Consider the following 116147-nt stretch of genomic DNA (forward strand, 5'->3'; position numbering starts at 1 on the left):
TTTCGTCCACTCTTCCCCCTCAGGGATCTTATAATGCTTGGCAAATTAAGCTACTTTCATTCCCTGGACGTTCTACCACAGGCTCAAATGTTTCCTGGAGCAGCCTCCTGCTCTCTCATTTCTCCCTGAACCAACCCTAGACCATCTCTTTCTCCTTCAAATTTCCAAAGCACACTATTTGGTGTTTCTCTCGTGGCAGTTATTTTTTTGTTTTATTTCTACAATTCTTTACTTCACAAGCCATTATCTCCTAAAGTCAGACTTCATTTAACCAACCCTGGGCCAGGGATACCTTGTTAAAAGAGACCTAGATATGGTACCTGTCCTAACAGAACTTAATCTTGTGGAGTTTAGTCCAACTGATCTTAATCAATTATCATGATAATAAAAAGCATGTTATGTGAACAGAATAGGAAGTCCCAATCTAGTGCGGAACGCCCTGGAAAAGCTTCTTTAAGAAGTGACACATAGGGATGGACTTGGTGGATCAGTAAACCAGACGAAGGGAGGAAAATGGTGGCAGGACCAGTATTTTAGAGAACGATTTGGGGAAATTTTGGCCAGACTGATGGCAATTGTTCTCAGAATGAAAGTTAATATTCATTCATAACCATATACAGCCTTATATTTCACACCTTCATTTAAAAATGAGTAAGATGGGGGCGCCTGGGTGGTTCAGTCAGTTAAGCATCCAAATCCTAATGTTTTTTAAAAATGTTTATTTATATATTTTGAGAGGGAGAGGGAGAGCATGATTGGGGAGGGGCAGAGAGAGAGAGGGAGAGAGAAAATCCCAAGTAGGTTCCATGCCATCAGTACAGAGCCCAATGCAGGGCTCGAACTCACGACTCTTGATTTTGGCTCAGGTCATGATCTGAGTTTGTGAGTTCGAGCCCTGTGTCAGACTCTGTGCTGAGAGTGCAGAGCCTGCTTGGGATTCTCTCCCTTCTCTCTGCCCCTCCCCCACTCTCAAAATAAAGAAACGTTAAAAAAAAAAAAAAAAAAAAGGAGTAAGATGGGACACCTGGCTGGCTCAGTTGATGGAACATGTGACTCTTGACCTTTGGGTCATGAGTTGAGCCCCATGTTGGGTGTAGAGATTACTTAAAAATAAAGTGAGGCAGGCGCCTGCTTGGGTGGCTTAGTCAGTTAAGCGTCCAACTCTTGATTTTAGCTCAGGTCATGATCTCAGTTCATGAGTTTAAGCCCTGCATGGGGCTCTGTGCTGACAGCATGGAGCCTGCTTGGGATTTTCTCTTTCCCGCTTTCTCTGCCCCTCTCTGCACGCATACTCTCTCTCAAAAATAAATATTTAAAACAATGAGTAAGATTCTGATATACACGGTGAAGTGAGTTGAGTTTTTGAGTTCTATTATGTGTCAGGAACTACAGGGAATACACAACAAAGACAGTCCCTGAAGTCAAGAATACAGTCAGGTGCGGGAGATACACTTGTAATAACAGATGAGACTTGCGAAGTGGTTGCTACATGCGAAGTGCCATTCTAAGCATTTTACATATAACTCATCTAATTCTCACCACTATGTCATGAGAAGATTTATAGGACAGTGTGACTGAGAAATGGTTTAGTAGAGCTAAGCAAAATCTTCTATGGAAATAGCCAGACAGGTCTCTAACCCCAAACTGAAGCTGGGTGGGATTTGATGTTTGGACTGAGGGGTGAGTTCCTAGAAGAGGTGAAGCCTGACCCATGTCTTAAAAGTCCCAATGGTAAATCAGCCAGGCAGAGCAGGCTGGGAGGGGGGTCTGAGGGAGAGGGAGGCAGGCTTGAAGTAGGGCAGTGGCCTGATTAGAAAGACCATCGTAGGGATTTGAGGGACGGACTGGATGTAGCCAGCCTGGAGAGAGGGAAGAACAGTAAGGAGGCTGTTTGTGTTACTAGAGCAGAAACAACAAAGGCTTGAACTAAGCTAGTAGCAGTAGGGATGGGAAGAAAAATGTTACCAGCAGAGGTGGGAAATGTAACCCAGTGGAGGTTATTAACTAGGTAAGAGTACGTAAAAGAAAAAATGGAGCAGTCCACATCTTTACAACAAGGTCACATGCATTTTTTTCACATAAGAGTTCACCTCTCTGAGAGAACTAGGTCTTGGCATAAAATACACAAAACACCCATCTGCATAATTTCCTATTTCCCAGCAGCATTACCCTCCCTCGAGTGTCTCCCAAGATGCTAGTGCCCAAAAAGAATCTCAGTGCTAGAAGCGGCAGAACAGCTCTCGCTTCTCTTCCAATCACTGTCTGAGAGCCCCCCACAGGTAAAGGCTCTAGCAACTCAAGACCCCTGAGGCTCCAGCCCTTTCTAGTGGTCTGGAGATTTCTGAGTGCATCTAATGCTCTTCTGTAATGGGTAGGAAGGGCACTAACTACCTATGTGGACCACAGATTCATTATCATCCTGCTTATCTCACTGGGCTTTTGAACACCATGAAAGTGCTGGTATTTTATTATTTTTTTAGTAAACTCTATGCCCAACATGGGGCTTAAACTTACAACCCTGAGATCAAGAGTCACATGCTCTACTGACTGAACCAGCTAGGCACCCAAAGTGTTAGCATTTTATAAACTTTAAATATACTGAAAAGGAATTTTTATTAATCTTGTAAGGTAGACTCATTTGCATTCAATAAAGAAAGTCTGTTCCTGGACAAAAGTTATCACACACATAAGTCCTACTATATGTACTGTTGATGCTTGGATTGCCCCGGATTTAAAATAGTCTATGTGACAACAGATGGAGCTAGAGAGTATTATGCTAAGTGGAGTAAGTCCACTAGAGAACGATAAATACCATGATTTCACTCATATGCATAATTTAAGAAACAAAACAGATGAACATAGGCATGCAAAAAAAAAAAAAAAAAAAAAAAAAAAGGCAAACCAGAAAAGACTCTTAACCACAGAAAACAAACTGAGATCAACAATAGCCAAAGTATGGAAAGAGCCCAAATGTCTATCGATGGATGAATGGATAAAGAAGATGTGTTGTATATATACAATGGAGCAATCAAAAAGAATGAAATCTTGCCATTTGCAACTACGTCGATGGAACTGGAGGTTATTATGCTAAATGAAATGAGTCAGTCAGAGAAAGACAAAAATCATATGACTTCACACATATGAGGACTTTAAGAGACAAAACAGATGAACATAAGGGAAGGAAGGGAAACAAAAATAATATAAAAACAGGGAGGGGTACAGAACAGAAGAGACTCCTAAATATGGAGAACAAACTGAGGGTTGCTGGAGGGGTTGTGGGAGGGGGGATGGGCTAAATGGGTAAGGGGCATTAAGGAATCTACTCCTGAAATCATGTTGCACCATATGCTAATTTGGATGTAAATTAAAAAAAAAAAAAAAAACTAAAAAAATATATAAAAAATAAATGACTATTGAAAATGGTATGGCGATTCCTCAAAAACATTAAACACATAATTACCATGTGATCCATCAATTCCACTTCTAAGTATATACTCTAAAGAAGTGAGAGCAGGGATTGAAACAGACATTTGTACACCCATGTTCACTGCATTATTCACTGTAGCCCGAAGGCAGAAGAAAGCCAGCCGTCCACCAACAAATGAATGGAGAAAAAAAAACGTGGTGCAGCTATATAATGGAATAGTCTTATTCAGCAATAAAAAGGAACAAACTCCTGTTACCTGAAACAATATGGGTGAAATCTCAAAAAAGGCTAAATTAAAGAAGCCGGGCATAAAAGAGTAAATAGTGTATGATCCCCAATGAGGGAAAATCTGTAGAAACAAAGTCAATCAGCAGTTGATGGGACTAGAAGTGGCAGTGGAGACTGACTTTAACTGGGCACCAGGAGACTTTGGGGGTGATGGATATGTTCTAAAATGGAGTATAGGGGTGTTTGTACAACTGTATAAGTGTACTGAACTCATTAAACTGTACACTGGAAATGGACACATTTTATGGTATATAAACTGTTTCAATAAATTAGTTAAAAAACAAACAAACTGAGGGTTGCTGGAGGAAAGGCGGGTAGGGGGATAGGTTAAATGGGTGATAAGTACTAAGGAGGGGACTTGTGATGAGCACTGGGGGTGCTGTTTGTAAGTCATGAATCACTAAATTCTACTCCTGAAACCAGTATTAGACTGTATGTTGATTAACTGGAATTTAAATAAAAACTTGAGAAAAAAAGTAAAATGGTCTACAGAAATTTTATTTGGTTGTTATCTTTTGATGTTCTAAAGCCACTTTCCCAACAGAGTATCTCTAGAAAGCAAAAATCACTGAGGAAATTCACCTGAGGCTGTCCTTTTACTGGAGTGTGTGCTGATGTGTTGCTAAGCCTAACTATTCAGGATCTCTGGTCAGTGAGACTGACTCATTCAGCTAATGGCAGTCAGAAATGTTAGCTGTGGAAAAAATTAGGCAGGGATATTAAGAAGGGTGTGGGATTACGTGTAGAAGCCCTACAAAATAATTCTAATGCCAGCTCTGCCTAGAGCCGCTGACTTATCCATAAAGTGAGTTAGGTATAGAAATTTCAGTATTTTTTTTGTAGGAAAATTCAATTAATCAGTTTAGGAAAACAACTGGCTTTCCCTTTGTCCCCAAGGGTGTTCAAACCTCAATTCAAATCAGTTTGTCGATGAGCAATTTCTTTCTAGATTGAATATGCCTATTGTTATCAGTTTCATCATCTGTATAGAAGTTTACCCATATAAAAAATGAATTACACTAAACTTTAGGATTTGATGTTTACAAGCAAGTTTTCCCCAATTTAAACTCTTCATGCCTGTAGATTTTGTTAACTTAGTTGAGTACTTAGAACAAACATTCCTGCTCAAAAGAGAAGGCCCAAACTATTAATTACAACTCTCAGGTGAGGAGACAAACATCTTTGGTTATTACATTTAGTATCATTCTCTGATAGGATTTTTTTCTGGTATGTAATTCATGTGCAAATCAAACTGTAGGATGTACAGATAACCCTGCAACAATATGGGGTTAAACTGCGCAGGTCCACTTACGTGAATTTTTTTTGATACAGTAATGTAAATGTATTTTTTCTGATCCTGTTAAATTTTCTGCTCTCTAGCTTACTTTATTGTAAGACTACAGTGTATAATGCATAAAACATAAAAAATGTGCTAAGTGACTATAAGACTTCCAGTCAACAGTAGGCTATTAGTTCAGTTTTTGGGGATTCAAAAGTTACATGTGAATCTTCCACAGTGCGGTGGTCAGTACCTCTAAGCCCTGCATTGCTCAAAGGTCAGCTTTGTAATTATTTTAATTTCTACATTTTGCATTTATGTATATCTCCTGTGGCTGAGGCTACTAAGGACCCAAACAGTTTGCTCACTTTGAATGGTTTGGTAAACAATTATTAAAAACATAACACACTCACTGAATGAAAAGACAGTGCTTCTTAAAATTAACCTCTGCCCCTCTGAATTTAATTCTAAAGTGATCTTGGTAGCTTGGCATCGATGAAATAATTTTCTTTGCCTGTTACTCTTGTTCTATAGTCCAATTATTACTAAAAGTCACATCAAGATGAATCTAAACTTAGAAACCGCTTCCTTTAGGCTCTCATAGGCGTGTTACCTATGCAAGGGCTGCTCCCCTCCCCCTCCTCCAAGTACCTGTTTTCTACTTTTTGGTTGTAAGACATTACTCAAATGTTACCAACAGGTATCTCATCAAAAGTACAACTTCAGAAAGATTCAGGGAAACTTCTAAAGATGCAACCCACCCCTCAGGAAGTAGCTTTGCACAAGAACCTGAACCTAGTTCAATAGCTCCAGGAATTGATGACTTTCTCTAGCCTCCTTTAGATCTCTTTCAATCTTAAGGGATGGTATTTGTGGAATCTGTGCCCCTTCAACTCTTCTTCCTCACCCAGGAAGCTGGTGTGTGCCTTCTAATGTAAGATTCTCTGGTCCGTGCATACTCAGCGGATGACTTTTCTCATCTAACGTTGCTCAACCAACACCACCAACTCTTCCTTCCAGCCAACAATAAATAACAACAGCAGGAAGTTTTACTCCATAAAGCATTAATAAGATATTTTAATGAGAAAAAAATCTTAGTCTTATGTTTCTATTCAAAGACACTCAAAACTAATTTTTCCCTGCCCATCCCTTCTAAACTGCAACTTTATTTGTGACCATGTAATAAAGGCCAGTTTAAAGATTTTTTTTTTAAAAAGTTTAAACCTTTTTAAAAAAGATTAAACAACCAGGCTAGCAAAAAGGTACTCAATACATACTTTCCTTATATCAAACAAGCTAATATTTCAGTACAATGTAACTATACAGAATATATACAATACACATATGTTCACAAAGCAAACACTATAGGCTCAGAACAGATTTGAAAAAACATGATATTCACATTGATTACAATAACTCTAAAAATGATTGTAACGTTGAAACGGCACTTAGTTTACAAAAAAGTCACAAAAATATATATATATATATGTATATATGAAGTCACCAAGAACTATGGTTCCTGTAAAATACTAATAGCCAGATACTAGTATATAAAATGTGAAGTTCTGACATTGTATACATTTTTAGGAAATAAAACAAAATCCAAAACCATTTTTGTTATTGTTGAAAGTCAAACATGCCAAGAAGTTATTAGCTATGGCCACTGTCACCAAGTACAGCCATATTTAAATGAGATGACAAGTGGATACAAAGCTGGTGAACTGGGGACTGGCACAGTTAAGAGAGTTGTACTGGTTCTAGGAGAGGGCTGAAGACATAAAAACACCCATCTACATAATTCACATTTCTGCCCCAGCATTACCCTCCCCCAAGGGTTTCACAAAATGCCAGTGCCCAAAAGGAATCAATGCTGAAAGGTAAAAAAGTTTCCCCCAGGCTTCTTTGATGTTGGCCTATAGGAAAATATTAAGCATGCATCGGCTAAACAAAGCAGTCAGTCACCCAACTGGAAAACTGTGGTGCAGCTTCCTCCCAGGCTGGTTGTACTAGAAAGTACTCCAGTTTTTAAACAGAGCCAGATTTATATGTTAGCTCTGTAAAATACTGAGCAACTGTAGCAGCAAGTATGAAATTACAGAAACAAAACCACAATTTTATTTAAAAATTCATTTCTGTGACATCAAAACAATTTTTTCCTTCTTATCTGTCTCCTGTAACCAGACATCAATTTCTTCTATCACTGAAGTATGGTCAATTTCAATTTCAATCTGACTTTCTCATTATGCTGCTGTGGAAAAAGACAAGTCCTAATCTTGGAAAATTTTAATTTACTCTTAAAAATGAGAATACAGGAATTTCAAAGTAAAAAAAAAAAAGTCTGTTCTAAAAGTATCTCACAAATATATATATTTAAATATTAAAATAGGCTACCTAGGATTTTTATAAAATGGCTTTTGAAAAGATAGTAGAGGCACAAAGAAGCCATAAACTATCTTCCAATTGGACATAAGGTGCCACAAGGGTGCCATACAAAGAGGCAGGCAATCTCTATCTGATGCAACAGGAGGCACCAGGAACAACAGAAATATCAAACATATTATTGGGACTTGGATCAAAACCAAATTTTACTCTATTGAGGGCGGGCTGTTTTTTTTTTTGTTTTTTTTTTTTTTATATTTTGAAATATATGCATTAGAAGCCATCACTTTGTATAAGGAAGAAAATGAACAAAGATTATGATCTTACACCTTCCAAATACCTGGTGGCATTCATTTTAGGCACCTGAAAGATGAAAAGCAGTGCAACTTTCAATAATTTAATGGACTACTCTCAGTATGAGAGACTTTACATAGCATCTATCAACTTGAAAATTAAATTGATAACTGAAGGAAAACAAAGCTCTTAGAGAAAACACACTTACAAGGTAATCATAGAAAAGGTTCTCTCTAGAAAGCAGAGGTTTCTAGGAACTGCACAAAAGGTTTTACCACCTTTAAATGAACACAGCTTCCACTAATGCCAACGGAATCAATGTATGTTAAGGGGAGATGGCCAGCTCCTCTTCAAGTAGGGAAGATTTATCCTTCCTTAGAAAGTGATGTACTTTGGTAACCTGAACATTCAATTACAGGATGATTTTTTAGCTTAACTGGATTATGAAATCTGGATATAGTTAGACCAGCATTTGGGGAAACAAGGATAATTTCATAAAAGTCATGACACTAGCCCCTCAAACCATCAAGCAGCAATTTTATCAATAAATCATCACAATTGAGCCCAAGGCTTTAAGTTTAATCAGCAAACTTAGTCAATTTAAAGAGAAAGGCAATAATCAAAGAATTAGATTTTATAAACCAGGCACTTCAAACTGAAATTAAAAATTTTAAAGTTAAAACAATTTTTAAAAAAAAAATTGTTTTCAATCAATGGTCTCCACTTTTAAATTCTTTGTAAACTATTATGTGCACAGGTACCCTGGTATTAGCTGTAGCTTGCCCGGGCCCTGCACAGAGGAGGCTCTCTTCAAGTAGCACAAGCACTTTGAGGTGATTCTGTATTTTGGATACTGCCAAACTGAGACTCCAATAACATTGCCTGACATTTCTGCAGAGACTATTTGTAAAGACACAGAATTGTTTTTTCCCATCACAAAAATAGAATCACTACAATGTAGTGGAAATATCTAACTGTATTAGTTTAGTATGAAATTAAAAAAAAAAAAAAGTACAACTGTGATGTCACTAAGAGTCTACATCCCATAATGATATAAGCTTACTTCCTCCCATTAATAAATTTCAACATATTTATAATCTAAAAACGAAATATCCACAGAGTGTCTGTTCCTTAGTTGAACCTGGAAATTGGTTCAATTCCACTTTACTGTTTAATCTGAACCATTATTGCTTTTGGCAAACTCATCTTGCTGAGGACTTCCTAGATAAAAAATACCCTATATCACCACATTCTGTCAAGCAAAATGACACTAAAAGATAAAAGTGGGCATAAGCAAAATAAAAAATAAATTTAAATTTTGACCATTTTAGCTTAAAGCTAAAGGAGTATGCTTAGCTATAAATATTCCTCATAGATGTGTATATACTATAATAGAACTCTCCTTAATTTTGTTCCACTGCTTCAGAAAACAAAATCTAGTTTCTAATACATTCTTCTCTGTTACTTTTAAAATCTGAATATATTATAAATAAAGTATCTTATGTCAATAACTTATAGTGAAAATCACATTTATTACCTTTTAACAACTTTGGGTCGCTTCCAAACACAAACTTTACTAGCACCCGCCCACACCCCCCAGTTAATATTATATCTAGACAACTATTCTCCCTCATTTGGATGTATATTTCAGAGTTATAACTTCACATTTTGCAGATGAGTGACAATAGAGTAAGTGCCACATGAAAGTTTCTTGTTCTCTTCTTCATCAATTCATCAAATCTCAAACTCCTTTCTGTTAATGATATTACAATTTAGGACTGTTCATTCCTCAAGTAATAACAATGATTCCCTCCATGTGGTAAAGTACAGAATTGACATTACCTTACACAATAATGTATTTTTCACAGACTACAAAGTTGAGAGACTAAAATTGATCTGAGAATCTTCAAACTAAAAGCCACTAAATAAGATAACTGGCTTCTATTTAGATGGAGTACAAGAATAAAATAATGAGAGAGCAAACAAAAGACTGAAAGAGTTAATACAGCTTCCGAAGGCTCCCAGGGAATCATTTATACACTAGGAGAGTCTGGCTCAGTAGTTAGAACGTAACAATGATACTACATTAGACATGCTGACTAGTCCATTCCGTTTGATAAACTATTTTAACAAAATGCAAGTTTTTCTGTTTGCTTTTGAAACCAAAGAGCATGTGTCATAACACGGAACCAAATTACTTAAGCCGGAATGGTTTATATGCTGAAATGTTAATACGTAAAACTGAATGAGGTTATTTAAACATTTTAGTACACTTTGTCTCACTGAAATCAAGAACTTAAAAAAAACAAAAACTGGCAATATAATTAAATATGCAACTAATTAGGTGAAATAAAAATTAAGATTACTTGAAATTCAAATTAAGAAAAATTTATTTAAATATATTTATGGATGATAATCTCCATCTGTTTCTGTTTATAAAAACCTTTAAAAAAACCCAATATTAATCTCTTTTTCGAGAATTATTACAAGCATTCTCATACTAGATGTTTCCATTGTTAGAATGCACCCCTGAAAATGGGAAGAATGACTGCAGGAGATTGAACACCCAGTTTCATAGAAAGCATCTTTGCTCATTTCTAAAGTGTATCATACCTATTTGGTAGCATAAAAATGGAAAATAAATGCTTTTCTTGTATAAAATTCTTGGTTTTAAAAAGGCAATTTATCCTGCATCCTAAAATTTAAGCCCTTTAAATATCACAAAGTCACCCTCTTGGGCCTTATGAAAGACAGCTATACTTAAGTATTCTAAACTGGAATTTTTGTTTAGTTATACTGGTAATTTCTAATGGATGGGATAATGGAACCGGCTTTTATCTCTTTGCAATGTTTTCCATATATTCTGGTAAAATTATCCATTCAATTATCCCTCTCTCAGATGAATTTTAAATAAACCTAAATAACACTATATACAATTACCCCTTGCAGCTTAGTTTAAGCTAAAAATCCTTAAATTGTGTATCAAGCAAAATGGAGAGCCTCACTGAAAGAGAAAAAAGGCCTTTGTTTATATCATTCTATGTTAAATACTAATTAATTAGTTACCTGTATTGTTAAGATTTGGGGTACAGACAATAAACCAAGTATACATTTTGATAGTATATTCAAGTTTTTCATAAAACTTGGAAATCCGTGCAATTTGTAATTACCAATGAAAATCTAGTTTCCATTTGGGAAAGAATAGCCAGTGGTGGTAATCCTACATTCTGAGAACACAGAATACTTCAGAGCTGCCAAAATTGTGGGCTTTCTTAACACAGAGTTCTCAGGGTAGGTAGGGGATATGCTAAAACACTTTCAATCATACAAATCCCCAAACAATTCTTACGTTTATTTTCTTTAACCCTTATTTCTTTTTTTTTTTTTTTTTTTTCCTTTACTTAGTTATAAAAAATAACTCTTAGAACTGAAGGCAACAATGATTCCTGGTCATTAATTTTACCTATTCTTTGTTTTGCCCATATAAAGATTCTAAAATTAACTCCGAGGTTTATCCATTGGCCGGCATAACATTTTTCAAGGGTATGTATGACGTTAAAAATAAAAATTCCTAACTTTTCCAGCTGAGACACAGCAGTACTGCTACTAGTAAGTATTACAGTCTGTTGCAAAAAGTAAATTCAATCCTGTTAGTAAAGAAGCATAAATGATGGAAGCCCAGTATAACCTGTGTATGTTGATCTTCCTGTAGGTAATATACCTATGTTTGGGAGCAGAGGGCGGGGAAACAGGTTCAAGACTGAGATAAGCAGTTGGAAACAAGTTAAAACTTGACAGCAGAATTTGGAAAAAGAATGTTACCTGAAAAAAATCTTCAATGAGTTTCCTTTCCCTTCCTTTACATTTGTGGGAGGAAAATCAATCACAGAATTAGCCAATTAAAAAAAAAAAAACAATAAAATCACTATAACTTAAAAAATTAATTTTATTATTAAGGTCTAGCACCCAAACAAAATTCAGATCTTGTGTTTTGAATAAGAAACTATTTAGTTTCTTTTTCTAATTTAATCAGGTGTTTTCATAATTATTAACCTGTGGGTATATACATAGAATAAAGGTTATTCAAAAGTTCATTGTTCATGGACTCATGAATATTTAGGATCAAGGTCAGTGATGCTTTAATGGCACCAGATGCAAAGTATACTCCAGTCCAGAGTATGATATAAATTTCGATTATAAATCAGGAAGTTTCATTTTTTTTTAGCAGCAAAAGAGGTGATATTAATTTAAGGTTTTTAAGTTTTCCTTTAGATTTAGTTTTTTCCCCTAGATTTATGAGTCCTAGTTGATCAATTTAAAGCCTTTTCTCATCTGTTACATTATTGCTTACATTGTGTAAAAACTACACTAATCCTTTTAATAAACTTGTCAAAGTCTAAAAATATTTTCAAACAAAAACAATGTATCAGTGACACAGGGAACTTTACTGTAAACAATCTTAGTTGGGTTAAGAACATAGCCTTAACAGAGAATTCTTTTATTTTGTCCAAATCAGCACAATAAAAACATCCTCAACAATACATAAACCTATATATAAAATATAGAATATCTCCAATATTTTTCCTTTATATAATATCATGCCAGTATATGCAAGAGGGAGTACTGTTCATGGGGTAAGAGGGGAAAATGATTTAGGCAATGACCTAATTAGCCAGGCATTAACATTCAAAGACCAGGCAAACAACCATTTTAGTCAGAAAAGCAGTATTAAGAGTTCCTATGAAGTTGGGATTTGTGTACTTCATTTTCCACTCCTGGTCATTTCATGCACAGCCCGGCTATTCTCAATCATGGTTCTCTGCCTTCTTTCACAGAAGAAAGATTATTTGGAGTGGTACTAAAGTTCAGGGAATGCCTATCCCTACACCAAATTTCACCATGAAAAATAATAGAAATGACAAAGCTTAAAAAAAAAAAAAAAAAAAAAAAAAAGAATACATTGGATTTCAGAAGTATTTACCCTAATAATTTTTAAGAAAGCTTACCGTAAATATTTCCTAAACCAACAGGCTTTACAAAATATTGTACAATGTCCTGTGTATAGGAGTAAACATCTATTCAGGCTGTCAAATTCTGTTCAGTAATTTGTTTCCGGTGTACCCTTTCATCTCAGAAGGTCAACAATCATCTGAATTCTTCTTTACCTAATGATCTCATTAGCCTGCTTTTAACAATGGAAGAAACTGATACAGGCTTGAAGTCAACTGGTTCTCCTTAAGTCTCATAGTTTCAATTATGTTTCAACATCATGTTGTTGTGCACTTACAGAAGCAATCTCTCAGTCGTGAAAAATAAAACATCAGTTGTGGGGCTTACAAAGTAAAAAGGGAAATTCTTTCCCAAACCGTTTTTTGTTTAAAAAATTAAATTAAATTTAAATGTACAAGACCAAGCACAGGCACTTTCCAAAAACCAAAAATGAAGCCAAACCATGAAATTACTCAATGGTTATAGAAGACAGCTCTGATTTGGGGGGGTCATCTCTGGTTGCCTCGGCACAAGCACTGGTCTTTGGCTGCTCTGGCATTTCTTCCTCTTTTTCTGCCAGCCCACCAAGAGACCCCAAGGGGAAAGTGCTTTCACAATTCTGGGTCGAGGAGACCTGTGAAATTACAGGCATTTGAACAGAGGAGTTGCTTTCAAAACTGTGTTCTCCAAGATCATACTGAACAAGGGTCTCTTCTTGCTCCTGGTTTAAGTAGTCCGGTACTAGGAAATCACTAGATAAGAGGCAAAGGATGAAAGAGGGAGTTAATTTTCAAACCAGTAACAAATTAGCCACAATAAAAAGACCTGATTTGTAAAACAAGATTGGGACTTTTCATTTCTCTAGTTCTTGACTAATTATAACTCAGGATATTCAAATTTCTAAACTTTCCTAAAGCCATCCATCAGAACCAAAGTATATGAACTCTACTATCAATAGGATTAATTATCACCTTCATTGTCACTTTAGACCCCTAAGCAGCCTTTCTTGTTCTATGTAGAAGAGTTTCTGTATACAATTAGCATGCTCACTTAAGCAAATATCATTTGAATAACTTATGCTTAACTTTTCTTGGATTATATGCTAATTAAGAGGTATATAAACCTAACTTTTTATTACTTCCTGGATATAAGTTAGTTAAGAAACTAAGTCCTTATGCATAAATGACAGTATACATAATGTACTATATAGAGAAATATAAAGAATAATTTATGTGTATTCTGCTATTAGATTTAGTATATGAAAACAATAAATTCCATTTGAAGTAGGATTTGAAAATGAATGCCATGAGATCAGTTATATATTAGTCCTAAAAAAGTATTTATTAATACTGAAAATATTTAATATCATATTGATAGGATTAAATATTTAATTATTAAATATGGAGAGTAAAATACACCAAAATTTTAACAACAGTGGATATTAATCCTGAGTGGTGAGATCAGAAAGTATTTTAATTTCTTATATTTTATACTTTCCTACATTTACTAAGTTTTCTACTATAACATTTTTTGTAGTTAAAACAAACATAAAATATCTCTTAGATGCTTTAATTAAATCTTTATTGCTGGACTTAAAAAGTTCATTCTACTAGGAATGTTAATAACTGATACATTTAAGAAGGTGGTTTTATAATCTGTCCAGTATTAATAAAAAAAATTAAAATATGTTCATTTGCAAAACAATTTAAAATGTCCTATGTTTTATTTTTTAAGAAGTCTTCAGGTGTTAGACAGGAAGAACAGAGGACAGAAGGTTCTGTACAGGGAAGATACAGGCAATAGAAGTGGTTCACTATGACACTATCTTAGTTCTGGACAAACGATGTTTGATATGATATGTATAATTTAGGTTTCATGAGATGACAACCAGACACTCAGACATGAGTAAACAACATGAATGTCAGGTCTGAAGAGGAAAAAAAATCAGCAATAGTTTGGAATTTATTGAAAAGTAAGATTTAAGAACTAAAGATGGTTTAAAATTTAAGTTTAGGAAGATTTCATTTTATAAAAAATTAAAGATTCCTACAGATGTACATTTTTGATAAAGTATTAAAAAAAGACAGAGTTTTATATTTAGAGACCTCTGAAATGACCTTTAAAGCTTACATTTTATCGGTCTTTATGCTTCAGGCTTCTTCATTTGTAAAGAGACATGTTCAGTCATAATACTAGTTAGTGGTAGAGTCAGAACTAAAACCTGACTTCCTTAGATACTCTATAAATCAGAAAGGAATTCTATCATAAATTATTAATGAAAAGCATGAGCTTTAAATTGAAAGAAAAAGGAAATTTAATTGAAAATAATCATATCCATTATAGTTGCTGTTGAAGTTCTTTTCTTTATTGGTAAATATATATCCCTTTATATAGAATTAAAAAAAAAGAGAAGTAGTCAAAAGTTTTGACATCCAAAGAGTCTGAATTGATCCAGTACCACTAAGAATCATCTAACACGGTAAATTTTCCAATAAGGTCTATATTACTTTAAGCTTAATTATTGAAAATACAAAAAACTAAAACCCAAGAAACAAAAAAGACAAAGCAAGAGGTAAGTAGTCTACTTCTGTAGGGAAAAATTTCCAATACCAACTAGAAAAATATTTATAATTGTATATACCTAGAAGATCCAGCAAAATTGTATCAGATCAGGAGATGAGAGTATGGACAGTGGAAATTTAAAAGGAACGTGACTGAGTAGCCAGCAACCTGATAAGCACAGTAGGCTGCCCTGACAGCAGGGAAAGAGAGTTTAGTAAGCGGTTTTCCTGGCTCGTTTTTGTTGTGCGCCTCACCTGCTCTGGAAGTAGTTTGCTAGCTCTGACGCTTCATGGTTCAGACTCCTCAGGTGCACGATTAAATTTCCAGAGTTGGTGAACATGGCGCCACATGTTTTGCACTCGTAAATCCGAGGCTTGCGGATAATGTGCCGGGAAACCCTCATGTGGTGTTTATATTCCCCGAAGGAAGTGAAAGTGGCACTACATATCTGGCACCGGAAACAGCGTTTACCTTCATGCTTTAGGCGATGCATCTTTAGCGAGTAAGCCCTGGTGAACTTTTTCCCACAGCGGTCACACTGAAATGGTTTAATTCCTACAAAATAAGGCAGAACAAAGTATTATCTAAAAACAAAATAAAGTGAAAGGTCACAAACCTCACAAATTTCTGAGCTACAATTTTGTAGCAACAGGCAATTTAAAAAGGCAAAAATCACCAGCAAAAATGGATTCCAATTCAACATCTCAGAAAAGGTACAGAACATTTGAAAAGTCACTAGGGTAGGGGCGCCTGGGAGGCGCAGTCGGTTAAGCGTCCGACTTCAGCCAGGTCACGATCTCGCGGTCTGTGAGTTCAAGCCCTGCGTCGGGCTCTGGGCTGATGGCTCAGAGCCTGGAGCCGGTTTCCGATTCTGTGTCTCCCTCTCTCTCTGCCCCTCCCCTGTTCATGCTCTCTCTCTGTCCCAAAAATAAATAAACGTTGAAAAAAAAAAAAAAAAATTAAAAAAAAAAAAAAAGTCACTAGGGCTTTAAAAAAAAAAAAAGGGCCTTAGAAGGAGAGGTGAACTAGTTAATATATACTCAAGTTGATTTCTGAATATCTTCTAAATCATCTATTTTACAGACTTCAAAACATAACCACAGTATTTAAACAGAATCAAATCCCCATAAAACATCATTTCATTAAAGTAGTAAAGTTTATATTGAAAAGATGTGAAAATGTACCCACTCTTCATTACCTGAGAAATGAGAAGAAACATCTCTGAACATAATAATCATGTTAGAACTATCATTTGGTGAATTGGATTTATGGGCATATTATGTAAAGTGATAGAAAAAATATGTAGAAACTAATATGTGAATTATGAAGTATATTAATTATCTCTTCAATTATCATAGTTTTAGCAAAAAAAAAAAATTAAAAACCTTCAAAATACAATCTGTTGATTTAAGTCATAGGGAACTGATATTATTAGCTCAGGGACTATTAGACCTATCTACAGAAGAGGAAAGCAAGATGACAACACAGCTGAAAACAGGAGCAAAGATTTCCTATACTCATCAGAGGTGTACCCACAAGAATTTTGTTGCCTTTTTGTGATCACTGAACTTAAATTTCAAATGTTTTACATGTAATTTATTTAAAATCTTTTATCCTAAAAAATGCTGCAAAGCTGATTAATCAGGGCACAGAGAAATTTAGGATGGCAGAATTAAAATTAAATTTTAAATAATTAAATGTAAATTTCTAAAAACACTTCTTATTTGGAAATAATTCCATTCATATAGAGTAGTTACAAGAATAGTACAAAGAACAGCAATAAATACCCTTTTAGTTCCATTTGCTCTACCATCTGTACCTGTGCTTCTCTATCACACATATATACACACACCTAATATACCCAGTGCCTTTCATTTATGTCTACACATATACCCCACCAAGTTTTAATCCGAATACTTATGCCTGTGGCAAATGTATTAAACAAATAGCTTTCTGACATTGTACCATTTTACCAACAGACTTAGGCTTATCTGATTTCTCAGAGACATATTTTTTAAACTCAGAAACATCTGTTTTCTATTTTTAACTGAGATTCCAAATGTAATGTTTCAAGTACTCATTTATGCAACAGTAGGGAAGACAACATTACCTGAGTGGATGAGCATGTGCTGTTTTAGGTTCTGAATACGGGTGAATCGTACCCCGCAAGTTGGACACTGAAAAGGTCTATCTGGACCGTTTGGACTTGGTCGTTCCGTACTGCTGGTAGAAGGAGCTATGTAGAGTTGGTAGGGATACTGAACATTTTCCAATCTAAAAAAAGACCAAAGGAGGGAGGAAGATTCTGATTTTTAAGTTGAATAAACATTTCTGCACAACTTTAATGAACAAAAGAAAAAAATGACTTTTTGAGAGTTTAACTGTTAAAAGTTCCATTTATAGCAATATGAAAAACAATGTTGAATTGTCCAGAATGTCCAACATCCTAAGGACATACTATCACAGAATGTATCATAAATGGTTTTACCTTAGAAATTCTTAATCTCTTTAATCCTTTCCTTCCTACTACTGCTTTAATTTAGGCCCTCATCAACACAAGGTTGAATTAATAACTCCCTCTCTTTAGCCCCCAACCCCTCCAATACATCCTTCTGTTTCACACTGATCTCTCTGATTAAATCAACATCCATTTTAAAATCCTGCAATGGCTGTTACCTTCAGAATAAAGTCTGAACACCTTTGCAAGGCATACAAACCTCCTCAAGTTCTGGGTTGTATACTTTTCCAGCCTCATTTCTTCTCATATTCCCCAAACATACCATATACCAAGCAGTTCCTAATAGTTCTCTCTCAATGTTGTCCTTTTGTTCATTTAACTGATGATGATGCTCTTTAGAGATGGGTATGACTGGATAAGCGAGGTTTAGAAGGGGAGTTAGAGGTCTTGGCCATGTTAAGTCTGAAATGCCCTTATATATCTATGTGGAGATAGATACGAAGCAGGGAGGGACAACTCTAAGATAATGACCTGGGATTTATGGGCAAAGAGATGAGGATTTGGCAAACTTTTTCTGTAGTAGGGCAAACAGTAAATATTTTTCACTTTGCACACCACATGATCTCTGTTTCAACTGCTCAACTCTGCTATCCAGACAATACGTAAACAAATGAGCACAGCTATATTGGAACACCTGATTTACAAATAAAGGTGGTAAATTGGAATTGGCCCACAGTTCACCAACCTTTAGATACCATTTAAAATACTACTTGGGGCGCCTGGGTGACTCAGTCGGTTGGGTGTCCAACTTCGGCTCAGGTCATGATCTCATGGTTTGTGGGTTTGAGCCCCGTGTCAGGCTCTGTACTGACAACTCAAGAGCCTGGAGCCTGCTTTGGATTCTGTGTCTGATGCTCTGTCTGCCCCTCCCCCACTTGTGCTCTGTCTCTCAAAAAATAAATAAATGTAAAAAAAATTTAAAAAACTACTTAAAAGTGATTATTTAGATAGATACTAGATATAGATACTATTTAAAAATGATGGGCCTGAGCAGTTTTAAAATGCCAAATAAACCTTGTATAGGTGGTCTACTTTATGATGTAATAATGCTACCTCTTTACTCTGAAAGAGAAAATGAGGTACCCAATAAACTACTTATGTAATTCCAAGTTAAAATGTTTGAATTTACAGTTGCAAGTACATCCTCCCCCTTTTAAAGTTCATTTTATTTTTGAGAGACAGAGAGAGAAAGAGAGAGACCAAGAAAGAGCATGTGAAAGGGGGTGGGGGAGGTGGAGAGGGAGGGAGAGAATCCCAAGCAGGTTCCATGCTCAACATGGAGGCAGACTTGGAGCTTGATCCCATGACTGTGAGGTCATGACCTCAGCTTATATGACACTTAACCAACTGAGCCAACCAGGTGCCTCGCAAGTACACCCCTTTATAGAAAATGACAGACTATGTTGGTACTAACCGATCATCATCATCTGCATGAGCATTAGTGCTAGAAGTGTTTTGAAGCGTAGGTAACCCTTCAGTGACACCTTCATCTACCGAACCTGTGAATAAAAGGAAAAAAAAGAGGATAGCAGTCAATACTTTGGTATATATAAGCCAAGCTATTAACTGCAATCTGTATCTCCAAGCCCATAAAACAAAGAATATAAAGAAATCTTTAAAAAGAAACTGTATGTAAGACAACAGTCTTATATTACTATTTAAATTCTTTTAGGAGTGTTTCTTTGATAGAAATTTCAGAAACAAGCAGACAAATTCAAATGTAAACAAAAATTCACATAAAATTAAATAATGTTATAACAATCATTTAAGGAAGTACTATTTTTATTTTTGAAAACTTTATTGTGACATAGGACTTACTATACATAGAATTTTTATGTAGAATTAAAAAGACAGCTATAAAGTGAATGCCTCCTTGCGCAACCTCCACACAAGTTCCACTAATACAATGCCAGCATCCTAGAAGTCCCCATTTACCCCTCCCTAATCACAAACCCTTCCTTCCAAGAGGTAACCACTCTCCTTTTTTTTTTTTTTTTTATCATTATTTCATTCCCTTTTTTCTTGTCCCTCTTCCTTTTAAAAGTAATTTTATCTCCAACACATGTACCTATAAACTAGAGGTTGGTTCTTGCTGGAACACAGCCACGAACCATCTAGGGCTGCTTTTACACCACAGTGGCAGAGTGGAATAACTGCAGTTATGACAGAGGCCATGTGGCAGCTAAGTCTAAAATATTTACTATCATGCCCTTTAAGGGTAATTGGCAACCCTCACCATCAACATACAGTTTAGTGTTATTGCCTGCAAGCTTTATATAAATTGAGTTACACTATATGTATTCTTATCTCCTCTTTCCTTCAGTATTATGAAGTTTAAACAGTTTGTAATATTCATAATCTATCCATTTCACTCTTAATGATGGGCAGTGCCAGGCTATTATGAACAATGCTGCTGTGGGTATTCTTGTACAAGTAACTTAATACACAATACATACATGCATGCCTTTTCTGGGATACCTATACTTAGGAATGAAATTGCTAGATCATAGGCTACGTTTATCTGACTTCATTAGAAAGTGCTAAACTCTTTTCCAAAGTGATAGTACTAAATACTAAATTTACATCACTATTTCCAGTGTATGAGAGTTAGGTCATTCTCTACCTCATCAACACATGGTACTGTCAGATTTTTAAAATTTTGCTAATTTGGTGGGTGTGTAGCAATATTTCATTTGTGGTTTGTGTTTTATTTCCCTTACTACCAATGAGGTTGAGCACTTTTTCATATATATACTGAACCCCGTGGTGGGTGAAATGCCTGTTTGAGGCTTGTTATTCAGTTGTTTGCTTTTTACTATGAGTTTTTTTTTTTCCTTCGTATTTCAGTAATACAGATTACAAATATTTTTGCCTCTTCCATGGCTTATCTTTTTACTCTTCTGATGACCAAACATTTAAATTTTATTTTTATTATTTTTTAAAAATAGGATTACTATGTATGTCAAGAGTTTTAACATTAAAAATTTTTTTAATGTTTTTATTTATTTTTGAGAGAGAGTGAGCATGAGCAGGGGAGGGGCAGAGAGAAAGGGAGACACAGAATCCAAAGCAGGCTCCAGGCTCTGAGCTGTCAGCACAGAGCCTGATGTGTGGCTTGAACTCGTGAACCATGAGCTCATGACCTGAGCCAAAGTTGGATGCTTAACTGACTGAGCCACCCAGGTGCCCCTAAAAATAGTATTTTCCTTTATGGCTGTGGCTTTTTGGTCTTATTTTTAAAAGTCCTGGGGCCCCTGGCTGGCTCAGTTGGTGGAGTGAGAAACTCTTCATCTCAGGGTTGTGAATTTGAGTCCCATGTTGGGTATAGAGATTACTTAAAAACCTTAAAAGAATAAAAATAAAAATTCTTCCTTATTTCAAATTATCTTATGAAAAATTTTTGTTTTGCCTTTGACATTTAGGTCTTTTAATTTTTTTTTTTTAAGTTTATTTATTTTGAGAGAAAGCAAGTGTGAGTGTGTTTGGGGGGGGGGGGGGCAGAGAGCAAGAGAATCCAAAGCAGTTTTGGCACTGTCCATGTAGATCTCACAGACTCGATCTCACAAACTGTAAGATCATAACCTGAGCCGAAATCAAGAGTTGGACACAATGGACTGAGTCACCCAGGTGCCCCTAGATCTTTTCTTTAATCCACTTGGAGCTGATTTCATAATCAACCACATTTATTGAAGTCTGTCTTTTCTTCTCTGCTCTGCAGTGCTCTAAGTGCTCTCATGCATGGGTCTGTTTCCAGGTTCTCTATTAGTCCCATCTGTTTGTCTCAACTTATATTAATGCCAATCTTTAGTTACTAGAGCTTTTTAAATCTTGGTATCAGGTAGACCAGCAAGTCTTCTCATCTTGTTCATTTGCTTCCTGAATAACTTGGCTATTCTTGGCCCTCTGCATTTCTCTATACATTTTAAAATGAGCTTGCTAAACATAAATGGTTAATAATCATTCTATTCCCCCCTCTCTATTAGTTTGGAAATTATATAATCCTTCCCCCTTTTTTACTGGTTACTTTAGAAATTAGACACATAATTATCAAAGTCTCAGTTAAACAAAACTTTTGAACATTAAGGATCTTAGGACAGTTTAAATCCAATTTCCACACAATCTTATTCTGCAACTTATGAATTATTGAGATTCAATAATAAGATTCAATAAATTATTGTTACTCTTTTATACAGGCAGCATTTACCTACATTTGTCCATTCACTTCACTTCTTCCTTCACTCTTCATTCCTTCTTATATTAGACCTTCCATCTGTGTTCACTTTGTGTCTGCCTGAAGTCTGTCCTTAAGAATTTTCTTTTGTGAGGTTTTGCTGATGAATCCTGTTTCTGTTTCTTTGAAAATATCTATTATTTCAGTTTCATTGTCAAGAGCTATTTTTACTGTGTGTAGACATCTAGACTGGCCGTTATTTTCTTTTAGCACACTGAGGATATTATCTCACTGGTTTCTGATGCTATTAAAACGTCATACTTCTGAAGATAATGTCGTTTTGTCTTATTATTTTCTAAATTTTGTCTGTAATATGTCTAGGTTTATATTTTTATTGTTCCTATTTGAGATTTGCTGGCCTCGAATCTATGGATTGATGTCTTTCATCAATTTTAGAAAATTCTCATTCTCTCTTCTCTTCTTAGGATGTCATCAAACCTCTGTTTGCATTTCCATAACCCTTATCCTCTTCTCCACTGTAGTTTCTACCATTGTCACTGTGAAGGTTAATTTTGTGTATCAACTTTACTGGGCTAAGGGATGCCTAGATAGCTGGTAAACCATTATTCCTGGGTGTGTCTGTTAAGGACATTTCTGGAAAGACTAGCATTTGAATTGGTAGACTAAGTAAAGAAGATACTCCACCACAGTGGGGTATCATCCAATCTGTTGAGGCCAGAATAGAACAAAAAGTTAGAAGAGTAAATTTGCTCTCTCTCCTTGAGCTGCGGTATCCATTTTCTCCTGTTCTTGGACACCAGCACTTCCAGTTCATGGGCCTTTGGGACTTATACCATTAACCCTCCAGTTCTCAGACTTTCAAGATTTGCATTGGAATGACACCACCGGCTTTCCAGGTCTAGCTGGCAGATAGTGGACTGTGGGACTTAGCCACCATAAATACGTGACTGAGTCCCTCCTACGATATCTCCTTCTATATACCTATATATACCTATTGGTTCTGTTTCTCTGGAGGACCCTAAAATACAATACAGTCTCTCTCTGGGTAGCATTCAGGTGATTTGTTTAAATTTATCTTCTGATTCATCAATTCTCTCTTCTGCGAAATCCAATATGCTGCTAAAAGGTTGACAGAATTATTTTGGTTACTTTTTTCTTTTCTAGAAGTTCTATTTTATCCCCTCAAATGTGCTACAAGTTTTTTATAGTATACTGTTGTCTGTAATTATTGTTCAAGCTTGTTTATTTCATTAAACCTAGTAAGCATATTTAGTTTATATCTGTGCGTGAAAACTACGCCAATTTATTTCTGCTGCCTGTTTTTGTTTTCCTGTTGGTTATCTTTCTGCCGTGTTTCCTTGTGTGCCCTGGTTGTTTTTCACAGTGGTTACGGCCCTTGAAAAGGACTTGTAGAGGAATGATTTGCTTAGATGAAGATGCATATACCCTGTTCCAGGGAAGCTTTGTTTGCTTCTTCTGCTAGGTTCCTGGAGGGCACTACTTAAACAAATTCAATGAAATTCCCTGGCCTCCTGGTGCAAGGAATAATCGGGATCTAAATCTGCAAGAAGGCTGGTCACTGGCCACAACTTCTCAGGGATATGTTTTTTACTCCCTTTCCTTTCCATCTTCTAGTTTGCTCACTGCCAAGGCAGCTGTTTCTACAGTCAGTCCCCTGGAGACTGGAGGAAGGGGAACAGGTTTAGTTGTAGTGGGAAAGTCCTTTGGGGTCCCTACTTAGTGTAGAGAAACTTCTCTAAGACTTCACAACTTTAACATGCTCTGGGCCTTAACTTCTGTTTGCCTTGCTCTTTTAGTTAATGAACCGAAGCCAATTTGTGTTCTGACAAATGTCTTAGTAAACAACCAGTTTTAGTGCTCTGACATCCACTTACCTCTCTGGGTTGTGCTCCCTCCATCCCAAATTTAACCTGGTAGGTCCCTAATTATCCTTTTAAATACTTTCAAGGTAACTTAAGAAAAAAAAAAAAACAAAAAACCCACATTGCTGTTTTTAGTGGGAGGGGAGATCAAACAACCTAGCCTGTTCAAATCAGAGGCTGAATTTGTCAATGTATTTATTGTATGCTGTTTCAGCAAATGAAAAACCTGAGCTTGCTGAAGTTTTAAGAGCAAGCATGCTTTTGCTTGCAATATTTTAGTGAAAGCTAAACTGAACTAATTGTAACAGTTTGCATAATACAATATACATGTGGATATTTAGTAAGTATCATCTGTTAATAGACAGAATGAAATTTCCTTTTGATGAAAACTTAGAATCCAGTACTTCAATTTTCCCCTTTGGAACACTTGAATTAGTTGACATTACTCGGAAATGAATACATTTTCCACTTAAATAAAATTTTCCAAAAAAAAAAAATATAACCTAATCCCTTTTGAGGCATCCAAACTTACTTTAGTAAGGGATCTGTGCTAGAAAATTTGTAACAATTTGCCTTGACTTCTTAAAAAAAGAATACTAATATAATTTGTTTCTTGATGACTCATAGCAATCATCAAGAACACCAATTATTATACTATGTTCTAATACACTGATAAAATTTTTGAAAGAAGACAGGACTATGTGCATTTACATTCATCCCTAACTGTATCCATATTCTTCCTGCACACCTCCTCACCCCTCAACCTTACCCTTACTGGTGTGTTTAGCATTTCTGTGCATGCCTTTTTCTTTCTTCCTTTTTTTTTTTTTTTGAGAGAGCGAGCGAGCGGGCGCACACACACACACAGGTGTGTGAGTGGTAAAGGGGCAGATAAGAGTCTCAAGCAGGTTTCATGCTCAGCCCCGACATGGGGCTCAATTCCACAACCCTGAGATAATGGCCTGAGCTGAAATCAAGAGTCAGAGGCTCAAATGACTGAACCACCCAGGCGCCCCAGTGCCTGCCTTGTCTTTTTCTCTTTCCCTTACTATCAAAGACGTTTATGCTTTTCCTTATGCCCACTTATCCAACTTATTCCAAATCCTTCTGATTTTTTTTTAAGATTTATTTTTGAGAGAGCATGCATGTATAAGTGGGGGAGGGGCAGAGAGAGAGGGAGACAGGGGATACAGAGCAACAGCGCTTACAGCAGCAAGCCTGATGTGGGGCTCAAAACTCATGAACCCAGAGATCATGACCTGAGTAGAAGTCGACCACGCAGGTATCCCTTTTTGATTTGTTTTTAATACAGCTTAGGAGACCTGATATTGTTGATTCTGTTTAAGAAACGTTCACTTGTCAATATTTCCCCATTCTCACTTTTTCCTTAAAGAAAAGGGAACTAAACATTAACATTTCAATCTGTCCTAGGATAAAAACTGGAAAATTCCCAGTATTTGGACCTGATCACCATGGACACACACAGAAAAATCTACTTTATAGTAGTATTCTGCAGTTATTCAGAGTGCTGGCAATATTAAAGGTTACAGGCAAAGACCTGCAAAAAAAAGACTGGAGGTTGTGACTAGGGCAAGTCAGGAAGACTGATCTGATTTGCACAATCAGATTACACTACTTCTAGGAGGTAGTGCAGTCTTGGTGAGGTGGAAATAAAACCCACTCTGCTCTGGACTGATTCTAGCATTGTCAAGAGTTTGCTTAAAAAGCTGGTCAAAAAGAACTAAAATGCAGTATAAGATACATCGAGATGTTTCCTCTTAAAACAGGTATCAGTAAGATACCTCTAAGAGGTATGACATAGATGAACCCTGAAAATATAGGGGCACCTGCCTGGATGGCTCAGTCTGACTTTGGCTCAGGTCATGCATGATCTAATGGTTCATGAGTTTGAGGCCCACATTGGGCTCTCTGCTGTCAGCAAGGAGCCTGCTTAGGATACTCTGTCCCCTCTCTCACTCATGCACTCACTTTCAAAAATAAACATAAAAAAAGACAAAAAAAAACCCAAAAAAATTACAGAAAGTGACAGAAGCCAGTCAGAAAAGACCACATATTGCATGATCCCATTTATATGAAATACCTAGAATAGGCAAATCTACAGAAAGTGTATTTGCATTTGCCTAGGGCTAGGGTGAGACTAGGAGGGAGTCATGGCTAAGAGTTATATGGCTTAACAGGGTTTCTTTTTAGGGTGATGAAAATGTTATAAACTTGCGGGGGGGGGGGGGTGCCTGGGTGACTCAGTCATTAAGCATCTGACTTCAGCTCAGGTCATGATCTCATGGTTCATGGGTTTGAGCCCTGCTTCTGGTTCTGAGCTGACAGCTTGGAGCCTGGGGCCTGCTTCAGATTCTCTCATGCTCTCTCTCTCTCTGTCCCCCTTCTGCTTGTGCTCTCTCTCAAAAATAAAATAAAATGATAAAATAAAGTAAAATAAAATAAAAGGTTATAAACTTAGACTGTGGGGGGTGGTTGCACAACTTTGTGAATATACTAACAGCCACTGAAGTATACACTTTCATGGGTGAATTTTATATGTAAGTTGTATTTCTTTTTCTCTTCTTTTGCTTTAAGTAGACTTCACACCTAGCATGGAACCTAATGCAGGGCTTGAACTCACGACCCTGAGATAGAGACCTGAGCTGAGATCAAGAATTGGACACTTAGCTACTGTGTCACTCAGGTGCCCCTTTGTAAGTTTGTATTTCAGTGAAAAGAAAACGTTTTTCAATGAAGAGGTTTTAAAAAGGGAAAACCATATAAATATTTTTTCAATTTTGTCTTTGTTTCCCTGAACACTGCTCTGCTTACTTTCATATGCCCAGAATCAGGTTTTGTCTGGTTCCTGATCAATGACAACTGTCCTTTAGCCAAGCCCTGAAATAAAAAGTTACACAAGCATTATTCTTATGGACCATCATAATTCTCAACAGGTTGTCTCAATCCAAAACTGCCATCTCTTCTAGGTCAAACATCTGCTTCCTTTATGTTTCTTCTCTGTAACACCAACTAGTACACTTATCTCTCAGCTGACACAATTCTACCAATGACAATTTGGAGCTGCAAGTGGCCATTTTGGGGGGAGCTTCTGACATAAACAAGACTGTTCACTTGAGATGCATCAACACTATGCAACACTGGAGTGGGGATTTTATTTAAAAAAAAAAAATTTTTTTTTTTAACGTTTATTTATTTTTGAGACAGAGAGAGACAGAGCATGAATGGGGGAGGGGCAGAGAGAGAGGGAGACACAGAATCGGAAACAGGCTCCAGGCTCTGAGCCATCAGCCCAGAGCCCGACGCGGGGCTCGAACTCACGGACCGCGAGATCGTGACCTGAGCTGAAGTCGGACGTTTAACCGACTGCGCCACCCAGGCGCCCCTGGAGTGGGGATTTTATTTTTTTTTTTTTAATTTTTTTTTTTTTTTCAACGTTTATTCATTTTTGGGACAGAGAGAGACAGAGCATGAACGGGGGAGGGGCAGAGAGAGAGAGGGAGACACAGAATCAGAAACAGGCTCCAGGCTCTGAGCCATCAGCCCAGAGCCTGATGCGGGGCTCGAACTCACGGACCGCGAGATTGTGACATGGCTGAAGTCGGACGCCTAACCGACTGCGCCACCCAGGCGCCCCATGGAGTGGGGATTTTAAAAGGCACTGCCGTGGATATTTCCAATGTGTGCCTTTGCTGTCACTGACACAACCCTGGTAAAACCTGGATATAGACCAGGGCACCTGGGTGGCTCAGTTGGTTAAGTGTCCGACTCTTGGTTTCAGCTCAGGTTATGATCGCACGGTCTGTGGGTTCGAGCCCTGAATCAGGCTGTGCTGACAGCACGGAGACTGCTGGGGATCCTCTGTCTTTCTCTCTCTCTGCACCTCCTCTGCTTGCTCACTCACTCTCTCAAAACAAACATTAAAAAAAAAAAAAATACAGATGTCCTGTTCCTTAAAAAAAAAAAAAAAAAAAAAAAAAAGCATGGCTACAGACCAAACAATGAAGTACACTTTTAAATACCTCCAAATGAGCAATCAATTTGTTCTGGTTATTGTTTATTTTTAGGGCAGACTGAGGCTTACAATGCTAAAGAGCTATGCTGTAATGGTGGGGAAAAATTACTAGATTTTGTATTCCTGAGTGGGGAAATCCCAATTTATTCTCTAGTAACGGGACCACACATTCACTGGTATTATTATTGAAGAATTCCATAAATTTTATATCTTACTCATACTCTCCACTGTCCTTATCATCCACAAACTTCAAGAAAAATGAGGAGAACAAATATTAAGCAGTCAAAAAAAAAGAAATCTTGTCATTTGTGACAACATGGACTGACATAGCATTATGCTATGTGAAATCAGAGGAAGACAAATACTGTATGATCTCACTTATATTTTTTAAAATGTTGGGGTGCCTGGGTGGCGCAGTCGGTTAAGCGTCCGACTTCAGCCAGGTCACGATCTCGCGGTCCGTGAGTTCGAGCCCCGCGTCAGGCTCTGGGCTGATGGCTCAGAGCCTGGAGCCTGTTTCTGATTCTGTGTCTCCCTCTCTCTCTGCCCCTCCCCCGTTCATGCTCTGTCTCTCTCTGTCCCAAAAATAAATAAACGTTGAAAAAAAAAAAAAAAAAAAGAAAAAAATGTTTTTATTGAGAGAGAAAGATAGAATGAGTAGGTAAAGAGTAGACAGGGAGAGAGAGAATCCCAAGCAGGCTCTGCACTGTCAGATCATGACCTGAGCTGTAATCAAGAGTTGGACAGTTAACTGACTGAGCCACCAGGCTCACTTATATGTGGAATTTAAACAAACTGAGCTCATAATTAACAGAGAAGAGAAAAGATGATGCTTGCCAGAAGCAGAGGGTTGGCAGGGTGGGAGAAATAGGTAAAGGTGGTCAAAAGGTATACATTTCCAGTATAAAATAATTAAGTCATGGGGAGGTAACGTACAGCATGGTGAGTATAGTTAATACTACATTGTGCATCTGAAAATTGCTTAAGAGAGGTCTTAGAAGCTCTCATCACAAGAGAAAAAATTATGTAACTATGTGTGGTGACAGATGTTAACTAAACATACTGCAGTGATCACTTTGCAATACATGCAAATATCACATGATTATATAATGCTGTACATCAATTATACCTGAATATTAATAATAAAAGAAAATATCCCTGGTCTAAATTAAAAGTTTTAACAGACCAAAAAAAAGGGGCAAAGAACCCCACAAGTGGAATGCTAAAAAAATTGAATACCATGTTTACTGTTTTCTTACTTCAAAACAAAACAAAACAAAACAAGGGAGTAAATGGATTCTAAAACTATAATCATCAAAGCACTTAAAAACCCTCAAACTTCCACAGCCCTAAGTACGGTAATACTTGATAGCAGAAGAGCCTTGATAGCAGTAAGATAAATCCTCTTTTGGACCCACAAGTTATCTCCTTAGGAGTTAATAACAGACTACCTTTTACAAGTGGGAATTTCAGTTTAAATCTTAGGTTCTAACCTTTGCCCAGCTGATATGAATGAATACTTTAAGAGATTTGCAACTTTATCACAAACAAGTACGAGCTGCATTTTGAAAACATTCACCAAAGAAGCTTCTGAATGATTTAAAATCTGTGGAGTTTTGTTCTTCTGGAAAAGATGCCACCAGAGAAAATTTGTCACTGAGTATCACGTAGAAAGGAATTGATAAGGTATTAACAACTGATTTAGCAGTAAAATTTCAAGGTGTTGTTCAGTAGATTCACATTTCCTAACTTAGAACGACATACATCACATCCTTCAAACTACTATACATCCGTTCCTTCTGAGGGATTCTCCAGAAGATACAGACTTCAAAAATGAACAGCTTTTTCCAAGATTAATTTTCTGATTCTTCAGTAGTCTTTTCTATCTATCCCTTTATTACTAATCACCACTAGTCCTATTACAACTAATGTGATTTCTCATCTTTATCCTATTGTTTTTGACTCCCTAAGATCTCATTTTGTCACTTAAGGAAAAACAAAACTCATAGGTTTTTCCGGACCAGAGCTACTCTTTTTTTTAAGTTTATTTATTTATTTTTTTGGGAGAGAAAAAGATCACGGGTGAGGGAGGTCCAGAGAGTTGGGGGGGGAGGGGGGGCAGAGGATCTGAAGCAGGCTCTGCACTGACAGCAAGCACAGAGCCCAGTGCGGGGCTTGAATTCACAAACCATGAGATCATGACCTGAGCCAAAGTCGGACGCTTAACCAACTGAGCCACCTAGGTGCCCCTTTAGCTACTATTTTAAATTTAACAGATCACTGAATCCATTATCCTCTGATCTGAAAAAATTTAATATTCCTTTAAATGTCAGAAGGTAGCTTCTCTTTTAATGGCCCATTGTATATTATATCTCAGCTCTGAGCCTTGTGAAAAAAATGTTCCTTGATCTGACATCATCAAAATGCTTCTGCTGATGTCATTACAATCCCATCATCAAGGCCTATTCAATCAGAAAGACACTAATACTGGGGCTATCCTGTTTCTGATAGTCAGAGCTTGTTCTCTTCGGAGACACTTCAGCCTAGTTTGCAGAAACTGTTTTAACTTTAGGCAAGGAATTTGTCCATTTTAAGGAACATAAAACTGACTCACTTCTGTCATAATGAATGATACTTATATTAGCCCAAACTCCCCACCAGGGAGGGGCAGAGAGAGTGAGACACAGAATCCAAAGCAGGCTCCATCCACGCTCTGAGCTGTCAGCACAGAGCCCGATGTGGGGCTCGAACTCATGAGCTATGAGATCATGACCTGAGCTGACGTTGGACGCTTAACCGACTGAGCCACCCAGGAGACCCAAGGAATTTGTGCATTTTAAGGGACATAAAACTGACTCACTTCTGTTGTAATGAATGATATTTATGTTCCCCAAACTCCCACCACTAGGATACTACTTCTTATGTGAACATAGGGTTTACAGGTGCCTGCTGCAGACTAATTTACCTTGTGTATTTGGGGTAACTGTTAGGGATTTTCAGATTTTAAAACTACCACATCAAACTGTTCAACTACGGTATGTTCCTGGTGGTCTTTTGTTGGAAGGCACTGACATACTTAATAGACAGGTATTACTATCCTTACCTTATAGTTATGGAAACTCAGTGAGGTTAAATGACTTGCTCAACGTCACACATCTACTAAGTGGCAGAAACCAGTAACAGAATCTAGATCTGTCTGACTCCAAATTCTAATTTTTAATCATTAGTTATACGACTTCTCTATATGTTCAGTGTTGTAATTCTACCTGTAATTCTAGCTGCCCACTTCAAACTAATTATTTATTCACTACTGCTGAGAAAAATGTCACATTACCTCTCAATATTCTGACCCCTGTAACAATCACTTTACTTTTAATGGCAGATTTTAAAATTTAGGAAAAACTGAATTCCTTTAACATAGCAAACTGTGGACTTTCTAGTACTATTTATTTTGTCTTTGATACATAAAGATGATACTTCAAGACAAATAATTAAAAAGCCATATTATGAATTCTTTCTCACTTATATTTTTTCTTAAACTATACCAGATATTGATGACCACCTTTTTGAGTACCAGGACCCAACCTAAATTTAGTAGTCTTTTTTCTCTTTTATTGCTGTATTTATTGATTCTCTAAACTGGGGATGTCCGATTTTACAACCCTATGCTGTGCAACTGGCAATAAAAGGAACTTAAAAGAACAAGTAAAATCCTATATGGATTAATTTCATGGATAATCAAATTATTACTTCAGAATTTTGTAATAATGGATGTATTAAATATTATATTCTCAGTCCCTAGGAAAGACAAACTACTTTTAGATATCTTCTTTAAATAAATTAGTAAGTAAAAGTAAATACTCTTATGAAGTATTCTTACGGAATATGGAAAAAAAAAGTACTATAAACATTTTTCCTTACTCCTGCCTACATACTTTATTTTTTTTTTAATTTTTTAACGTATTTATTATTTGATTTATATCCAAGTTAGTTAGCATACAGTGTAACAATAATTTCAGGAGTAGATTCCTTAATGCCCCTTAGCCATTTAGCGCACCCCACCTCCCACAACCCCTCCAACAACCTTCTGTTTGTTCTCCATATTTAAGAGTCTCTTCTGTTTTGTCCCCCTCCCTGTTTTTATATTCTTTTTGCTTCCCTTATGTTCATCTGTTTAGTATCTTAAATTCCTCATATGAGTGAAGTCATATGATATTTGTCTTTCTCTAATTTCACTTAGCATAATACCCTCCAGTTCCATCCACGTAGATGCAAGATTTCATTCTTTTTGACTGCCGAGTATATATATATATATATGTGTATATATATATATACACATCTTCTTTATCCATTCATCCATTGATGGACACTTCTGCCCACATATTTTGACTGCCTACTATAGCAATTTAACTTTACTGTAAAGCTTTGTTTTATTGTATAGATTTGAAGTTAAGATAGGTTAATTGAGAGTGATTACTACATTTACTGTGAAGGCAAGGAAAACAGCTTTTAGATTATTTGACTACATGATATTCAGATCATAGTTACTCACATGTCAGCTTTAAAATAGAGTCTACATCTTTGAGAGTATATATTGGAAGTAAATTATATAACTGATAGGTATATTCTACTGAAGTTCCTAACTTCTCTTAATCATGTTAGTAAGATAGAAAGGCAAAATCTGAACTGATTAGATATACTTGAGAGTGATAAAATCAGACTATTTCACATGCCTAGTTAGCAAGATATTAAGATTAATATTTGGTTTCTAAGTTCTCAGATAAACGATTAAAACAGTAATATTCAGGTACACCTGGGTGGTTCAGTTGGTTGAATGTCTAACTCTTGATTTTGGCCCAGGCCATGATCTCCTGATTCATGGGATCAATCCCCGTGTCAGGCTCTGCGCTGACAGCATGGAACCTGCTTGGGATTCTCTCTACTATCCCCCTCTGCCCCTCCCCTGCTAAGTAAATAAATATACTTAAAAACAGTAATATTCATTAAATAGCTAATTATTCAGAAAATGTTGAGGATTAAAGACTAGTAATTTAACAAAAACTCATATGAACATATAGCTAACATCTCCTGCCATCAAATACATTACTGAATGTGTGTTCACTTGAACCCTTCAAAAACTATCTTGACTCATGTCCATCAACAGATGAATGGATAAAGATGTAGTGTGTGTATATGTGTGTACACATATACACATACAAAGCAATCAATACTGCTCAGCCATTAAAAAAGAATGAAATCCCACCATCTGGAATAACATGGATAGACCTAGAGGGTAAAATGCTAAGTGAAATAAGTCAGAGAAAGAGAAATACCATTATGATTTCACTCATATGTGGAATTTAAGAAACAAAACAAAGAAAAAAAAAAAGAAAACCGAAAACATTCTTAAATATAGAGAACTGATGTTACCACGGGGAAGGTGGAGGGGGAGTTTGAGTGAAATAGGTAAAGGGAATTAAGAGTACACATATCACCCGAGGCGCCTGGGTGGCTCAGTCGGTTGGGTGTCCGACTTCAGCTCAGGTCATGACCTCATCATTCTCGAGTTTGAGCCCCCCGTTGGGCTCTGTGCTGACAGCTCAGAGCCTGGAGTCTGTCTCAGATTCTGCGTCTTCCTCTCTCCCTCTGCCCCTTCCCTGCTTGTGCTCTCTCTCTCAAAAATAGGGTACACGTATCATGATGAGCACCATGTAATGTACAGATTGGTGAATCACTATATTGTACCCCTGAAACAATATAACACTATATGATAATTATACTGGATTTAAAATTAAAAAAAAAAAAAAAGAAAAGAAAAGAAAAATATGACTTGATCCAAATTCAGGAATATGATCTTTAATTGGTGCTGTGGGTAGAACTGTGTCTCCCTAAAAAAGATATATTCAAGTCCTAACCCCCGATACCTAGGAATGTGACCCTATTTGGAAATAGGGTCTTTGCAGATGTAATCAAGTTAGACAAGGTCATCCTGAGTAGGGGGGCCCTGATGTCTTTGTAAGGTAAGGGAGATTTGGTGCCAAAAACACAAGGAAGGCACATGAAGACAGGTATAAATCAGGGGGATGCAACTACAAGTTGAAGAAAAGCAAGTACTAGTAACTGCCAGAAGTTGGAAAGAGGCAAGAAAAGAATCCTCTACAGCCTTCAAAGGAGCACGGCCTTGCTGACACCTTGATTTCAGACTTCTGGCCTTCTGAACTACAAAAGAATAAACTTCTATTGTTTAAAATAATCCAGTTGTGGTACACTTTGTTGTGACAACACTGGGAAATTCATAGAGTGGGTCAAAATTCAAGAAATCAACAAAGTTAATACAGCATTCCTGGTTCTCCAACCTTTTGGAGAAATCCTCTTTATTATTTTTTATTGGCTTTTCTTTTCTCCCTGAAGATAGCTATTTCTTAAGGATCAGTCCTTTGGTTTTAGCTCTTATATATATTTTTTCCTTGAGATTCATTCGGTCACTGCTAAAAGAAAAAGACTCAGGGCACTTGGGTGGCTCAGTTAGTTAAGTGTGACTTCAGCTAGGGTCATGATCTCGTGATTCATGGGTTTGAGCCTCACATCCAGCTCTGTGCTGACAGTTCGGAGCCTGGAGCCTGGAGCCTGGAGCCTGCTTTGGATTCTGTGTCTCCCTCTCTCCCTGCCCCTCCCCTGCTCATACTCTGTATGTCTCTCTCTCTCAAAAATAAACATTAAAAACAAAAAGTTAAAAAAGAAAACAAAAACAAAAAACCGAAACTGGAAATCTTCAGTCTTGATTTCACCAATCTTCCTTTTTCAACTGCTTTGTAGCATAACATTACTTGGACCATCACCCAAGCATAATTAACCAAATTGACCTTGTTGACTTATTCTTAAAACTAGGTTCCCACCTTCTTCCAATGATTTTCAAGTTATAGTAACTGAATTTCATAGACTCCTACCCATTACATAATTACCAATATTTTTTGTACCATTCACTAAGAAAAAGTAACTGTAAAAGATTAATTATAATAAGACATTTCTATTTAGATAATATGAAAAATTATGACAAAAATCAATGAACATAAAATGTTATCACTATTTTTCTAGTCACCTAGAGGTCTCTAACCTTTCCCATTCCCTCAATCCCTATATTCAACATCATCAGGTAGTAATGATTCTCCCTTTATGAAGTCTCTCAATCTCTTAATATCCATTATCTTTATAGTTTTACTCTAAGCATCTTCATTCATACAAAAACAACTAGTGTAACTGGTTTCTGAGACTGTCTCTGTCTAGCCAACCTCCACTGGATACCAATACTAAATTAATTTTCCCAACTATCTGTAAATGTGTTATTTTTATTCCCTTTAAGGTAGACTCCTTATTACCACTAGGATAAAATTCAAACTTAAATGGCCTAGCTGTGACAGACACTGCTAGTTGCACACAATATCCATTCTCCAATTTTGTTTGAGGCAGTTATATACCCACTGAATATACATCTTCTCAAATTCCCTTATAGCTAGGGAAGACCACATGACATAATCTGACAGAAGCTTTTTAGGGATTTCTGGGAACATCTGTGCTTTTCTGACACAAGCACTGCCCCTTACTAGAATATGAGGCTAAAGATGAAGCAAACATCATGTAACCATGAAGCAATAAATTTATCGATGAAACTGACCAATTAAGGATGGTGGATTACAAACATACAAGGGATACAAATATACAAGGAACCTAGGCCAATGATTACACTGTAAAGCCACCATACCAGTCCTGGACTTCCTACTTCTGAACACTTTATGTGATAAAAATAAAATCCTGTTTGGTCTAAGCCACTTTGAAGGGATCTGTTATCTGCAGTTGAATGCAATCCTAACTGAAACTTGTGTTTAGACTCTTCACAATATGCTCAACTGCTCATTTTGTCTTCTCTCATTATTTCCAATACTTGAAGGCTTCCATACTTTATTCACATTATTTTGCACTGAATTTGCCACTCACCAAACATGCAAAGGTCTTCCACACCTCTGTGCTTTTATTCATTTTCTTTTTTTTTTTTTTTTTTTTCAACGTTTATTTATTTTTGGGACAGAGAGAGACAGCATGAACGGGGGAGGGGCAGAGAGAGAGGGAGACACAGAATCGGAAACAGGCTCCAGGCTCTGAGCCATCAGCCCAGAGCCCGACGCGGGGCTCGAACTCACGGACCGCGAGATCGTGACCTGGCTGAAGTCGGACGCTTAACCGACTGCGCCACCCAGGCGCCCCGCTTTTATTCATTTTCAAAGAAATGTCATTCCCTTTCCTGGGCAAACTTGTACTTACTAACTAAAATACATCTCGAATATATTAGTGTTAACTTGCTCTTTTTGTGGTGAAGCCTTAACACTTTGTTCATATCTCCAGCCTAGTGCTAGATTTACACATCTGCTTTCTCAATTAGACTATTAAATCTTCAGTTGCAGAGACTATGTCTTTTTTATCATGTATCCCCAACGTTTGGCACATGGTAAGTTTTCAGTAAATATTTTGAGAAAGAATAAAACACTAACTGGATTTTTAAAAACTGGTATATTTTGCATTGAAAATAATTCACAATTCATATGTAACATAATCTGCCTTTATCTCATCAGAAATCGTTTAACTATTCTCTCTCGTTCCCAATCCATAACTTGTAAAAAAAAAAAAAAAAAGTACTAATAGCATCTAAAAAAATCCAGTTATCATGTTTTATTCTTTTTAATGTTTCCTATAGGATCCAGCACAAAACTCTGATCTAAAAGATACTTAAAAATGCTCATATTGACTTGAAAAACACAGAAAAACATCATGAAACACACAGAAGACATTATACCTATAGAGGAAGACTGTGGACTAATCAGAAGGTCTTCTTGGACTTGTTCGCTTCCCGGCACTGTCTGCTGATCACTCAGTGAACTCTGAGATGCACTGACAGGCTGAGACACTTCCTCATGGACTTCCTCATCACTTAACCTTTCTACTTTGACCCGGACATCTTCTTCGGTACCCAGTGGCAAGGCAGTTTTTGTGCTCTCACAAGTCACATAATCAGCCATTCTTCTACCTGTCTCAGATGGGCCGGGTAATTCTAAAGTCCGGGTATTTTCTACCTGTTTAGACTTATCAGGCTGAATCCTTCGATCAATTCCAAAAGGAAAAGTCCAGGGAAAAGCTAAAGAAGAGTCAACTGGTTGATTTCTATTTTCTGAGTAGGAAGCTGAAGAATTCAATACCTGGGGAGAACTTGTTTGCGTGCTACACTTCACAGGACTTTCAGGAGACATAACTATGTAGCTTTTGCGCTTTCTCCGGGATTCTCGGCAGACAGGAATGGTTCTTTCTACCACACTGCACTCTGAAGACACAGGAGAAATACTTCCATCTCGGGAAGTAAAATTGCAGTTTGAGTTATTTTCTTGTCCAGCATCTAGACCCTTTTCTGATTGGCTGTTGGGTGTATTCCATAAAATGCTTGATTTCATGAACTCTGAGCAGGTGCTAGCAACACTGAACATTTGCATATAGCTGGCTGCAGCTAGAACATCAATGATATTTTCTGTGTTAATTGACAGAGTGGCTGTGTACGCATATTCTAAAAGGGGTATAAAGCCAGTTACTGTAACATGATGCAAATCCAACACATTCTTGTTCTCATCCTCTGCTTGGCCTACAAGTTTGGTGCGAAAGAAATCACTGCAAGCTGCTAGTACCACCTTATGTGCCCGGAAGATTTTGTCCTGGACACGAATAGTGATATCACAAAAATGTCCATCATTTCGCAGCATATTTAGCTTTCCAAGCATTTCCTGGCTGTGGGAAGAGGAGCTATGAGTAAATGTTTTCACACCCATCTTTTCCTTCCTCTTCTACAGATGCTCTTCAAGGATGCAAATGAATCAGAAAGTCCTAAAAAATATATAAAATAAGCATTAATTGATAGTTTAGTGGTTGAAATAGAAGGTGGCTTACTTTATTTTCATGTAGCCACTGTGTTAAATAAAAAAGCTGAAGGATGGTAGTGAGAAAGTTCAAGGTAGAGAATATATTATTTTCTCTAACATTCCCCCAAACTCTATCAGTGGAGTCTGTGAGCTAATGTTTAAAGGAGCTGGATAGTTTTAAATAATAATAGTTTGTATATAAGACAATTAAAGAGTGCTTTCTATATGTCAGACACTGTTCTAAATGCTTCACATTTGATAATTTAGTTGATTGTCATCTCTCTGTCAAGAAGTACATCATTACCCCTGTTTAACAGAATAAGGTTAACTATCTTGCTAAAGTCAGAAAGTTATTAAGTGGCAGAGCCAGGATTCAAATCCAGACAGGCTGGTTCCACAGCTTACCTTCTTAACATCGATGCTATATATATACTGCCTCTCTTAGGCTATAAAGTGAATAAATATAGGTGGTTAAGACTTCAAGTTTTAGAATATGATAGGTCTGGATTCTTTCCTCAACAATTCCTCCATGGTTATTACAGGATTAAATGAAACAATATATACTGTGGTTAGCACAGCATTTGGCACTTTGTGAATGCTCAACAAATTAAACCAGTTATTATTGTTGTATTATTTATATTACTAATACATTAATAATTTATTTATATTACCAATACAATGAAACAAATTTTCTGGAAATAAATTTATCTTAAAAAATGGTTAGAAATCAATCAGTTGATTGGATTTTCCCTTAAAAAAAGTTAGTTTTGCCTTGACAAGATTTCACATTTATTTACTAAAAATACAAAAAACTGATACTCTCAAATAGTTTTAAATTAGCACATCTAATAATGCTTCAGTTTTTACAGCACTTTCTCCCTAACTTTTTACACCCTCTATGTGAAGTCAGGAAGGCTTATATTATCCCCTTAGTAAAGATAAGAAAGCTAATGCTCAGAAAAGTTATGTGACCAATGAATGACAACCAAAGCGACGATCTAGATCCTCTGACTCTTAGATCACCGTACTTTCCCAGTGTAAAAAAATATCAACAATGTACATCAGCCATTTTATCTGTGATAAATAACTTTTTTTTTTTTTTTTTTTTTTTTTTTTTTTACTGTTAGTACTGAAATAAATGCAAAACAAAGCCAATTTGGAGAAATACTTATTGTAAGTTGTCTCTAGGTAAAAGAAGATTTCAAATGCTTCAAAAATACAACCATCAATTTTAAAAGATGCTACAGATGATGAATCTTTAATGGACCTGGAAAAATGTTTGCTTCTGAGTATTAAATGAATGCACAATTACTGACATAGAGTGAACACTCAATAGTAGTTATTATATGTTTAGTGAAAAACGTGATGAAAGAGTATCTGTATCTATGCCACACACACAACGCAAGAGAACATGAGGTCTTAACCTGAGATTCATGAGTTCCCTAAAGGAACTGTATACAGATCCTTCTGAAACTGTATACAGAATAATGTATCATATTCAAATGGAATGTTCATCATCTTCAAAGGAATCATTGGTAGGAGTATGGATATTTATTCCCTCTGGTTTTATTTTTTTTTTTTTTTGCATATTAAAAAAATTTTTCTTAAAAAAAATCCCAAAAAACAAAACTCCAGCATACTGCTACAAAACCAGGGTTTCAGGTACTCTTGGTTAAAACTACGAAGTCATACAGAGTAGGTCTACTTTTTCCTTCCCCTTGAAAAAGCCTTCAAAAATGAAGATGGCAATCACATTCCATTCTTTCCTATGATTTCTCTTCTTCAAAGATCCCTAGTCCCTTTAAATGCTCCTTAAAATTTGCTTGCTCTCCTTGCTGTCAACAATCTTCACTTTTTAATGTTCCTTTAAGACTGGTTCCCAGGGGGGTGCCTGGGTGGCTCAGTCGGTTGAGCGTCCAACTCTTGATTTCAGCTCAAGTCATAACTCCAGGGTCACGGGATCAAGCCCTTCGTTGGGCTCTGTGCTGGGCATGAAGCCCGCTTAAGATTTTCTCTCCCTCTGTCCCTCCCCAGCTCTCTCTCTCTCTCAGGAAAAAAAAAAAAAAAAGTGGTTTTCAGAACTGTACACAATATGGCAGGTATGGTAGGATTATAACTGAGCATAACTTTACTATTTTTACCTCCCTTGTTTTGGGCACAAGTATTAGTAAGACTGAATCAGGATTCTAATAGTCAAAATATAACCAATTTTATTCACATTATTGAAACCTTAATAGTGGATTCAAGAGATGTGAGACACTTTATTATGTGAAGGGAGGTACACAAGTACAAATAAAACACTGTCTTTGACCTCAATAAGCTTACATGTTCCTAACCAAGGTACAAAAGGTGTGCAGCATACATGAGTGAAACTGAATGTACAAGGTAGAAGAGGCATCACTGAGGATAGGGCCTAATGAAAGTAGAATTCTTCCAGGTGATAAAGCATTTGAAAGGAGTTCCAGGCTGTCATGGGATCACACAGTGATCTCAATGACTGCTCACCATCATGATGTGCCTCCCTGTGCAATCTATGCATTGTATTGGCAAACTGTTAATGGGCACCGTATGACATTCTAAATGTGAGCATGCACCTGACACTAATATAACACTGTATGTCAACTATCCTGGAGTTAAAATAAAAATTTTTTAAAAAATGTGAGCATGCAGAAGGCAATGTCAGTTCAAACATCAAACAATCCCATAAACATCCCTTTGAATGTTCTATGCAGATAAATGTGTATGTGAAGGAGAAAAAAGAAAAGAAAAAACCTAAAGCTTTCCAGTTGAATAAATATAAGGCCACTGAATATTCTAACATGGGAAGACAAAAGGTTCAATCTGAGACTTTCTTGTCTGATAACAGAAAGGATAAAAGTCATAAAGCCCTTTGTCAAGATAGCCAGGCAAGGCCACTGAAGTAATTATCTGACCATTATCAAAGATGAGTTCAAATACAAATCTACTTTATACACCATTCCCAAAGTCAAATAACCACGACACAACTAAGCAGCTAAAACTGGTCTAAGCAAACCACTGTTTAACATACTTGCTGATTTCTCTCATAGGAATGAAATGGAGAGAAAGAAAATGGGAGGACTATATATAAAGTTTTTCTTTGATTTGCTGAACTATAGTAAACTGGTTTCTTTAAAAGCCTGGCTTATAAAGAGTGCTTGGTTTGATTGGGATCATGTGGTTCAGGGAGGAAAGCACATGCCTTCAGAGCAAGTGACATAGTCTTAATCCAGGGACTATCTGCATGAACAAAGATGTCGAAGGCAGGGAATTAAATGGCATTTGGAGAGCATGTGCACGGGGGTCTTAAAATGAAACCATTTCAATCTTGGTTTGGGTAGAGGCCTCAGATACTGCTGGCCAAAGTGAGATGCAAGTCCACCTATGCAATAAGGTAGTAGAAAACAGTCTTTCAACTTTGAGCTATATTCACCTACAATGTTCAAAGAGTTAAATGTTACAAAAGGATTTTTGCAGACAGTCATCAGTGTGCTTTGAGTTCCAAACCCCATCCTACTCCCTCCTACTCTTCTGCAAGGCAAATGGGTTGAGACATGTTTGCTCTTTGTCTTCGGTCTATGGAAAATGTATGTCACACTTGAAAAAAATCTAAAGGGTAGAAGTCTGATTTAAAGTCTGGCCAAGACTAGGAAGTATGCTTATCATCTCCCAACAGTATATAAAAACAATACAGTAGAGTCGTTGAGAAGGGACTATGGAGCCAGAGTGCTGGGTTTGCATCCTGGCACTGCCTTTATGTTCAGTAGGTTGGTGACCTTAGGCAAGTCACCTGTGCTTTTAACTTCTTCAACAGTAAAAAAAGGGATAACAGAATATACCTCAGAGATTTCTGAGGATTAACTGGTCTAATATATGTACGGTACCTAGCAGAAAATAAATGTTGTATTAAATATTAGTTGCTGCTGCTGCTTTTATTACTATTAAAGATCTTTTATTCTTACTCAACCCTTGCCTCTCTCAACCTGAAGAGGCCAGAAACCACAGTTAGCAAATGAAGAGGAATAAAAGGACAAAGAGGAGAAAAACCGAAAGAAAAAGGAAGCCAAACAAACCTCACTTTTCACTATAGGCCTATGGTACAACTGAGGTGGGAAAGGAGGGAATCCTTTAACTCTGAGTTAAGTTTATTAGTTCTTGAAAATAGTCAATTCCTGAAAGTAACCAGAAAAGACTTGCCCTTCAAGGAGCCAAAGGAAGAACTTAACACCACAGAATCCACTTAAATGGACAATGGAAGACAAAAATAAAATGGATTATGAGTAGCTTCCACAAGTTATGCTTGTTCAATGTAATGGTTACACATATAAACTACAAAGCCTGATATAACTAGCTGTATGGGAAGAGAGGAAGATGAAGATTAGACTGGGAAATGCCTTGTATACCATGCATTTATGATATGCATCTTCCAATACATGTCTGTGGAAACTGAGTCTCATGATAAATTCTATAATAAAAAAATGACATGGACTAACATATTTTGGAGATACTGCAATATCATATATTGTGACAAAACTTATGATGAAACTACACTATTTGAAAAGTCATCCATAATATGGATACTTTGGAAGCCAGAGAGTATAACCTGAAATTTTTATCAATTACGTAATTCTTTTAAAGAAACTTCTCATTTTCCCGTGTGTATATGTATATGAATATGTATGTAGTTATAGATTAAGAGCTCATTCAAAATTCTTGAATAAAATATTACTTAATTCCAATTTATACTAATGTAGAATTCATGCAGCACTTAAAAGTAATAAAATCTATTTGTGTAATAGTTTGCAATTTGAACTAGTAATTCAGAAATAGTTTCCTTCCTGCCCACCCCTCCCTTTTATTCCAAATCCCTGATGAATAGCATACATGCTTATGAAAGCAGTAAGCAGTAGCTGCTAAATCCTATGTGGTCATTTTGCAGTTGGGTTGAAATGTTTTTGACAAATAAGGTATATAGCCTAGTTGTAGAAAAAAAAGGTTTAAGTTAGACAAATCTTAGGTTTTGAATGCCGACTCTTCCAATTATAAGTAAGGAATTAAATCTCAGTCAAGTTACTTCATCTCTCTATTCTTGTTTGCTCCTATGTAAAAGGAATAATGGAAATCACACTTCCAAGACGTCAAGAGGATTAAATTAGCACAATTCCTGGTATTAAGTAAGCATCCAATACATGTTAGTTACTATTATTACCTCCAGAAAAAGTCAGAATAGAAGTGAAATGGAGATCAAATTTCATGTCTACTCTATTTATGACACAGATCATATCTTGAATTATGTTTATTTTGATTTAGAGATTGGCTGATAAAAATTATCAGAGGATTTGAGATTAAAATGGAGTAGCTCTTAGCATATAAAGTGAGATGGCTGCCTAAAATGATAAAAGAAAAAGTGATGAAGACTGCTAATCTTGAAACTAATTTGGGAAGATGGGAAAACTTAATATTTAATAAGAATTTGCATGTTTAAATATTGACACATTTAAAACTGGACACTACCTCTCCCAATGATACTAACAAGGTTTTCATTATGTGAAAACTGAACTGAGATAATTTCATTTCAATCCTATATCCTAATTAAAACCAATCAAAGAAAGAAGGTTACGGAAAGGGACACTGATTTTAAGATGCCTCTAAGAAAAGGAATATCCAGCTGGAAATATATGAAGTTGTCTATACCAGGTGACTATCTACTCTGTAGCAGATGTTAACAGTAGGAGCTTTAAACATGTTATCACATATGACGTAAAATGATAATCCGATTTTACAGAGGAAATTGAGACTTGGGATATTGCTTTGCTCAAGGCACTTATGTTTGTTTATGCCACTGCTAAGGACCTAATGAGATCTTATTCAATAGGTATGAGTAGCCATTGGGGAGTAGTATAGTTATATCTACATTTTTTTTGCTTATTCTGATGGCAATTCAGAGGGTAGATTTGAGGGTAGCTATCGTTAACAGTATGAGTATATGATAAAATAAAGCACCGAGGATAGAGAAAATACATCTAAGAAATATTTGGGAGGCAAAACGACCTAGGCATGATTTCCTATCACGGATCAGGTAGGGGAGTAGCTAGGAGAGAAGAATCTGACTCTAGGTCTCCAACATGGGGGTGACTGAGCGGATGGTGTTTTCACCAAACAAGATAGAGAATGAAAAAAGAATGGTTTTGGTAGGGATTAATGATGAACAGAAAGAATATTTTGGTTTTAGACATACTAAATTTGAAGAACTTTTGAGAGGAATATTTGTATAAATTTATATATGAAATTGCCCATTCTGATCTGGAGTTCAGGGAAGAAGTTAGGGCTGGACCTATGTAAGTCACTGATGAATCTCATTCTATTGATTTTGTTGGAACTAAAGACATCTAAAGAACATGTAGGAAAGAATGTGAAGGCAAGCTGTGAGAAGCTTGGGGCAGGCAGAACAAAAGGATTTAGTGAAAATACTTTATGGTATCTAATTTATTTTTTGATCCTGTCTAGTATCTAGCATAAAAAACACAGAAGAGTCTTTGAAATATGTGAATGGATAGATTTCATTTCTATCTGGTCTGGCTATATAAAGTACTGTATCTATATGTATTTATTATCAAGGGTTGAAGGTAAATAAAAAGTTGCAATTAGAATTTATAAAATCTTAAATTTGAATTAAAAGTATCAGTATGAACTCATAATGAATACCTCTAGCACCTAGACTGGCTTCCAAATTCCATTTCCCACTAAAAAGAATCATGGCTCTTTAGAGAAATGGCTGATTGCATTTCTGGGCCAGTAAATGTCTACCTGGAACATCTTAACAGACAGCAAAGAGGCTTTTAAAGATAGCTTCTTTAATAAACACATGAAACAGGTTTAGATTCATGAGCTCATCTAACACTAGAAACAAAAGCAAAGCTAATTTGTCACCGTTAAAAGATGCTATTGAAACAAATAATTACTTTGAAAACTGGTTTTAAAAGACAGGAAAGAATAAGGCATTTATCCTGGCTTTTCAATACAAATGGTATTTTTGGATAATCAAACAATATGAAAGGAGGCTTCTCTTTAGAAATGTTCCAGCTAATAAATGAAGGAATATCAGAAGTATAAGATAACCATTTTGCAACCCCCACCCCCAAATGAAGAGGTATTGATCAATGGTTTACAACTTGACAAAGGCAGTAAAAAAGACTGAACAAAACTTTAAACCCAACTATCAATTCACAAGAAATACAGCGGTGACAGGAACATGTTAAACTATACCACTGCAATGCAAACAGCAAAATCTAGATTATGAGAAACTCCATAGGACAAAAAACTTGTTTTTTAAAACTAATAAATAGCAAGGCGAAAAAAAGACATAAAGAGGGAACTAAAATAGGGAATTTGTAGATTAAAAGAGACTTAAAAGATTTTATGAATCAATCACACTGTGCAGAAGTATCTTATTTGAAACGAACAATAATAAATTTATGAGATAATTGGAAATTTGTTTTTACTATCTGATATCAAGAAATTATTAATATGTAACATGACTATATATTTTATAAAACAGCTTCAGACATAATTCACATCCCATACAATTCACCCTCTTAAAAGTGTTTAAATTCAAAGATTTTTTTAGTATGCTGACATTTTGAGTCTAGCCATCCTAGTGGGTGTGAAGTGGTATTTCATTGTGGTTTTGATTTGCATTTCCCGGATAACTAATGATGTCAGGCGTCTTTTCATGTGCTTATTGGCTATTTGTATAACCTCTGGAGGAATGTCTATTCAGATGCTTTGTCCATTTTTAACCTGGGTTATTCGTTGTCATCTTACTGAACTATAATGTAAAAGTTCTTATATACTCTACATACAAGTTGCTTATCAGACATAAGGTTTACATACATTTTCTCTCATTCCGTGGGTTGTCATTTCACTTTCTTGACAGTGTCCTTTGAAGCACAAAAGTTTTAAATTTTGATGAAGCAGAACATCTATTTTTTCCTTTTGTTGCTTGCGCTTTTGGTGTCATATTTGAGAATCCTTTGTCAAATCCAACATCATGAGTATTTACCCTTATGTCTTCTTATAGTTTTACTTCTTACAGTTAGGTCTTTGATTTTTGAGTTATTTTTTTTTAATATGTGGTATGAAGTTCAACCTCATTCTTTGTATGTGGCTCTCCAGCTGTCACAGCACAATTTCTTAAAAAGACTATTTTCCCCCACTGAATGGTCTTGGCACCCTTGTTGAAAATCAGTTAAGCACAGATGTATGGGTTTATACCTGGATTCTCGATTCTATTCCATTGTTTTGTTTTGAATTTTTTAAAATGTTTATTTATTTTTGAGAGAGACAGAGACAGAATGAGAGTAGGTTAGGGGCAGGGTGAGAGGCAGACACAGAATCTGAAAAGCATGCTCCAGGCTCTGAGCTATCAGCACAGAGCCTGGCGTGGGGTTCGAACTCATGAGCTGTGAGATCATGACCTGAGCTGAAGTCCGACGCTCAACCGACTGAGCCACCCAGGTGCCCCTATTTTCCATTGTTCTATAGGTCTATCTTTATACCAGTAAAATGCTTTGGTCACTGTTGCTTTGTAGTCCCTCTGAAATCAGAAAGGGCAAGTCCTCTGAATTTGTCCTTTTGCAGTATTGCTTTGCCTATTCTGGATTCCTTGCAACTACAAAATATGAATTTTAGAATCAGGTTGTCAATCTCTACAAAGAGTCAGGTGGGACTGTGCTCAATCTGTAGATCAGTTTGGGGAGTAATGTCATCTTTACAACATTGAGTCTTTCAATCCATGAACATGGGGTATTTTTCTATATATTTAGACTATCTTTAATTTCTTTCAAAAATATTTTGGGGTGCCTGGGTGACTCAGCTGGTTAAGCATCTGACTTCGGCTCAGATCATTATCTCATGGTTTGTGAGTTTGAGCCCTGTGTCAAGCTCTGCACTGACAGCTCAGAATCTGTAGCCTGCTTCAGTTTCTGTGTCTTCCTCTCTGCCCCTCCCCAGGTCATGCAGTCTCTTTCAAAAATGAATAAACATTAAAAAAAAAGTTTTACATTTCCTTTGTTAAATTTATTCCAAGTATTTTTTTTGATGCTACTGTGAATGGAACGGTATTCTTAATTTCATTTTTGAGGGTTCATTGTTCATAGTATTACTTTATAATTTTTATTATTTTCTAGGTTTAGTTTGCTCTTTTTCCAGTGTCTTCAGGTGGAAGGTTGGTTTTTAACTTGAGATCTTCCTTCTCTCTTAATATAGGCATTCACAGTTACACGTGTGCATCTAAGCTCTGCTACTACTGCATATAAATTTTCGCATGTTGTATCTTTATTTTCATTTACCTCAGAATGTTTTCTGATTTCCTGTTTGATTTCTTCTGTGACCCACTGGTTATTTAGGAGTGTGTTGTTTTATTTTCACATATTTTTGAGTTTCCGAAACATTTTCCTGCTATTATTGATTTCTAATTTCACACCATTCGATTCTCAGAACATACTTTGCATTATCTCAACCTTTTAAAATTTATTGGTTTATGACCTAGCCTATGGTCTACAATTGGAGAATGTTCCATATGCTATATGAGAATGTGTGTTCTACTCTTGTTGCTGGGTAACTGTTCTATAGATGTCTTCTAGGTCTAGCTGGTTTATAGTGCTTATTTCCTGGTGATTCTGTCTAGCTATACACTACTGAAAGCAGTATACTGAAGTCTTCAACTACTAATGTTGAATTATCTGTTCCTCTCTTCATTTCTATCCATTTTTGTTATACTTATTTGGGTACTGTAATTATTATTTTCCTGATAAAATGACCCTTTTATCATAAAATGTCTCTAGTAACTTTTTGTAGAAGTCTATTTGGTCTGTTGTTGGTACCACCAGGTCAGCTTTCTTGTAGTTGCTGTTTGCATGATATATGTTTTGCTATCCCTTTTTACTTTCAATTTATATCTATCTTTGAATCTAAAATGTATGTCCTGTAGACAGCATATAGCTAGCTCATGTTTTTTATTCCAGTTTGATATCTGCTTTTTGATTGTTTAATTCATTCTTATTTAATATTATTGACATACTGGGTTTATGTGTGCCATTCTACTTTGTTTCTGTATGTTTTGTCTTTTTTGTTCCATTATTCTTCCTGTAGTGCTTTCTTCTGCATTAAGTGAACATTTTCTAATGTAGAACTTTAATCTCTTCCACGATTTTCCACTATTTTTTTGTTATATTTTCACTAGTTGCTCAACAATTTACCATAGAAACCTTAAACTTATCAGAATCAGCTTCAGATTTTTACTAGAATGCTAGTGACATATAAAACATTACTCATATATAATTCTATTCACTTCCCTCTTTTATAGTATCCTTTATATATATCTATAAATGTTACAAACACATGGTTATGATTATTACTTTACCATCTGTAGTCATTTGTATATCCCAATAAAGCTTTGTTCCCACCTACCATTTTTGTGCTGTTACTGACAAATATATTCCATGTTATAGGCCCAACATTATACTATATACATATTTTATAACTTGCTTTTTAAATCAGTTATGAGGAGAAAAATATTCATTTCTACTGTTTTTTATAATTACATATCTACCTATATCAGTGTTTTTGTTTTTTTTTTTTTTTGCATGCATGCATGCATGCATGTGTTCAAATTACCATCTGGGGTCATTTGCTTTCAGCCTTAGGTTTTCTTTTAGTATTCCTTGTAAGGCAAGACTGCCAGTAAGAAATTCAGTTTTTATCTATTTGGTAAAATATTTTGCTTTTCATTTTAGAAAGACAATATAGAATTCTTGGTTGACAGTTTCCTTCTTTGAAGGACACATTGAGTGTATTTTCCAGCTGTTTCCTGGCCTCCACTTTTTCCTAGGAAGTCATCTGTTAACCTGAGGGAGGGTTCCATTATAGAGCTGTTTTCTCTTGCTGCTTTCAAGATTTTCTCCTTTTCTTTGACTTTCAGCATTTTTACTATAATGTGTCAGTTTATAGGTCTTTTTGCATTTTTCTTACTTGGGAGTTCACAGAGTTTCCTGGATGTGTAGATTACATTCTTCAAGAAATTTGGGATGTTTTCTGCCATTATTTCTTTGAATTTTTTTTTTCTGTTCCTCACCCCTCTCTCTAGTTCTTCTAGTATTCCCATTTATACATATGTTGGTGTGCTAGATGGTGTCCCAGATTTTTCTGAGACTATTCACTTTCATCTTTTTTTCTCTCTGTTCTTTGGTTTGTATAATCTCTACTGAGCTATGTTCAAGTTTCCTAAATCTTTTTCCTGCCAGATAATAGCAAAAAAATAATAAATTTTTTTAAACTTCAGTTACCGTACTTTTCAATTCTAAAATTTCCATTTCACTCTTTTTCACAGTTTCTATTTAATATTGGTATTCTCTATTTAATGCAAAATTGTCACTATACATTCCTTTACGTCTTCAACCATTATCCTTTAGTTCTGTGAACACACTTATAAATGGCTACGTTGGAGTCTTTTTCTGTTATATCTGACATCTGGTCTGTTATAGGCACAGGCAGTTTTTGTGTGGCCTGCTTTCCCCCAGTGTTTGGGTCATAATTTATTTCTCTGCATGTTTTACAATTTTTTTGTTGGAAACAGGACAAATCCAACAATATATTGTAAGCAACTCCAGTTACAGTTCCCTCGCCCCACTTCCTGATATTTATTATTGATATCTGCTTTATTTTTTAGTGACTAGCTAGATTTTTTAAAGTGACCTCTATTCTGCCACCCCAATACCCACAGTGTTAATCCTCTGAGGTCACTCCTCAGGGAGGTGCATCTTTGGATATGTCCACAGTTACCAGGCTTACAGTGGTATCAGTAGGGCTCTCTTTTCCCTTACCACACTCAGATGTTAAATTCCACTAATTGCTCTGTTGTTTTTCAACAGTGACCTGGGGCATAAATTGCTCTATAAATTAATCCAAACCAATTATGGCTCCTTTGAGGGAACAGCTTCTGAGATCCTTGATTTGATATTTGTTGTGACCATAGGTCGTCTTATTCTTTTGGTTCTTTCCTGCAGACCATCCAGCAGTCTAGGCTGTAGGTTGACTAAATACAGTCTTTTCTCAATTGCCTTTCAACACAACTACTGTTCTTGAGAGCACCTGTAATTTTGAAGTTCTACACAATGTGTTTCAAATGAAGTCAGTTGTTTTGAGAAGAGATGAGGAACTGTTTCATGGTCTGCTTCTCCTCCCAGGCAAAATCTCTGAGACGAGCTCTGGAGCAGAGGATGGAGATAACGGCAAGCTCCTCTCTCAGCAATACCCCTGCTCTAGGTGTTGAGTGCTTGGTGAAGGGGGAATAATAACTGGTGGTCTTCTAGTTTTACTTGTCTGTTAAGGAACCATCACTTCATGAGCTGAGACAAGGATGACTGGGGTCCCAGTATTCTCAGTTGTGCCAAAGGTTCCATAAGTGGGGCATGGGTGAAAAAAAAGGAGGCCCAACTCATCAAACTTCACTCATTGTTACATTCATTGTAAACAGCCTAAACGTACCAATTAAAAGAGAGAGAACTATCAGATTGGATTGAAAAAAGACAGAAAGATGGAAAATTATCCAAATACACTATTTCTACAAGTTTCTACAAGAAAAGCATTTCAAGTATATTTTAGGTGGTATGAGAAGTGAGATAATTCGTTTTCTGAAATACCAAATAAAAGCTGTGCTGTCTAGAAATATGTATGAGCCCCCCCGCCCCGCCCTCTCTGCACAATGGAGTCCCAAACCCTAAGACACTTCACTTCCTGACACTTCACTTTTCCCTGTCTTCCATTTCACGGGCTTATTTTTTACGGGCTTTGCAATGAGCCTGTGCCAAAGAACTGAAGTTTCTGCATCACCTTAAGGAATGTACATTTGTTCCAATCAGACTACTTTTTGGCCTTAAATGAGCATAGGTGACTTCTGGATAAGGCTGTAACCTTTGTGGTACTCAGCCAATGAGGAATCAGGGGAGGGACTTGATGCTAGGAGATAAACTGCCTGCTGTAACTGACCTGATTGTGTCTGTCCATCAGACACCTGCTCTTGCAAGAACATTGATTAAAGCCTCACTTCACGCTGCTCCAAGTCTCCATGTCCCTCCTTGATTGGAGCAGTGGACTTATGTCTCACAGTGGGTAAAAGGAAACATAAACCGATCAATAGAATATACTAATCAATACTGAAATACTACCATATACTAATAAAAAAAAAATACTATCATATACAAATCAATTGTCCAGACCATGCTAAGCCCCACATTAGCAAACTAGAACTTAGCTAAGTTTCTGTGCTTGGCTCTTCCAGAAAAGTAAAGCCTAGGCTAACCAATAGCACTTGCCTGCTCAGCACAACCTGCCTCCAAGACTTTCCTTTGCTCCATATAAGGAAAGTAACCCGGCTTTAACCAATCAACAAATGCCTACCATAAATTCCTCGTTCCTACTCACGTAGTCTATAAAACCTTCCCACTTAGTACAATACTCTGGAGCTCCACTCTGTCTCTATAATAGATGCTGCCCAATTCATGAAACACTGAATAAAGCCAACCAGATCTTTTCACAAGTTATGATTGTTGGATTTTTTCTTTAACACACTACAGATATAAAAAAGAGAATACTATGAACAACTGTACACACATAAATTCAAAAATAAAGACAGACCAATTCCTGAGATAACTACACATAAAATTCAACCAAGATGAAAGAAATAACCTAAACAGTCTTATAAATGTTAGAAACTGAACTGAGAATTAAAACCCTCCTAAAGAAGAAATCTTCAGGCCCAAATGGTTTTACTATAGAATTCCATAAAACATTTAAAGAAGTTAACACCAATCATACACTCTTTTCCAGAAAATGAAAGAGAACACCACTAATTTTTTAAGTCCAGCCTTACTCAGATACCAAAGCCAAAGTCTGTACAAAAAAGAAAACTACAGAACAATACCCTTTGTGAACCTAGATGTGAATCCTCAAACATATATTAGCAAATCAAATCTACCAATACAAAAATAAAAATAAAATACCATAATCAAGTGGGGTTTATCTTAGGGTTACAAAGCTGGTTCAGTATTAAAAAAAAAAAAATCAGTCAATTTAATCAGTCATATTCACAGTCTAAAGAAGAAATACTACATGATAATTTTAACTGATACAGAAAATGCATTTGAAAAAATTCAGAATCCCTTTATGATAAACTCTTAACAAACTAGGAATGTAAGGGAACTTCTTTAACTTGATAAAAAGCATTACAAAAAAACCTACAGGTAACAGCATACTTACCAGATAAAGATTGGATACTTTCCCCCAAAGATAAAAAAAAAAGGCAAGAAAAAGAACCAGAAGGAGGAGTGTGTATGTGAACGTGTGTGTATGGAAGGAAAAAAATAAAACTGTTTCTATGCTGATGTGATTATCTACACCTAAGGAATCTTAAAAGAAAAAAAAAAAAGCTTCCTAGAATTAGTAAATGACAGGATACAAGGTCAACAGGAAAAAGTCAATTGTATTTTGATACAGTACCAAGAAAATAGATTATGGTTGCTGAGGTCTGGAGGGTGGGGGAAATTTGAGGGTGATGGCTAAAGGGTTCAAGTTTTTTGGGGGTAATGAAAATATTCTAAAATTGATCGTGGTGACGGATGTACAAATAAGTGAATATGCTAAAAAGTCACTAAATTCTGACACTTTAAATGGTGAATAGCATGTGTGGTATGCTAATTTTAAAACCATTATAAAATATAACTGAAAATAAAAAATTTGTCAAGAGAGAAGTTGAACAGGAGAATGAAGAAAACAGGGGAAAGAATCAGTAAACTTGAGGAAAGAATAAAAATTATTCAATTTGAACAGAAAGAAAAATAGACTTAAAAAATGAAGGGAAACCAGGGCCTAGGAACTATATAAAAAAAGATCATTCATATCCTTAGAGTCCTGAAAGAAGAGAAGAGAGAAGATGGGGCTGAAAAACTATTCCTCTCCCCACACAAAAGAGGTTGAAAACTTCCCAAATTTGGCAAAAACCCTAAACCTAGAGATTTGAAAATCCAAAGAAGATATATCCAAAGAAATCCATGCTTAGATTTATCACGATCAAACTGTCGGAAACTAAAAACAAAGGAAAAATCTTGAAAGCAGCAAGACAGGAATGAATGACTCTTTACTTATTACGGGAAAACAATTCAAATAACAGAAGATTTTTCATAAAAACTCATGAGCCCAGATGGACGTGGCACAACACTTTGCAAGTATTCAAAGAATCTGTCACTCAAGAATTCTATATCCAGTGAAAATATCCCTCAGTAATGAAGGGGAAATCTAGACATTTTCAGATGAATGAAACGTAGAGAATTTGCTGCCAGCAGATCTACCCAAAAAGAATGGGTACAGATCTTGAAATGGGAAGAATGATAGAAAAAAATACAGACGATAATCCTTCTTCTCCTCTAACTTTTCTACATTATGTTTGACATAACTGAAGCAAAATTTATAACACTGTTTGATGTGGTTCTCCGAGTATGTAGAGAAAATACTTAAGACAATTATAAACTAGAGAGGGTAAAGGGACTTTAAAAGGAGGTAAGCCTTCTATACTTCATTCCAACTAGTCAAATGTTGACGTCAGTACACTGTGAGATGTTATTCATATAGAATGCAATACCCACGGCTAATTCAAAATAATCTATACAAAGAGATATACTAAAAATACTATGGATAAATCAAAATGGAATTCTCAAAAAGGTAAAAGCAATACACAGGAAGGGAGGAAAAAGAAAACAGGGAAACAAAGAACAGAGAGAACAAAAATAAAGAGGACAGACTTAAGCCTGAATGTATCAGTAATTTCACTGAATAGTCCAAACAAAACCAATTAAAAATGAGCTGGGGCGCCTGGGTGGCTTTGTCAGTTAAGCGTCTGACTCTTGATTTTGGCTCATGTTGTGAGATTGAGCCCTGCACTGGGCTCTTTGCTAGGCATGGAGTCTGCTTGAGATTCTCTCTCTCTCCCTCTGCCACTCCCCTACTGGTGCATGCATGCGTACATACTCTCTCTCTCTCTCTCTAAAAAACAAGAAAATAAATAAATAAATGAGCCAACTACGTGCTATCCATAAGAAATTCACTTCAAATATAATGATATAGGTGAGCTGAAAGTAAGAGAATGAGAAAATATAAAACTCTACTTCTATGAAGTAGCTACTAGCCACATGTGGTTATCTTAATTAAGATTAAATAAAATTAATTTAAGTAAAATTAAATACAAACTCATGTGCCTGCCACAATTCAACTAGTATATGTATATAAAAAAGCAGTTTTATTATATTGGTAATGTGCCCACATTACTGTATTTAGAAAGTTTTCTAGAACTATTATAAACTAAAATGCCTACATCATCTACGTTATTTTAACAGCAGTTAATTAAGGTTTCTTTTTCACTGTGGCAAAATATACATAAAATTTACTATTTTAACCTTTTTTAAGTATGTAGCTCAGTGGCATTAGGTACATTCCTGTTGTTGTACAACTATCATCACTACCCATCTCTAGAACTTTTTCATCATCCTGTACTGTAAGTCACACTCATTAAACATTAACTCCTTATTCTCCATCCCCTACTCCCAGCCCCTGGTAACCATACTTCTACTTTCTGTCTCCATGAATTTGACTACTTCAGGTACCTCATATAAATGGAATTATCCAATATCTGTCCTTATGTGACTGGCTTATTTTGCTTAGCATAATGTCTTCAAGGTTCATCCATGCTGTAGCAGGTATCAATTTTCTTCTTTTTAAAAGGCTGTACGGGCGCGTGAGTGACTCAGTTAAGTGTCCGACTTTGGCTCAGGTCACGATCTCGCGGTCCGTGGGTTCGAGCCCCGCGTCGGGCTCTGGGCTGACAGCTCGGAGCCTGGAGCCTGCTTCGGATTCTGTGTCTCCCCTCTCTCTCTGCCCCTCACCTGTTTGCTCACTCGCTCTTTCTCTCTCCCTCTCTCAAAAATAAAAACATTAAAAAAAATTTTAAATGCTGCATAATATTCCATTGTATGTATATACCATATTTTCTTTATTCATTTGTTGATGGACAGTTAATTTGTTTCCAGGGGTTTTAAACCCCTACTTAACTAATGAAAGCAATGTTTACTCCAAATTCAAAGAATATTCAAGCAGAGAGGAATCCTGGAGGTCATCTAATTTCACAGCCTTCTAATGTTATCACAATCATGAAGTTCTGTTATTTCACTGTATCATCTTGAGTAAGGGTGGCTACTGCTTTAAACTGTTCACACTTCTCTTTTCCAAGTTAGCAATTATCATCAGTATTTTAATTAATTTATGTAATTGTGACACACATGACAGATGTTCATATGTGTGATACACCTCCATGGGCAAGCCCAGATTTTTAAAAAATATTGTGTATAATGTATATATAACAAAATTTGCCCTTCTAACCATATTTTTCTCATGTTTATTTGAGAGAGAAAGAGACAGCACAAGCAGGAAGGGGCAGAGAGCGAGGGAGAGAGAATCCCAAGCAGGTTGTGTGCTATCAGTGCAGAGTCTCACAAAGGGCTTGATCTCACAAACCACGAGATCATAACCTGTGCCAAAATTAAAAGCCGGACACTTAACTGACTGAGCCACCAAGGTGCCCAGCCCTTCCAACCATTTTTAAATGTACAGTTCAGTGTCATTAAGTACATTCACACTGCTGTGCAACGAGCACAATTACCTGTTTCCAAAACTTTTTCCACTGGCAAGGCCAGATTTTGATGACATACAAAAGGGCTGCAGGGAACAAAGGCCAGTAGCATCACAGACTTTATTTTGGGATGATATTCCCAAACAGATTTTACAAATTATGTAAGAAATAAGTTCATCTATTTAAATATATCAAAAACTTCATTTTTATATAAAGAAAATTGATGAGTATGTTTAATCTCACTTATAAAAATTAAGCTCTTACAATAAGAAATCTTGATTTTTTTTTTTTTCTGACTCTCTTCACAGATAATATTTAAAAAGGCAAGCACAGAGGAGCCTGGGAGGCTCAGTCAGTAAAGCTTCCGACTCTTGATTTCAGCTCAGGTCATGATCTCACAGTCCATGGGATCAAGACCCACGTTGGGTTCCATGCTAACAGCGTGGAGCCTGCTTGGGATTCTCTCTTTGCCCCTCCACCCCCACCCCACCCCTGGCTCATGTGCACTCTCCTCTCTCAAAATAAGTAAACATTAAAAAAAAGGGGGGGGGGGGAGGTGTTCCTGGGTGGTTCAGTCGGTTAAGCTTCGGACTTCGGCTCAGGTCATATCTCACAGTTTGTGAGTTTGAGCCCTGTGTCAGGCTCTGCTGATAGCTCAGAGCCTGCAGCCTGCTTTGGATTCTGTGTCTCCCTCTCTCTTTGCCCCTCCCCCACACGCTCTCTCTCCCTCTCTCTCAAAAATAAACGTTAAAAAAAAAAGGCAAGCACTTATGTAGGTAAAATTTATAGAATTACACTGTATATTATGTTACTGCAAAGTTTTTCATTGCATCACCTCTTGCTTATAGGCAATATGGATGTATACACTTTTCTTACTCATCATTCTCATTAAAAATTTATTCATGGATTGGGGCACCTGGGTGGCTCAGTCGGTAAGCATCCCACTTTGGCTCAGGTCATGATCTTGAGGTTTGTGGGCTCAAACCCGGCTCAGAGCCTAAAGCTTGCTTCAGATCTGTGTCTCCCTCTGTCTCTGCCTCTCCCCAACTTGTGCTCTCTCTCAAAAATAAATAAAACATTTAAAAGAATTTACTCATGGATAAAATGAAACTGAAGTAACTATAATAATCACACACGAATAATTCGTAATTGTCACAACCACCTTAGTAAAAGTTCTTTACGCAGGATGGGGCAATAAAGCCACGGAAGCTCCATTTCTTAAGCTCTAGCTTTAACTCACAATGGATAAAAAATCTATCACAAAACCTCTGGTAAGATCTGCTACTTTGAGGACCCTGACTAAAGTTGGTCAAGAACAGAACCTGTATCAACTCTGGAGATTATCAGTCTTTGTAGACAGACTATGGAGAAACAATGTGTTTTGATACAGTCACTCCTATATTGTCTTCAGAGGAACCATATGCCAGACAGGTCTGATTCTGGGACTGAGAGTTTTCACTCTTCTATACCATAGATATTATTCGTGGCCTAAACATTATCTTAGAAGTTAAAGAGGTAGCTCAGTTGGGTAAGTGTCTGACTCTTGATTCTGGCTCTGGTCATGATCTCACAGTTGGTGGGACTAAGCCCTGTGTCGGGCTCTGAGCTGAGCGTGGAGCCTGCTTGGGATTCTCCCTCTCCCTCTGCTCGCATGCCGAGGCCCTCTCTCAAAATAAAAAAAACATTTAAAAAATTGTTTAAGAAAGCCCAGAAGGGTTAACCAAGTCAATAACTTAATGGAAAATGGAAGTAGAACCTAGATTACTTGGTTCTTGGGAATCTACTGTTTTGTACAAAATCAGTTAAAAACAGAACTTGGAGCCAGTATTACTAAATTGTGACAAGTACTCTTTCCATTGCTTTGGTAATAGTGTAAGAATAATTGTTTCCACACAGGAACAATTGTTCTTATTAGAATAAAATTTTTATCTTACTACTTCCAGAACTCCTATTCAATCTGTTCAAATTAGTAATGAACTATCCTGAAAGTGACAAACTGCTTTTATCCAACTAAAAAAGCCAGACTCAGGGGGGAAAAAATTAAGACTCTTTGCAGTAAATATCTTTCTAAATCGTCAAACTGATACAATGTCAAATTCTATAACAAAACAATGTCTGAACAAAAAAAACAAACAAACAAACAAACAAAAAAAAAAACCCTGCTATTGAGCCAGAATTGTGAAAGCTGAATCTTAGTCATAGTATTTGTTGTAAAACACTATGGAGAGAAAAAAAGTGTGCAAATACCAAACATTAGCCTATTCTGATGATCTGAATGTCCAGGGAAAATACATCTATCTACAGTTACAACTTTTCAATGTATAGGGGCACCTGGGTGGCTTAGTCGGTTGAGCGTCCGACTTAGGCTCAGGTCATGATCTTGAGGTTCATGAATTCAAGCCCCGCATCGGGTTTGCTGCTGTCAGCCTGTCGGCACAGAGACTGCTTTGGATCCTCCTCCTCCCCCGCTTGGGCTCTCCCCAAAATAAATATTTAAAAAACAACTTTTTAATCCATAAATATAAAAATCGACAATAAAGTCTTTTAAAAACACTATTAGCTTTAATTTTTTAACGAACTTACCAGCTCAAATCTTCCTAATAAACCATATATATATACATACCTCACATCATAACTCAATTTCTACTGAGGCTTTGAATTCTAGATATGCCCTGTCTCTTTTAACTACAAACATTGTTATAAGGATGGATGTTCAATCTTTTGACACAGCACTATGTATTAATTAAAAGAATTATAGTTTTTCACATTGCCCAAACCCGGTAACAAATTTCTCCACCTCAGATATAGTTAAGCTTTATTAATTTCACTATACTTGTTACCAATTAATATTCTAATGTTGCCTGGAGACAGCATGTATACTAAGAAGCTTTGTAGTTCAGACAGATCTAGATCTTAATCAGGATTAAATGAGCATATGGAAAGCACACAATGCCTAGCACACAGTATGTACACAATATGGAACAGAACTGAGTAATAGATGAACTATCCTTACTGATAGATCTTTGACTCTTGTCAACTCTGGCTCAATTCCTGAACTTCAATTCTGGGTCTCTAATGATCAGCTAAAGCACTAGACAATTACTTCTGAATGTGTTTGCCACGTTTCAAATTCACCATCCAAAACTGAACTTAAATTCTCAACTGATATTTCATGGAGAATTTCTAATTTTGTTAATGATGGGTACTTTGAATTGCCCAGTCACCCAGAGCTTAAAATCTTGTATTCATTTTTGAGTCACCCCCTCGCCTCCTGTTAAAACCTGGAAATCTTCTCTCAGCTACCATCCCTTCACAGGCAAATTCAGAAAAATTACAGATACTTCCCTACTAATCAACTTTTATTGATAAATCAAAGTCATACTCAGGAGCAAGACTGTTAAATATGCCTACTTCCAAGAGATGATATAAAATGGTCCTGCATGGTCATTTAAGTCTTTGCTCTCGTTTGCTCTCTCCATGCTTCATTTTGAAGTGTTTATGGATATTGTTAAATCCAGCAAAGTCAATAAACACCAAAAACCAGAAGAACGTTGAAAGTGTTGACAAACAGGTAATGGGGGAGGTGTGTGGGGGTGGGATGGGAGGCAGGCACCTAGTTGGCTCAGCTGGTAGACCATGAGACACTTGATCCTGAAACTGTTAAGTCTGAGCTCCACATTGTGTGTAGAGATTACTTGGGGGGGAAAAAAAACTAAACTAAAAAAATTATATCTTAATATAATTAAATTATACCCTAATATCTTAATACTGTTATAAAACCATTTTGATGTTGTAAACCCTCTGAAAGGTTCTGAGGATTCCCAGGAGAGTCCCCACTCCACACTATCCACTACTTTAATGTTTAATGTTAAATCAAGAAATGGTTAGAAATTTGCAGACAAGAACTTAAAGGCTAAGCAAGGTGAGTAGGCTGCTTAAACTCTGACCAAGCTCAGAAAAAGTTGGTTCCTTATCTTCAAATCTGCACATCAAAAGGTACTAAAATCTTGGGGCCCAAGGGTGGCTCATTTGGTTAAGCGTCTGATGTCGGCTCAGGTCAGGATTTTGAGTTCAAGCCCCGCATCAGGCTATCTGCTGTCTATGGAGCCCTCCTCGGATCCCCCCAACTACTCAAAATAAATAAAAACTTAAAAAAAAAAAAAAAAGCACTAAAATCCACTGTCACTTAAGACCATCATAGAGGAGTAGTGTGTGTGTGTGTGTGTGTGTGTGTGTGCGCGTGCACATGTGTATACACATGCTATCTGCTTCAACAAATTTGCAATGTAGATGTAATAGCTCTATTTAGGTCAAAGATAGTCAAGGAAAATGTTTACCTGGCTAAGAGGAATAGAACCTGCTGGAGTTCCAGGAGTTAGAGCTGCTTATTTGAACAGCAACAACAATAAACAAGCACACAAAACTAGCCAGCTAGGTGTTTTCATCCCTGAATTTAAAGCCTAGAATTATGGGGGCCATCTTGGAACCATAAGGAGAGATACAGCCTAAGAATAGCAAAGCAAAAAGTTGAGAACTTGGGTTCTTAATGAGGTCACTGAATTGCTGAATAACCAACTCTGAAGCTATCTTACTCCAGGATTTCTTGTTTTGTTTTTGTGTGAAATAATAAATGTCCTCAATGTTTAAGTCACTTGATTCAGGTTTTCTGACCCCAAAATGAATATTCATATACAGATGTACTTCAACAGGCCCAACTGAATTCATCATCGTTCCTCACATATGTGAAGACTTCCTCTTGAAGTTCTCTGGCCAATGAGACCACCAATACAAAAGCAAAAGACCTGGGAGTCATCTATGACTTATAAAGGTCACTCTCTCCAATACGTCTGTGTCCTAATCCCTGGAGTTTGCAAAAGTTACTATTATGGCAAAGACTTTACAGGTATGGTTAAGTATTTTAAGGAGATTGCCTGGAATATCCAGGTAGGCCCTAAATACAAACATTAGCATTCTTATAAAAGAGAGATAAAAGGAAATCTGACACCCATTGGAGAAGGTGATGTGACGATGGTGCAGAAATTAGAGTATTGTGGCCACAAGCCATACAGTGCCTGCAGCCACCAGAAGCTGGAAGAGGCAAGGAATAGATTTGCCCCTAGAGCCATATGGAAGCCACTCAGTAGGAGTGGGTACCTGCCAATACCTTGATTTCATGGCAGTGATAGTGATTTTGAACTTCTGGGCTCCAAAACTGTGAGAGAGTGCGTTTGTTACTTTGTTATTATTATTAAAAAAATGTTTTTAATGTTTTTTATTTGAGTGACAGACAGAATCCCAAGCAGGCTCCACGCCACCAGCACAGAGACCAATGCAGGGCTCGATCCCACAAACTGCAAGATCATGACCTGAGCTGAAACCAAGAGTCTGATGCTTAACTGACTGAGCCACCCAGGGGCCCCTTATTATTTTTTAAAAATGTTTATTTTGACAGAGAAAGGGGGGGGGGGGGGCAGAAAAAGAGGGAGAGAGAATCCCAAGCAGACTTCACACTGTCAGTACAGAACCCAATGAGGGGTCTGAAGCCAGGAACCGTGAGATCATGACCTGAGCTGAAATCAGGAGTCAGATACTCAACCAACTGAGCCATGTAGGTACCCTCCTTTGTTACTTTAAGCCTTCCACTTTGTGATATTTATTACAACAGACACAGGAAACAAATACAACTTTTATCTTTCCCTTTTCTTCCTAACATAGACTTGGTCTCTGAAACCGATCTCAAATCCATCCTTTCCTTTCTTCATTAGTCATTGCTTTGGACTACTCAAACATTCTGACTGGTCTCCTTGCCTTTAGCCTCACCAACCTCGAATTAATCCTTCACCATTATTCAAATATTCTCTAATATAATCATCATGGGGCACCTGGGTGGCTCAGTAGGTTAAGCACTGGACTTCGGCTCAGGTCATGACCGCACAGTTCATGGGTTCGAGCCCCGCATCGGGCTCTGTGCTGACAGCTCAGAGTCTGCTTTGGTTTCTGTGTCTCTCTCTCTGCCCCTCTTCCACTTACACACTCGCTCTCTCAAAAATAAACATTAAAAATTTTTTTTCTAAATATAATCATCTGAGTCCAGCACTTACTACCTCATGCCTTATCACACAAAACAACTCTTTTTTCCTAAATTCTCATTTCAGAACATTTCTTTTTTTTTTTTAAGTTTATTTATTTTAAGAGAGAGAATGCAAGAGAATGTGAGTGGAAGAGGAACAGAGAGAGAGAGGGAGAGAAAGGATCCCAAGCAAGCTTCGTACTGTCGGCACAGAGCTTGATACGGGGCTCAATCCCACCAACTGTAAGATAATGACCGGAGCTGAAATCGAGAGTTGAATGTTTAACTGACTGAGCAACCTCGGGGCCCCACCACACGAAACTAAACAGTACACTTTGTTCTTTTCAGCACTTTCATATACATTTGATATTGATTTCAATATACAAAACCCTTGAGATAAGGCAGATTATCCTCTTCCCATTAAATTGGTGAGGAAACTGAAGCTGAGAAGAACTGACTTATTCAAAATCATAGGGCTAATAAACAGAAAACCATATCCTGATGCTAATCTTTCTTACTGTTCCATATTCTCTTCACTCTACATTTTTAGATGCTCTAGGCTGTTATCTTTCCCTTTCTACTCTCCAATATTAACTATTTGCTCCAAACTGATTTTGACTCACTCTCCAATTATATATAATTTCCACTTCTGTATGCTTCATCCCTTTTTGGAATTCCCTCCTCATTGCTCTCAACAGGTCAAATACTACTTTATTTGCTCTTCCTTCTACCCTAGATTATCAGCAATACCTCTCATTAGTATGTCACTTTTTATTTTCTATTTTAAAGTTTTTATTGATTGATTTAGAGACCAACCGTGAGCAGGGGAGGGGCAGAGAGAAAGGAGGCAGAGAGAGAATTCCAAGCAGGCTCCACACTGTCGGCCCGACTTGGGGCTTGAACTCACTAAAACTGTGAGATCATAACCTGAGGCAAAACCAACAGCCAGACACTCAACTGACTGAGCCACCAAGGTGCTTCTGTATGTCACTTTTTAGATTACCATATGCTTTCAAATATATTTTCTTTGGATCTTAAAGACCTTCTGAAGTAGATAAGGAAAACTCATTAAAGAAAAATAATATCAGAGAAAATAAGTGGCCTAACAGGGGCTTAAAATCAGAAACTCTGACTTTAATTACATCCTGTCCTTACTTTATTATTAAGCTATGCTGCCTTTCCCTCCATCTAACTCCTGCAGTATTTTCTGTCTTGACCACTAATTTGGCAGTTGATATAATATCAATTTAGGTTTACCAGGGATTATACTCTGTCTCCTCTCCAAGGACGATTCCAATATATTTATGAAATCAATCATACCCGTGTTCTTTAAAAATCATTTCATAAGTGCTTGAGCTAGAACTGCTGTACAATAAACTGTATAATACAGTGTATAATTTGATCAGTTTTAACATATATCATCACTACGATCAAGACACGGAAAATTTCCATGACCCCTAGACATTTGTGCTTCTTTGCAATTTCTTCCTCCTACTCCTCTCAGGAACTAACGATTTGCTTTTCATTTTAGATTAGCTACATTTTCTAGAATTTTATATTAACAGAATTATATAATATAGACTTTCTTATTTATCTGGCTTCTTTCACTGGGTATAATTATTGAGATTCATCCATGTTGTTGGGCTCAAGAATCTGGCTTTTTATTACTGAGTGCTGTTCTATTTGTATAGATATACCAGAATCTGTTTATCATTGAACTGTTGACAGACGTTTGAGTTATTTCCAGTTTGAGACTATTACAAATAAAGCTGTTATGAACATTTGTGTAAAATCTGCATGTGGACATTACATGGAGGTTCTTAATAATTTCTTTTTCTATACCATTTACATATTATCTTCTTTCTAGTAACACTAATTATAGTGCAGTGATTCTCACTGGGCATCCCTTTATGGCCACAAAAGGATCATTGCTCTACCTCAGTAGCTTACGTATAATAGGTGATCAACTGTTTACAGATCTTGCTGTCTTCTAGATCCACATGCTACTTAAGAGACTGAGGTTGTGTGCATCCTATAAATGCCTAACAGAAAGGGCAATTAAAGAATGTTGGAAGAAACGTTTGTGGTTTATGGTGCTTATTTCTGGAATAAACATATTCTTTTACATTGAATTACATTATTAATAAAAGTGTAACTGCAAACAACAACAAAATAAAACTTGAAACAAAATACATGAAGTAAAGAGTTTAACATACACAACATGCAAATATTTTATAGAAAACCTGTTAAAACAGCTGGTTTAAGAACAGAAGAGCCATAACTCAAAGTAAAAACCTCATGCAAAAATTACACAGAATATGAAGGAACTAGTGAAAATTGCTACTCAATTACTTCTCTCTCTAAAAACTTATTAAGTTACAATAGTATGTTTTTCACTATTATTTTCCCTAGAATCAAGATTTTTTTTTCCTTTACAAATATTATAGTACCACAATTTTAAATTTTGTTCTAAGAAAACTTGTTATTCTGTTGTCAGTCTAAGCAAAACCAAATATATGTATTTTTCTATGAAAGGAAGTACACTTTTTAGAATGGATTCACATGAGTACTCATATTTGAGAACACTTTTACTTTCTCTGAACACTTATAAAGTATATGTGATCTTTAATTTGATGATGGTTTATTTTCCAATAGTCTTCCTTAAGTGTTTATTAACGTTTTCAGGAAGAATTTCAAAGAGATTTCTGTATCTGAGCTATAAAGAAATCATTTAACTTTTATAATTAGCCATATTTTATAATCAAACAAAGATTTCAATCATTTTGCTACATGAGGAAGTCCTTCTTAGTTCAGAATTTAAGAGACTGAGATTTACCTGGACTAAAACAATAAATCAGTTAAACCTGTAACACTCAACTATTAGAATTTCCTCTCATTGCTGGTAGCCAGAGTCACGCTGATTGTTAATTTCTGTATCAAGAGAAGAGAAGTTAATATAGATTGATTAACTCACCAAGTGTCTTTTTTTTTTTTTAATTTTTTTTTTCAACGTTTATTTATTTTTTTTGGGACAGAGAGAGACAGAGCATGAACGGGGGAGGGGCAGAGAGAGAGGGAGACACAGAATTGGAAACAGGCTCCAGGCTCTGAGCCATCAGCCCAGAGCCCGACGCGGGGCTCGAACTAACGGACCGCGAGATCGTGACCTGGCTGAAGTCGGACGCTTAACCGACTGCGCCACCCAGGCGCCCTCACCAAGTGTCTTTATCTCTTTCTTGGCTCAGAATTCAGAGAAAGTAGTTTTTTAAATTGTTATAAATGAGGAAACTAAACGTTAAATTAACTTGCCTGCAGTCCTATAAATAAATAAGAACAGGATTTGAACAGAGGTCTATCTGACTAAAAAATTCAAATTCCCAGTCCCTTCCCCTATCCCATCATGTTGCCATTCACAAGGATTCAATCATAATACACAAGGAGTATCAGCTTTAACATCAATTCATTATTACTAGAAAGAAAGCTTGAAGTCGGGTCTTATTCACAGATCCTTACAGGAGCAAGTTAAATTCAAGTCAGTTTTAGTTAATTAGCATTTAAAGAGTTCTTTTTTTTTTCCCTAAAGAGTTTTTAAGTGCTCACATCAACTACTGGAGTTCCAATGTGTTTGTTTTAAAATATGTACACAAGTACAGTGGCTTTACCCAACAGGCCTTTGCACTGCTGCCAACTTTATTTTTATTTTGAGAGAGAGAAAGCACAAGCAGGGGAGGGGCAGAGAGAGAGGAAGAGAGAGAGAATCCCAAGCCAGCTCTGAAATGTCAGTGCAGAGCCTGACGTGGGACTTAAACTCACAAACCCAACCGTGATATCATCACACGAGCAGAAATCAAGAGCCAGACGGTCAACCGACTGAGCCACCCAGGTGTCCCTACTGCTGAACTTTAAATGTGTCTTATTATGGATTCAATCTTGTCTCCTCCCTGTCCAACATGTTGAAGTCTTATGCCCCACAACTGAGAATGTTACCTTATTGGGAAACAGGCTCTCTACAAAGGTAATCAAGTTAAAATGATGTAATTAGGATGTCGTTATATAAAAGGGATATGACACACAGGGAGAACAAGTGAGGACTGGAGGTATACTGCCACAAGCCAGAGGCAAGAAGAAAGGCATAGAAGGGATTGTGCCTGGGTCGCCTGAGTGGCTCAGTTGGTCAAGTATCCGACTTCGGCTCACATGATCCCATGGCTCGGTGCTGACAGCTCAGAGCCTGGAGCCTGCTTCAGATTCTGTGTCTCCATCTCTCTCTCTCTGCCCCTCCCCCGCTCGCACTCTGTATCTCTCTCCCTTCCAAAAATAAACAAACATTAAAAAAAAAATTACCGAAGAATAGATAGTTCCCTCATAGGTTCCTTCCCTCAGAAGGAACCAACCCTTCCAACAATTTGATTGTGGACTTGATTTAACTACACTAAATTTTAACGAACTCAATATTTCAATTAAAAGGCAGAATAGGGGGCACCTGGGTGGCTCAGTCGGTTGAGCGTCCGACTTCAGCTCAGGTCACGATCTCACGGTCCGTGAGTTCAAGCCCCACGTTGGGCTCTGGGCTGATGGCTCGGAGCCTGGAGCCTGCTTCCGATTCTGTGTCTCCCTCTCTCTCTGCCCCTCCCCCGTTCATGCTCTGTCTCTGTCTCAAAAATAAAAATAAACATTAAAAAAAATAAAAATAAAAAAAATAAAAGGCAGAATAGGATTAAAAATGCAAGCCGAACTATATGCTCTTTATAAGAAAGAAAGAAATAAAAGGACACAGGTATGTTAGAAGATATACCATGCAAACAATAAAGACAGATAGGCTGGAGTGATATTTTTGATATCAGATAGACTTCAAGACAAAAATATTACCAGAGATACAGAGGTGTGTAACAATAAGAAATGTGTGTGCACCTAATAATAACGATGCTTTAAAATACAAGCAGCAAACACTGACAGAATTAAAGAGAAAGACAACCCGTAAAAATACTTGGAAATTTTAATACCCCTCTCAATAACTGGTAGAATTGGGCCCCCTTCCAAAAAAAAGTCAGTGAAGACATAAAAAGATCTGACCAATACCACCAATCACCTTGACTTGATATTTATAGTGCAGAATACACATTCTTTTCAAGTGTAACACAGTATGCTTATCAAAACAGATATGCTGGGCCATGAGACAAATCTTAATAAATTTTAAAGTAATGAATGCACACAAAAGTGTTCTCTCTATATATACACACAATTAGAAATCAATGAGTTATCAAGAAAACCTCAAATATTTGGAAATAAAATGTTGAAATAATCCATAGGTTTATAGAAGGAATCAATGAGGGAAACAAAAGTATTTTTTATTGAGTAATAATTAAAATACATTATTAACATTTGTGGGATGCTGCTAAAGCAGTGCTTAGGGTAAAAATTATAGCTTTCAATATACATATTAGAAAAGAATGTTTAAAAAAAAAATCAATGGCCTATGACCATACACCCTGCCACCTCCCATTTAGGATGACTCCGATTAAATAAAAAATCACAAATCACACAGAAAATAACAAGTGTTGGTGAGGATGTGGAGGAAAAAAATCCTTGTGCACCATTGGTAGGAATGTAAGTGTAGCCACTGTGTAAAACAGTATTGGGGTGCATAAAAACTTAAAAATAGAATTATCATGTGATCCAGCAATTCTACTTCTGGTATATACCCAAAAGAATTGAAAGCAGAGACATGAACATCTATTTGTATGCAAATATCCATAGGAGTATTATTCACAATGGCCAAAAGGTAGAGATACTCCAAGTGTCGGTCAACAGATGATGGATAAACAAGATGTGATATATACATACAATGGGATATCATTTAGTCTTAAAAATGAAGGGATTTTGATAGGCACTACAATACGGATAAGCCCTGAGGATATTATGCTAAATGAAATACGTCAGTCACCAAAGGACATTGTATGATGGCGATATGAGGTTTCCAGAGTAGTCAGAGTCATAGAAACAAAGTAGAAGTAGAAGGGGCTTAGGGAGGGAGAAGAATGGAAAGTTATTATTTAATGGGTACAGAGTTACAGTTTTGCAAGATGAGAAGAGTTCTAGAGATGAATGGTGGTGATGGTTGCATAACAATGTGAATGTATTTTATGTTACTGAACTGTACACTTAAAAATAGTTAAGGAAATAAATATGTAAATGTATATTTCACTGCAATTAAAATGAATCAGGGCGCCTGAGTGGCTCAGTTGGTTGAGCATCTTGACTCTTGATTTCGGCTCAGGTCATGATCTCAGGGACCTGGGATGAAGCCCTGCATCCGGCTCTGTGCTGAGTATGGAGCCTGCTTAAGATTCCCGCCTCCGCTCCCCCCCCCCCCCCCCCCCGCTCTTTCCCCTATTCACACAGGTGCTCTCTAAATTAAAAATAAATAAAAAAATTTAAAAATAATTTAAAAAATCAATGGGCTACGCTTCTACCATTGAATAGGAAATAGAGCACAGAACAAATTAAAGCCAAAATGGTTCTTTAAAGAGAATCTTTAGCTACGATGCAAAATTGATAAACCTTCAGCTAGAATGATGAGGAAAAACAGAGGAGGAAAAAGTGGGTGGGAGATAGCAAAAAGAAAACCTGGAAAAGATACACAGAATGACCAAGATGGTAGAATATTCCAAAAACCAAGGGTGCAGAATATCTCAAGGAGTGGTTTTCAGTGTCAAATGCTGCTGATAGGTCAAATAAGATATAAACCAGTCTATTCAATATAATCACAAGGAAATACTGATGACCTTATAATAGCACATAGTAGAGAGCTAGACTGCAATTGATAAAGAATGTACAGAAATGAGGAAGTAAAAACTGTGAGTATAGACAATCCAATCTGAAGAAGTCTGCTTCTAAAGATAGAGCAAGGGAGTTCACTGGAGGGAAATAAGGGCTCAAGGGAGGATGCTGGTATTTTTATAGAATGGGAGAAACTAGAGAATGCTTTTCCCCCAGATTTATTATTTTTATTGTGGTAAAATATAGACAGATTGTTTTGATAGTTGTTGGAAAAGACTCAGAGAAAAAGGAAAAGTTGAAGATACAGGAAACAGTGATAGCAGACAACACAAGGTGCCTGGACAGGGAGAAACTGGATTCAATGCCTGAGTGAAAAAATTAGCCTTAAACAGGAGACCCAGTGACAGGAAAAAAGAGTTCAAGGAAGGGTGCAGTTACAGTTTATAGGTGGGTGGTGACAAGTAGTGAGAGTTCTTGTCTGACAGCTTTGGCTTTTATGTTATTTCTCTTTGAAACTATAGGTAGAGGTAGAATGCTGAGAAGAGAGGAGATAAAGTACAATTTTGAGGAAAATGAAACATGAGAAATGTATGGAGATAAAAAACCCAGAAGGACGGCTAGGAGGTACTGAAAGACCCAAATAAAACTGGGAGACCACAAATTTTTGGTGGCAATAATCTATGGTTTTTGAGTTTTATCTCAATAAACTGTAAAAAAAATAATCAATGACTTTGAATTGTTCTTTAAAAAAGAACAACAATCACAAGTCAATATTAACACTTATATAGTACTCAATATGTACCAGGCATTGTTCTAAGTACTTTTTGCATATTAAAAAATTTAATTTTCACACAATCTTGGAATAGGTATCCCGTGGCATCTTCATTTTACCAATAAGGAAAACAAAGCACAAAGTTAAGGGAACTGGCCCAAGACCACACAAGTAGTAAGTAAAAGAGTCAAGATTTGAACCCAGTCTGCTCTTCACACTATTCTGTACTGGCTCTCAAAGTAAACCTAGTTGAGCAAAGTAGAAAGAAATGAGAAAGACATAATACCAAGTTGGCCAAAAAAACAGAGGTAGTGACTCCTGTAATACAAACAATTCTCACAGAAGTATGGTTTGTATAGTTTTATACGGCACGCAAAAGGCACCAAATATAAAAGCAACTGTGCTCATACAGTAACAAAAAGTCACAAAAAAAGTGAGCAGTGTTGGCAGATCCAAAGAAGAAAGGAGAAAAACAAAGAGCCAAAAAAAAAAAAAAAGTAAAATTCAGGTAGTCAAAACGTAAAAAGGACAAAAAGATAAAGTGGAAGAAAGAAAACATACAACACACACACACACCAGTAAATACCACCAGTAAAAGAAATACTAAATGGAAGCAAAGTAGGTATGTCTGAGTCCCTGAAAACTCATACATTTAATTTTTCTGTTTAGACCAAAGATTTCCCAATTTTATCAAAGAGCACAAATAAGATATTTAATAGAAACTAGTATTGAATATGCTTGCTTTTCCTTGCTAATAGTAGGTGAGGATCAGACACTTAGCAAGTTAAGATCTAAATTAAGAGGAAATCAGTTAAATCTAAAGTTGCTTCAGAGGCCAGAGGGGTAGCAGTTCCACAAAATTCTGATTCCAGAGATTCAGTCTTGGTTATATGCTACCCGAACACGTCTGTAGTTGTGCTGAATACATCCAAAACAATCAAAGCCAAATGAATAGCCAATTCGCTCAACACATACAAATACATACATTTTAATAGCTGTAGGATAGCAATTCAGAATACAGAAACTGTAAATTGAGTGGGTATAAACCAACTGTAAGTTTTAAAAGCTACACTAAAAATTATTAAAATAGGAGAACATTCAATGCGGAAACAAGGACAATGTTCTCCAAGAAGAGTGACACATTTTTGTCCACCAGTTTTCACTATTCTAAGAAGGAATTATCAATACGACATACCATGATGATACAAGTCAGTGATTTACTCCACAATGAGTTATGTAAAAATGTGCTAAGTTCACCTTTGGCACTAATAATGTTAGTGAAGAAATTAATGTAATAGTCAATGTACCTTCAAGCAGGAGTATAAAACAAATCTAATGTATACAATCACTATTTTAGATCCTGTGACTAAGAATCTAGAGACCTCCAGCTCATTGCCTAAAATGGGGTGATGTATTTCTAACATAAAGAACAAAAAAACCAATGTGGCTTTCAGTTAAACAGGGGATAAATTTTGCCCAATCATTTTTAGGTATCTGGAGAATCATCTGTTGCGGTCATCAACCTGGGACATTCAAAGTAAAAACACCCCAGGGGTGCCTGGGGGGCTCAGGCAGTTAAGTGTCCAGTATCTGGTCATCAACATGGGGCATTTAAAGTAAAAACACCCTAGGGGGGCCCTGGGGGGGAGGGGAGGGGGCTCAGTCGGTTAAGTGTCCGACTTCAGCTCAGGTCATGATCTTAGAGTTTGTGGGTTCCAGCCTGCACGGGGTTCTGTGTTGATAGCTGGGAGTCTGAAGCCTGCTTCAGATTCTGTGTTTCTCTCTCTCTCTCTCTCTCTCTCTCTCTCTCTCTCTGCCCCTCCCCTACTTGTGCTGTCTCTCAAAAATAAAGGTTAAAATTTTTTTTTTAAAGTAAAAACTCCCCATAAAGTTTATATGAAAAGTATGCTCAATAGCAGTCTACAAAATATCAGAAAACTACAAGGGGAAAAATATATACATACATTTGATATATGTAATATTTTTAAAGATATTAAAAAAACTATAGCCGGAAGGAGCCTAATTAATTAGGGATCCCCTAACTAATGAAGAAAACCCCTTTAAAAGAGCCTTTGATGCTTGACCACTTTCAGTGACAAGTGTTTTATCCTTTATAGGCTAGGAAGACATACTAAAAGTTTAAGAGAACCATTCTAGGCATAGAGGATATATCGCTCGTTACTGGTTTTTATACAGCCATCAAAATTGTCTTATAATTACAATATACTGTTAATCACTCCCTCCAACATTTTATTATGAAAAGTTTCAGACAAAGCAGAAATTTAAAGAACTTTACAAATGAATGCTTGCATAACCATACCTAGATTCTATCATTAACATTATAATACTTGATTTATCACATATCTATCCATCTGCCAATCCATCTTGCTTTCTGATGTTGTACTATGTAAAGTTTATTTATTTTTGAGACAGAGAGGGAGAGAGAATCCCAAGCAGGTTCTGAGCTGTCAGCACAGAGCCCGACATGGCGCTCGATCCCACAAACCCAGAGACCAGGAACTGAGCTGAAATCAAGAGTTGGACTGGACATTCAAACAACTGAGCCACCAAGGCATCTCCTAAACTATGCAGTTTCTGAAGCAAAGTCTGATAGTAATACTAAGGATGTATAATAAACCTGACAAGCACTTGGGGCTCTTGGCATGTAATCTTCGGTGTTGCTACAGGACAAACATCAACCATATAATTCCTTTAATTCATGGTGAATGAAAATATATTTTATTACCCGTTATATTCAGCTATGAGGTGTACCAAACTAGTAAAATGCTAATTCTGATGACAGACTTGAGTTTGAAACCTGGATATCAGTTTCCTTACTTGCTAAATAAGATATTAGGCAATATCAAGAGTTAATGTGAAATTTAAATGAGATGTTGTATGCAATGTTTAGTACAATGCTGGCTTTTTGAAAGGGCACAACAAACGTTAGCAATTATCATCATTAGCATATTCGTCCATTCAGTCTACCCACAATAGGTTCTACTTGTTATGTAGTTATACATACCTATGCAATTATTTGTGGCATTTCCCTCCTACTTTGTGTTCTAATAATATTGGGAAATCTGTTTTACTGAGATTAAAGAGAGAATGAGGGGGAATAGGTCCAAAGCACATGCATTCTCCATTTTCCCACTCCACTCCCTTAAGGAAACCTATATTCACTCTGTTACCAAAAGCAGTAGTGGTATACACGAGGAAAACACACTGGACACATCTTTTGCTTTTTAGCACCTGGGTGACAGGTGATTGATAAACTGCCTAACTGTGCTCTGCCCACTTTAGATAACCACTGTTCCCTCCTAATCCCTCATTTGAACACATAATTATAATTTCTATAAAATTTTGCCCAATCCAAATAAAATGTGCTGTCGTCACTGATCACATGTCCAAATGCCTTTTATATCTGCAGAAAGCATATGTATGTCAATTTTGTTGTGTGGCATGCAAGTGGATGAAAGACACAAAACTTCCACCACCTACATACCTCTTTAAAGACATGATTTTCAAGTAGAAGCTTGTAAAAACAAGCTTGAAATCTACTTTTCTGCTCACCTTGAAAGATTAGTCTTATGTTTTCTCTTTGCCAGAGGAATCAGAATCTAATTGCAAAACCTAAAATTACTCCTGTATCACTTCAAGCAAGTAACATACTCTGTCTACTGATAAACCTTCTGCAGTTAAGATATATATTAGATATTAAAAGGTATGGCAAAGATAAAGAATACTTCATCTTAAAAATTAATTTGGGTGAGACTTCTTTAGCCATACTTTCAAAAAATTATTTTGTCTTTTGAACCATGTATTTTACATATCAAAAATAAATACAACTCTAAAATAATAAATAAAACCAATGAACCATATCAAATTGGTAGCTAAACAAACAGAAAAATATTCCAAGGGACTTCTGAACACCCTAAGTATTCCCATTATACACCCTTCATAGAATATATTCTAAGGACAAAAATAAGGGCAAAGAACTCTTAAAATTTGGGGGAAGTTTAATGATAGTAGAATATTGTTACGGTTATTTTTAAAATGACTGCATGTATACACAGTAGGATAAAGTATGTTAATTCTATTAGGCACCAAGATTTTCATTTGAGACAAATATAAAATCAAAGAAGTCTGCTATGTTAAATCTGAATTGGATATATCACTATGAACGTATGATTGAATAAGCAAAAAACATTTTTCAGTTCTCTCCTCTGAAAGGGCCTCGAAGCAATGATATTCCAGCAGCAATGAATATGCCAACATCCTGATCTTGGTTTCTACATACCATTTCTCACCAAAAAGAACCAAGACTCCTTAAACAACCCATTCCAGATCCAGAGCAAAGAAAGTAACAAGGCAAGCGTAGGGTACCTTGTGCCAGAAAGCACCCCAAGAGTGCTTCAATGGCAAGCAGGAGTTAAAAAAAAAAAAAAAAAAAAAAAGACACAGGAGCCAGGGTGAAAGGGTTGCTACTGTCCAAATGTGGGGCAATTTGATCGAAAAGAAAAATGACTGTAATGGTTTATTCAAAAAAATGCATGCATTAAAACCCAGGAGTCCATAGTGTGTCATGCAAAAAAGGAAGAAAAAAAATCTCATTTGCCATCATTGGGGTAATTATTTCTCTAACCCTTTACTCTGAATATTGATCACTGAAGGGAAGAAATTAAGCATTTACTCCACATTTTTTAAGGAAGAACTTTAGTTTGCCCCTAGTTAATGATGAAAATCTTTCTTACAGAAAATCTCCAGTAAAAGTGATTTACTCAAAAGTCACCAAGGAGTGCTGAAATCACTAAGTAAAAGGTAGGATATTTGCTTGGTGTCAAAGTATTACCCCAAGGCTGCATACAAATCACAAACAGGCAAACCACACCCTTATAACAGATTTGGTAGTCACCACTTTAGTGGTCATCTGGCATCACTAACAATGTAGCAGTCTGACATTATCTCCCTATTTATGAAGCAATATGAAGTACATAGTATTACCTATTAAAAATATTCTTGTCAAAGAAGTTTAACTTCAAGCTAATCAAGTTTTTCTTTAGACTTAACTTCCAGTAACAGAAAATTCAAGGGGATAGGGGAATAAATTAAAAGCCACTATGAGGAAATAGGTAAGTCTCGAATGTGGGAGCATTTATAAGACAACTGCTTTGGCCAACTAAGTGTCAGAAAAAAAAGGAGATGGGTACTAATCTTTTTAAAAGGGACTAAAGGCATAATCATCAAATGCAATGTATTCATCTTGACCAAATACTGAAAGGGAAAAAATTTCTCAAGGAGGCTTTAGAATAAAGGGGAAATTTGCATATGGATTATTTAGATAATGATATGGGGGTTAAGTAGAAGAATGTCCTTATTTTAAGGAAATACATGCTGAAATATTTGAAGGTCCTGATGTTTACAACTTACTTTCAAATGTTACGCACAGAAAGACAGGGAGAAGACAGGAAACAATAAATGTTACTGACCCTAGGTTGTGGAGTATTCACTATTTTTTTCTCAACTTCATAAGGCAAATTTTTCATAATAAAGTTAAAAGTGCACCTGTACTGAAAAGCAAGGTAGAAAATATTCCTACACTGGAATTATATCTGGGTACAAATTTCACTTCTAGTTGTGGGGCAATTATCATTAAATATGTCTCATCTATAAAATTCAAGGAATAGTATCTAAGTCATTAGGTTGTTCTGAGAATTAAATAAGACCACATATGTAAAATGCCTAGCAGTGTTGCACAAAATAAATCTGGTTTCCAGAATTAATGAACGTTAGCCTAAAATACGAGACTACAGGAAAGCATGATTTTCACATTGCGTGATAAGGAAACTACATTAGCTACAATTAAATATTATTAACCACTGGCAGTCAATGTGAAGTAATGAGGGAAATGAAGATTTATATAATGCTTTTTTTTAATCCAATAATTCCAACTGAAAGCCTAGGCAAAAGGAAATCACAAAATTTTTACCTATCCAAACTATTTTCCATCTACCAAATTGTTTAGTTTGTTTATGGTATTAGCCTATATCCGAATAAAACTGTAAGAAAATAAGTGGAAGCGAATTTCTTCTGACCTCAATAATCTACTTATGTGTTGAAAAACTTAAGTTTTTGCCTTCATTTCTCTAAGTTCCAATAAAGTATACAATTACTGGTCCTTATTTTAAATTCCGGTTAAGATTCATAGAACTCACAAGGATGCAATTTCCTTTGATCAGTTCTAATATACTTGTCATTTCACTTGCAGGTAACCTCTTTTCCTGGTTAGGCCACCAGAAAATGACTAGATGAAGAGTGATCCTCAGGTAGGGAAGAAAAAGAGGTGCTCGCTGTTATTATTTTTTAAGAGTGCCATCCTTTTCTTTCCAGCACCAGAGAAAAAGCAGCAGGGGAGAGGGGGAAAAAACAGTGAGGTCTCAGGCTCGACCAGGTGAGAGGAGGTAACACCTCTGCCTTCTTTGGGTTAGGGTGTCGGGGCAAACGGGCGTGCAAATGATGGGGAACACCCTGAAAGATCGGGGTGATTTCTCTTGGCGGGGGGGTGGGGGTGGGGGGTTGGCAAGGCTAGTCTCCTCCCTGAAGGATTTTAAATGCCACCGAGGGGACCCTGTGGGGTGTCTCCCGGAGCGGATGGGGTAACAAGACCAGGCTTTCCTTTCCGTCCAGCGCCCAGATGGGGGACGCGTGGTGTCAGCCCCTCGGCGGGCGCACCCCGAAGACACAGGCGGCGAGAAGTGGCTGGCCCAGACCCCCGCCGGGACCGGGCGGCCCTCTCGCCCTCCCCTCCCCATTACCTGCGGGCGGCGGTGCCGGGGCCCGGAGGCCTGGTGCTCCTCCTCCTCCTCCCCGCCAGGCTGAGGCGGCGAGGTGGCGGCGGCGGCGGCGACAGCCCGGGGGGAGGGGGCGGAGCGCGCGGCTCGCTGCCTCTCTCCTCCCCCGGGAGGCTGAGGGGACCCTATCTCGGGCCGCCGCGCCTAGGCCCGTGGACAGCCTGTGGCTGGGGCATGGCGGTACAACCAGCAGCGTGCCTGCGAGGTGGGAGAGTGCGAAGCGGCTGGAGGGAAGCACCCGCGGCGCTCAGAAGGGCCTGAGGGGAGGAGCGAGGGGGCCCGGGGAGCCGCGCGCGGGCGGCCGTTGGGGGCGGTTGGCCGAGGGCAGGCGGCGGTTTGGGGAGCGCGGCGACGGCTCGCGTTTTTCTCGGCGGGGTGGGGAAGGGGAAGGGGAGTGAGGGGAGGGGAGGGGGAGGTTGGGAGGGAGCCGCCGCCGCGCGCGTGCGGGCCGGCGCCGCGGCCGTTGCCGCTCCGCTCACTCCAGCCTGTTTGGGGGCACTTTGTTTGTGTCCCACAATGCTCTGCGCGGGCGGCCGGGCTGGGGAAGGGGAGGGAAAGTGGGCGGGGCGGAACGAGCTCGGAGGCGGGGCGCCAGCGGGGTGGGGGTCGGGGAAAACGCGGTTAAAGCGCAAGCGCAGAAAAGGCCGCTCCCGGTCGTCGGGACTAGAGCTGTGGGTGCCTTGGTGTCCTTGCACGCCCGTGGGTTTTGACACCGTCTGTGCGTGTTTATGTATACGTACACGTGCGGATTTACATTAATATGCGGCATAAGTACTGCCCAATTTGTCCTTTCTCTAGCCGTCCCCACTTAACGCTGAGAGAAGCATTTCTAGGCATGGTTCACGCTTCTTGCATTTTTTTTTTCTTTGAACTGAAAACGAAAGAAACTCCTCGTTTCTTGAGTGGTTTCTGTAGCGGGGCTGAAACCGGAACGCCCAGCCTCTTTCTCTCGGTGAGGTGGGTGAGTCAGTAGTCCGCCCATTTTTCACCCTGGGAACGAAGGCCAGCGAAGAGGTAAGACCAAACAGGTGAGGGACGCGGTCCCTTACTTTGTAACAAGACAACAAGCCCGCGGCCGGTCTGCCGGATCCCGAACCGCCTTTGCACCCACTGGCATTCTCTCAAGGTGCTCTAAGATTGTTCTAGCATTTCTCTGGGCGATCTGGCAGGAAGTGCGGTTCTGAAATGACTGGAGAAATCAACACTCAAATCTGTCTCATTCCCCCAAACACGGGGGCACCTAGAGCTGTTCAAAAAATGTGCCAATTCCTTACACAACCTCGAGTCTCATTTTATTACACCATCACTTCCTCGGGGCCTTCTCGCGGGGGGAGTGTGCGCTGCACCCCAAAGTGACCGATACTGCCTGAGGGATTTTAAAGTTCTTGGTCTACTGCAGAGTCCTGTAAAGTGTTAAAATACCCAAGACCCTAAGTGCTCGCTTCCGCAGGCCGGGCGGGACTTGAGACCCGGCGGTAGGAGGGGCGCTCACTGCAGGCGGAAGCGCGCCCCAGGTGCGTGGAGGCTGACTGGGTTGCCGGCCTAGAGGCCCAGAGCGCCTCGGGCTTTTTGCTCTGAGTACTGTTTTCCCACGCCTCCAGCTTAGGAGCCGAAAGACTTCTCTCCAAAGGGCTTTTTGTGCAAGGTGAGTTGACGTCCTGCTTGACGTGAAGTGGATTTTTTCTCTGAAATACTTGGCGGCATCTAACTTCAACCCCTTCTCTAATCCCTTTGAGAAAAAGCCAAGCATCTTGGCGCCCTAATTCTAACCATTGTACTCTACTTGAGAAATAAAGGCAATGAAAATAACGTCTAATTTTATAGTCTTTTGCAGTTATAACACATCCTCAAGTATGTACAATGTTCAATCCCTCATGGCAATTATATAGGTTTCACAATTATGCCCACCATCATTTTTATTCCCATTTCACAGATGAGAAAAGTCAGAAGGATGCGAATTAGGCCCAGGAAGTTTTGTGCTGAGATTTGCAGAAGGAGAAGGCAGGCTTAACCTTAGGAGAGGGATGACAGCAACAGCAAGGATCTGGAAGGGGCAGGAGCTTGAGGCCCTGCTGGGGTTTGTGTTAGAGTGTGAGCAGAAGGTAAAAACTGGAGAAGAGTCAGGGTGGGAATAAAGGAGTGAAACAAATCCCATCTATCTACCTAGGGCATTTGATAAGTCAGTCAGTAAAACTCATTAGGTAAACCTTGACTGTTTCTTAAGGGACCCAGGTGGCAGCTCCTTCAGAGGCTAGAGGAGTGGTGTTGACACACACAAAAATCTTTCCTGAGGTTATTCTCACCTCTCCTTTTCTCTTCCTTTTGTGCTTTTGAATTCTATATTTAAAAACTGGATCATCTCTCGCCCCACCTTCACCCCAGGTGTGGAGGACCAGTTAACCAACAAAAGGCTGTTGGGCCCTAAGGGCACAGTGCTAGATACTTGGAGAGGGTGTGAGAAAAAATACCGAGATTAACTTTGTAGGAGCCCTCTCTATGTTTTGGCTTTGGGCAGGGTCAGTTTCTGTGGCTACTGCAGCCTCCCACCTTTTTCTTCCTGGGCGGGAAGAGACTTGCCTTTGGGTTGGTGGAATAAGTAGGCCTTTCTTTGACAGTAGGTTAAATAATACTGCTGCAGGATTTTATGAAACCAGAATCCTGCTCACAGGTGAAACAAACAAATGAAAACCCCATGAGGAACTTTAATTATTAACCTGGTATAGATGATTCTGAGGAAATCAAGTTCCAGGGAGACAGCTCATTTCAGCCATGAGATGTTTTGGGGACCAAATTTTGGCACAAATGGCAGTTTCTTGTAGTAGACCCTTAGAACTGAATGGGTATTTAGTTTTTTAGTTCCCAATTTATTTTAGAGCTAGAATGCTTTCAACTCAACAGAAAGATCTCTAGTCTGACTTGGATAATCCCAGTGGAGGAGAGCTTATTACTGCACAAATCATCCTTGTTCTCTTATTAGATCATCCCAACTGTATTAAAAATAACTTGCTCCCCACCCCAAACTTTGCACCTCTTGTATTTTCATTTCATCATCCACTTAATTGAACTGATAGGGAAAAGTCTGTTATAAGATGGCCAACAGGACTGATAGGGAAATTCCAGTCCCAGAGGGAAGGCTCTTCTGGGTTCTTCTTCCTGCCCCACTTGCCATGCGTGCGCCAAATTGTCACTAATACAGAAGTAACAGACTATAAATTGTTCCTTCTGCTTATGCTCAGGACTCAGACCCCTGGAGAGTGATCTCCTCTGAGCCCCTGGTGTGAAATAAGCCTCCTGCCTTCCAAGATCTCCGAGTGCCACTTGGTTCCTTCGCCAGGTGATCCAGACCAGGTTCCGTAACAGAACAAGTCATGTCGGCTACCACCACTACATTGTGATTCCAATCCATTAACAAGCCTTGAATTTGTCCATTCCTGTTGCCACCATCCTAATCTAAAATACCAGTAGTTTGGGGGCACCTGAGTGGCTCAGTTGGTTAAGCGTCCAACTTTGGCTCAGGTCATGATCTCGAGATTCTTGAGTTCAAGCCCCTGGGGCTCTGTGCTGACGGCTCTGAGCCTGAAGCCTGCTTCAGATTCTGTGTCTTCCTCTCTCTGCCCCTCCCCCTCCTCTCCGCCCCTTTCCCGCTCGTTTCTGTCTCTCAAAAATAACAAAAAAATAAAATAAAAAATAAAATACCAATAGTTTGTGCCTGGAGAATTATAATATCATTTATTTGGTTTTTCAAATACCCTCTTTCTTCCCTTCATTCTCTACATACATGGTTGGCAGTATAAGAATGCATAAGGATCATATTGCACAACAATTGGCTTCCTAGTGTTCTTAGGATAAAGTCCCCAAACCTTTAGGGTTTATGACACAGTACAATCTGGGCTATGTCAATATCTTCAGCTTCATCTGTTATTATACTCTGTCAAGAAACATGCCAGTCAGAGAATTTTCCCCCCACATCTTCTAAAATGCCACACTCTTTCCGCCAATGCACACATTATTCCCTCTGTGTAGAAATACTTTCATTGCTTAGCTAATTCCTCTCAATATTCAGATCTCATTTATATATGAACTTTATTGAGGTGTAATTCACATGCCGTGGAGTTTATCCACTTAAAGTGTATAATTCAGTGGATTTTAGTGTATTCACAGAATTGTGCAGCCATCACCACAATCAATTTTTGAACATTCTCCTTATCCCAAGAAGAAACTCGTATACTCGTTAGCAGTAATTACCACTGGAATTCTAATGACTCGTCATTCAACACTGTAATCCCAGAGCCTAGCACAGTGTCTAGCACATAATAGGTATTTGATAAACGTTTAATGGATGAACAAGTTGATGATGAAATACATGAATGTGGAAGCCAATTTTATCACCTGGTAGAATGGCAGCTTCCCAAGACCTACAATGTCAGGGAAAAAGCTTGTGTTTCAATAAATGTACCCATTCCTCCCTAAGATGCCAGAATACCCAAGATTAGATTTCATCCTTTTTATTTTTTGAAGATTCTTCTGGTCTTTAAGATACAACTATTGGAACACAACTCATCTTCAGAAAGGGAATTTATGGTTTAATTTTAATTTTTTAATTCAAGGAAGTGGGCAGTGATTTAATCTTAATGCTTATGTCTGTTCTTAGTCCCACCTCCCCACCGGACACAATACTATTTTTCTCTTTCACATGATTCTCAACCAAACTTCTCAAAAGAATTATCTATACTCACTGTTCTTCATTTTTGAACTTTCTTCATTACTTCTCAACCCCTCTAATTTTATTTTCCTTTCACTCCACTAAAATCTTCTTAAAATCACCAGTTATTTTGATGTTGCTAATCCAAAGGTCATTTTTCACTGTTATTTTACTGGACTTTGGAGCAGCATTTGGTCTTGTTGACCATTCTTTCCAACTTGAACGCTCTCTTCCTTGTCTTTACTGATATTCCCAGTGTGTATCCAGGGTTGAGAACCAGTGTTCATACTATATTCCTTGGCCAGTGATTCTTAATATGAGGTACTCAGGCCTACATACAGCATCAGTGTCATCTGTCAAATTGTTAGAAATGTAAATTCTTTTTTTATTCTTATTTTTTAAAAATACAATTTATTGTCAAATTGGCTTATATACAACACCCAGTGCTCATCCCAACAAGTGCCCTCCTCAATGCCCATCACGCCTTTGCCCTCTCCACCCTCAATTTGCTTTCTGTATTTAGAGTCTCTTGTGGTTTGCCTCCCTCCCTCTCTGTAACTATTTGTTTCACCTTCCCTTCCCCCCGGTCTTCTGTTAAGTGTCTCAAGATCCACATATGAGTGAAAACATATATTTGTCCTTCTCTGAATGACTTATTTCACTCAGCATAATACCTTCCAGTTCCATCCATGTTGCTGCAAATGGCATGATTCATTCTTTCTCATTGAGAAATGTAAATTCTTAAATCATCCCTAGGCCTATGAATCAGAAGCTCTGGGGTTAGGGCCCAGTGATCTGTGTTTGTATGAACTCTCCCAAGTATTTCGGATCAATGCTCAAGTCTGGAAACCAATGCCCAGGCAACTATTGATTCTTAAATGTATACCACTAGCCCAGTTTTGCCTACCCAGTTCCCTGTCTGCCTATCTAACTGCCTATTAGTTCTACTTTGCTTGGTTGTCTCAGAGACACCTCAGACTCAACTCAACATGTCCAAAATAGAGTAATGGCCTTCTGTAAACATAGTTCTCGCTCATTGTTTTCTAAGTCACTGAAGGGTACCATTTCAGATCTAGAAATAAAACTCAGAAACCCAGAATCATCCCTGACACCTCCATCATACACATCCTTGCAGGATATCCAATTTATTATTCACTTATGTCAATTTTGCTTTCCAAATTAAAGAAAAATAACTTTTTTGCAGTGAAGAATTTTACACGTATAAAATATAGAAGAGTTAAAAAAACATAAAAAATATATAAGTGTGTACCTATCACCCAAGCCCCTAAATCCAACCAGTGGCCAATGTTGCTTCCTCCATACCCCCAGCTATTTTCCCCTTCCCATATTATTTTGAAGCAAATTGCAGATACCGTATGATTTTCTATGTAAATATTTGAGTCTATATCTCTACAAAAGATAGAAAAAATGCCACAATGCCATTATAATTTAAAAATAGCAATTATTTTATAATATAAGTTATTTACATTTCCAATAGACTCATAAATATTACTATATATGTATAATTTGTTTCAGAGAGGAACTGGCTGATTTTGGTTGGTGTATCTTTTTAATTTTTTAAAATGTTTTTCTTTTAATTTTTTTTTGCTAATTTTTTTTTATGTTTATTTATTTTTGAGAGACAGGCAGAGTGTGATCAGGGGAGGGGCAGAGAGAAAGAGGGAGACAGACTCCAAAGCAAGCTCCAGGCTCTGAGCTGTCAGCACAAAGCCCGATGCAGGGCTCCAACTCACAAACCATTAGATCACGACCTGAGCTGAAGTTGGACACTTAACCGACTGAGCCACCCAGTCTCCCCCATTTATTTTAATTTTTTGAAAGAAAGAGACAGTATGAGTAGGGAAGGGGCAGAGAGAGAGGGAGACACAGAATCTGAAGCAGGCTCCAGGCTTCTAGCTGTCAGCACAGAGCCCCAGGGGCTTACACTCAAGAATCTCGAGATCATGACCTGAGCCAAAGTTGGACTTTTTTAAAAAAATTTTTTTATGTTTATTTTTGAGAGAGAGAGAGAGCAGGGGAGGGGCAGAGAGAGAGAGGGAGACACAGAATCCAAAGCAGGCTCCAGACTCCAAGTAGTCAGCATAGAGCTGGACATGGGGCTCAAACTCATGGGTTGTGAGATCAGGACCTAGCCGAAGTCGGACCTTAACCAACTAAGCCACCCAGGCGCCCCTGGAAGTTGGACTCTTAACCAAATGAGCCACCCAGGCACCCCTGTTGCTGTATCTTTTAAATCTTCTGTATTTAACAGAATTTTTTTTTTTTAACATTTATTTATTATTGACAGAGAGAGTGCAAGCAGGGGAGGAGCAGAGAGAAAGGAGACACAGAATCCGAAGCAAGTTCCAGGCTCTGAGCTGTCAGCACAGAGCCTGATATGGGGCTCAAATTCACGAACCCTGAGATCATGACCCGAACTGAAGTCAGATGCTTAACCGACTGCACCACCAAGGCGCCCCAATCCTCTATTTTTTAAAAAATAATCTTCTATATTTTTGTCTCTGTTTTCCTAGTAATATTTTATTTTTATTTAAGGAAGTAAGTTGTTTGCCCTGTAGTTTTGGTCACAATCTGAATTTTGTCAGTTGTATCCCCATGGTATACTTAACATGTTCCTTTGTCCTCTGTATTTTTTATAAATTGGTAGTAAGATCTAGATGTTTTATTAGATTCAGGTTTAATTTTTTAACAAGGTGTTTTCATAGGTGGTGGTGTGTTTTTCCATTAGAAGACATACAGTGTGTGCTTATCTTTCTTCTAATGTAATCTCCTTTGTAACTGCTGTTGAGTAATGCCTGGAGAAATTCATTCATTAGGAGTTTTAAATGGGGATATAATTCTATCATTCTTCACATATTAGCTGCAATGTTTCTACAGAGGGAAGTTACCCCTCTTCAATTATTGGATTACTTAGTGGTTTAATTTATATAAGACAGCAGGATAGATACTTGCTTCTTTCCCTTTTTACTAAATATCTCTTAACCCCATCTACTCTCATTTTCAACTACTACCATCCTGATAAAAAATTCTTAACCTAACTTCCAAGATCTTGAATCTTTGTTATCCTACTCCTCTTACAAGGTCCTGAATGATCTGCTCCCTGCCTATTTCTCCAACCTCATTTTATACCTCTTTCCTTTTTTTTTTTTTTTAATTTTTTTAACATTTTTTTACTTATTATTAAGAGAAGACACAGAGCATGAGCAGGGAAGGGGTAGAGAGAGGGGAGACGCAGAATCTGAAGTAGGCTCCAGGCTCTGAGCTGTCAGCACATAGCCTGATGCGGGGCTGGAACTCACAAACTATGAGATCATGACCTGTGCCGAAGTAGGTCACCTAACCAACTGAGCCACCCAGGCACCCCATTTTATACCTCTTTCTAGCTCCTTTTCTTACTATATCTGAGCCACACTGACCAGTTTTTAAATTTCCTAAATCTTCAAGGTCTTTCCCATTTCAGGGCCTTTGTGCATGACCCCTCTGTCTGGAAAACTTTCTCCAACTTCCTCTTTCCACACTAACTCTTAAATTGCTTTCGTAAGGAAGTTTAGACTGATATTCCAATTATAACCTCTCATATCACCTTCTACTTATCCTTCATAGCACTTCTCGTAGTTGTATTTATGTGACTATTTCTTTAATATTTGCCCCTGCCACTGAACTATTAAGTTCCATGAAGGCAGGGACCATGTCTCTTTGGGCACAATATTTTTTCCCTAAGCTTAACTTAATGCTTGGAATATAGTATGTGCACAAATAATAAATGCTGAATTGAACAACATTGAATTAAAGTCAGATTTGGGAAAAATAAAATACTTTGTCTCTATTTTTAAAGAGCAAATATACGTAACATTTTTTGAGTGCAAAGTACCATTCTAAGTTCTTCTAATGTTCACTACAACCATATGAAGTAGATATTATAATTATCTCTACTTCAACAGTTAAGGAAGCTAAAGAGAGATTTAAGCCATTTGCCCAAGCTCATGTAGATAGTAAATGTCAGAGTCAGGATTCAAATCTAAACAATCTAGCTCTAGAACCCAAGGCATCAGGTTCAAATCCTAATGTACTGCAATTTGTAGGAATACACTACGCAAATGTCTACATTGGAGAGGAACTGACCTTAATTTTTTGAATCCTAAATTCAAAAATCCCAACCAAGGGGCTTATTGGTTTAGCTCAGGTCAGGTACTCATCCCTAAACCACTCACCTAATTCAAGGCAATGGACATGATAAGAACATGAGGCTTTCATGCCAGATATGTGGACGCTGAGGAACAGTTTCCAGGAGAATGGGGCATGCCAGGCAGACAATCTCATAGTAGAGTACACACATATTTCTTCCCATATATCCAATTTCATAAACTCCCTTGTCTGATATAATGTAATTTCATCACACAGAACAACAGATAGCTTGACACCTCTTACTGAGAAACTATTCAAAGACATCCCAGCTGCTACATTTATCTGATTCCCAGAATGAACAGAATCAAGTCTGGATATGGTTGTACACAATTTTGCAATCTGTGGGCTAAATGACAAATTTAATGATCCTCAAAACAGTAGAGTCACAACCTTCGCAAAGGGTCTAAAATCAGCTCCTGCCATGTGAGAAATTACCTTGGGGTACTGGTAGTGACAAGTAAGGGGAAAGAGGTGAGGGAGATTAACATACTGTGGATAAGGTACAAGTGGGCTGAAAGACCCATACAACCCAAATATAGGCCATACAATGTTCCTAATCCTTTTTTTCCCTTCCTGTGTCAGCTTTCCTCACCTATGGTGAGGTAATGAGGATCAGAATTGAGTTTGAGCAGGGGTCCAACAGACGGAAGCTACATGGAGCCAACAGACACACTTGTCTATTAGAAAGATTGCAAAGGCAAGTATACCTAGTCAATAGCTGTATTTCACAAATTAGCCTGGTGAGTAGCTGTGGATTTATTCCACATTTCTTGGGCAGAGGACAAGTGAGGCCAGAATGGTATCATCTATGGATGGCTGATTTAAGACCTCATAAATGTTGAACACTTAAAGTACCTCATGCATCTTTAGTGAATTGTGAATATTTGGTACATCTTGGTTCTTCTTTCACTTTGTAGTTCAGAACATGTATGATCTACTTATTTTTATATCTCTCCAGTATACCCCTCATGCCATTTGCTTCTGTACTGTTTCATCTAGCCTCCTTATTTTTTATTTTTCTTATTTTCTATAACAGAATTAAAAAGTCTTTTTTAAAAGTTTTATTTATTTGTTTGTTTATTTGTTTATTTATTTAAAGTAATCTCTACACCCAACATGGAGTTTGAATTCACAATTCTGCGATCAAGAGCTGCATGCTCTTCTGACTGAGCCAGCCAGGTGCCCCCAAAATTCTTTTTTTTTTTTTAATTAAAAAAAATGTTTATTTATTTTTGAGAGAGAGAGAGAGAGAGGAGGACACAGAATCTGAAGCAGGCTCCAGGCTCTGAGCCGTCAGCACAGAGCCCAATGTGGGGCTTGAACTCATGAACCATGACATCACAACCTGAGCCAAAGTCGGATGCTTAACCAACTGAGCCACCCAGGTGCCCCGCCCTGAAAATTCTTAATACAACAAATGCATATTACAAATTTAAAAATCACGTATAGTTAAAATTACCTTTGAAAATCTCTTAAATCACCGTAAAGCAAAATGTGTAGTGTTTACGAGCCATATTGGAGGCTGCCACGCTGCCTCTCAATAAAGTCCAACACAGTGGATTTTTCCTCCTGTGTTGGAACAGATTGCTCTTCCTTCAATTGAGCACCAGAGGAAGTTGTTGGTTTCTATTTAGGGACTCTAGATGTGCACTCAGATTGCTAGGTGTCCACACTGCACCAGGTAGGAAACTGAGACCAGCTGAGGAATTGACACATTTATGTCTTCTCTCTCATGCTTACCCTGAACAGTCACTTGCTGAGTGAAATGATCTGATGCCTCTTTCTCTCAGGCCCACTTGAATTCATATGAATTAAATGTGTGTATGTTGTTCTAGAATACAAACGTAAAGTGATGAAAGACAAACAGGATATTTATAACTTAAAAACCTTTAGAAAGAAGAAAAGAGAAAGTGACATACAGTGGTCACAGCTACAGATTTTATCTCCTATCTTGCTGAAGAGTTGAGTGAAGGAGATCATAGGACCAGCAGATCTCATAGACATTCATTTGTTAACTCACCCCCTTAGTAAGGAATAATTTCAGTATGTGTGCCCCAGGTTCTGTCTTCTGGGAGAATTTCCCATGTTTATATCTCACAGGGCCATCCCTGAGAGAGAGCTTAGGGAGATTCCTCTGAAGAGGGAGAACTCGACTATTTTAGGGTGTACTTTTTGTTGGCATATACATTTGGACTGTGGCTTGTCTTAAGGGTTAAGCAATAATCACAGCACCCTATGCAAGGATTGAGGGTTTTTGTTTTTGTTTTGTCAGTACTTCTTTAAGACTTTAGTTAGCTGCCTATTGTTTTCATTTTGGGGGACAGTGAGTTTGTTAATAACCCAATCTAGAAGGCATTTGTGGTAAGGAGTGTAAGATGGCGATTTACCAAACCTGTGACAGATGGTCATCTTTAGATCAATGCAATATTGTCCAGTGATAGGTATTACAAAAATAGAATTCCCATAGTAGCCATCTGGATGGGGGGAAAGGTGTTCCTAATTCCCTTAAGTGTTTTCCTAATGCGGGCTTGTACTCGTACTACATTTTGCTAGTCAGTTCGTTCTTTTATTTTCCTAGATGACTATTTCCTAACATCTCTTCTGTCAAACCCCCAATACCTCCTTTCCTACTCTCACTCACAACTGATGACCACCATAACAATAATTACCACGCATTTAGTGGCATAACACAACACAATGTATTGTCTTCTAGTTCTATGGGCCTTGACACAGGTCCTGCTGGGTTATAAGCAAGGTGTAGGCAGGGCTGTCCCTTTCTGGAAGCTCAAGGGGAGAATCCATCTTCTTGTCTTTTCCACCTTCCAGAGGCCACTTGCATTCCTTGGCTCCTGGTCTCCTTTTTCCATCGGCAAAGTCAGCAACTTTCTGACCCTTTTCCCATCATCACATGTTACTCTGGCCCAATCTTGTGTTCCCTCTTCCACTATTTTTTAGTAACAGTTTTATTGAAGATCTAATTCACATACCATACAATTCACCTGTTTTAAAGTGTACACTCCCATAATTTTAGTGTATCCATGGAATTGTTCTTCACTACAACCAATACAGAACATTTTTCATCATCCCCAAAAGACACCCTGTACACCCTAGCAGTCACCCTTTTGTTCTTCCCACCCACAGAGCCTGGCAAGCAAAAATTTTTCTTTATCTATGGATTTGCCTGTTGTGGACATTTAATATAAATGGAATAATACAATATGTACTCTTTTGTGCCTGACTTCTTTCACTTAGCCTGTTTTCACAGCTCAGTCATGTTGTTGCATGTGTCAGTATTTATTTCATCCATTTCTTCTGCTTTTAGGACTCTTCTACAAATAAAATGCACTTGTTAGGAAGAAGAATTTCTGTTGGCAGTACAAGGAAGGAAGAACAGGTATGGGAAAAACTGATGAATATCCATAAAAAAATACAGCACACTAACACTTGTTTTATTTTTATTTCATTTTGTTTTTCTTTGTTAGTTATTCTTTTCTGGTTGTTGACAAAATTTCCAAAGGATTCATCTCAAATATAAAAGGAGATTTAGGATTTGAATTGCCATAGGCAAGGTATATAGAAGAAGTCCCTCCTTGCTTCAAAATGAGAACCAATTTGGAAAGCTTCCAGGTTTACCAATAATTGGTTTATTATCATAAGTTTATTGCATTCAAAGTTGAGAGGGCAACTGCTCCTATGGTTCGATTTTGATGTCATGTGGAGGAGCTGCTCCATTCCTTAAATTACCCTGTGTTGGAAGGAGTATATTTGCTTCTACAATGGGATTCTATATTTAGATGTCAATTCCTTGAATTTAAGGCAAAGTCTCCTTTTTATTTAGTGGGCTCACCAATATATATCTGTACATCAAGCATTTTTCCTGAACTCCACAACGAATAGCCATCTGTTCCTGCCCCACGATCATTTCACATGCAACATTTCCAAAGAAAAATGATTTGTCTTGCCCTGGACCTATTTCTTCCTTTGAGTTTCTCATTTCAGTGAATCGTATTACCATTCACCAAATTTCCCAAGGTAGAAACCTTAGTCTTCCCATCACCCATACCCAACCAGTAACTAGTCTCCTGAGTTGTTATCATGAACATTTGTTAATTCTTTCTGCTGGTCTCCATGGCCATTACCAGCACCTTAGTTCAGGACCTTCACCAGTTCTCATGTGTAAGACTGGTGAGTTGAGCCCCTCTTCTGTCCATTCTCCACAGTGTAGCCAGGGATACAGAGCTGATCACATGATTTCTCTTTCTAAAAGCTTGTACAGTGTTTTACTCATTGCCCTTAGGATACAGTTCGAACTCCCATATAATGTAAGATATCTATTTTCTGAGCCTTGTCTACTCTCCAATATTTATCTTCCTCTCATCACCTTACCATCACCAATTTCATGTTATCATATTTTCCCAATCTGCTTATATTCTGCTTATATTTCCCAATCTGCATATTTTCCCAATCTGTTTATATTCTCTGTACTGTCTGTGTCTTTTTACGTATCACGTCTCTTGCCTGAGAAACCCTTTTCCCCTTTCCTCTGGCTAACTCATATATGTTGAGATTCAGCTTAGTCACTAATATCCTTTAGAAAGGATGTTTCCAGATATTTCCTGCTTGAGCTAAATGCTCCTACCTATGTGCTTCATAACTTCTGTATACTTAACCAATACCATGATACTTATCACATGGTTTTATCTGTTAATCTTACTTTACGTTTTTCCAAGCACATTATAAAGTCCTTTATGACAAAGACTATTTTTTTGTGTATCTTTGAAAGCTGAGAACCTGCCAGAGAGCTGACAATTGGTTAGCTTTCAATAAATTTTGGTTAAATAAAGGGAAAAAAATTAAATGACACTTAATGGGTGGTTTGGGAGGGCTATGAAAACACATTTCATCCCCAGTATAGTTAAGTTTTTTTATTGTGGTAAAATACACATAACAGAAAATTTACCATTTTCACCATTTTTAAAGAATATTTATTTGTTTTTGGGAGAGAGACAGACAATGCAAGTGGGGGAGGAACAGAGAAAGAGGGGACACAGAATCCAAAGCAGGCTCCAGGCTCAGAGTTGTCAGCACAGAGCCTGACATGGGGCTCGAACCCACAAGCCATGAGATTGTGACCTGAGCTGAAGTCGAATGCATAACCAACTGAGCCCTCCGGGAGCCCCCCATTTTAACCATTTTTAAGTGTATAATTCAGGGACATTAAGTACATTCTAATTGTGGTGCAAATGTTACCACTAATCCTTTCCAGAACACTTTTGTTATCCCAAACAGAAACTCTGTGTACATTAAACGATAACTCCCATTCTACCCTTTCCACAGTCCTTAGAAACCTCTATTCTACTTTTCTGTTTCTGTGAATTTGCCTATTCTCGGTAACTTATAAAGTGGAATCATGTAATATCTGTCCTTTTTTTATCTGGTTTATTTCACTTAGCATACTGTTTTCAAGGTTTGTTCATGTTGTAGCATGTACCAGAATTTGATTTGTTTTTAAGGCTAGAAAACATTCCATTGTGTATGTATACTACATTCTGTTTGTCCATTATCTGTTCGTGGACACTTGGAGTGTCTTGCTATGAATATTGGTATACAAGTATCTGTTTGAGTCCCTGGTTTAAATTCTTTTGAATATAAGCCTAGAAGTGGAAGTGCTGAATCCTATGGTAATAGGTATAGTTTATGTTTACCCTTGTGAGGGACCACAACACCTGTTTTCCAAAGTGGCTGCATTTTACATTCCCACCAGCAGTGAACAAGAGTTCCAACTCTTTTTTTTTTTTTCATAATTGAAGTATTTTTATTTTATGTACAATGAGTTGACACTAGGTAGGTATCTTGGATATCTGCAGTTAAGGTAGGTATCTTGGATAACCCATTCAAGGAAGTTCAGTTAATCCAACTTAATGAAGCCTATATCCTTCGTGTCCTGACAGAAACACCAGCAGCACATATTGAGGCTGTATTTCCAGTTCAGAGCATGCTGGTTTGAGCAGATGCAGCAAGAAATGAGAATGCTGGCCACATTTCCTCGAATGGCTCCAGTAGAGCTGCTGGTGATCCATCTTGTTTGCTTGGATGCGATGAGGCAAATGGCTGAAAAAGGTTCCAGTTTCTCACATCTTCACCAACACTTCCTTTTTACTCCCTCCCTCCCTCTTCCTTCCTTCCTTCCTTCCTTCCTTCCTTCCTTCCTTCCTTCCTTCCTTCTTTCCTTCCTTCCTTCCTCCCTTCCTCCTTCCCTCCCTCCCTTCCTTCCTATGCTTTTGAGCATGAACTAGTATCTCCTTGTGGTTTCAATTTGCATCTCCCAAATGGCTAGTGATGTGGAGCATCTTTACATTTGCTTGTTCACCAATTGTGTATCTTTTTTGGATAAATGCCTTTTCAAGTCTTTTTCCTCTTTTTATATTGGTTTCTTTGTTGTTGTTGTTGAGTTGTAGGAATTCTATATATTCTGGATATAAGATATATGATCAGCAAGTATTTTCTCTCTTTTGGTGTGTTATCGTTTCACTCTCTTGATAGTGTCCTTTGAGTAACAAAAGTTTTAATTTTAATTTGGTCCAATTTATCCACTTTTTATTGTTGTCATCTATTTGTTTTTAATGTCATATCCAAGAAATCATTGCCAAAATCCAATGTTAAGAGTTTTTTCTATATTGCCTTCTAAGAGTTTTATAGTTTCAGCTCTTATGTTTAGGTCTTTGATCCAGTCTGAGTTAATTTTTACATACGATGCTAAGGTAAGGGTCCGGTTTCATTCTTTTGCATATGGATATCCAACTTTCCCAACACCATTTGTTGAAAGACTACCCTTTCTCCATTAAATAGTCTTGGCACCCCTCTTGAAAATCATTTGACCACAAAATTAGACTTTATTTCTTGGGTCTCTATTCTATATGTTTATACTTATACCAGTACCATGCTGTTTTGATTACTGTGGCTTTATAGTAAGTTTTGTAATCAAGAAGTGTGAGTCCTTCAACTTTATTTTTCTTTTTAATATAGTTTTGACTGTTTGGGGTCCCTTGAGATTCTGTGTGAATTTTAGAATGGATTTTTCTATTTCTGCAAAAAATGTCATTGGGATTCTGATAGAAACATCATTGAATCTGTAGATTGCTTTTTGATAGTATTGATATCTTAATATTATTAAGTCTCCAATCCATAAACGTGGGATGTCTTACCTTTTATTTCTGTCTTTAATTTTTTTCAGCCACATTTTATAGTTGTAAGTGCACACTTATTTTGCCTCCTTGGTTAAGTTTGTTTCTAAACACTTTATTCTTTTTGGTGCTATTGTAAATGGAATTTTCATTTTAGATTGTTTATTGCTATTATATAGAAATAGCAATAGGGGCGCCTGGATGGCGCAGTCGGTTAAGCGTCCGACTTCAGCCAGGTCACGATCTCGTGGTCCATGAGTTCGAGCCCTGCGTCGGGCTCTGGGCTGATGGCTCAGAGCCTGGAGCCTGTTTCCAACTTTGTGTCTCCCTCTCTCTCTGCCCCTCCCCCGTTCATGCTCTGTCTCTCTCTGTCCCAAAAATAAATAAACGTTGAAAAAAAAAAAATTAAAAAAAAAAAAAAAAAGAAATAGCAATATAGAAATATGCACTCTTTTTGACTGTTGATTTTTGTATCCTGTAAGTTTTCTGAATTTTTTATTAGTTTTAACAGTGTTTGTGTGTATGTGTGTTGTGTGTGTGTGTGTGTGTGTAGAATCTTTAAGGTTTCTACATATAAGATCGTGTTGACTGTGAACACAGGTAATTTTACCTTTTTCTCCCCCCCATGTGGATACCTTTCCTTCCTTCCTTCCATATTTTTTCTTTTCCCTCCCTTCCTCCCTCCTCTACCTCCCCCTCCTCCTCTTCTTCTTCTCCTCCTTCTTTTTTCTTCCTCTTCCCTCCTTCTTCTTCCTTTTCTGCTTCTCCCTCTCCCTTCCTCTTTTTAATGTAAGTTTTTACCCTTGTAAATGTCCCTATTAGAACTACTTTTGATACATTCCATAAATTTTGATATGTTTTATTTTCATTTTAATTTTTACCAATGTATTATCTAATTTCACTTGTGAGTTCTTCTCCAACTCATTGATTGTTTAAGACTATGTTCTTTAATTTCCACATATTTTTGATTTTTTAAACTTCCCTTCTATTTTTGATTTCTGGTTTCATTCTATTTTGCTAAGATGATGCATTGGGGGCACCTGGGTGGCTCAGTTGGTTAAGCATCTGACTCTTGGTTTCAGGTCAGGTCATGATCTCATGGTTTGTGAGTTTGAGCCCTGTATTGGACTCTGCTCTGACAGTGATGACAGCATGGAGCCTGCTTGAGATTCTCTCTCTCTGCCACTCCCCTGCTTGTGCACTGTCTCTCTTTCTCAAATTAAATAATCCTAAAGATGCATGATATCAATTTTTTAAAAATTTATTCAGAATTGTTTTGAATATATGTATGAATGCATATATATATATATATATATGCTGATATATATATATATGTATATATATGCTGATTAGTGCATACATGCTTATACTTATATCTTTTTGATGAATTGAATCTTCTGTCAAGATATAATGTCCTTATTTATCTCCTTTTTTTTTATTATGAAATTTATTGTCAAATTGGTTCCCATACAATACCCAGTGCTCATCCCAACAGGTGCCCTCCTCAATACTTATTTGTCTCTTGTAACAGACTTTAACTTTATTTCTACTTTGTCTGATATTAGTATAGTCATCCTAGTGCTCTTTTGATTATTGTTTGCATGGAATATCTTTTTCCACCCTTCCATTTTCAGTCCCTTTATGTGTCTTTGGATCTAAAGTGAGTCTCTGGTAGGCAGTATATAGTTGGATCATATTTTTAAATCAGTTCTGCTAGTCTCTGCCTTTTGATTGGAGAGTTTAATCCATTTACATCTAAAGTAATTACTGATAAGTGATGAATTATACCTGAAACTAATATCACACTATATGTTAACTAACTGGAATTTAAATAAAAAACTTGGAAGAAAAAAATAAAATAATTACTGATAATAAAGAACTTACATTTGTCATTTTGCTATTTCGTTTTTATATGTCCTATAGTTTTTTGTTTTTCATTTACTCCATTACTGCTTTCTTTTGTGTTTTGTTGATTTTTTTGTAGTGACATATTGTGATTCTCTTATTTCCTTTTGTATGTATTCAATAGCTATATTTTTGTGACTACAATGATAATTGCATAAAATATCCTAAAGTTATAGCAACCTAATTTGAATTGATAACTTAATTTCAATTGCATACAAAACCTCCACTTCTCTATAGCTGTATCCCCCTCCCCACCCAACTTTATGTTACTGATGTAACAAGTCACATTTTTATATATTATGTACCTATATTAGTTTCCTAGTGCTACTCTAACAAGTTACCACATATTGGGTGGTTTAAACAGTAGAAATTTGTTATCTTACAGTTCTGGCAGCTAGAAGTCCAAGATCAACATGTCAGCAGGACTGCTTCCTTCTGAGGCTGTCAGAGACAATCTGTTCCATGCCTCTTACCTACATTCTGGTGGTTTTCTAACAATATTTGGTGTTCTTTCACTTACAGAAACATCATCCCAGTCTCTGCCTTCATGGTCATATGGCATTCTTTCTGTGGGCCTGTCTCTAAATTTCCCCTTTTTATAATTACATCAGTCATATTGGATTAGGGGCCCACCATACTACATTGTGACCTCATCTTAACTAATTTTATCTGCAATGACCTTATACAAAAACAAAGTCATATTCTGAGGTACAGAAGGTTAAGACTTCAACATATTAATTTTGAGGGGGACATAATTTGACCCCAAACAGTGCCCGATAACATAGATTTGTAATTATTTTATGCATTTTTTCTCTTAATTCCTTTATCAGAGATCTTTATGTCTTCATAGAGCTTCAAGTTACTGTCTAGCATCCTTTCATTTTAACTTGAAGCATTTCTTGTAAGGCATTACCGAATGATAGTGAATACCCTGAGTTTCTGTTTACCTCGGAATGTCTTAATTTCTCCTTTATTTTTCCAGGAAAGTTTTGGTGGCTTTTGAACTCTTGGTTGACAGTTTTTATTCTTTATCACTTTAAACATTTCATTCTACATTCCTCTGGCCTCCAAGGTTTCTTGTGAGAAATTGGTTGATATTCTTATTGAGGATCCCTAATACTTGGTGATGGTTCACTTTCCTCTTGCCACTTTCAAGATTCTTTCTTTAGCTTTGGACAGTTTGCTTATAATGTGTCTCAACTGGATCTTTTTGAGTTTACCCTACTTGGAATTCATTGGGCTTCTTGGAGTCATAAAATTTATGTATTCTTGGACTTGTAGATTCATGTACTTCATCAAATTTAGGATGTTTTACATTATTTCTTCGAATAGTCTTTTCCCCTTTCTCTTTTCTCTTCTAGGACTCACATAATGTGGTGTTGGCATGTTTCATAGTATCCCACAGGTCCCTTAGATTCTGTTCACTTTTCTTCATTCTTTTTGTTTCTGCTCCTCAGACTCCATAATTTCAATTGTCTGGTTCTCAGGTTTCCTAATTCTTTCTTCTATTTGTTCAAGTTTGCTGTTGGATCTCTCTAGTGAATTTTTCATTTCAAATGTTGTAATTTTCAGCTCCAGAATTTCTGTTCACTTCTTTTTTAAAATTTATGTCTTTGTTGCTGTTATTATTTTGTTTGTACATAATTTCCCTGGTTTTCTTTAGTTCTTTATCCATGTTTTCCTTTAGGTCTCTGAGCATATTTAAGTTTTCTCTAGTAAGTCTGATGTCTGGGCTCTTTCAGGAATGGTTTCTGTGAATTTATTTTGTTTCTTTGAATAAGATATATTTTTCTGTTTTTATCTATACCTAGTGATTTGTTGCTGAAAATTGGAATTTAGCTATTATAATATAGTAACCTCTGGAGATCACATTTCTCCCCCTTCCCCAGGGTTTGATTGTGTGTGTGTGTGTGTGTGTGTGTGTGTGTATGTTGTTGTTGTTGTTGTTGAAGTCTGTAGTAGTCTGTAGTTTTTTAGTGTTTTCCCAACTATTTTTGCAGAGGCCAATCCTCTGCATATGATCACTGAAGTCTCTGTGCCTTTAGCTGACATTTGGCACTTGTTTTTATAGAGATTTCCTTAAATGCCCAGAGCTCTTCCAGTGTTTGTAGATTGATTTTATGCTAGGGCATTCCTTCAGCACTTAGGTAGGCTTGTTCTGAGGCTAGCAGTCTGCTCAAGGTGAAAGCTTAAGATCTTCTCAGACTTTTTCTGAGCATGCATCTTGCTTGGATATGCATGTGGCTTCCTAAATTCCCCCATATATTAATTTCCCCTTAATTTCCCAGTTGCATCCCAGGTTTTCCTCTGTGCCTTAAATAGTCTGTTGTGTTTCCACTTGTAATCTCTTGCCCCAGAAGTCTGTGGGTCTGTAGTCATCTTGCAAATTTATGAGTAGTGTCCACTGCTTTTCCTGTATGATTTCCAAGTTAGACATAACAGAGACAAGCTCCTTACCTCAGTCCTTTAGGTATCCACCGGACAATTTCTAACAGATATACACACTAATTTGCAAATAAGGTCTTCCCTGCTCCTTCCAGTTTGAGTGATAGTACTGGGAACTAGGCTACCACCACTTCAAGACCCAAACCACTGCCATGCTGGGGAGGGGTAGACTAAGGGTGAGTAAAAATGCCACAAAACTTCCCTACTGTTTGAAGATCACTTATTATTATTATTATTACTATTATTATTATTAGGTGTTTGGTTGGTGGCTGTAAACCTTTGAGTGTTTTCCAGAGATCCAGTAAGATTGGTTTAGTTTCTGCTTTTAGAAAATATTTCTGTGGGGAGATGAAAGCTTGGAGCTTTCTAGCTGCCATTTTGATGATGTCTTCTTTTTCAACATAGTTTTGCCTTCACTTGGACTTTGACCAAAGGACATTAGAAGCCTTGGCATGCGACCCAAATGAAGGTGGGTGCAGTCACAAAAAATGGGAACAAAGACACTCTTAGCCACTATAAGAAACTTGGAATAAGAACTTGTTTGGGTAGTTAAAGTTTTATAGATGAGGAATCCACTAGGATATTGGATGACAGTTGAGAACAGATAAGCTTCTGAAATGTTCTGTCCAGGTAGTAAATTGCTCACGGAGTTGATGCTTGCTGACAGTATGGGACAGCTGCAGTTACATGCTACAAATGGTAGGGTCTGTTTCTGGATGCAAATTGATTCCAGCTCATGAAGGGTTTTGAGCAATGCCAAAAATGATCTAGTAGAAGAAAATGTGAAAATAATGAGATGGCTGGTTCTGGTGCTAAATTAGAGCCTCCCCTCAGGGCTGAGAGAACCTGTCTAATCCAATTCATTCCTAATGGTAGCTGTCATATCAGTTTGTCCTAATCCTGACTGTGGTTCACAGCTGTATCTCAGAAATGACTTGGGAAGGTAAGCCTTTAGTAATTGTCTCCATCTTTCCATTTCCAACCTCTTTCTCCTGCCAGTAGCACCCCTACCTCTCCTCTCAGTCTTCTTCTCTGACTACTTATCCTCTTTTGCCTCCTACTCCCTCAGTGAAAATAATACTCCAAGGAAATAATCTGCTAAATGAATTCACATTAAGGTGTACATATTGAATAAGACTTGAGTGTAAACATGTTCAGGGGCTGTTTGTATTTTAACAGCAATCTATACTTCAAGATAAAAGAAAAAATGTCTAATTGTGAAGCTCTAATTGTTACCTGTTCAATAGGAAAAAGAATTTTTAGAGGAGCTTGTTCCAACTCAGTATTATTCTGTTTCCTAGGTATTCACTACTCCAGAGCGCATGAAGAAATACAAATTATAAAAGAGCTTTAAAAAAACAAATTTGTTCTCCCAATGTGCAATGAAGCTCTGGGGCTGATTTGAGTATATCATTGCTGGATAACAACCTTTTACATTCGTCTAGCCAGAGACACCAGGGATAAAGCCAAGACCTTGATTATATTGAGAAGTTGAGTCAAGGAGATTTTCACCTTGCTATAGGAAAAGCTGATAAGAAATAATAGAACAATCTAATTTAGGATCTTGAATATTTTAAAGGATAATAAGCAGCCTCCATTCCTTTTCATGGCCTTTTTTCCTGTCATCATCAGAGAATCTTCTTTGGGATACGGTACACAAAGTGGTCATTGGGGGGAGTAGGTAGAGTCAGTGCTAGAAAAATGGGTACCAGGAAGTAAGAGCTAAGAGTGGGAAACACTCTTCATCATGATTGAATCTAAACTCTCCTAGCTCCTGTTTCTTCCTCTGTAATATGGGAACAATAATATCTATTGACGAGAATTAGAACTCTTTTGATTGTAAGCTATATGAAGCCATGTTGAACTAGGTTAAGTTGTGGGGGGGCGGGGGGAGGAATTTATAGGCTTCATTCTGGATGTCCAAGGGGCATTGGCTGGATCCTGAGACCTAAAGAATCCCTTCAGAACTTTCTGGCTCTCCATTTCTTAGCTCTACTTGTTTTTATTTGGATTTATTCTCACACCATTTTAATTTTGTGTCAGCTAAGAAGATCTAAAAAATGTATCTACCAGGTTAACAATTCTAACAGAAAATCTCATTCAAATATTAGTCCCAAGGAAGATTACATTGCCTTGCTCAGGTTAGATGTCTAAACCCTAGCCAATCACTGTGTGGTGGGATTTGTTGATTGGCCAGGCTAAATCATATGTATAACCCAGTGACTTGGCCAGTATACCATAGATCCTTTCCAGGATCACCTTGCATGGAGGGAGAATTCCCTAAAGGATTCAGGAAGCAGAGGATGGGAAAGTATGCTGGGCGTAAAAATATTACAGCTATTATAATCTATCCAACCTACCACTACAGGTTAAAGAATCAAATGAGCAGATACAGGGAAGCTGTTCATAAAATGCAATCATAATTAAAACTTTTTATTCCAATGATGGTAAATACCATGATCATTGAAATCAAGAAAGCTGCACTGTATAAAGATGGCTTTATTATTATTATTAAGGATGGGAAAAGATGAACCATTCAGCATCTGGTGTGAAATAACTGGATAGGCCTCTGAAAAAAATGAAAGTAGAAGCCCTACCTCTCACACATAACAAATGGATTAAAGATTTAAATGTAAAAATGAAACCATAAAAGTACTAGAAGAAAACATGAGAAAATTCTTTTATAATCTTGGAATGGGAATGGTCTTCGAATCATTATTCAAAATTCTGAACTCATAAAAATATGATTGATGAATAAAACTACATCAGGGGTGCCGGGGTGACTCAGTTTGTTAAACATATGACTCTTGATTTCAGCTCAGGTCATGATCTCACAGTCATGAGATGGAGCCCCGTGTTGAGCTCTGCGCTGAGCATAGAGCCTAAGATTCTCTCTCTCTCCTTCAGCCTCTCTCTCCTGCTAGTGCTGTCTCTCTTTTTAATTTTTTTTAATGTTAATTTTTTGAGAGAGAGAGAGAGAGACAGAGCACAAGTGGGGGAGAGGCAGAGTGAGAGAGAGAGAGGGATACCAGAATCCAAAGCAGGCTCTAGGGTCTGAGCTGTCAGAACAGAGCCTGATGTGGGGCTCAAACCCATGAACTGAGAGAGCATGACCTGAGCCGAGGTCGGATGCTTAACTGACTGAGCCACCAAGGTGCCTCTCTCTCTCTTAAAAAACAAAAACAAAAGAATGACATCAAAATCAAACATTTGTATGGTGAAAAACATCATTTGAGAAAAAGTCAAAAGGCAAAAAACACATGGAATAAGAGGCAGTAATGCATTGGAGATGGCCTGCAGTGGCTTACAGGAGCTGATTATTTAATTTTCAGGAACTTTGAAAGCTGATTATCAAACACAGCCATTATTTAAAATTAAGTCATACAGGCTTATAATTAAACACAGAATGTTACAAACAAAGGTAAAAAATACTCCAAACGCATCACTTTCTAATTGTTTAACTACATTTTACTGTCATCCATGCTCTTGAGGTTATTTATGCGTATTGTGTCTATACCGTGGAGATGTTATATAATGGTCCGCTGCTGCACATCTCTTTCCAATTCCACATTTAGAGATGTCATATTGGTAGCTTGAAATTATCTGTGGTGGGAACATTTACATCATGGAAGTTGCCAAATGCTGTGAACCAGGGCATATTTTCCCCAGAGACCACTGTTAAACATTAACCAACACAGCAGTGGAAAACAGTTTTTGCAACTCACATTACAGAGAAAGGGCTAATCTCCCTATATAATGTGTTCCTGTAAGTGAAGTATAAAAATACTATTAACCTAATAGAAACATTAGAAAACTATGAAGTGTCCATTCTTAGAACTAAAGTGCTCTGTGTCATAAGAGAAATGCAAATCAAAACCATCCTGAGATACTATTTTTTTACCTATTAAATTAACAAAACTCCAAGTTAAATAAAACTCTGTTGGCAAGGCTGTGGGGAAACAGACTTCCTCTTACATTGCTGATGAGGATATAAGTTTGTATAACTACTTTGGAAGGCAATTTGGCAATATATATGTAAAATTACTAGTATATCAACTATCTGACCCAGCAGCTCCATCTCTGGGAATTTACCCTATCATATAGTATAGAGCGATTTTGTTTTCTTTTTAATAGCAAAAGATTGGAAACAACACAAACGTCCATCCACATGGACTGGCTTAATAATCTGTGGAACAGTCAGACAATGGAATTAACTGGAGCTGTAAAAAACTTTAAGTCATTCTCCAAGTTGAATATGTAAGAATCTCCAAGTTATATTTTCCCCCATAGTTTTATTGAGATATAACCAACATATAACAATGTATTTGTTTAAATTATAGAACATAATGCTTTGATGTATGTATATCTTGCAAAATAATCACCACAGTAGATTTAGTTAACATCTATAACCTCATGTAGTTACATTTTTTTTCTTGTGATGGGAACTTTTAAGATCTTGTAAGATCTTACCAACTTTCAAATATACAATACAGTATTTTTATCTATAGGCATCATGCTGTACATTATATCTCCAGAACTTGTTTATCTTATGACTGAAAGTTTGTACCTTTGGATCACCTTCACTCATTTTGCTCACCCCTACCCCTTGCCTCTGGCAGCCACCAACCTGTTCTCTTCTATGAGTTTCTTTGTTTTTTTAGACTCCATATATAAACGAGATCATACAATATTTGTGTTTCTCTGTCTGACTCATTTCACTTAGCATAATGCCCTGGGGATCCATCTATATTGTCCAAATGGTAGGATTTCCTTCTTTTTTTTTATGACTGTATACTATTCATATAGTATTCAAATATAATACTTTCTTTGTTCATCAGGTTACATTATTAAGTGAAAAAAGGCAAGGTTAATATCAGAGTGTATATCACATTATATTTTGCATAATTAAATAAAAATATAGTTGTATGTGATTTACATAAACAAACTGGAAGGATAAATAAGAAACTAATGGAAATGATAATGGGGGAGGTTGCTATTAGGATGTGGGAACTGGGTGTGTGAAAAATGGGGTGAGATCAAGACTTGGCATTATCTTTTTACACTAAAATAAATGTTTAACTATTTCAATGTTCTTTTAAAAAAAATTTTTTTTTTCAAAGTTTATTTATTTTTTTTGGGACAGAGAGAGACAGAGCATGAACGGGGGAGGGGCAGAGAGAGAGGGAGACACAGAATCGGAAACAGGCTCCAGGCTCTGAGCCATCAGCCCAGAGCCTGACGCGGGGCTCGAACTCACGGACCGCAAGATCGTGACCTGGCTGAAGTCGGACGCTTAACCGACTGCGCCACCCAGGCGCCCCTAAAAAATTTTTTTTAAATATTTATTTTTGAGAGACAGAGTATAAGTGGGGAAGGAGCAGAGAGAGGGAGACACAGAATCCAAAGCAGGTTCCAGGCTCTGAGCTGTCAGCACCAAGCCCAATGCAGGGCTCAAACTCAGAACCTTGAGATCATGATCTGAGCCAAAGTCAGCGCTTAACCGACTGAGCCACCCAGGCACCCCTCAATGTGCTACTTTTTTATAAAGCTAAGTGAAAAGAAAGAAAAGCTTCACTAAAGAACTTGGTTGTTTATTCCACTAGACATTCAATAAATAGTTATTGAGCAGCGTCCATGTGACAGGCACTGTCCTAGGAACTGCTCCCAGAAGACAGCACCAGACCATGTAAGCTGTGAAGAGTTTAGTGGTTGTCTTTGACATATATCACTCTTGAAATGCCACATCTTCTATTACACCCATTCAACAGTTCTCTCATCCCATCTGGTCTCATATTCACTGCCTCAACATGGGGAAACAGCCCCCAGGCCCTTCAGGTCTAGTGACCATTTAATGTTTGTGTCTTCACTGTGGATGTTCTTTGTATATGATTTCACATCTCTGTTTGTCTTTCTTTTTGAGTGTGTTGTTTAATGTAATTGATGGAATTTGATATTTTAAAAGCTTAGGGCTTTCATTTTATGGACCGTGAACGAAATAGACAACAATTCCTGTGAATTTACATTCTAGCGCTGATCAGAGAAGGGCTTTGTGAAGAGGCGATATTGAACACAGACATGAAAGTTATAAGGGAAAGTGCTTGTCAGTATCTGGGATTATGCTTGTAGGTTCATAATAATTATTATTTTTGCTGCCCTCAGGGGAATTGCAAAACATTACACACACACACACACACACACACACACACACACACACACTTACCCTTATTTACGAATATACACTGCTGCCAAACTATCTAATGCCTATTTCCAACTGATTGCTTACCTGGTAATGATGATAGCTTTGAAAGGAGTAAACCACCTCTGGTCTCTTGCTCTGGCTCCCAGTAACCAAGGTCACAGCAGACATTTTGGCAGCCTCTGGCTTTGATTGACAGATATACCTCTGGTTGTGGGGGCTTTGTCCTCATTCCAAATGAAGCTAAATGGCCCATAAAATTAAACCCTGACCTTTTAAATATCATATTCTACCAACCAGAGTAAACAACACACTTGAAAAGAAAAAAAAAAAAAAAACAAAACAAGATGTGAAAATGTATACAGAGAACACAGGGGAGAATAAAACATTCAATTTATTACTAGGCCTTGACAGTCATGGTGGGATTTTTTTTTTACCATGTTGGGGTCACCTATATGAGACTGGTTTGGAGGAAAGAACACTGTTGGGTAGGCATAATGTTGGGGGGCATGTGAAGAGCAGTTAATGTGTGTTTAAAGAAACTCACAAATTCTTTAGCTTTAAATCACAACTTACATGATCTGGTGCTGTTTTCTGGGCTCCTGTAGTACCTATGCTCTCTTTTGTCCCAGCTCCTACTGCATTTTTTGTTGTTGTTGTTGTTGTTGGTAATTGTTGATTAAGTGGTGAGCTCCTTAGAGGAAAGTACTGTACATATTTCCCCCATATCCCTAGAACCTAGCACAGCCCTGACATTTAGAAGCCTCCTTTGAAAGACTGGGGAAGACATGTCCTATGAAGCAAGAAACTGGATAACCTTGTAGATATCTCTTTGCTTTGCGAGAGTTAGAGTCCAAGAGTCATGCTTTGTTTTTCAGTTGGGTGAGTTGATGGACTGTGGGTGTTTTTGGTAACTGTTAAGATTTCCTCCTCCCAGTTACCCTGCACTCTACATGTGCACATAATGCAGCTGGCTCAGCACAGCTGACTGTGACAGTTCTCAGCTCCGTGCCAGCTGGTTAGGCTCTCCCATGAATTTGTCCCAGAGTCTCCCACACCCTGTGATCTGACTGTAATCCAATCCCCTTCCTTAGACTTCTCTGATCACCCTCCCTGTGTTTTCCTCACCTCTGTCCCTTGCTCTATGAGCTGCTCAGACTTCAGCAGCTACGTGGGACTAAAGCATGCTCTGAGTTCATCCACAGAGCATGTGCTGGGACAGCCAAGTACTCCAGATTTGAATAAAATGACCCAATCTATTTGGTATTCACTGGGCAGTCACATAGGGACATGTCCATTCTGGGATGTCCCTCAACAGGGCAGATGCTGCCTCAGCCAGATTTGCCAAAGGTCCTTAAGTCTGGCTCCTGGTGGGAGGCTGGGGAGGTCAAAGTATACCTTCCACTGCTGCCCTGCCACGCTCCTTGTTCTACCACCATTTTGCCTTAATAATGAGTTCCCATAGGAATTCCTACCCCAAATTTCATTTGGATTCCTCCCAATTTGATATCCCTCACCTGGTCTGTAACTGCAAATTTAGAAGACTCAAAATAGCAGCTTTCATAGACAAGGGACTATTTCATTTCTGGGAGTAAAGAATTGGCACTGGCTAATGAGTTATATTCCAATGTACAATGCCCTCTGATTGTGTATTATATATTAGCACTCTGGACTTGAAAGAGACAATTGTGTAATGTTTGCCCATTAATTGAGAATAATCATCTCAGCTGCACAGTGTTGCATACCAGCCAAGCTTGTCATTCTCTGATCCAACAGCTTTTAATTGTTGTGTTGCCCTTTAATGGCAACCATTCTCAGAGTTTAGAGAACAAAAACAGAGACTTACCTAAATATCAGCTCCTTCCCACCCTGAGAGAAAAGAATCCATTTAGATGGAAAGGATTTGCGTTTTCTAATCCCTGGAGAGTGATCATGCCGTAGCAATTTCCATTATCCATCAAGTCTAAATGCTAAGGCCATGGGATTGCTTCTTCCTAATAAAGTTAGGAAATGTAGCAGACAAGGAAAAGGCTTGCATGATTACACAGTAAACTGGAGACTAAAATAGAAGAGATGGCTTACAATCATTGTCAAGACTCTTTTGAATGCAAGTAACAGAAAATCTAAATCAAATTGTCTTATGTCAAAATTTTTATTGGTTCACATAACTGAAAAATCCTGGGGTGGAACTGCTTCAGCATGTCTAGATTCCAGGGCTCAAAAATATCTTCAAGCTTTGGTCCCATGATCTCCATATCGTGAGTCTTCTCCTCTACTGCTGCATTCTTAGATGGGCACTCCCCTCCTCAGGCAAGATGGCAGGTGGCAGCTTAGTTCCAGGCTCACATCTCTGGTGAAAGTTCCAAGATGGAATTTCACTGGACCAACTTGGGTTATGCTCTTTACTCTGAATCCATCATGATGGCCAGGGAGAATGGAGTATATTCACTGGCCACACCTTAATCATGCTCACCCCTGTGGGTGAAAGGCAGGGTCAAATCCATCAACCTGAACCATGTGAACTAGCAATAGAAAGTGGTCGTGTGTCCCCAAGAAAAAAAAACAGGCACTGTTATCAGAAAAATGGGACTGGATACAGAACAAGCAAGAAAAACTGAGGTACTGTACTTTTATCTCAACTTCAGGAATGAATGTCTTTGTAGGTTGGTAATTTAAGCTTAATGTCTTCTCCCAGAACTCTCTGTATAATAAAGATGACCATTTACCAAGTATCTGACATTGTGTGGAGTGTTTACATATATCCTCTCATTTAATCCTTACAACTAAAGAATCAGGCAGGTATGATTAACCCCTCTTCTAAATGAAGGAATGGAGGCAGATGGAGATTGAGTAACATGCTCCAAGCCACACAACTATTAAAAGGTGAGTTATAATTCAACTGGAGCCTAACTCCAAAGTACTTGCCTTTTCTCCTTTTCTGTGTTTCCCAAACTTGCCCATTTGCAAGACTTTCTGGAGTGCTTATTGAACATAGAGGTTCTCAGGCACATTCTCTCGTCTACTCCCAGCTCTGCCCCAGAAATTATAATTCAATAAGTCTGGGCTAAAGTCTGGGAACCTCTTTTGTTAACAAGTGTGCTCTGTGATTCTTATGATCAGACTAGTTTTAAAATGTACAATATCATGCTGCCTCCCACAGGTTAAAAATACCTGCACGTGGCCACTGCCCAATGCTGGCTCCCTTTTCCTGTCTGCTCCTTTTCTCCACAGAGCATGTAAGGGAATTGCTTTAGCTGCTGGCTATGCTCAGTTCACTCTCTAGAGCAGTGGTCTCCAAAGATGGGGACTAGGGGGCATACAGAGGTTCTGGTGGTGTCTGGGGAGGCAATATTTTTCCTGTTTTTTTTTTTTTTTTCAATTTCTATCTGATTTTTATTTAAAAAGAGAAAAAATTCAACTTTACCAAACTTGATATCCAAATTGGCACTGGTATTCTCCTGAGGCACCTGTGAGGCATTTATGATACCTGAGGTGTCTTCAGAGGAGGGCAGGTGGTCCCACAATGCACAGAGATAATGGTGCGCCCATCCTTTGCTAGTTTCCAGGCCCCTGAAACCTTATCTGTACCTAAGGAGAATTACAGATTATATTATCCTGTCCCCCAAAGTCCCCAGGCTTAGAGGGTTTTGGAGGCCAGTTTTACAAAATCATCAATAAACATATAACCATTATGTTATGCCTGTTTCAGATGATGGAAAAGGGAGGAAGGCCACTCAGATCTTTTTATGAATTAGTATAACTTTGATACTGCTGACAAGGACAAAACAAGAAAAGAAAAATGTAGATGTAGGATTCCTAAACAAAGGACTAGTAAACTTAATTTGGAAGTGCAGTGAAAACAATAGATACCCATTTGCAATGACATGGATGGAGCTGGAGAGTATAATGCTAAGTGAAATAAGTCAGAGAAAGACAAATACCATACGATTTCACTCATATGTAGAATTTAAGAAACAAAACAAATGAGCAAAGGGGAAGAGGAGAGAGAAAGACACAAATCAAAAAAAGAGGCCCTTAATTACAGAGAACAAACTGATGGTTACCAGAAGGTAGAAGGGTGGGTGGGTGAAATAGGTGTGGGTTAGGGAGTCATGGAGGATTAAGGAGTGCACTTGTGATGAACGCTGGGTGATGAATGGATTTGTTGAATTACTATATTGTATACCTGAAACTAATATAACACTGTATGTTAACTAACTGGAATTAAAATAAAAACTAAAAAAATATAGATAGCTGATACTTCAAATAAGTAGGATCCATGGAACACAGCCATGCAGTGTCATTATTTTCTTCCTGCTATTGTCCTTAAAAGCTGATATATGGCACTGGTTCTTTCTTACCTATGAATAAATGAAAATCTATAGTCTTTTCTGGCCACTCCAAGTAAAAAGTCTTTTGATCATGAAAAACCATCTCAGTTTATGAATTAAAACGTATAGTTCTAGGTAACAGTCGAACTTCTAGCACTACAAAGTTAAAGCTTATCCTCATCCTCAACCTGGGCCGGCAGCAGGTGGAAAGTTTGGAATAGACAACAGGGTATTATCTCATCTGTTTCCCTCAGTTGATTTCCTCTTCCATCTCATGCATTCATTAGTTAGTCTCTGACTCCTCTGGGGTTGAAGTAGGGGGAGGGAGGGGAGCAGTAGGAAAGCTCCTACTTGCCCAGCACTATTATGAACTGTTACCAGAACATCCTAGACTGGGCGGAAGTTTAAAGCTAACTTTTTTTTTTTTTAATCATGGAACTCTCTATGGGCTTTCTTTGAGACCCCCTATTTCTGAGAATCTCTCACCTACAATTTAATTCGTGCAAAAGAATGCACCCTTTCTACTTAGTTTCCACCCATGACAGCACTACTTCTTTATAGAAGCTGATCCTCTCTAATGGAACTAAGATGATCCCACAAAGGCACATATTCGCTTATGCCCCACAACTGGCTCATAGTAAATATCTCCACACTTTGCTCAGATAAATTCTGGGAATGTGGGGTTTCTCCACTGCCTCTGTTTGCTCTGTGTTGGAGCGGCTAGCAGCCAGTCTCTCCCGGTTTAACTTTCTGAGATGTTAGACACAGTCTACACCGTTCTTCGAGTTCTAGGAGACTTCATGGAAGAGCAAGGGGCCTAGAACCCAGATTTCATTTTTAAAAAGATGGTGGAATTTGTTCTATTAGATATGCAGACTTATTTTTATTTTTTATTATTATTTTTATTAAAATTTTTTTTTATGTTTGTTTATTTTTGAGAGAGACAGAGACAGAATGCAAGTGGGTTAGGGGCAGAGAGAGAGGGAGGCACAGAATCCGAAGCAGGCTCCAGGCTCTGAGCTGTCAGCAGAGCCTGACATGGGGCTCGAACTCACGAGCTGTGAGATCATGACCTGAGCTGAAGTTGGATGCCCAACCGACTGAGCCACCCAGGCGCCCCCAGGCTTATTTTTAAATAAGTCTTAAAAGTTAGGACATGGGATGATGCAAGAATTGGAAAATAAATTGCTGAAACAGGATAGGAAGCCCAGGAACACACTTACACATACGTACATCATATACTCAGTATAAAGGTAGAATTACAAATTGATGGAAAAATAATGCTTGGGAAACTGATTATCTGTATGGAAAAATACAAAATTGGATCCCTCTCTTACATCATAGGTGGGTTGAAATCCTACAAGTAAAAAAAAATTTTTAAATCCTACAGGTAAGAAAATATTAGTCTTTATGACCTTGTGTATAGAAAGGTTTCTTAGGGGCATCTGGCTTGCTCAGTCAGAAGAGCATGTGACTCTTGATCTTGGGGTTGTAGGTTCAAGCCTCATGTTGTGGGTAGAGATTATAAATAAACTTTAAAAAAAGAAAAATATTTCTTAGAGTTTGCACCTATAGGAAAAAATAAGGATAATTTTTATCATATTATATTAACAGCAAATTTTCTGCAACAACAAAAGATACCATAAACAAAATAAAAAGACAAAAATGCAGACATTTGGGAAAAGATATTTAAAATGCAAAATTTAACAGAGAAAAGGTATCCAGAATATTGAAAAAGCCCCTACAAACCAATAATGATGATAATGGTAACAGGCAAGCACTGTCCTAAGCACTTGAGATATATTAACTCTTTTAATCTTTACTGTGTCCCTGTGAGATAGGTATTTATTGTCCCCACTTTATAGATGAAGAAACAGGCACTGAAAATGTTCAATAACTTACCTAAATTCACTGGTGGACCCGAGTTTGAGCCTAGAAGTCTGGTTCCGGTTCCTGTGGTCTTAGCTACTATGTTTGCTCTCACACTGTATAAAAACATCAATCCAAGTAGCCAACATACATATAAGAAGAATCTCAACCCCACTAGCGATCAGAGAAGTGCAAATTACAATACCAAGGAGAAATCATCTCATACCCATGAGTTGGACAAAAAAAAAAAAAAAAAAAAAAAAAAAATCTGACAATACCAAGTTTGAGTGAGGATGTAAGAAGAACATGAAACCTTTTATTTATTAAGAATTTTAAAATTTGAGGGGCACCTGGGTGGCTCAGCCGGTTGAGTGTCTGACTTCGGCTCAGGTCATGATCTCGTAGCTTGCGAGTTTGAGCCCCCTTTTCGGGCTTTGTGCTGACAGCTCAGAGCCTGGAGGCTGCTTTGGATTCTGTGTCTCCCTCTCTCTCTGCCCCATTCTGTCTCTGTCTCTCTCAAAAAAAAATAAACATTAAAAAATTTTTTTAAATAAAAAAATAAAAGAATTTTAAAATTTGAGTATAATTGACATACAAGTTATCTTACTTTTGGATGTACTTATTTATTAAAATTTTTATAAAAGACTTTATTTTTTAAAGTAATCTCTACACTCAACGTGGGGCTCAAACAAAATCCCAAGGTCAAGAGTCGCATGCTCCACCAACTGAGCCAGCCAGGTGCCACTAAAATTGTTTCTTTTACTTGAGTATAGGAGGAAAATGAAGTCTTTTGTACACTGCTGGTGGGAGTATAGATTTGCACAACCATCTTGGAGAGCAATTTGGCTATAATTAGCAAATTTGAAGGTGCTTATATGCTATGACCCAATAGTTTTATATCTAGAAATATATGCTAGAGAAATTTTCATGCTGTGTGCACAGGGAGATGTATTGAAGAATATTCATTGCAGTATTGTTTATAATAGCAAAATTTGAAAACCTCAGAATTTATTAACAGAAAAAATTGTGATATATAAAATAAAATAACATGCAGCAGTTAAAATGAATCAGCAATATATCTACCAATATAGGTAATTATGAAAAAAATAGTATCGTATGGGAAAAACTGGTTGAAGCAAAATACCTGTAGTGTAATACAATTCTGTAATATTTAAACATCCATAAAACAATGCTATTAAATGTGTATGTATATAAAATATGTGGTAAAAGAATGAAAATTTGAACAAGAATGATAATGTTTTCATGATAGTATTTACCTCTGACAGAAAAAGAAGGGCAATGAGATAGGGGAGATGTCTGCCTAGGAAGTCTCTATTATATTTGTAATGCTTGATTAAAAAAAAGTCCTAGGGCACCTGGGTAGCTCAGTCAGTTAAGCCTCTGGCTCTTGATTTTGGCTCAGGTCATGATCTCATGATTTGTGAGTTTGAGCCCCGCACTGGGCTCTGTTCTGACAGTGCAGAGCCTCTTAGGATCTTCTCTCTCCCTCTCTCTCTCTGCCTCACTCTCTCTCAAATAAATAAATAAATAAATAAATAAACTTAAAAAAATGAAAAAAAGTAAAAAACCCATGAGTTCATAATGATACCTAAAACAACAACAAACACAAAATACAGCCTAATAGTTTCCATTGGAAGTTGCTAGATAATAATTATTCTGTAAATGAATAAATAATGAGAAAGCATTCATTTTATCTTTTGTATGCCAACTATATTTCAGTTACTAGATATCTGATAAAGTGGGTTCTATATAGAAGAACTCCAAACAATTGGGGCGCCTGGGTGGCGCAGTCGGTTAAGCGTCCGACTTCAGCCAGGTCACGATCTCGCGGTCCGTGAGTTCGAGCCCCGCGTCAGGCTCTGGGCTGATGGCTCAGAGCCTGGAGCCTGTTTCCGATTCTGTGTCTCCCTCTCTCTCTGCCCCTCCCCCGTTCATGCTCTGTCTCTCTCTGTCCCAAAAATAAATAAAACGTTGAAAAAAAAAAAAAAAAAAAGAACTCCAAACAATAAATGCAAAATGAAAGGTAGAAGTTTTAAAAATTTGCCATTTTCAACCTCTAATGAAGTAATTGATCTAGGCAGCATTCACTAATGAGGCTAAAACTATTAGCTGAGATGTTGATGGGGAACATTATAATGGAAGGGTCAGGCTGACACCACATACAACCTGTGATCAATCTTAGTGTCTTGAAAAGTTGTACAGCCTAAATATTATATGCCTCATGAGATGATACAACAAGAAGTATCTCTTATGATGTTTCTTGCCTAAAAAATTGAACTTGATTCCAATCGAGTCTTTAGAACTGCTACTAGTTTACAGGAAATGTGAGGGATAAAAGAATTGCTTAAATGACAAAGATATGATTGGTTAGATCCCAAAGATGGGACGTTCTATAGGAAGTGTAACTCAGTTTCTCCAAATATGCTTTATGCTCCTACAAGAATGGCAGTAGAGAAAAAGCAGAGTGAGTTATTATAGGATAAAATACACTGAGGAGATAAAACAACCAAATGCATTGTGAGGTCTTTATTTAGATCCTGATTCAAATAAATCAGCAATAATGAGTTTTTCCTATTGGACAAAAATCAAGGAAATGTGCATAAGGATTGATAGTAGAGGTCATTAAGTAGTTATTGTTATTTTTTGTTAATTTTTTTAAGTTTATTAATTTATTTTGACACAGAGAGAGGGAGTGAGAGTGTGTGGAGGAGGGTCAGAGAGAGGGGAGAGAGAATCTAAAGCAGGCTCCACACCGTCAGCATGGAGCAAGACACAGCTCAAATTCACAGACCGTGAGATCATGACCTGATCCAAAATCAAGAGTTGGACGCTTAACTGACTGAGCCACCCAGGTGTCCCAGGAGTTATTTATGATAAGTATGATGAAGGTATAGTTATTATGTTTAAAACATGTCAAGATGAGCACACGTTAGACAGACTGTAACACAGTGAAATAAATGTTTCTCCAATGGTCTTTTACCCCAACCCTTCAGGGAACCTTAATTACAGAAACCAGTCAAATACTTCACTCAAGGGTCTATATGCTCTGAGAGTCTGGGAAGAGAGTGCAGTGCAAATGAAGAGAACCAGATTTCCCACGCTTTGGTGAGGTGAGTGTTGGAGGAGAGCACTAGGGCACCACATAAATGTTTGTGGGGCTGGGACCATCCCTCAGCCCAGAGTAGGGGCGCAAATGGGGTCAGTGCAGCTAAGAGAAGGGCACAGTGTTCTGGGGGCATTGGGTACATGGTAGGGACTGTCAGGAGGAAGCGGACCTTGCAGAGCACACATCAGGTACCCAGGGGCTCCCGGGCTAGAAAGGCAGGATAAGAGGAAGTCTCCTTCTAGGTGAGTATTGAGTATTGTTCTGTGACATTCCCACTCCAGGCTGACGCAGCTTGGGATATCTGACCTGCAGTTGTAGAGCACAGATTTGATATTTTACAACAAGCACAACGGTCCTCACCCAGGATCAAACCCATTTTACTGTGAGGGAAGCAAAGGCACAGGATCATATGGCTTTGTATCTTTTTAAAAAGCTGGGTGAGAACTACCCCTTAATGCTGGGCTGCTGCTCCATCCGCCACTTGCCTGTAAATTTTCTGCTCACCTTTGTCTAACATGCAGAAAGACCGTCAAAAGAGTTATGGGCTTCAGCCCAAGGGTGTTAATAGTTACTATCTTCTTTCTGGGCTTTTATCAGGAACTGCTGTTCTCACAAATCAAACTGTGAGAACATTTGCCAGAGATTTCCCAAGAGCAGACTTAACTCTTCCTGTTATATCAGAATTAGCCTCTTTAGTTGTCTTTATGCTTCTTGGGGTCTGGGGGGGGCCACTATGAAGCTGGGTCCATTCTGTCCCTAGAAGCAGGTGCTCTGCTCTTTTGATTCGATGCCTGCTTCTCCAGTGGGTCCTGGCTGGGTTGGAATGTTTCTGTGGCAGTTTGCCAACAGCAAGAAGACTAAGCGTGCCCTGAGAATTTCCAGTTGTAGGCTCTGAACCAAGTCCAGGGAGACTTCTACCAAGGAGAACATTTTGATTATTTCTTTTGATCTAAGTTTCTTCCTCCCCATGTCCATAGATCTAATCTGGGAATTACTTTTGATCTTGAAAGGTTTTTGCTTTTTGGACTTATTTAGACCATGTCTACCTTGTTTATAATGAGTAGGACAACATTTTATTGTAAGTAAGTGTTCATCTATACCCTATACCTTAGGCATGGGACTAAGAAGGAGTTAATGAGAAAAGGATGAAAAGAACCAGGTAGGGTCTCCAGGAAGATAATCCCATGATACATTGCCAAGTATTGAAAAGACAGAGACTAATACTGAGCAGAATAGTGAAGAATAAAGAGCTCTATATTGGCCAGTGTGACCTTTTACAAGGCTTTTAGTCTCTCTTGGCCTCAGTTGCATGGTCTGTAAAGTGACACTAATAATAACTAACTTAAGGGCGCCTGGGTGGCTCTGTCGGTTAAGCATCCAACCCTTGATTTCGGCTCAGGTCACGATCTCATGGTTTGTGAGAGCGAAACCCCTCGTCTGGCTCCATGCTCAGCATGGAGACTCTCTTAAGATTTAGATTCTCTCCCTCCCCCTCTCTCAGCCCCTCATCTGCTGGCACGTGCACTCATGAGCTCTCTGTCTCAAAAAACCCCAAAGAACAAAAAACAAAAAAACTAACCCAAGTAAAGGTAAGAGGTTCAACCTGATAAAAATCTGGAATGACTTTCCTTTTCCTTAAATACTTAATACTGACAATGCATCTCATTCATTCAATGATTTACTATTGCTTTATACTCTCATTCATTCATCCATTCCTTCACTCAACAAATACTCACTGAGCACATAGTGTATGAAATTAATGATGCATGATACTATGGGACATAAAAGTGTCTGCCCTCAGGAATTTCCATTTTAATTGTAGAGAGAAGACATACATGGGAAAGTATAGTACACCAGGATGCTAAATGCCATCAGAAAGGTGCCAGATGCTGGGGTGCCTGGGTGGCTGAGTTGGTTGAGTGTCCAACTCTTGATTTCAACCTAGGTTACGATCCCAGGGTCGTGGGACTGAGACCGGCATTGGGCTCCTGGCTGACAGCTTGGAAACTGCTTGGGATTCTCCTTTCTCTCTCTCTCTCTCTCTCTCTCTCTCTCTCTCTCTTTCTCGCCCTCTTCCTCTGGCCCCCCTACTCGTGTTCTCTTTCACTCTCAAAATAAATAAATAATCTTAAAAAAACAAAACAAAACAAAAAGAAAGGTGCCAGATGCTATGAGAGTTCAGGAAAAGAGAAATGTTTCCAGGAGGGAATTTCAAGGAAGACTCCATGAAGGATAAAGTGGTTGGCCTGAAGAATAAATAAGATGTGGATAGGTAGATGTGGGGAAAAATATTCTGCAGGCACAGCAAAGGCCTGAGCAGAGATCTGGAGAGGGGGATGTAGGGGATGTACTTGGGAAACTAAATCATCAAGAAAATAATTGGCAACCGTTGAAGCTATTCAACTGGAAAACCAATTGGAAGCCAACTGCCACAGTGTGAGACTGTGAGCACTTGAAATCAAGGGGTGGGGGAGAAGAAGGTGTGGGTACTGGCCAAGAAAGTACGACCTTGGCAGTGAAGAGGAAAGGATGGGAGTGAAGGAATCTGGGTGTCAGAATCCTGATATTTGCCTTTTTTCTTCAAGGTTGGTGGTCACTTTCCAAGGCCTGCTGCCCCTCCATTTTTATATTTGAATAGCACTGGTTTCAATGCCCAGTCATCTGCTCAGAGGGAGTCAGAGTCTGGCCAGACAGCAATACTGTTTGCATCATGATCTTTATTTGGAGTGATATTTGTATTTTGCTTAAGTGTGCCATTTTGCTCTAAAAGTCGATGAGTGAATCAACAACATTTATTCAAAAGCCATTGAGGTTTTATGGTTTCTATGTAGTTTCAACAAGAGTTTATTGAGTATCTCTGATGTTTAAGGTGATGTGAAGGGAGGGAGGAAATGATAGCTTGCCTATAGGAGTTTACAAACTCATAGCGGGGGGTGTGGAAAGCTGTTTATGTAGATTAATTATATAAAATGAGATATATAAAAGGTACCAGGAAATTAGATTTTTTTTTTTTCAACGTTTATTTATTTTTGGGACAGAGAGAGACAGAGCGTGAACCGGGGAGGGGCAGAGAGAGAGGAAGACACAGAATCGGAAACAGGCTCCAGGCTCTGAGCCATCAGCCCAGAGCCTGACGCGGGGCTCGAACTCACGGACCGCGAGATCGTGACCTGGCTGAAGTCGGACGCTTAACCGACTGCGCCACCCAGGCGCCCCGAAATTAGAACAAGTTCAAATGAGGAAGCATCCGGGTCTTGCAATCCCTTCCTTAAGGGAAGTTTTAGGAAGGAAGTGGACTTCCTAAAATAAAATAAAATAAATAAAATAAAATAAAATAAAATAAAATAAAATAAAATAAAATAATCTATCTGTAAATGCTCAAGGATGGGGGACCAGATTGTGATTTGGAACTAAAGATCTATGCGGCAATAGATTTCGTAAGGGTGAGCTGCTTTCCAGTTGTATCTCCCAGGCCTTCACACTCGTTTAGCCAATTCCCACACCAGCTACATTAACTTCTGCAGTCTGTTCTCCTTTGGGTTGAAGCTGGCTCAGTATCTGGGGAAGGACAGTTGTGGGATGTGCCCAATGAATCAGGGAATGAAGTTGGAGTAAACTATGTGGTCTCCCATTGGTAGGATTTTGACAAGACTGTAGTTTGACAATGAAACTGATATGAACGAAACAAATAGTGCTCTCAGGGCCCTTGGCCTTTCCATCCTTCAAAATCAGTGTGGTTTGTTCAAAATCCCACCTACTGCTTTTACCAAGACCAAATTTCCACACTCTGAGAATGGATTTCTCTTTGTGGTTTGTTAGGCCACTGTGGTTTCCCCTGCTGGATTCCTTTTTGTGGTTGGAGGTCAAACCCTTTCTTGCCTGCTGCTTCCAGGAATGTGCAGTGTGTGTCCCAGAGTGCTACACGGAGAGGGTTTTATTCTATCTCTTGTGAATGGAATGGCAGTCATCCAGCAGGCCTGGGTGCATGTATAAATAGAGGGACACGTAAGCCCGCATTTAATATCCAGAACATGAACCAGCCTCCATGGTGTGTTACCCCATCATGTTTTGATGAAAGGCTGCTGACAGCACCACAGACTATGCCATGGGGCCCAGCAAACCACCTAATCCCACTGCTTTATCCCAGGCATAGATGGGGG

At 37.8% G+C, this 116147-nt stretch overlaps 1 protein-coding gene, 1 long non-coding RNA gene and 1 pseudogene across 3 annotated transcripts; 1 reads left to right on the forward strand and 2 right to left on the reverse strand.

The window, feature by feature from the left end:
• Positions 1-6051: 6051 nt before the first annotated feature.
• On the reverse strand, positions 6052-76513 carry ZBTB44 (zinc finger and BTB domain containing 44). Of its 2 annotated transcripts, none has more exons than XM_045483482.1 (6): positions 75987-76513; positions 36690-37762; positions 19151-19235; positions 17329-17492; positions 15690-15773; positions 6052-13408 (listed from the first exon to the last, which is right to left on the reverse strand). In XM_045483482.1, the coding sequence occupies exons 2-6, from the start codon at positions 37705-37707 to the stop codon at positions 13398-13400; spliced, it is 1362 nt and encodes a 453-aa protein (XP_045339438.1). In that variant the 5' UTR covers positions 37708-37762; positions 75987-76513; the 3' UTR covers positions 6052-13397. The 2 variants fall into 2 exon arrangements, with proteins under 2 accessions (XP_045339438.1, XP_045339437.1); XM_045483481.1 differs by having other exon boundaries at positions 15473-15773; positions 75987-76497.
• A 129-nt stretch (positions 76514-76642) lies between these two features.
• LOC123600946 lies at positions 76643-79324 on the forward strand. Its single transcript, XR_006713892.1, has 2 exons — positions 76643-77667; positions 79259-79324. It is a non-coding gene; the product is annotated as an uncharacterized LOC123600946 (long non-coding RNA).
• Positions 79325-86917: 7593 nt separating this feature from the next.
• On the reverse strand, positions 86918-91010 carry LOC123600945 (annotated as a pseudogene).
• Positions 91011-116147: the final 25137 nt, after the last annotated feature.

The sequence above is a fragment of the Leopardus geoffroyi genome, chromosome D1 (genome assembly GCF_018350155.1).
Source record: "Leopardus geoffroyi isolate Oge1 chromosome D1, O.geoffroyi_Oge1_pat1.0, whole genome shotgun sequence".
In the NCBI taxonomy this organism is placed as follows: Eukaryota; Metazoa; Chordata; class Mammalia; order Carnivora; family Felidae; genus Leopardus; species Leopardus geoffroyi.

Coding starts and splice junctions, on each gene's coding strand:
- ZBTB44 (XM_045483481.1), bottom strand. CDS start 37,707: ATGGGTGTGAAAACATTTACTCATAGCTCCTCTTCCCACAGCCAGGAA. Junction 19,236..36,689: donor TCCACAGTCTTCCTCTATAG/GTATAATGTCTT, acceptor TTTTATTCACAG/GTTCGGTAGATGAAGGTGTC. Junction 15,774..17,328: donor GCACATGCTCATCCACTCAG/GTAATGTTGTCT, acceptor CTTATTTTGTAG/GAATTAAACCATTTCAGTGT.